Below are 144,179 nucleotides of genomic sequence, written 5' to 3' on the forward strand. Positions count from 1 at the left end.
AAAAATGCTCCACATCACTGGCATCAGGGAAATACAAATCAAAACCACAATGAGATACCACCTCACACCAGTCAGAATGGCTCAAATTAATGAGTCAGGAAAGGACATATGTTGGCGAGGATGTGGAGAAAGGGGAACCCTCTTACACTGTTGGTAGGAATGCAAGCTGGTGCAGCCGCTCTGGGAAACAGTATGGAGGTTCCTCAAGAAGTTGAAAATAGAGCTGCCCTACGACCCAGCAATTGCTCTACTGGCTATTTACCCCAAACATACAAATGTAGTGATCTGAAGGGGCAACTAAACTAAAATTTAACTGGTGAGAAAATTAATACAGGGAAACCTCAACTAAAATGGAGTTGGTAGACCACAAGGAGGCGCTCTCACTCCGTATCAGTCTAATAAAGACTTCTCAACTACAGAAGCCAGGGGAAGAATGAGGCACAGGAAAAAATGGTCGCCGCATCTCCTACAAGAAATCCACCACCCCTGCAACTCAGCCAGTGAAAAACCATCACCACCCTGAAACCCTGCTTTTTTCCAATGGACTTCCTTCTAAACAATCCCTCCCACCTTCCTCCTTCTCCATAAAAAAAGTTCCTCTCCTTTGTTGGACTAGCCTAGGCTTTTTGCAGCAGCTTGCTTGTCCCGAATTGCTATTCTTTGCTATTCCCAAATAAGAAAGACCTTTTCAGCTGGTAAAAGGATACTAAGTTATTAAATACAAGGATTATGTAGATTAAAAAGTTTTCCTCAATCCTCTGACGAGCCCAGTTGGGTCTGAACACTTAAACTGACGAAGACTGATTCACAGGAGAAAAGCTTACAAGTTCAATGAAAGTTTCATGTGACCTGAGAGCTTCATGAGAAAGTGAACTCTGAAAGAGACAGACCTGAGTATTTGGTGCTCTGTCTGATGAAGAGTGGACGCTACTGGAAGAATACGACACATTAAGGAGCAGGAGGGGATTGTGGTAAACCATAGCAAGGCCTGCTTGTTAGAATTCGTCTTGAATTCTCTTTGTCTTCAGAGATAAAGATGCTCCTTTCCTCCTGGTATATGGAGGGCAACCCTCACATGGGAGTTTTATAACCTATTTCAGGGAAGAAAGTGAGGGTTGTCACAGTGACCTTCCTTCTGGTGTTTTCTCACACTCCTTTTTTTTTTTTTTTAATTTATTTGAAAGGGAGAGACAGCCAGCGAGAGAGGGAACACAAGCAGGGGGAGTGGGAGAGGAAGAAGCAGGCTCATAGCGGAGGAGCCCGATGTGGGCCTTGATCCCAGAACGCCGGGATCACGCCCTGAGCTGAAGGCAGACGCTTAACGACTGAGCCACCCAGGCACCCCTTCTCACACTCCTTGAGCTTCAATATGCCAAGGTGTCATATTTAGGGGTATGTTATCCTGAACCCCATCACATAACAAGTGATTAAATCGTGTCTGCCCCCACTAAGGCAACTTTATGTGCTGCCTACAATTTTGCCATTACTAGTGGATAGAGATCAGGAAGGCTCTTTCTCCACCCCCTTTCCTGGACGCCAGCTATCCTGGATCATTGGCCCCGTGGTTGCGTCTTCACCTACCCTCAGGTATCAGATTTCTTTGCTTAGTGCCCCTCCCCCATGATTCCAACCCCTTGATCTCAGCCAGGACTTATTAAAACAGGTATATTAGGGTTGAAGAGAACGTAAGATCAGAGAACATCATATTTCAGAGCAGCAGAGACAGAAAGCCTAACGGTCATCACTCATATACGTAATGGCCCTCAGGCTGCAAGAGAGCCTTATCACAATGTGCAGGATTCAAATCACGAAAAATAACATAACTGCTAAGACAAAGGAATAGTGGGGCGCTGGGTGGTTCAGTGGGTGAAACGTCTGTCTTCAGCTCAGGTCATGATCCCAGGGTCCTGGAATCAAGTCCCACATCGGGCTCCCTGCTCAGTGGGGAGCCTGCTTCTCCCTCTCCCGCTCCCCCTGCTTGTGCTCTCTCTCTGTGTCAAATAGATAAAGTAAAACTTAAAAAAAAAAAAAGATAAAGGAATAAAGAATTAACATGACAGGGATTATCATTTCAAAAAATATGCTTACATAAAACATATTGTACCTTTAAAAATGTACAATTTTATTCACCAATGACACTTCAAAAGACGGAAAATAAATTAAATTTGCTTTAGCTTGGCAAGAAAAAAAGGCACACTTACACCACACCCACCCTTACGACACCCTGACCCACCCCCCCACCAAACAAGGAGACCCCTTTAGGAACTCCAACACACAAACTCATACCCAGGGTAGGAGCAAATCCTTGGCCCTAAAGGCCTTTTAAAACTGGGGACCCGGGGGCTCCTGGATGGCTCAGCGCAGCTCAGGTCAAGATCTCGGGGTGCTGGGATGAAGCCCCTCATCCTGCTGAGAGAAGCAGGCCTCTCCCTCCCTCTCTGCACCTCCCTCTGCAAGTGCTATCTCCCTCTCTTTCTCAAATCGATAAAATCTTTTTTTAAAATGGACATAATAGCCACATTCTGCACACCAGGCAAAAAAATAATACAAACACAGATAATAAAAAACACAAACATTGTCAGTTGAACTCTGAGGACACCCACACATCGAGCCACAAACACATATGCAGACACACACGGCAGTAACTCTGAGACACAACACACACTCTAGCCAGTAGGGCTCCCTGAGAGCACGAGACCCCCTCCTCACACACGCAGGCACGGACACGCATGCGCACACATCCGGGGACACACGAATCTGCAGACACACACCGTAGACACGCCAAATCACCCTGCGGACACGCACACGCCCTCTGCATGACACCCAGACCCCAAGCTCAGCCCCACGGGTGGACCCACCCCGCCAGGTGTCCCTCCTGGATGCACACACCCGCTAGGCTCCCAGCCCCCATCCCCAGCCGAGCATGCGCACACAGACCCACTGGAGGCTCCAGAGCATTTGCCCGCGCCCTTCTCCACCGCGAATGCTCAGACGCGTGCATGTCAGGAGTCCCCCTGCACACCGGCCCAACCCTCTCTGTCCAAGGCCTCCTGGCTTGGGGTGTCTTTCGGAGCCCCCACCAGTCCAGGAGACGCCGCCCCCCTTACCCCCTGCCCCGTCTGACCGGGGCGCCTCCAGATTCAGTCTCCTGTGTCCCGGACGGCCATGAGGGCCACTGTCCACCCAGATCCCCGGTTGACCTCTTCACAGTCCCGGAGGCCTCGGAAGAACGTCCAGCTCCACCATCAGACTGCCATGCACTATGACCTGACCCTCCCGCCTCTTCAAGCCCTCTGCACCTAGCCCAGGTCCCCAGGTCCTCAGGCCTGTCCTGGAGGAAGCCTAGGCTGTCCCCTCTTGCGCGTCGGCCCCATCCTCCTCTGTCCCCTGCAGTCAGCTCTGCTGCCCTTGGCCCAGAGAAATCATGGGAGCTAAGCTGTGCAAAGGTGTCCAGAGAAGGGCTGCCCACCCGCAGAGACGACACCTGGCTCCTGGGCTGGACTCTGAGGCCCGTGTGCACACTGGTCCACAAGTTTATTGTTATTAGGGGCTGAGGGTCCAGGGGCCTCTCCCTCCACCTTCTCTCTGGCCCCCAGCTGCCCTGCCTTACTGGCCCTACTGCTGGGGTCACACACAAGTCTTCCCTCCGCCCTCCCTCCCCACCCGCCCACACACCCCCAACCCATCCCCGCCACACACCCCCAAACATCCAGGTAACCTCCACCGCAAGCCCAGCCCCTGGGCCCAGGCCAGGCCTTCCAGGGAAAGGCAAAGCTCAGTTGCTAGGGGAGGTCTGGGGGCCACAGGCCTTCATGCTCTGGACCAGCAGGACACAGGCGCCTGGCTCCGTGGCTCAGGGGTGGCTGGGCTATAGGGGCCTGGCACAGGCAGAACCGTCAGACGCACCACGACCCGCAGGTGCCCGCTGAGCCCTAAAGGGACTGGCGCATGCGCAGACACACGCACTCCTCGTCTACTGCCTTACTTTCCAAAACTCCGACCTTCTCCTCCTGCCTGGGAAGCATACGGGGAAAACGGACACCCGCTGACAAATGCACACACACGTGTGCAGTCACACAGGCACACGCTCAGCGGCCCTCTGGCACACACAGGCACACACGCACATGGAGACACGCGCGTCACTGGACGCCCATCCTGAAACTCCAAGTCCCCCTCCAGGACACGCAGTCGCCCTGCCCTCTCTCCCTGACACCCAGGGCCCACGGGCTCTCACCCAGGGCCCATACCCCCGACGCGCCACCTCTCCCACTCCCGGCTGCGCCCTCCTGGCTGTGCACCCTGAGCTCTCTCCCAGCCCCCACGCCCGGCAGGGCGCATGCGCGCAGACTCACTGGAGGCTCCAAGGCTGGTTTGCAGGTGACTTTCTCCTCCTCGAATCTTCAGACGTGTCCTCTGTGGACGCCCCCAAAAGCAGCATTCCACCTCCGCCCCCGGCCAGGCAGCCGCTCCAGTCACCAACACCCACCCCCAGCCCTGCAAACGTCCCTCAGGACTTCCCCCTAAATTCATTCTCCTGTGCTCCAGAGGCCAAGTCCACAACTTTTTGCCCTGACTCCTAAGTGACCTGTCCAGTGTCTTGAACCCCTCCAGGTGTGCCCTTCCTCCCCGGGCACACTAGCGTGGGGGGGGGGTGTGCCCCCAGCCATCTCCTCTGGTCTGGTCCCAGTGTTGTGTGTCCCCTCTGGTCTTCTCTCCTGCAGGTGGCAGGAGGAATCCACACAATTCAGGGTGGCCCGCAGCAGGGAAGTGGCCTAGAAAGTGCCAGCAGTCTAGGGATGAGTCTCTGGTCCTCTGCGGAGCTCCCACACCTCCCACGCCCATGGCAGGTGCTCCCAGGCAGCTCGCTGGAGACCCCGGAGACCACCCCGGGGAGCACTGGCTGTGCTCTGCTGGTCTGATCCGTCCACAGCTGCTACAGCAGCCCTTCAGCCCTTCCCAAAGCGGCCTGGCAGCGCAATCAATGGGATTCCTCTCTGGATCCTGATCCTCATCCCCACCCCCACCCCCATCCCGATCCGGATCCTGATCCCGATCCCAGTCCGGATGCGGATCCCGCTGCCACCAGACCAGCCCCATATCAGGGCCCCAGGCCTGAGCAGAGTGCGGGGGTCCCTTCAGAGCAGGACAGCAGCCACAGACTGTCCTTCCAGGTCTCAGTGCCTGGTCTGACTTGGCTCCCGCTCTCCCGCTGGGCAGGGGCGGGGCGGGCTTGCTCAGAGCCTCTCTGGTTGCCTGCCTAGAGGCCCCTCACCACAGGCCCAGAGACTGCCCCAGACAAAGAGTGTGTGAAAAGACCGTGCTCTCACAAAGCTAGGAACGCTCCCCACCCCCACTGCTCCCATTTGGGCTCCCAGGGCAAGCGGTTCGAACCGGGCCAGAGAAGGACATAGGCCAACCCGGTGCCCCCGACAATGTGATTGTGTTCACGGGTGGAGGGGCAAGAGGCCTCTTCCACCACGTCCTCTCTGGCCCCCACTTGCCCTGCTGCGCCATCTGCGTTGCTGGGGTGTTCTTAGGGCGCCAAAGTGGAGGGGCTCTCCCCCCACCCTTCCCCAAGACTCCAGCCCCTAGGCCTGGCACGGGCCTTCCCGACACAGGCCAATCCCTGCCCAGAGAGGGGACGCCAAGGTCGCAGCCCTCGTGCCTGCTAGCTGCGCTCTGGCGAGGGCCTGGCCGCTACCGGACCAGGGCTGCTTGCGTCCAGGGCTGGCCCTGCACCATCATCGCACACACGGTGACCCCAGCACGGGGCGACTCTCTCAGGCACTTGCACACTCAACAGCACTCTATCAAAAGTTCAAAATCACCCCCTCGGGCTCACAGGCCTACTTGTAAGAATGAAGACCCACAGACATCCGGGCATGTGCAGGAACACATCCACCTGCTCAGCCACACGCAGGCCTACCACACACACGCACACACGCACATGCGCACACGTGCACACACACACGCACACACGCACACATCACCACCCCCACCAGGCCACCATTACCTGTAGCTTTGGTGACAACATCAGCCCTGTCAGGTGTCTCCATGCCTATACTGATTCTCCCCCTCCAGCCAGAGTGATTTTTTATGCTTCCTTGGTAAAATCCTCTTCCAAAGTGACAAAAGTGACACATCTTACTACAATCACCCCACAAAAAATTGAAAAGACAAACGGTTCTCCTCATCGCTCCACCAGATTACAGCAGCCTCACTGGTATTGATTCAGAGCGTGTGGGGGGGAGATACTCTCTCTCACCCCTCAGTTTGGCCTCTAGTGGCTATGCTTCCGGGTTGGTAGAGAATGCTCTTGTTTGCTCAAAGAAGGACAAGGCAAAGATTTGCAGAGAGCACCAGAGATGACAGATGCACCATGGGGACCTGTCTGCATCAGGTTCTCCATTCCAATCTCTAAAGTTAAAGATAACTTCGAGCAAGGAAGCTTCCCTGTTGTGTGAGCCAATACATTCCTTTTGTCGATGTTGGTTTCACTTAAGCTAGTGTGAGTTGGGTTCCTGTTATTTGCAACCAGGAATATAGTGAATATATTCAGACACATTCTTCCCTTATACTGGAGGAATCCCCTCTACTCCTTCCACCTCCACAAACGTCTCACAGACAAAAGCAACCACAAGAATGAGCATCTGCCCCAGGTACTCCTCCTCAAGCTACCCGGCCCTACTCCTGAGATAATTTCCAGGAGGATGTAGCCACATTGCCAAAGATGGCTCCCTCTTTTTTTTTCCCCCCAAAGATTTTATTTATTTATCTGAGAGAGAGCTAAATAGAGAGAGAGAGTGTGAGAGCACAAGCAGGGGAGGGGCAGAGGAAGTGGGAGAAGCAGACTCCCTGCTGAGCAGCTGAGCAGGGAGACCAATGTGGTGCTCGATTCCAGGATGCTGGGATCTGGGATCAGGACCTGAGCTGAAGGTAGACGCTTAACCTACGAGCCACCCAGGCGCCCCAGATGGCTCCCTCTTAAAGCCCCAGCAGAGTTCTTGGAGATCCTCATCCAGGCTCTCCATCCTCACCCTTAGTCTATCTCCAGAACCCCCATTCCTCCTAGTGCTGGGAAGGAAATGTTCTGGAGGCCGTGAAAGCAATCCAGAGAACCTGGGTCTGTCTATCCTCCAAGCTGCTCTGGGAGCAAGCACAAAGTCACCCTGAACACAGTGGTGCTCTCCACCTTCTGCCTTCTGACAAATTCTCCAGGCAAGATGCGAACCACAGCCTTGCCTGGAGGTCTTACACTCCAGACCTCTCAAAATGAGGTGATATCTTACATTGTCCCGCCACGAAGGCAAGGCTTTTCAGGCTGGGGGTTGCGCCCCGTGTTGGTTAGCGAAATTGATTTAGAAGGTTGTGACCAGCACTTATTAAGTGAAAGAGAATCGGTGTGTAGGCACAGTAAGGGTAAGCAGTGTTGCATTAAACTTGTCCTTCACATGTGCACAAACATACGTTCATGCACACACAGAAAATACACACATTTGCACTGTAGTGCAATACAGAATATCTTTTACACTCTGAGTCATAGTCACGAAAGTTCGAGAGTTTATCTCTTCCTTTGCTAACCACTCCCACACTTCGGCCCTCATTCATTTCAATTTGTCAGCTCTTCAGAGCAGGGATCAGTCAACTTTTTTTGTCAAGCGTCTCAGAGCAAACATTTTAGGCTTTATGGTCCATCTGGCCTCTGTTGTAAGTACTCGGCTTTGCACGGAAGCAGTCATAGACAATACGTGGCTGTGTGCCAATAAAACTTTATTTACAAAAACAGGCTACAGGCGGGGCTGGCCCTGGTTTGCCCACCCCTGATCTAGAGTCTCCTCTGTGCCTGTTCTTGCCATAGGTAAAGCCAAGCTGCTCTCTGCCCAAAAGGGCAGACTGAACAGAAATGTAAACAGCTATACACTTTTTTAAAGATACATTTTGTGAAAATTTGAATGACATGAATTTGAAAGCATGTAATATAAAAATAGCAGTACTATCTTGATTTATGTGCAAAATATGAAATAATCTTTAAAAAAAAAAAAAAGCTCTCCTGAGCCTCATTTTCTCTATAACATGGGATGATATCAGTTCCTATTTTATAGGACTCTGGAGAGGATTCCAGGAGGCTATGTAATGTAAAGTGCTCAGGACCACGCGTGGCAGGTGGGGTGCTCAGATGTCAGCATTTGTCAGTAGCATTATCAGCGACCAACTGGCTGTTCTGCCCCAGACAGAAGGGGGTGTCCTGGCAGGATGCTGGCCAGCCCTGAGACATGAGAAGCATCTTGGGGGCCAACGCAGCATCAAAAGCCATCCAGCGAGCACTACACTGGGCCGTGCTGCCTTTTGTCACTGGCGGTTGAACCCCACACTCACTGTCTCGGGGCTACGCTGCATGATAATTTTGATAAAAGATCTAAACACGGCCCAAACAGAACCTTCTGCAACAATGGATACGTTCTCTATCTGTGCTGTCTGATTCGGCACCTGCTGGCGAGTTTGGCCACTGAATCCTGGCTGGGTGCAGCTGAGAAAACATTTTACGTTCTATTTATGTGTGATTCATTTAAATGTAAATAGCCACACACCGGCTAGTGGTTACTGTAGTGGATGACACAGAAAACTATTCCTGAATTCCTTCTGAAGTTCAACTACTCACAGTGCCACTACTGATATTTGGGGCGGGAACATTCCTTGTAGATGGAGGTGACCAGTGCATCATAGGGTTCGGACGATCCTTGGCCTCTATCCATCCCTGCCAGTGGCACCAATGGGCTGGGACAACCACAACTATCCCCAAGCACTCCCCAGACATCCCAGGTGAGGGCCATGTAGAGCTGTGCCCTGAATGAGGACCCCCGGTCAGCTAGGGAACCTCTGGTGAGCGGTACAGCGCACCTCCACTCCCACAGTTTGTGTCCTTGGGACTTCTCTGGGGATTACGATGGTGTGGGTCCCGGCTGAAGGCTCCCTCACACACAGAGCTCACTGTCCCTTTCTAGCATGCACTTTCTGGTGGAGCACCAGGGACGACAGCTGCCTGAAGGCCCTTGTACATTTGGGGCACGGGTGCAGCTTCCCCTTGGTGTGGATTTTGCGGTGATTGGTCAGGGTGGACCCATCAGTGAAAGCTTTCCCACACTCGGGGCACACGTAAGGCTTCTGTCCGGCATGCATCCTCTGATGTCTCTGAATGCTTGACTTACACCGGAAGACCTTCCCACATCCCTCACACTTGTAAGTATGGTTCTCTCTGTGGCTCTTCTGATGCTTGAGAAGGGCCGCCTTACGCCGGAAGGTTCTCCCACACTCCCGGCATTGCTCCGGGGGCCCCAGCTGGTGAACCCTCCTGTGTTCCGACAGGTGGGAGCTGTTTCGGAAGTGCTTCCCGCACTGCTCACACTGGTAGGACTTCTCCTCCTGATGAATCCGATGGTGCTCGAAAAGATGCGAGTTGCATCTGAAGGCTTTCCCACACACTTTGCAGTGGTACGGCTTCTCTCCCGTGTGGATCCTCTTGTGCTCCGTCAAGGAGGAGCTGCGGCCAAAGGACTTCTCACACTCGCTGCACTGGTAGGGCTTCTCCCCGGTGTGCACCCTCCGGTGCCGCGTGAGCTTCGTGCTCTGCTTGAAGGTTTTCCCACACTCCTCACATTTGAAGGGCTTCTCCCCTGTGTGGGTCCTGTGGTGGCTGCTGAGCGTGGAGCTGCTGTTGAAGGCTTTCCCACACTCTTTACACTTGTAGGGCCTCTCTCCGGTGTGAATCCTATAGTGCGTGAAGAAGTAGGAGCTGTGCCGGAAGGACTTCCCACACTCGTCACATTTGTGGGGCTTCTCTCCCGTGTGGATCCGCTCGTGCTCGATGAGGTGGAGGGTCTGGTTGAAGGTTTTCCCACATTCTTTACATTTAAAGTGTGTCTTCCCCCTTTGGATTCTCGGACGATTGTGCCTTGGGAAGCCTGGTGCCTGTGTTTTCCCATGAATATCTCTTTTCAGGGTCTTCGTTCCTCGAGGGGTGCTCTGTGATGTCGTTGGTGGTGGTGGACGACTTGGACATCTCCTCACGGCCGTGGACTCATGAATTTTCTTTCTAGGGAGAATTTTTTTGCATGAGTCCGTGGCCAGCCTAGGGCCAGATTTTAGCCTGATCCTCAGTGGCCTGTCCTCAGTTTCCAAAGACCTTTCTGTCCTAGCACCCCTTTGGGCCATTTCCTTTGCATTCCCCAGGGATGGCCTCGTAGAGATGCCTGGCTTTGGAAATGTCATTTTCGGCACAAGCCTTGTCTTCTTGTCTGAAAGGGATTCAGAATGTAAATCTCTCTCTTTTTTAGCGCCATTGTCTTTATCTTTGGTTGAAAGTGTTTTGTCTGAGTATAAAATACATACAAAAAAGCACACAAATCATAAGTGCATGGTGTGATTAGAATTCACATTGTGCCACCAAAAAAAAAAAAGGGTAATTATATGAGGGAATGAAGGTGTTCTCTAACCTTATTGCCATAATCATTTCATAACATATACATGTACCGAGTTATCACGTTACACACTTAAAGATTACACAACATTATATCACAATAAGCTCACGCAACTCTATCCTAATAAGGCTGGGGGGAAAAACGACAGCCAGTTGAAATGAAATGGAAATAAAGAGGGAAAAAGAATCAATGAGAAAATGAGTCGGCACAGAAAACAGAAAAAAACAAATCCTATATCAGAATAATTACTTAGAGATACAATTTAAGAAATGTTCCAGATATAAACCAAGAGTTGATCTATGGATTGAAGGGAAAAGTGATACAGAAAGTTCCACAGTCAATGTAACTGTTTTATAAGCTATCATGTATAGTCTGTGAACCCTGGGCGAGCCGGGCCATGCATTACCCCAGAGGCATGGTCAGTTCGTAATGTTCCCTTATCACTAAAACAATGTGATTTCTATCTGTAAATAAGTGGAATGACATTTTTTTTTGTTGAGAATTCACAACCTGAACACATTCACGCATACAGCACAAAGATTAAGATCAAGAAGCAGAACGCTAGAAGCACCCTCCCCGACACCAGCCCTCAGTCCATTCCCTCCAGTGACCCTCTCCCTCTCGGAAAATCGAGACCTTGACTTCCAATAGCGTAGATTGGCTTTGGCTCTTTTGGGACATTCTATAAATGCAACCTTACAGCATGCACCCTTTTGCGTCTGGCTTTTTCCACTCCACTGTTCTGTCTATGAGATTCATCTGGACTGTTTGTGCAGTCCCAAGTCATTCGTTCCCATTGCTTATAGGGTTCCATAGTGTGACTCTACCACAATGTGTTTGACTGTTTTATTGTTGATAGGCATTTCGGGAGTTCCCACTTTGGGACTATTAAGAATTGAGCCGCTATGAACATCCCCTGCTCATCGAGGAGTCTGCTTCTTCCTCTCCCTCCGCCTGCCGCTCCCCCTGCTCGTGCTCTCTCTCTCTCTCTGTCAAATGAATAAATAAAACCTTAAAAAAAAATTGAAACTGGGGAAGTAGAAGCTGGAAGGAGAAAGAGGCTTAATATTCTTATTTTTTCAATGAAAACATCTGGTTACTATTTCGGATTCTTTTTTTTTTTTTTTAAAGATTTTATTTATTTATTTGACACAGAGAGAGACAGAGAGCACAAGCAGGGGGAGTGGCAGAGGGAGAGGAGAAGCAGACTCCCCTCTGAGCAGGGAGCTGATACGGACCTCAATCCCAAGACTCTGGGATCATGACCCCAGCCAAAGGCAGACGCTTAACCGACTGAGCCACCGAGGCGCCCCTCTTTTTGGGATTCTTATTAAATCCATGTATTATCATCATTATTTAAAGATTTATTTATTTATCTTAGAGAGAGAGTGCTCGAGAGCACACGGAGGGGAGGGGCGGAGGGGGAAGGAGAGAGAAACTCTAAGCAGACTCCGAGCTCAGCATGGGGCTTGATCCCAGGACCGGTGATCATGACCTGAGCGAAACCAAGAGTCAGTTGCTTAACCGACTGAGCCACCCAGGCGCCCTTTAAATCCATGTATTATCTTAAAGGAAAAATTCTCTCTCTATTCTCCTATAGTCTTGAGGTTCAGATGCTGATGGGGGATAGTTTTGGTGCCCCAGAAACATGCTGTCGTTTTTCTAAGTCAACAGAGGGCTACCCGGGGGTGATAATCTTAAGGATTTAAGTCGAGTGCCAGACCAGCCCACACCAAAGAAGTGCTGTAAATGTCTTTTTAACCAGGAAGACATAGATACATGCATCCAAGGAGGAGAGTGACCAGGTGCTGGCTGAAGCAGGCAGGGAAAAACACTGGGGAGGGGACTGCTGGTAGAGCAAACAGCCAGTGCAAAGGCCCTGAGTTAGCGTGTTGAGTCTGATACAGAGGATGTGGCAAAGGAAGGAGTTCGGGAAAGAGATTCCAAGAGGCCAGAGGAATGGAGAAGCATTCCTGGAAGGAAACATGCCCTGCAGGCTTCTCCCTTCTCCTTACAACCCTCAGCATGCTGGGTCTTTGGGGAGAATTTCTCCTGGAGACTACCATGACGTCTCCTCCTACTCACCTGTGGAGTCAGGGCTCTCACTGATTCCAGCGTCGCCTTGCTGGGGGGCTCGAGGGACGTCTCTCTCCTTGACACAGGGTTCGTCTCCTTGCTCTAACCTGGTGATCAGTTTGGGTTTGAAGAGCCGATACCCTGCTCCAGAGAAGGAAAGAAGTGCTGAATGCCTCCCAGACCCCCATTCCAGACCAAGAGTTTGCACAGAAAGAAGTGTGTTTATGATGTGCTCCCAATTCCAAAGTGCAGGTTCCCCCCCCCCCCACACACACAAAGCAGTTCTCTCCAACACTGCTGGGGTCCCACAATTCAACTCAATTCTGACACTATCTACCTGGAGGTAGGGTTGCATCCCACAGGTGGAGGGTTCAGTCCCACCAGACCAACATGCCCCCCCCAAATTCAGACACCAATCACAAATCCACATTGTCACCTGTGCCTCTGACTGACAGGCTATGGATTGGAGGTTGCAACGACCTCCTTCTTGGGGGTCTTGAATTTGCTAGAGCAGCTCACGGAACTCAGAGGAACATTTTACTCACTAGATCACCGGTTTATTATAAAAAAATATAACTCAGGAACAGTACGTGGAAGAGAGATATAGGGCCAGGTGTGAAGAAAGGGTGTGGGGTGTCCATACCCTCTGACACCACCCCTCTCCCAGGATCTCCACTTGCTCACCAACCTGGAAACTCTGCAAACACTGTCCTTTGGAGGTTTTGTGGAGGCTTAATGACATAGACATAATTGATTAAATCATTGGCCACTGGTAACTGATTCAACCTCTAGTCCCTCTCCCCTCTCTGCAGGTCAAGGGGTGAGACTGAACCGTTGGTTCTCCTGGCAACCAGCCCTCATCCTGAGGTGTTTTCCCAAAGTCACCTCATTAACATAGCAAAAGACATCTTTATTCCTCTCACTAGTTAAGAAATTCAAAAGGTTTTAAGAGTTCTGTGCTAAAAACAGGAGGGAGACCAAATATATATTTCTCATTACTAATGACAATATCACAATGATACGAGGACCTCCGGAGGAAGCACAGGGCAAATGCCTCGCTAGGCTCCCCCCGGCCCATCACACCAGCACAAATTTCTATGGAGGGGGTAGCCCTGTGGTTCCCAGAGAGCAGAGCCCGCCCCCAAACAGCACGACGGCCAATCAGCCTCCTCCAGTTGCACTGGCCACTGTGATTGGCTTAGCTGTGTTCACGTGACGGAAGGCAGCTCCAGGAGGAGCGAAAGTCAGACTTTGGGAGGGAACACCCAGTACCCACAATTCTACCATCTCGGTTGAGAGTGAATTACGACGCTGGTGACTCCGGGGCTGCTGGCAGCTGTCTTGCGCCGTGAGGAATAAGTAACGTCGGCAAAAGCAGAGCCAGCCTTACAAGGAAGCCAGTACCACCCAACCTGAGTGCGTGAGACCAGTCCTGGGGCGGAGCTCATCCAAGCCTTCGGAACTGTGGGGACGTTGTCCTTACCCAAGGACGCCAGGTTCCCATAGTTCTCCAGCATCACCTCTCTGTACAGGTCCTTCTGAGCGGGCTTCAGCAGCTGCCATTCCTTCTGCGTGAAGTACATGGCCACATCCCTGAAGATCACAGGCTCCTGTAACCCAAAACCCCGTTTGTATTCACCCAGGGCCTGGTCCTTCGCTTGGCCCAGGACAGAAGGTGGAAAGCCAACAGAAGTTTGAGATGTGTTCAAAGTTCTGTGTTGTGTCAGCTTGCAAATAAGGCCTGGGCTCCTTCACCCTGACCCATATCCACACCCTTTGCTACGTGGCTATGCAGTGCGCTCCTGTCCAGAATCTTCACTTGGCCATGGAACTGGCTGTGGCCAGTGGGTTGTCGGCAAGGTGTGATAGAAGCAGAAAAGGTTCAGAAATGCTTGTGCCTTCTCTCTTGCGCCTCTACCGCCTCCACGAGTGAGGCTATGCCCAGGCTAGCCTCTGAAGGATGAAAGATCGGAGGGCAGTGCTGAGTCACCCCAGTCCTCCCAGAAAAGCCGCCTCGGGCGAGCTGACAAGCTAGAGTCCACTGGGCACACGAAGGAGCCCAGCCACACCAGCAGAGCTACACGGACAAACCCTTATTACTGTGTGCTCCTGACCTTCCATGGGTGGCGGTGTTGTTTACACAGCATCACTGCGGCCACAGCCACACTCTGAGTGCTCATGTGCTATGTGAGGGGATGAATGAAGGGACGCTATGAATGCTGGAAGTGGCCCTTTCACTCACCAGTGGTATGGCCACCTGGGGTATCTCTTTCCACTGAGGTACATCGATACCATGATGGTTAAGAGCACAGGCTCCAGGGCCAGACCGCCTGGGTTCGAATCTTGGTTTGGCTTCTTAGGATCTGTGTGACCTTAGGCAAGTGATGTGAACTCTGTGCCCTCATTCTCTTATCGTGAAAATGGGGATAATACAGTACTGTGTCTGGAGTTGTGAGGATTAGGTGGATGAAAATAGGTAAAGAAATTAGCTCCGTGCCTAGTACACGCTCAGGGCTCAAGAAATGTCAGTTATTCTCAATATCTGTTTGAAAGGGGAGGGGATTCTAGTCTATGGGAGAGAAGCCAGGCTTGGAGAGTAGCTTTATTCACTCATGTACTCACCAAGCCTGGCACTGGGATAGATTAACATAACAGTGCTGGACACAATCTCCATTTTCCTTTGCCATAATAATGGAAGCTACAGGTGTGCCCACGAGTGCACAGGCAAACACTACACTCCCCAGCATCCCTTGCAGCAGGGTGCAGTCATGTGACTAAACTCTGGCCAATGAGGTGCGAGCAGAAGAGACTTGTGCGTCTTCTGCGCTTTGGCCTTTGAGAGACTAAGCAAGTGTTCCCCTTGGGGTGACCCTGAATGTGGACCGGCCACGCGGGGTCGAGGCGCACTCCCAGGCTGTCCCCACACATGTCGCCGTGAGGAATAAGTAACGTCGTCTGAGTGAAGCAGCTGCGTTTTGGGCTGTCATGTTACAGCAATCAGACCTATGTGGTTAGGCAGCTCCAGCCCCGGGTGGGGGGTGCGGAGGGTGCCAGGTGCGGAGGGCCTAGGTGCGGAGGGGCGCAGGTGCAGAGGGTGCAGGGGCAGTGCCCACAAAGAGCGCCCCGAAGGCACGGAGGACGCGCCCCCGTGCGCATTTCCGGAAACGCTAGGAAAGGCTGGAAAGGGAGGCCCTGCAGAGCTGGAGCCACAGTGTGCAAGGAGGAGCCGAAGCAAAGGGAGCAGCTGGAAGGGCTGAGAGCGCAGAGCAGACAGGGGACAGTGTTCGCTCCCGGAGTGGGGTCCGCGCCCCTCAGTGTGGGGGCCGGGCAGGAGACTCGCCTGCCCACCTCGCTGCGGGCCGGCTGGGACTTGCCTTCCTGCGCCTCAGTCTCCACATCTGTAAAATGGGACATACAGAGAGTAGTGCTGCCTCCTGCCTGTGGCGGGGGTGTGAGCACTCAACAGGATAGTCCAAGAACGGAATCCGTAACAGCGCAGGGCACTTCAGTCACGGCTGGAGCCACAGCTGCTATAACTCTTGCCTCAGCTGGTTTCTTAAAACTATGTGCTTTCATACAAATGTAAACGCTGCTTTTCCAGCTGGAAGCATCCCCTCGGTGCTCAATGCGCAGCTGAGCGGTTTCTGGCAGGGCTGAGACCTCTAGCACTTCGTCCTCTGCAGGACTGACATACGTCATGGTCCCGTTTCATCCTGACCAGGTAGCGTCTGTGATTTCTGCACTCTACAGATGAGGAAACCGGGCAAGAAAGCACCAGTAACTTGCCCCACTCGCTGTGATCAGACACAGAGGTGGGGGGATATAGGGTCGTCAAGTAGAGATGCCGACATACCCTTCTCGGGGGACAGGAATCTGCCACCATTCATGTTACAAACACTTAGAGGTCAGGCGCTTTCTAAAAACAGCACAGATGCGAGTTCATTCACTCTTCAGAATAACCCCTGCACCATGGTGAACCTTGTAGCCCCATTTTACAGATGAGGAAACTACAGTGGGCCCGGAGTTGTTCAGGAACTAGTCCTGGGTCCCACAACTGTGAGTGGCTGGGGGGGAATTTGAACCCGCAGTCAGACTCCAGAGTTTTTGCCCTCAGCTGCACCAGGCTGGCATTCTCAGCTGTGAGGCACAGAAGGGCCACGAGGGTGGCACCTCCACTCGATGCCCCTTTCTTTGCAAAAGCAACCCTTCCTTATTCTGGGGTTTCTTGGTTCTGTGCGAGTGAGATCATTTAGGGGTCAGATCATTCTCTGCTGTGGATTCTAGGATGTTGAGCAGCAGCGTCCCTGGCCTCTACCCACCCCTCCAGTGCTGACACCCAAACACGGTTTCAGCCACTGCCAGTGTCCCCGGGGGGGGGGGGGGGGAGGGGGCTGAGAATCACTGCCTTGTCCCAGCCTTCTGATTTTGTGGTTGTGTCACACAGCGATAACTAACCTGAAGAAAATTAAACAAGGCAAGGAGTTAGGAAGTGACGAGGAGAAAGTGAGCACGGAGGCTTCCTGGAGGAGGCGACATTCCAGCAGAAGTAGAAATTAGGAAAGAGAAGAAGGCAGGAAAGAGGCAGCATCCTCAGGAAAATCATCCCTCACAGGATGGGGCCATATCCTTTTGTGGGGTGCAAGGGGTGCCCTGCCACCCGAGGGTCTCTGCAGGGCGGAGAGGGTGGCAGATGTGCCCGACCTCTCAGAGCTGAGGCGCCCTCTGGTCAAAGGGAGAAGGCTTACCGTGCTCCAGGCCGGCAGGAATCTGACCGGTATTCTTCCCTTCTTTTTGGAGAGCTTCTCTGAAGTAGAAGTAGGGCTCTGAGAAGGCAGGACTGGGAAGGAAGGAGGAGTAATGAGGTCATCCTGCCCTCTTTGGGTAGGGAAACTCTATAAAATGCCAATAATGAAACCCACAAGAGCTAACACGGATCAAGACTTGCTGTGTGCCAGGCTGTCTTCTAAATACTATACAGATACATCTTATTTGGGTTTTTATAATAACGCTACGAGATAGCTACTATCATCATCCCACTTTACAGAGGAGGACACAGGCACAGAGAAGTTAAGACACTTGCTCAAGGATGCACAGGGGTGCCCTAAGATATGCGTTAAACTGCATCCCAAAGGTCAACAGGTAACAGGCTGGAAATGTCAGTGAGTGAAGGGGCTGGAGTAAGAAAATGGGGCCCTGGAGTCTGGCGGACTGCGACTCCCAGGATCACAAATGCTCACATTTGAAAGAGGCAGAGAGACCAAGACCAAGTCAATATACTAGAAAATACCAGAGAGTGACAGACATCGTGACAAAAATAAACTAGGTTGGAATGAAGGCAAATCCCAGGATGCTGCTTTTGCTGGGACAGTCAAGGCTGGCTTCTCTGAGGAACTGATGACTTTTTTTTAAACCTTCATTTTGAGAAGGAGATGGCCAAGTGAGCATATGAAGGAAGAGCATTCTGGAGCAGGGAAACAGCACGTGCAAAGGCCCTGAGGTGGGATGTTAAAGGCAAAGCTAGGAGGCCAGGGTGGCCGGAGCCCGTTGAATTGAGGGAGATAGATGGGTGTGATGAAGTCAGGCCAGCAGGGCCCAGTCCCTTGGGGCCACCGGGGCCCCTGTTCAGATTCATATCATTCTCCAGCTTGAGAGGTCTGACAGGACCTGACCCTCATTTTTACAAGATGCCTTGGCCTGCTGAATGGGGAACAGTTTGGGGGAGGCAGGAGTGGAAGCCAGGAGACCACTTGGCACAGAGCAACAGTAGTTTGGGCCGTGTCTCTTCCTGGATCAGAGTATGTGGGTAATTTCCTGGGGATATGAGGGAAAGTGGTTTCTTAGATTTTAAAACAGCATCACAACACATCTTGTTTGTCCGGCTGATCTGTCTGTGAATGATCGCATTCCTGAGCACTTCTGCCAGAGAAATGAAAACACATTCACACAAAAACCTCTACTCACAATAGCCAGCAACTGGAAACAACCCAGGTGTCCTTCCAGGGGTACAGCCCTGTCACGGAACCCCACTGAGCCAGAAAGAGGGACGGAGTGTGGGTGCCCACAACAGCCCGGACGGCTTCCCGGGGCACTGTGCCAAGTGGGAAAAAGCCAATCTCAGAAGGTCACCAGCTGCACGGTTCTGTTGATACAAGGTTCTCAAAATGTCAGAATCCAAGATGGAGAGGATGTGTCATAGCCAGACGGGGCAGGGGCTGGACAGTGAAGGGGCAGCTCCAGGGAGATCTCTGTGGTGACGGAGAGTTCTGCATGTTGACTGGGGTAATGGTTACACTCAGCTACAAATGTGAGAACGGGACCCTGAGAAATGCACCTGCGTTGGGTCCGGATGGATTTCCTGGTTTGATATTGTACTATCACTGCTTAAGATGTGATCATTTGGGGAAATGGGATGAAGGTCCATGGACCTCCCTACTTAACTGGCAACTTCCAGTGAATATAAATTATTTCCACATAAAAAGTCTTTTAAAAGGCTTATTTATTTATTTATTAGAGAGGGAAAGAGAGAGAGAGAGAAATCATGAGCAGGGGGGAGTGGCAGGCAGAGGGAGAAGCAGGCTTCCTGCTGACCAGGGAGCTCCATGCGGGACTCGATCCCAGGACCCCAGGATCATGACCTGAGCTGAAGGCAGACGCTTAACCAACAGAGCCACCCAAACGCTCCTCCACATAAAAAGTGTTAAAACAGGAAGCATCCCAGCAAACCGAGCAACCCTCCCTCATCCAGCCAAGCTGCCCGCAGGACCCCAAACTGCCCACTCCTAACCATCCCCTCCACCATCTCCTTGGGTTGGACCTCCATCAAATCCCACCTAGATGACTCCACGGCCCCCTAAACAGGCAACTGATTGCAGGGTCACAACGAGGAGCCCAGATTTCTTCTGGCTCCCCGAAGATACCCCTGCAGGCTCTGGGCAGGGGAGCACAAGGATCCATTGATGCGATGTCAGCATGGGGAAGACTCCATCCTGGGTGCCCCTCTGCACCCTCCCACCCCCGGAGAAGCCAGTGGGAGGTGTGTGGGGATGGGGGCTGGTCTCCAGGGTAAACCCTCCCACCGTCACCAGGCCTAGAGGCCTGCCGCCCTCCCACCTGCCCACAGTTTTCCACCCTGTGTTGCTCTCACCTCCTTTGTCAGGTGGCTGGGTCTTCGCCTCCATGGTCCCCCTGCCCTCTGCGGTGCTGAGATGTAATACCCCGTCCAGCACAGGCCTCTCCTAGGGGCAGAGACCAGAGCAGCTCGTGTGTGGGCCGCCGCGATGGTGGGCCCGGGTTCCAGTCCCAGCACCGTGGAAGCCGGGTGGTCTTGGGCAGGTGACGTCACCTCCCCACCGTTTTGTGTCCTCAGCTGTGGAGGAGAGGTGTTAGCCACACCTCCCTCCTAGAGTTGCCTTCAAGGCCAACGGGATGGTTTATGGAGAGTGTTTGGCATGGTGCCCGGCAAGGGCCAGGCCAGGGCTCGTGGGGCCTGGGGCTTGTCATACAAAGTGCTGGCGCCCTGACGGCAAAGCTTGGCTCCCCAGGCACCTAATGGGCCTCCGGTGCCTGGCATACTGCAGGCACTCAATACATGGGCTCTTGGCCACCACTTGAGTTGCTGTCTTTTTGGCCCTGCTCTGAAGCTATAAGGCAGCCTCACCAAGTGCTTCAGAGCGGGATCTCGGCTTGCCAGGCGAGGGCTTCTACTACTCCTTCCCGGGACTGTGGTGAGGACAGGCCACCGGTCGGCAGGACCCTCCCCACAGCCCGGGCGGGAGGCCTGCGCTGCCGTGGGGCTGCCGGGGAGGACCAGCCCTGGGATCCCGGGCCAGGTCAGGGCCAGCAGGGAGGCAGGGCCGTGGGCCAGTCTGTCCGGAGGGTGGAGAGGGGATTCCAGCCTGCCGGGCACGGGCTGTGAGAGCTCCAGGATCAGGTTAGCACACAACAACCTGAAGCCTGAATTTGAGATAAGCGAATGATTTTTAGTACAAGTATGTCCCAAACACTGCATGGGGCACATCTATATTAAAAAATCATTTTACTTATTTATTTTACTTATTTGAATACATTCTTTTTTCTTTTCTTTAAAAAGTAAGCTCTATGCCCAACATGGGGCTTCGACCTCTGAGATCAAGAGTCGCAGGCTCAAGGAACTGAGCCACCCAGGCGTTCCCTGAGTCAATTATTTTAAGGTCTAATACAGCAAGTTCCATGCAATAGTTGGGACATATTTATACTGAAATGTCATTCATTTTATGTGAAATTCAAATTTAAGTGGGTGTCCTATATTTTTGGGGGTGCCCTATATTTTAACTGGCAACACATAGTTTCGGGGTTTTTAGCCTCTTTGCACCTTCAGCTCTGCCCACCATAAAAATGAGGCCATTCAATGATTATATATGAGAACTCTGTGTGATTAAATACTTGTCCAGGGACGATGGCAGCGCCTCAGCCAGAGTACAGCTAGCTTCTGTGCTGCTTACAATGTACTTGTTCTTCAGGGTGAGGGGTCCTCATGCCTCAGCCCCCGCTTCTCCCATGTCCACCTTCCCTGCCTCACTGTCCCTGCTGCTGTGGTTTTCCAGTTGGGTCTCAGGTTCCGTCTCACCACATGGCCCTCTGGGACCAGTCCGGCCCCTGGGCCCAGGCCAGGCCTTCCAGGGAAAGGCAAAGCTCAGCTGCTGGAGGAGATCGGGGGGCCACAGGCCTTTATGCTCTGGACCAGCAGGACACAGGCATCTGGCTCCATGGCTCAGGGGTGGCTGGGCTATGTGGGCCAGCACAGGCAAGAGCGTCAGACGCACCGTGACCCGCAGGTGCCCGCTGGGCCCCTAACGGACTGGCGCATGCGCGCACATATACACTACAAAACACACACACTCAGTCCTACTTTCCTGGCCTACTTTCCAAAACTCTGACCCACTCCCTAGGCCTGGGAAGCCTACTGGGAAAATGGACACCCGCTGGCAAATGCACACACACGTGTGCAGTCACACAGGCACACGCTCAGCGGCCCTCTGGCACACACAGGCGCACACGCGCACGGAGACACGCGCATCACTGGATGCCCATCCCGAAACTCCAAGTCCCCCTCCAGGACACGCAGTTGCCCTGCCCTCTCTCCCTGACACCTAGGGCCCAAGGGCTCTCACCCAGGGTCCACCCCCCTCGCCCACCCCCAGCTGCGCCCTCCTGGCTGCACACCCTGGGGTCTCTCCCAGCCCTCATGCTGGGCAGGGCGCACTCACGCAGACTCACTGGAGGCTCCAAGGCTGGTTTGCTGGTGCCCTTCCCCGTGAATCTTCAGAAGTATCCTCCTAGATGTCCCCAAATGCCTCCTGAGGAGCTCCCTGCTGCTCCACTTCCCCCCAAACTCCCCTCAGGACTGCCCCCCAGTTTTTCCATGCTGCAGCTGGCCAAATCACTAGCATATCCTCCTGACCCCCATCTGACCTCTCCAGCATCCCGGAGCTAATCTGGATGTCTCTGCCTCCCCCATCCAACTAGCATGCCTCAAGTCTGACCATCCTGCCTCCCACAGGGACCCGTGCTCCCCAGCTGGTCCTGGAGAGAGTCCCCCTAGGAGTGGCTCCAGCATCCTCTTCCACTTCATTTTTCTCCCCAACAGTGACAGGAGAAAACTTTGAGACCCAGAGGCTCAGAAAGACTGGAGAATGCCAGTGGCCCTCAGGGCCAGTACCTGGTCCTCAGCTTGACCCTGAGGCATGCCGGCCACACCAGTTGAGGGTCTGGGCATCACAGTCCCCTGTGTCTCTCTGACCGGACCGCTCAGTGTCAGTGCATACCCTGCTGGGCGCCTCCTCCCAGACCCAGGGTGGCAGGGCCGCGTGACCCTGCCACAGCAGGGTCTCCCTCAGCGTCTGGGCACTGAGCACGGCTGCCACGGGGAAGCAGCAGCCACGGGACTGCCCTCTATGCCTGGGGGCTTCCTCCACGGCAGCCGGCCCAACGAGAATGGACTAGGTAGCTTGTCCACAGTGTCTCCTTGGACCCGGCCCACCCCGGGGCAGGCTTGGGAGATGCCCAGGGACCGCCCTGGCAAATGAGCGTGGGAATGAACAAACTTACGTGATCAAACAGAAACACACACTCACTTTTGAGTACAAACTCGCACCATCACACACACACACACGCTCACACAGTCACACAGATATAGACAAACTCACACTCGCCCATATTTAAACACTAAGACACACACTCAAATACACACACACCCCACCACACACAAACTCCTACAGACACAAACTCCCTCTCAGAACCACACGAACTCCCACGGTTGCACCCAAACTTACACAACCACACAGACACAGTCTTCAACTGTCTTCAGCCCCACGAGTTCACACAATCACACAGATGCAGACACATCAGACACATCCTAAGATACACACAAACTCAAACTGGCAGGCACAACCTCACACATACAGTCAGATACACAGAGTGAGGCAAACAACCAAACCCAGCCACACCCAAAAGTTAGACACAGTCTCACGCAGTAATACCTTGGCCACACAACTGGACAAAAAGTCATGACCCACAAGATCCACAGACACGAAACCACACACATTCGGCTACACGCACTGGCAGACTCACTGTGGCACAAACTCACACCCTCACACAGAGAAGACACCAGCTACCCCAATTCAGACCCACCCTGAGGCGCAGCTGCAGTCGGACACCCACCAAGTCGACCGACCCAGCAGCACTTCGGCAGTGTGACCACCCCGCACAAGCCCGCAGTCAGAGACGCACACGCGCGCAGAGCCAAGCCCAGCCTCGCGAAGTCGGAAGCCGCGGTGTGTGCGATCCCACATGAGTTCCCGCGCCGGGACAGACGCGGCTCCACACGTGGCCACCCGCCCTGAGTCGGTCCCTCGCGCCCGGGCAGCCCCACAGCCATGCTCCCGCGCTCGCACACTCACCTGCTGGTGAGCCAATCACTAACTCGGGGCCGCCACCCCGGGACCCGCCGCCGTCCCAGGTCCCGCAGGACGGGAACAGTGGCAAGGACCGGACCGCGCCTCGCCTCCTTAGCGCGCAGCCCAGCCACCCGGCTTCCTCTGGCAGATACGGAGTCCCCCCCCACACACACACACCCTCCCTTACCCCAGCTTCCCCATCCTCTCCCGCCGCAAACTCACCACTCCGCGCACAGCCCGCGGTCTCCCGGAGCTGAATGAGGCTGAGCGGAATTCAAACCCCGTCCCAAGTGCGCGCGAGCGCCGCCCGCCAAACTACCAGTCCCGGAAGCCCCCGCGCCTCGCCGCGCCCGCGGTGCCGTGTCCGCTAAGGAGCCCAAGCTGGGGGGGCGCGCGAGGACCGCTGGGAAATGTAGTCCCAAGACCGATGGGGGCGGTGCCGGGCGCTCCGCGCTTCAGGGGCGGTGGCGGCGGGGAGGTGGCAGGACGTCCCGTTCCTCCCACCCGGCAGGGGAAAAGGTTTGGGTTCCCGCAGAGGGAAGGAACTTTCGAGGACGAGTGGACTTCACGCTCCGCAGCCCTCCCCTTTACCTGGCGGCTGAGGTGCGGAAGGGCCCCCAAGGACCCCACCTCAAAATTTCCAGCATCCCTCCGCAGCACATGGAGGCCAAGATTAACGTGCACTCAATGAAAAGGAAATCAAACAAACAAACAAAAACCCCTACTTTCAACAAGAGCTCAAGTTTTTGCAGCTTTTATATGAGAGGAACATAAACTTTTAAAACCAGTTTGTTGTTTCTATTGGAGAAATTCGAGCACTGAGTATTTGGTGATATTAAGAAATTATTTTCGGTGCCTGGGTGGTTTAATCGGCTAAGCATCAGACCCTTGTTTTCCGCTCAGGTCTTGATCTCAGAGTCCTGAGATGGAGCCCACCTGGGACTCCCAGCTCAGCAAGGAGTCCGCCTGAAGATTCTCTCCCTCTGCCCCTCCCCCCATTTGTGCGCACACGCGCGCTCAGGCTTTCTCGCAAGTAAATATTTTTTTAATTAAAAAAATTATTTTAGGTCTAATGGTATTTGGAAGATATATTTTTTCAATATTTATCTTTGACAGATACATACTGGGACACAAGGACGGTTTAACATATGCAAATCAATAAATGTGATACACAACATTAATAGACTGAAAGATAAAAACCACATGATCATCTCAATAGATACAGAAAAAGCATTTGACAAAATTCAATACCCTTTCATGATAAAAACTGTCAACAAACTGGGTATAGAAGGAACCTGCCACAATATAATAAAGGCCGTATGCAGTAAGCCCACAGCTAACATCATACTCAACCAGGAGAGGCTGAAAGCTTTTCCTCTAAGATCAGGCTGTAGAGGTGAATGTCCACTCTTACCACTCCTGTTCAACACAGTACTGGAAGCACTAGCCAAAGCAATTAAGCAAGAACAAAATAACAAAAAGCATCCAAATCAGAAAGGAAGATGTAAAATTGTCTCTGTTTGCAGATGATATGATCTTATATAGAAAATACTAGACTTCACCCCAAAAAACCCTGTTAGAACTAATACACAAATTTAATAAAGTTGCAGAACATAAAATCAGCATGCAAAAAATCAGAAACATTTCCAGATACTAATAAGTACTATCCAATTAAAAATGAAGAAATAATTCCATTTACAATACAATCAAAAACAATAAAATACTGAGAAAGAAGTTTAACAAAAGAGGCAAAAGATCTATGCGCTGAGACTATAAAACACTAATGAAAGGAACTGAAGACATATAATGGAAAGATATCCCATGTTTGTAAGTTGGAAGAATTAATATTGTTAAGCGTCCATTCAGCCAAAGCAATCTCAGATTCAATGCAATCCATATAAAAATTCCAATGGCATTTTCACAGAAATAGGAAAAAATCCTTAAATTCCTATGATACCAAAAAAGACCCAAATAACTAACACAATCTTGAGCAAGAAAAACAATGCTGAAAGCGTGACACTTCCTGATTTAGAAATATATTACAAATCCACAGCAATAAAAACAGTATGATATTGCCATAAAAACAGACATATAGACCAATGGAACAGAATAGAGAGCCAGAAATAAATCCATGCATCTTTGGTCAACTGATCTTCAATAAAAGTGCCAAGAATACACAATGGGATATGGATACTCTCTTCAATAAATGATGCTAGGATAACTGGATATCCTAATGAAAAATAATGAAATTGAACCCTTATCGCACACCATGTACAAAAGTCAATTCAAAACAGATTAAAGGCTTACACATAAGAACTGACACCATAAAATTATTAGAAGAAAACAAGAGATGGGGCACGTGGGTGGCTCAGTCAGTTAAGAGTCCGACTCTTGGTTTAGGCTCAGGTCATACTCTTGAGCCCTAAGATTGAGGCCCCTGTCGGGTTCCCAGTGGGGCTCTGCACTCAGTGTGGAATCTGCTTGAGATTTTTTCCCCTCCCTCTCTCTCCCCCTCTGCTCCTCCACCTGCTTGCATGCACACTCTCTCACTCTCAAATAAAATAAATAAATAAATAAATAAATAAATAAATAAATAAATAAAAAGAAAGAAAGAAAACAGGAGAAAATCTCCTTGACATTGGTCTTGGCAATGGTTTTTTGGATGCGACACCAAAAGCACAGGCAACAAAAGCAAAAATAAATAAGTGGGATTGCATCAAACTAAAAAACTGCACAGAAAGTCAACAATCAGCAGAGTGAAGAGAACCTATGGGATGGGAGAAAATATTTGTAAACCATACATCTGACAAAGGGCTAATATCCAAAATACACAAGAAACTCAGTGGGGAAAAAATAACCAATTTAAAAATGGGCAGAAGATCTGAATACACATTTCTCAAAAGAAGGCATACAAATGGTCCATAGGTATATGGAAAGGTGCTCAACAACATTAAATATCAGGAAAATGCAAATCAAAACCACAATGAGATATCACCTCATACCTGTTAGGATGGCTATTATCAAAAAGACAAAAGATAACAAGGATGCGGAGAAAGGAAACTCTTTTACAATGTTGGTGGGAATACAAACTGTTAAGCCACTATGGAAAATAGAATGGAGTTCAACATTGCATGGTCTCACTTATCTGTGGACTCTAAGTCAAACTCAGAGGTAGAGATTAGAATGGGGCTTGCCAGTGGCTGGGGGATAGGGGAGATGAGGAGATGTTGGGCAAAGGGTACAAATTTTCAGTTATGCAGGATGAATAAGTTCTGGAGTTCTAATGTATAGCATGGTGACTACAGGCAGTAATATGGTATTGTATACTTGAAATACGCTAAGAGAGTAGATCTCAAGTGTTCTCACTGCAAAATAAAATGGTAACCATGTGAGGTGATGGATGTTATTTATCTTTTTTTTTTAAAGATTTCATTTATTTATTTGACAGAGAGAGAGACAGCCAGCGAGAGAGGGAACACAAGCAGGGGGAGTGGGAGAGGAAGGAGCAGGCTCATAGCGGAGGAGCCTGATGTGGGGCTCGATCCCAGAACGCTGGGATCACGCCCTGAGCTGAAGGCAGACGCTTAAGACTGAGCCACCCAGGCGCCCCGGATGTTATTTATCTTGATTGTGGTAATCATATTGCCATGGATATGAATATCAAAACATCACATTTTACACCTTCAAATAATAGAAACAACTTTTATTTGTCATTCATTTCTCTTTAAAGCTGGAAACAAACAAACAAAAAGGAAACACACAGTGGGTGTCTGGGGGGTGGTGTGCAGCGGTGGTGAGAATAGCAAAGTAACTGCCATTTACAGAAGAGTAACCAGGCTACATGTATTTCTTCTTTGAACCAGGAAAATACATTTTACAAACGAGGAAACTAAGGTCAAAAGGTTTAAAATACATGCCCATGGTAGCATAGTGGGGTTCCGACCCCAGGAAGAATGGATCCAGAGCCCAAGTACCTGTCTGTTCATTCAACTAACATTTACTGAGTATCTATTATGTATGCCAGGCACTAATCCAGGTGCTGAGAATACAGTAGGGAACCAAGTAGACATAGATCCCTGAATTTGTGACATTTCCTTACTAATGCAAAAGAGAGACAATTAAAAACTAAGCTAAGTAGTGAATCAGATGGTAGAAAGTAATATTACAGAGAAAAATTAAACAGGGGATATGTGGTGGGTGGGACATGTGTTTGCAAACTGCTACAATTTCAGGGTGGCCAAGGAAAATATCCCTAAAAAGATGACATTTGAACAAAGCTCTGAAGGAGCCCAAGAAACAAGATATATTGATATCTGGAGGAGATATGCTCCAGGCAAAGGGAACAGCTGGTGCAAAGACCCGGAGATGGGTACATGTGTAATGTATTTAAAGAATAATGGGGAGGACAGTGGCTGGAGCCCAGGGCAGGAAACGGCTGACCCTAGGAGGCCTGTTAGGGATTTGGTTCCGGAGGGCCCCTCCACCTCTTGTTCCAGATCTGAGGGACTGAGTGGAGGTGGGTACCCTTTCATGTCCACAGTCGCTCCCTGGGAAACTTTGTTCCTCTCACCCAGGACTCTGTCCAGAGTAGGGGCAAGGAAGGACTCCTGTTTCCTCTCTCACAGGTTGGTTGAATGCTGGTTGCAGACCATTGGCACTCCCTGCCCCTGGCTGAGACAGTGGGGAGAGAGGAGGGCTTACACCCAGGGCTCACTGTGTCACCAGCACCCCCAACCATGGCCAAGACCCAGAACTCCCCCTTCCTGGGTGTCGGAGGGGGAGTGGGATTTTCTACTTCTTACCAAATTTTCTACTTTTTCATGATACAGTCTTGGTAGGTTGTACATTTCTAAAAATGTATCAGTTTCTTCTAGGCTGTCCAACTTATTAGCATGTAATAGTTCATAGTGGTGTCATGATTTTGTTTTGTAATTCTGTGATTATCAGTAGTAATGTCTCTTCTTTCATTTGTAGTTTTATTTACTTGAGCCCTTTTTTCCCCTTAGTCTAACTAGAGTTTTGTCAATTTTGTTTATATTTTTAAAAGCAGTTCCTTGTTTCATTGATCTTTTCTATTGTGTTTGAAAAATATAGTTGATGTGGTTTCTGTATTCCTAAATTAGTTAAGCCTTGTTTTGTGGTCTAACATATGTATCTGAGGGAATGTTTTGTGTGCATTTCAGAAAAAGGTATATTCTGCTGTTTATGGAATGTTCTGTACATCTATAGGTCCATTTGGATAGTGTTGATCCAATCTGCTGTTTCTTTATTTTCTGTCTGATCTATCCATTGTTGAAAGTGAGGCACTAAAGTCCTCTACTTTTATTGGATTACTGTCTCTTCTTTCATTTCTGTTAATATTTGCTTTGTGTGTTTGGGGACTCTGATGTTGGGTGCATATATAATTGCTATATTCTTTTGGTGAATTGAAAGTTTTACCATTATATCATGACCATCTTGAACTCTTGTAACAGTTTTTGACCTAAGGTGTACTTTGTCTGATATACAAATAGCCACAGCTATTCTTTTTTGATTACCATTTCATTTACATGAAATCTCTTTTTCCAACCCTTCACTTTCAGCTTATCTGTGTCCTTAAAGCTAAAGCATGTCTTTTGTAAGCAGCATATATTTGGATTATGTTTTTGTTTTGCCTTTGTTTTTTACCTATTCTATAGTCTTTTGATTGAACAATTTTTTTGTTTTGTTTTTATAGTAATTTTTTATTGTGTTATGTTAGTCACCATACAGTACATCCTTAGTTTTTGATGTAATGTTCCATGATTCATTACTTGCGTATAACACCCAGTGCACCATGCAATACATGCCCTCCTTATTACCCATCATCAGCCTAGCTCATTCCCCCACCCCCCTCCCCTCTGTAGCCCTCAGTTTGTTTCCCAGAGTCATAAGTCAAGCAGAGAAAGACAATTATCATATGGTTTCACTCATTTATTGCATTGATTACTTTGTGCATGTTGAACCACCCTTACAACCCAGGAATAAATCCCACTCGGTTGTGTTGAATAATCCTTTTAATGTCCTGTTGGATCCTATTGGCTAGTATTTTGGTGAGAATTTTGGCATCCATGTTCATCAGGGATATTGGTCTGTAATTCTCCTTTTTGGTGGGGTCTTTGTCTAGTTTGGGGATCAGAGTAATCCTGGCCTCATCAAAAGAGTTTGGAAGTTTTCCTTTCATTTCAATTTTTTGAAACTGCTTCAGAAGAATAGGAATTAATTCTTCTTTAAACATTTGGTAGAATTCCCCTGGGAAGCCATCCGGCCGTGGACTCTTGTTTGTTGGGAGATTTTTGATGACTGCTTCAATTTTCTTGCTGGTGATGGGTCTGTTCAGGTTTTCAATTTCTTCCTGTTTCAGTTTTGGTAGTTTATACGGCTCTAGGACTGCATCCATTTCCCCTGGATTGCCTGATTTGTTGGCCTGTAGTTGCTCATAGTATGTTCTTATGATTGTATTTCTTTGGTGTTGGCTGTGATCTCTCCTCTTTTATTCATGACTTTATTTATTTGGGTCCTTTCTCTTTTCTTTTTGATAAGTCTGGCTAGGGGTTTATCAATCTTATTAATTCTTTCAAAGAACCAGCTCCTTGTTTCGTTGATCTTTCTACTGTTTGTTTGGTTTCTAGTTCATTGATTTCTGCTCTGATCTTTATTAATTCTCTTCTCCTGCTGGGTTTAGGCTTTATCTGCCGTTCTTTCTCCAACTTCTTTAGGTGTAAGGTTAGGTTGTGTATTTGAGAGCTTTCTTGTTTCTTGAGAAAGGCTTGTGTTGCTATAAACTTCCTTCTCAGGACCACGTTTGCTGCATCCCAAAGATTTTAAACAGTTGTGTTTTCATTTTCATTTGTTTCTATGAATTTTTAAAATTCTTCTTTGATTTCCTGGTTGACCCATTCATTCTTTAGTAGGATGCTCTTTACCCTCCATGCATCTGAGTTCATTCCAACTTTCTTCTTGTGATTGAGTTCCAGTTTCAAGGAACTGTGGTCTGAAAATATGCAGGGAATGATCCCAATCTTTTGGTACCAGTTGAGACCTGATTTGTGACCCAGGATATGATCTATTCTGAAGAATGTTCCTTTGTTCCTTTCTTTGTCTCTTGCTATCTTCCTTTGTCATTTGATAATTTTATGTAGTGGTATGCTTTGATTCCTTTATTCTTTATATTTTGTGTATCTATTTTTTTTTAGAAGCATTGGGATTTCTTTTTGGTTTTGGTTTTATTTAGTTTTTATATTTTTTAAGATTTCATTTATTTATTTGACAGAGAGCTAGAGCCAGAGAGCACAGGGGAACGGCAGAGGGAGAGGGAGAAGCAGGCTCCCCACTGAGCAGGGAGCCCAATGCAGGGCTTGATCCCAGAACCCTGGGATCATCACCTGAGCCAAAGGCGGTGCTTAACCGACTGAGTCACCCAGTTGCCCGTTTTGTTTTTAAAGGTATTATTTATTTGAGACAGAGAGAAACAGAGACAGTGAGAGCATGAGCAGGGAGGAGAGGGAAAAGCAGACTCCCCAATGAGCAGGGAGCCCAACATGGGGCTCAGTCCTAGGACCCTGGGATCATGACCTGAGCCAAAGGCAGATGCTTAACCAACTAAGCCACCCAGGTGCCCCTGTATATCTATTTTTTTTTTAATTATGTATATCAAGAGGCTTACCTAAAACATCTTATAGTTTTAACAGTCTACTTTAAGCTGAGAACGACTTGACTTTGATTGCACAGAAACACTCTATACTTTCTCTTCCCCGTGCATTTTGTGATTGATATAATCACTTACATCTTATTATATGGACTCCCTAAGTTATTGTCATTATAATTATTTCTTAAGGCTTTTGTCTTTTAACTTTTCTACAAGAATTGAAAGTGATTTATGTACCGCCGTAACAGTATGAGTATTATGTATTTAACTATATACTCACCTTTACCAGTAAATTTTATATTCATATGTTTTCATGCTGCTAATTAGTGTCTTTTTTCATTTCAGCTTGAAGAACTGTCTTTGGCATTTCTTGTAAGGCAGGTCTAGCTGTGATGAAAGCCTTAATTAGGAAAGCCTTATCTTCCTTCATTTCTGAAGGACAGCTTTGCAAGGCATAGTATTCTTGATTGGCAGTTTTTTCCTTTCAGCACTTTGACTCTGCTATCTCATTTACTTCTAGCCTGCAAGGCTTCTGCAGAGAAACCTAGGGCTATCTAGTTTGTGTCGAGTCTCTTTTTCTTTGGTTTTTGGAGAACTTTTTTGTGTCTTGGTGTAGGTCTTTTAAAATTCAACTTATTTGGAATTCTTTGAGCTTCATGAGTCTGAATGTTTATTTGCTTCCCCAGAATTGGGAACATTTCAGCTGTTATTTCCTAAAATGGTTTTCTGCTTCTCACTCTTTCTCTCCCTTTCCCTTCCTTTCCCCTCCCGGGATTCCCATTATGTGTATATTTGTTCGTTTTTGAAGTCCTATAAGTCCTTTAGGCTGTCTTCACTCTTTTTCATTCTTTTTGTTCCTCTGACTGAATCATTTTGAATAACTTCGTCTTTAAGTTTACTCTTTTTCTTTTTTTTTTTTTCTGTTTGATCAAGTCTGTTTTTGAATCCCACTCATGTATTTTTCAGTTCAGTTATTGTATTCTTCGGATCTAGTGTTTGGGTTTTGTTTGTTTGTTTCTATGTCTTTGTTGATATTCTGTTTGTTGTATCATTTTCCTGATTTTGTTGGCTGTCTATCCATGTTCTCTTCTCACTGAACTATTTTTTGAAGGTTATATTCATTATATATATGATTTTATTTATTTGACAGAGAGAAGAGAGAGAGAGAGCACAAGCAAGCAGAGCAGCAGACAGAGGGAGAGGGAGAAGCAGGCTCCCCACTGAGCAGAGAGACCGACATGGGGCTTGATCCCAGGACCATGGGATCATGACCTGAGCCAAAGGCAGATGCTTAACTGACTGAGCCACCTGGGCACCCCTAAGATTTTATATTTTTATTTTTTTACGTATCTCTACCCCCAATGTAGGACTCGAACTCACAACCCAGAAATCAAGAGTCGCACACTCCTCCAACTGAGCCAGCCAGCACCCCTAACTCACTGAGCTTTTTAAAGATGATTATTTTGACTTACACTTCTGCTATACCGTAAGGAGGTAGTTCACTAGTCTCAGGAGGATAACAGACATGTAGCTGAGAGCCTCCCGCTCCCAACTCTAACTAGCCTACGTTAGCTGACAGCCAGCCAAGCCCCAGGCAAGAGAACAAGCCCAGCTAAGATAAGCAGAGCCTCCTAGCCAGTCCTGAGCTGATCCTAGATGTATGAGAAACAAATATTTATTGTGTGTTATTCAGGTTTCAAGGTTGGTTGTTATGTAGCACTATTGTGATTGGTGACTGCTCCATATAGTACAAAAGTGGTGCATGAAGCATGCACAAGCCCACAGATGCTGAGAAGAGGTGGGTGGGCAGAGAAAGGAAAGTCTAAACCCAGAACAAGTTTCTGTTCCACTGAGGGTAAAACATTGCTCTTTCAATGATAAAAGGGGCTCAGTGTGATACGACTGCCCCCAGATTTCTGGCTGGTGTGGGGTGGGTATAGAACCAGTCCTGGCTTCTTTCTCATTCATGCCTTCCCAGGGGAGGACTGACTTAAACCAAGTGAAGAATTTGGACGGTGTAATTAAGATGTGCAGAGCCCAGTTCTCAGCAGCTGGCTTGACCACAGCATGTTATATTTTTAATTGTTCTCCAAGTTGCCAGTGATCTGATCCCCAATAATTCGTTTGTTTAGGTGCAGCATCCACTAGTCCTTGGAGGTTTTCTTTGTCAACAAATGGATAATCTATGTAAAAGGCTGAAGGTCCCTTTGCCGGGTAGAAGGCAGAAGTGTCGGACATAGCAGAATCCTTCCTCAAAGGTCTCTGCCTTAAGCGTCTATAAACTGACTCAAGGAGGTTGTGACTCCAGTAGGGTGGCCCTCGTCCACCTCTTTTGGACCTACATTTTAGCTTATTTTGTCATATAAATAATTTGGGGGGCATCACACCCAAGTTTCTGTGTGGGCATCACTCCCCATAGGACTGCATTACATCAGCCATGTCTCCTATGAGAAGTGGTCCCCTTTTAAACACTCAGATTCCTCTCATCACCATGGAGATCATAGAGCATTTCAACTGCTTCCCCCCTACAGGCACCCCATCAACTTTCTCTTGTGCAGGAGGGAGGTGATAAAATGAGGAGTGTCTCAAAGCGGTTGGAGCTTCAGTTGTCTCAATCTTTCCAAGTCTCCTACATACCATCATTCCAAATGCCACAATTCTGTTTCCCTAGGGCCACCCAAACTTTTCATGTTACAAATACAGCAGGACTGTATTTGTATCAATTTAGCTGAGTAAGTCAGTGACCTGCAGGATCAAGGTGTTTATAGAAAACCTTCTATACCTTGATACTGACACTCATAATTTCTGAATTTGTCTATGATGACAGCTAATAAACCCTTCACCACAGGAAGCAGTTGACTCCAGAAGGCCAACCACAACCGATATTTAGATATTTTACTACCACATGCCTTGGTCTTGTAGTTTTCCACCCAAGGCCCAACACTGAATTCAAAGTATCTCACATTTCCCTCAGGTTTATCATCTCCAACCCATTCTCTGGTATTAACTTCTCTATCAGGGCTCTTTTGGGTTGCAAGTAACTAACGCTGGCCAAGTAAAGCAAATAATGAATAGATCGGATGGATACTGGGTAGCCCAGAGAATCAAAGGAAAAACTAAACAGTCAGTCCTCAAGAAGGACAGTTACCAAAACAGCTCTATCTGTACAGGAACTAATAACAGTCAGTGCTACCATTGGAATGACCTCTGAGTGTGTCCTTCTGCTCAGGGAGCCCAACAGGCACCAGTATCAGCCTTTGGTTGAGGTAGGGGCAGGGCACTATGGCATTCCCACAAAATGGAGTAGTCTCCAGAAAGGGGAAGGGATTTTTTTCTTGGTAAAAACAGCAAAAACTGCCTCAGTAACAAAGCCAGCTCATGTGAAAGGAAGGTTAAAGATACAGGAGTTCTTAGGAAACCCAAAAGTGGGCAATTCAGCCAGGATCCACAAGGTACTAGGGTGGGTGAGGGGGCCAGGGGCCAAGCTTCCCCCCAACTATATGACCTTATTCCAGACCTGTTTGTGCATCAGCACACCCAGCCCCAACCTATGACCTCTCAGGTAGTCCTTAGTCTGAGTCGGACTGCACAATGGGAGCCCAAGAGCGCCAATCAGCTGAGACCAAGGGGGAGTCAAATTTATTGGCATAAACATGGTGGCTGGGGCATGGTTACCTCTACAACTGACACATGGTGGAGGCATTCCTAAAGAATGAAAGTGTTTGTCAGGCAACCCCAAATGACCTTCACTTAATTCCCTTCCTCTACTTCCTCTTGTAATATACTCTTCAGGAAATCAATCTTACGAGAACTGGCCCTCTTACCCTGAACTACGCTGATACCCCTCAGCATAGAGGGGTCTGTCTCAAGGAGTCAGACATCACAAGAGATAACCATAATTCGATGGGCTTTCATTTTAATATAAATAATTTCTAATAATATGAAAGAACCCGGGACTCTGCCACTGTCAAATTCCAGAGTAGTTAGAATTAAATGAAAACCACATTTTTATAGCCCAAGGAGTAGAATCCAGTCATGTGACATGCAGATTAGAAGGGGTCAAGTATATAAACACCTCCTTTGTGTCCTAGAGTCAAGGACACAGCAATTCCAAATTGGGTATGATGCAAACCACAGTTGTAGCTAACAGTGATCCAATTAGCAACCTGGCCAAAAATCTCTGATCATAATGGAATTACAGACATGTTTAAAAATTACCTCTCAATTTACCTGGGATCATACCGTATCAAATTGCATGAGAGGTTTCAGGTGGCAAAGTCAGATTAAAATAAGGGAAATGACTCCCCTGAAAACTATTAACCTCAAGGAAGAGTTAGGAGTAGACACTTTAAAGAGATTCTAGGGGCACCTGGGTGGCTCAGTCAGTTAAGCATCTGCTTTTGGCTCAGGTCATGATCTCAGAGTCCTTGTATTGAGACCCACGTGGCACTTCCTGCTCAGTGGGCAGCTGAGTGGGCCTGCTTCTTTCTCCCTCTGCCTATGCCTGCTGCTCCCCCTGCTTGTGCTGTCAAAACCATAGTATCAACATTTTTATGTTAAGGGATCACTCTTGTTTGTATTTTTTTTCCTTGAGAGAATCTTGTGTTTGAGATTAAAAATTAAAAATGCTGACTCAAATAACTAGTGTTTATTATCAAATCTAAAAACACTATTGGAATATATAGAAGTACATTTAAAAATGTGGAATCCTGTAGTATTTAAAATCTCTTAGAAGTAATTGTTGAAACAAATACTTAAAAATGTAGTAAGACTTGTAAGCCAAACTTAAAGGCCTAAGGAGGCACTAAGCTTTTGGATTTAGAGTTGTAAGAAAAACTGTATTACCAACCCCAAACACTTAAAATGGACAAAAGAAGAGACTGACAAATATCTTATTTTTAACTTTATTTTTATTGTTGACACTATTACAGATAGATAGAACAACCACAACCATATTATCAAACCAAAAAGCTGTGCACAGAAACAAGATGAAGAAAGTATATCAAGATGTTAACCACAGTCTTTGGATGGTGAAAATATGGGTGAGTTTCTCTTCTACATTTCTGCAACTTCAAAGTTTCTATGATGAACACATACAGTGTTTATAATGGAAATATATGTGATAGAGGTGGATTACCAAAACACTATGATAAAGACCATTCGAGGAAACCAAGACAAAATAACCATAATCCCACAACAACCACACAACTATTTAACTGTTTTCCATATTTCTTCCCATCTTTGACTCTATGTATACTTATCATTAACATCCTAATTATCATAGACTGGTGCACAGATCAAGATGTTAACAGCAATTGTTGCTGGGTGTTGGGAATATGGGTGAATTTCTTTTCTTCCAGTTTACTGAATTTTCCAAAGTTTCCTATGAGTATGTATTATATTTGTAATGGAGAAATACAGACATAAGATTTAATACCAAAACACCAAAGGTATTTGAGACAATATATTTAACCATAATCCCACAATGACAACACTATTTTAATTATTTTCTGTATTTTTTTCATTTTAGACTTTATGCATACATATTTAACACTGTTATAATCACAAGCTTGTGCACTAACACAAGACGGAGGAAACAGATCAAGATGTTAACAGTAGTTGTTGTGTATTGGGAATATGGGTGACTTTTTTCTTTTTTCTAATTTAGTGTATTTTCCAATTTTTCCTCTGGGTATGTATTATGCTTGTAATGTAAACACACATAATAAACTTTGTTATCAGAACACTATTATAAGGAACATTTGAAGACATTAAGATGAAAGTATTTAACCATAATTCCACAAAGATAACATAACGGCTATTTTGAAAACACATTTTGACACAGTTATAATCATAAACCTGTGCACAGAAACAAGAATAAATGAGATGTTGAAGAGTATATCTGTCTTTGGATGGTTGGAATATGGATTTTTTCCTCCACTTTTCTGTATTTTCCAAGTGTCTGATAATGAGTTCAAATTATGTTCACAATGGAAAGGTGATTATAAACTTTTTAGTTAACACTACCATAAAGAACATTCAAAGAATTTAAGAAAATAATGCTCAACTATAAGCCTACAACAGCAACAACAACACAACAGCTTTTGACTATAAGCATACATTTTTAATCACTTATAACTGTAGTATAAATATAATTCTGTGTCCTGCTTTTTCCACTCAATATTCCGTAAATATATTTCCACGTTGCTACATAACTCTTCATGATTATCATTTTTAAACAGCTGCATGACAGTCCATGGGTACCTTCACGTAATCATTCTCCTACTGTTTGGCATTTATGTTGTTCTTAATTTTTCACTAACATAAGGTTGGAATGGGCACCCTGACATTTGGCAAGTTAATGCTGCCAACAGCGATAAACCCAAATTCACCCCAATAACATCAATGCTGGTTCCCATCTAAAGGGTCCTCCTGTGATGTGGGGCCTCAGTGCTCCTTGGATGTCCATTCCAACCTCAGGTCTTTCTATGCAGCTGGCCCTCACCTACACCGAAAAGGCCCCTTCTTAACTGCCCAGGACATCCTGCTCAATTCATTCCCACCAACCTGGCCTTCTAAGCCTTGCTTCCCACGTTTCCTTCTGTCTGCTTCCTTACCCTCTTAGATCTGGTGATGTATCAGGACTCCCTTCTTTGGCTTCCTCATTTCTGCTTCATGCTTTCAACACTACAACCTCCCTTGACTTTGGCATTCCCTGCAGCTCTGACATACACTCTCAGAGCCCCAACCATGCGGATCTAGGAGAGTGAGATTTAGACACGTTCCCCCAGCAGGTATATTAATTTTGCTTGCTCAAATTATCTGCTGTTATTTTTTGCTCACTTAATCTACAGATCCACTTTAAAATTTTTTTTTTAATTTTTTTTTTCCAGCCAACTCAAAGCCAAAAAATTTAATAGTCATTATGCAAGGGGAGGGGAAGCAAAAGGAGCACAGGTGGTCCACAGAACAGGACACAGGAAACCTCAAGCTATGAGGTCAATTTGTGATTAAGTGGAAAACTGAGGTGATCAGACATATATGACACTAATGGATAGCTCGGAAATACTTAGAAGGGCTGAAAGAGGGAGGAACAGATGGTAAGGAAACAAATTAAGGCTGCTGGGGAACCTGAGTCCATGTTAAGCTTAAGTTGACTGTAAAGAAAGCTTTTTTTTTTTTTTTTTTAATTTTTAAAATGCAAGTTAGACATGGGGTGGAGGGTCAGACAGGTGAAGACAAGAATTAAGCGATAGAAAGCTCTAAGGATACTAGCTCCTGGGCACCCAGGGTGCAAACTGACTTGTGGCCATATAATACTAATGAAGCCACACTGCTACTTGTCACTTAAGGCAGGAAGCACACAAAGGAAGTGATGGAAATTGTAAGCCTGCATCCTTATTTACAACATGAAAGCCTCTCCCTCTGCTTCTCAATCATCAGTAGGCACTACTGTGATCTAGTGATGGTTACAACCCACTCTTTAAAGGCAAAAGCATAAGATTTATAGGGAAAAGCTTCGGCTTTTATAAATTCACTATCAAACACACATCAAGTTGGTTAAAAAAAAAACCTTGTAATATTTTTGCATGAGAATCACTGCAAGGTACAAGGTGTCAACCAATCACTTTGGGTCACAAAAGGCCAATCCACATATTGTAAAGGCTTACACAGCATTAGGTTCCAAAGTGTTGGTGTAGACAAAAAGGCTGAAAAGGAAGTTCCAAGTACTTCTCTTTTCAAACAGCAAAGAATAAAAGACATTTTACCTTTCATGCTTACACTTTTATAGGAATACTTAACGGTAAGGAACAATACACAATTACTCAAAACGATACTGATGGGGTTCAAATAATGCACAATTAAGTCTTTCTCAGAATCTAAGATACTTAGAAATATATTCTAATTTGTTGCTCTCTTCCTCCTCCAAAAAAAAAAAAAATCAGTACCAGGTAAGGTACCTCTGCACAGTAAACTGTAATTGTATATTAAATCCAAATATATGTGATTACTGTTTTGCTATGATATGCTATTTTATATACATTGCAGGGAACATTATATATAGGCTACAGAAGTGTCATTTACATTTGACTGGGGCTATTTCTGTAATGTCAAAAACTTCTAGGATTTTCCCTCAATAGATTACTCAGATGAAAGGTATGTGCTATAGCTTTCCCACATGCATACACCGATGTGTGATGGGGGAGAGCTAAAACCAAAGGAGTTTCCACCTTTGGTCTCTTTTTAGTCTGTGTTGTCTGATATTAAAAGTCAGGTGTGTACATGCCAAGGTAAGTTTCCTTCTGACATTATTATGGATTGGTTTGAAGTCTCTGATTTAGTAGGGGTCAAGTTCTAAATGAAGGTTTCCTAACCTTTGTACTTGTGTTCTCAGCCGGTGTGAGTATTCTGGTGTCTAGCAAGGGACAGGCGATCAGTGAAAAGCTGCCCACAGACATCACATTTGAAGTACTTGTCATCGGCCCTATCGTTGTCACTAGTGCTGGTGCTGGCATGTTCAGTGTAGCGTGAGCTTTCCCCATAGACATTTCCAGGCTCAAATATTATCACCCTGGCATGGGTTTTCAGGTGCTCACCATAGGCTGAGTTGGAAGTGAAGGTTTCTCCACATTCCCTACAGTCATAGTATGGTTCTTCAACTTGAATCTCTTGATCTTCACCTTCTTCTTCTGGGTCTTCGATCCCTGCCCCATCTGGCTCATCAGCATCTCCCTCTGGCTCTTCAGCCTTTCCCTCTGGCTCTTCAGCTCTTTCTTCTGGGTCTTCAATCCCTGCACCATCTGGTTCATCAGCATCTCCATTGGGCTGTTCAGCCTCTCCGTTGGGCTGTTCGGCCTCCCCATTTGGCTCTGCAGCCTCCCCATCTGGCCCTTCAGCCTCTCCATTGGGCTCAGCAGCCTCCACATTAGGCTCAGCAGCCTCCACCTCTGGCTCAGCAGCCTCCACCTCTGGCTCAGCAGCTTCTACATTTGATCCCTGGATCCGCAGAACTTCTCGTGGAACAAGGACATTGGCTTCAACCTCCTGGGCTCCTTCTTCTTCTTCTTCTTCGAGATGAAGCTTCTGATGTTTAGTGAGAACTGTGTTATGAATGAAGGACTTCCCACAGTCCTTGCATTCATAGAATGGTGAATCTCTTTTGGGGGGCTCAGTAAGAAATGAGGTGTGAACGAAGGAGGCCCCATAATCATAAGGCTCATCCTTCTCATGAATTCTCATGTGCTCCCTAAGGTCTGACTGATTGAGGAAGGATTCTCCACATGTTTTACATTCATAGTGTTTCTCTTCGGTTTGACTTCTCTGAAACTCAGTAAGGGCTAAGCCTGGACTGACTGCATCTTCACTTCTCTGGCCCTGCTCCGGCAAATCCTCTCCAGTATGAATTCTCATATGTTCACTAAGGACAGAGCCATGAATGAAGTCTTGTCCACACACGTGGCATTGAAGGGATGTTCCTGCAGGAGGATTCTTCTGTGGGGCACGAGGCCTCCGTGGGTTAATGACCAAGGGTTGCATAAAAGGCTCATCATACCTTCTATGACCAAAGAATTGATCTTGCTCATGGATTTTCTGATGCTCAAAAAGGAATGAGCTATGAACAAAAGATTCCCCACATGCAGGGCATTCATAGAGCTGCTCTCCAATATAATCTTTCTGATATTCGCTGACAGAATGGGTATGGATTACAGAATGTGTGTACTCCCGACTATCGATGAGATACTCTCTGCCATGAACCTTCTGATGATCCTTAAGGTCTGCACGATCTGCAAAGCCCAGCCCACAGTCCTTACATCCATAGATTGTGTCTTCAGGCTCATCCTGCTCGTCCCGCTCATCTGGCTCATCCTGCCGAGGCTCTTCTTGCCGAGGCTCTACCTGCCGAGGCCCATCGAGGCCTATGCCCTGAATAACAGAGTTTCCAAAGAGCTTCCGACCATGGAATTCTTCTCGGGCATAGATTTTCTGATGCGCACCAAGCTCTTCAATGGTGGCAAAGCATTCCCCACACTCCTTACATTTGTTGCGCACTTGCTGTTCAGCATAACTCGTCTGTGCCTGCTCCTCGGTGTAACTCATCTGTGCTGGTTTAGTGTAATTCATCTGTGCTGGTTTAGTGTAACTCAGCTGCATTGGGTGTTCAGAGTAACTTATCTGCACTGGGTGTGCAATGTAACTCGTCTGTGCTGGCTGTTTAGCGTAACTCGCCTGTGCTGGCTGTTTAGCGTAACTCGTCTGTGCTGGCTGTTTAGCGTAACTCGTCTGTGCTGGCTGTTCAGAGTATCTCATCTGCGCGGGATGTTCCGCGTAACTTGTCTGTGCTTGTTCAGCGTAACTTGTCTGAGGGTCAGTAGAGGCTAAGCTGCGAATTACAGATCGTTCATAGTTTTTACTTCCAGAAGGTTTCTTTCTATCATGAATCTTCTGATGCTCAGTGAGGTCGGAGCTACGAACAAAGGATTCTCCACACTCTGGACATTCATAGAACTTCTCTCTAGGGCGAAATGTTTGAGGTTCACCAAAACGTAGGGAGTGAATTACAGAGGTCTCATAGTTCCTACGCTCAATGTTTTTTTTCTTAGCACGAGCCTTCTGATGTTCGCGGACATTTGAGCTGGGAATAGACGACTCACTGGACCCCTGACTAGTAAGACTTTTCTGAGGTTCGATACGAGATACGCTTTGTATAACAGAGTCCTTGTAGTTGTTACTCTTAGCCCCTTCATAAGCGTTCTCTCTGGCAGGAGTTTTCTGTTGCTTATCACGAAGGTCTGAACTGTAAGTGGAAGATTCTCCCTTTTCATCACATTCAATGACTTCATTTCCATTGCAATTTTTGGGAGGTTTGAAAGCAGCTAAGCTATGGATAACAGACCTCTCATATTTCTTTCCTTCGGAATTCTCTCCAGCAGGGACTTTCTGATGTTCAGTAACACCTGAGCTCTGAATGGTAGACTCTGCAATCACTTGTGGTTTACTCGGCCCTACTGCACTATGACTTTTCTGAGCTTTAGCAAAGGCTAAGCTATGAATAACAGACCTCTCATATGGTTTCCTCTCACAGGCATTTTCTTTAGCAGGAATCTTCTGGTTGTCATCAGGGTTAGAGCTGATGGTGAATGCCTTCTCATTCTCCTCATTTTCAGGTGGTCTTGTTATAGTATGACTCTTCTGAGATTCAGTGAAGGGCACGCTATGAATGACAGACTTCTCGTATCCCCTGCCTTCAAAGAGGTTCTTTCGAGTATGAATTTTCTGATGCTCACTGAGGTCCGAGCTTTGCCTAAAGGCATCCCCACCATCTTTAAAGTCATAGAGCTTCTCTTTTGAGTAAGATTTCTGACGCCTTTTAAGGGACTGACCAGGAATAAAGGTTTCCTCGCACACTTTACCCTTATTTTCAAATAGGTTTCCTCTAGTATGGGTCTTCTGATGTTCTTTCAGGGATGAGCTATGATGGAAGGTCTCCCCACACACCTTACATTCATACATTTTCTCTTTACCATACATTTTCTGAAGCTCATTAAGGGGTGGGCTGGGTTTAAAGGCTTCCCCATGCTCATTATCTTTGTCATCTCTACCATGGGTTTTCTGGTGGTCAATCAGGGCAGAACTATGAAGGAAGGTTTCCTTACATACCTTACATTCATAGAATTTATCTTTTCCATATATTTTCTGAAGCTCACTGAAGGTTGGGCTAGGCATGAAGGGCTCCTCATACTCCTCGTCATTACATTCTGCAAGATGCTCTCTAGCATGAATTTTCCGATGTTCGGCAAGAGCAGCACTCTTATTGAAGGTTTCCCCACACTCCTTACATTCAAAGCGTTTCCCCCCAGCCTGACTTTTCTGAACCTCACTGACAGCCACACTATGAATAAATGATTCACCATACTCATACAGATTCTCTCTAGTATGCATGATCTGATGTTCAACAAATTCTGAAATCACACTGAAAGACCTCCCACACTCATCACACACATAGGGCATTGCCCCAAAATCAAGTGGGTGCGACTCGGTGAAGGAGGGGGCGCTAAGGCTGCTCATGCTCATGGCTTTTCTCATTTCACTACATTCAAAAGGTCTCTTCCTTGCATAGCCTTTCTGCTCATGAACGGAGCCCTTCCCATCAGTGTCAAACTGATAGCGCCTTTTTCTTTCAAGAACTCTCTTTTTGGAAACAAGACTCGAGTTAAAATTATAGCTTCCCCCAAAGGCATTCCCTTCATAGCCCCTCTCCTGAATCACCGACTCCCTCTTGTTGAATGAAACTTCTTTCCAATCATTATCTGGCCTTCTAGGGAACCTCTGCGACCGATCATTAGATTCCCTGGCCCTTCCCGATTTGGAATTGCGTGAAACATCCTTGATGAATTTTTCCATTATCACCCCGTGGGAAGATTCATCTTCACAAATTCCCCGCCGATGGGTCGACTTTTTGGTTTCAGGCATGGTTTTTAGACCTGAAAAGAAACCCCAAATATAAATACTCCCTAGTCCCTGTACGTGTGAGAAATAACAGTGGGACTTCTGAGATGACAGCGTGAATATAAAATGTAAGAGATTTACCAATACGTACAGACAGCTCCCATCTCACTACCTAAAGTGGCCACTAGCTGTGATCTGCCTAGTGCTTACCTCGACTGGTGCTCGGGTAGGCACTTCTCTTTGACCTCGATGAATGCCCTTGTGTCATGTGGGAGTGGCCGTCGTCTTCAGCAAGCTGAACCCCTGTTCACAAAAATAATATGACTTATAGCTTATATAGTGAAGTTGGGTACAAGACTCATCACCATAAGATGGTGTCTACCTTCCTACAAATCACTAAACAGGAGATAGCCCATACCCAACTCCTCGAACGTCTTCTATGTGCAGTCCCACATCCTTACTGTCCACTTCTCAGCCCATTCTAGCCTGAATTTTTTTTTAAAGATTTTATTTATTTGACAGAGATAGAGACAGCCAGCGAGAGAGGGAACACAAGCAGAGGGAGTGGGAGAGGAAGAAGCAGGCTCCCAGCAGAGGAGCCTGATGTGGGGCTCGATCCCACAACGCTGGGATCACGCCCTGAATTTTAACTAATTCTCCTGACTCCCCCTAGAAATCTGTACAGAGACCACCCATGTCCTTAAACCCAGTGCAACCTTTTTATTCTTCACCCTTTCATAACCACCTTTTAAATCCTGACACCCTCTTTTTCACTACCTGCCATGGTTCTCTTCTTCCTTGACTCTTTTCTCCAGCTGTTCTCTGAACACCAGAGCTCTCCAAGGCTCCACTGCCTTGCACGGCTCTCTCCCCCCAGCGTTAGACCTGCACAGCCAATTGCCCACTATGACTGGAGCTAGATGACACTGAGGACAGTCCAAACGGGAACTCAGGATCCCATTCTACATGTGTATTTAAAAATCTTCACTGCAGGGGTGCCTGGGTGGCTCAAGCGTCTGCCTTTGGCTCAGGGCGTGATCTCAAGAGCCCTGGGATCAAGCCCCGCATCGGGCTCCCTGCTCCGCTGGGAAGCCTGCTTCTTCCTCTCCCACTCCCCCTGCTTGTGTTCCCTTTCTCGCTGGCTGTCTGTCAAATAAATAAATAAAATCTTAAAAAAAAAAAAAAAACTTCACTGCCACCTCTCTAGAAAAAAGTACCAACTCTTGTGGCAAGAGATACCTCCCCATTCTCTTCCACCTTGTACAATACACTCTTCACCCAAAGCCAGAATGATTTCTCAAAAACATAAATCTCATCATTTACTTCTCTCCTTGAAATATTTCAAAGGCTTCTTATTACCCTTATTGAACTTTAGTTCAAATATATTAACATCAACTCTAATATCCCACATCTTTAAGAATAAGGTGACAAAAAGCTTCAATGACTAGGTCTGGAGTAACTGACAGAAGCAGCTGCTTACCCAGAGAGAGCAGCTTCCTATAGTTCTCCATGTTGTCCTGAATCGGGTTCTGAGGCTTCCTGTCCTCAGTCAGGTTCACAACATCCTGGTATGACACTGCATCCTAAAACACCAAACACAGACCTCTCAATGGAGTCTTTCCACGGGCATCCAAGAGAGAAGAATTCTGGCAACATGGGTGCTATACATACAAAGATATGTAGAAAGTGCTCACAGTGTTTGGGGTTCTGAGTGATCCAAGGCAAGTTTTACTACGGACCTACTTTGTACCTACCTTGGCGCTATACTCTGAGGAAGATCCAAAAGACGTATGACACATATTCCTTGCCCTCATGCAGCTTATAATTTGGTTGGAGAGAAAAGACTCATGAAACAATTAGAGAACAATAAACAATAAAGTGGGGTACAGATAATCAGTGCTAAATAAGTTTGGTAGAGGGACAGCTCAGGGTTTTATAGAAGGACTTGGGTGGGACCTTAAGTGTTAAGACTTTGACACAGAGGAAAGGTTGGGGGGGGAGAGCTTCAACAGGCCAAACATCAATTATGCGTGGCATATACAAGGACAGAAGGAAAACGTGTTTCGGCAGCCATCTGGTCAGGATCTGTGACTTAAGCCTCCCTCCACGGTCCCACTCTGTCCTGTGCTCACCTTCAATGTACAACATGGATACATGGTGGGCTCTTCTAGGTGTGGACAAGTTCCAAATAACCCAGATGTAACTTTAAGTACGGAATGCCTTCATTTTATAGCTGCCTCTTCCACTTTCACGGCTACATCTTTAAAAATAATTTTAAAATTCCCTGCATTACTCAGAAGAGTCTCCTATGCAGGATCTCAAAGGACCTTTTCTTACTGCTGCACTAGAATGTCACTGGTCTCAGGGAAGCATGGTCCCAGGGAGTACCTCACCAAGGCCTGGAGACAGACTTAAGGATGGACACAGCACCATGGGAAGCCCGCAGGTTTTGGAGCCAGAGAACACTCAAGGGTCAAAGGAGAACTGTACCATTTATGAGCCATGCAACCTTGGGAACAGAAATCTTTCTGAGCCTCAGGTTCTTCATCTGTAAAACGGAGAGTTAGGCATCAACCTGCCTTGCAATACTGTGGGTGAGGATTTTCTGCAATGTGATGTGTTGTTTAAACATCAAGAAAAATTACATAAAAAAATGTAAATCACTATGTAAAGATATCTTGATACTAAATTTATTACAGTTTCTTTCTGGGAAGTGGCATTATAGCCACGTGAAATATAGCAAAAAAAGTGTGTGCACAATTAGGTGTATCTCCGATGGAGAAAAATAAATAGGCACATATACTGGGATTTAAGAGGAAAGCCTCATTTATGCAACTGCCAACATCCAGTGATAAAAAGCAAAAACCACACCCAAAACTAAGCAGAGCTTCAAAAATGAAATTCTTTCTAGGTCCAGGCTGAGAATTCCTAGAACAACAAATAAGCTACATAGCTCAGGAGGCACTGCAAACTCAGTATAACTGCCACCCCATAAAGCTAACTTGCATCATTTTTGCTGGGTGCCAATCTCCTATCCAACAGCAAGTTCAAGAGCAAAAGCTATGCTATGCTCAGGTTTGTGACAGTGATTCCTAAGTCCCAGCACTGGTTTATTATACTATGAAGGAAAGTATGGGTGGGAACACGGATGCATTTCTGGCAAGAGGAGAGAAACCAGCTCCTAACTTGGGGGAATAGGAGAGAAACAGATGCGGTTAAGAACTTGGGGGGCACAGGGAGTCAGAAGGGTCACCAACCCTGGTGTTGACAGACCCCCAAGGATAATGGCAAAAAGGAATGGCTGTTTTTCATATCTTCTCTTCATCTGCCTGAGTAAAATAAATGCATGTTAAATTTTGAACTACATTGTTCCTATGAAAGAAAAATGACTCTCTGATTTAAAATGAAGTTAATCTATGTAAGTGGGCTTCTCTAAAGCCGTTGGTCACTTCGTATCTATAACCAAAATGGCATCTAAATTTGCACAAGCTGCAATCAAGCTACACTCGAATGGGCACCACGCAGAGAGCAGCGTGGAACCACTTCACTGTCACGGCAGGACCCACACACATAAGTGATTCAGAGATTTATGCACACTGCTAAAAGATGATGAGGATTTTGTTGTGTATACCCTCAAGATATAATTTACATCTGCTGCAGCTGCTATTACTACCACACTGAGTTAGTAGCAATCAGTGGCTTCTAGACTTTTAGACGACACAGACATGGAGCCAACTCTTCTCAGTGCCAAGCGCAGGCATTTTTTTTAAGTAGGCTCCACACCCAGCATGGAGCCCAACTCAGGGATTGAACTTAAGACCCTGAGATCAAGACCTGAGCTGAAATCAAGAGTTGGATGCTTAACCAACTGTGTCATGCAGGCACCCCTCAAGGAAGGGCATTTAAAAAGCAAAATAAGACAAAAGCCAATTACCAATCTCCTATCATCTTCATTTCATAAGAGTATTGTAACACCCCCAAAATAAGGACACTTATATTTCTCATTTCCCCACATATCAGTGAGAACTTAGTTACCGTCTGGCACAGCAGTGCTTGGGAGCCACTGATATTCATCGCAAATGCGTATCAATGAGACTTTTTTTCCCTCCAAAAATCAAGTTTAAGAAAGAGTCTATGATTTAGTATTTTTGTCTAGATTCCTAAAATTTTGGTCGCTTTGGTTTCTTCAAGTAAGGCATCAAAATTAGTGACAAACTAAGTGTGTCACAGACTTAGATTGTTTCCCTGGCACAAGGACATTTGGGCTGGAGGAACTGAGTCACCTCTGACCCCACCCACCTTCTTCCATATCCCTTCTGCTGCTGCAGGAGCTCTGCTTTCAATAACTGGACACTACCCATCCTTCCTTCTCATACACACCTGTGGATCCTTGCTTGCCTTTAGTACATAGGACAAATGACAGACCTCTCAGGGTAGGATACAAAGCCCTCCATCAGCTGATCCCAACTCATAAATCTCACTGCAGGCATCATTACTAATGTATCTCAGTGCACTGGGGACAGAGCTGAGCTCTTTGGTTGGCTATAGGAAACCAGCGACCAGGCCTACTCATGCCTTAGGCTGTCTTGGGTCTCTTGCTCTCTGTGTTCTGGCCAACCTGGCCTTTGTTTGGTTCCTGCCTCAGAGCCTTCGCCTAGGATGCCCTGACCCTGACACTTCACCTAGCCAACTATTCCTGTCCTTCAGATGTCAAACTGTTACTGCCTTCAAGGTATGTCCTTTCAAATCCAAACCAAGACCCCCATGACAATTTCTTATTAGAACTCCCAATTTTTCCTTAACAGCACTCTGGATAAGCAGTCATATATGGTATTTACATGGACATTTATTTGTGGGATTGTTGAATGCCCTTCTCTGTTGTGAGGCTCAAAGTTTTCAGGGCACCCAGGAAACTTTATCCCAGTCACTACTGTACTCCCTGACCTGGGAGAGGTCCCTAATAGTAAAAAGAGATACAGGCTCCATGCACTCAGCTACCCTTCTTCCTCTCAAAGCCCTTTCCATGCTGTGGCTCTCCTTTACAATGCCATGTTATAAGTGACCCTTCTCCTTAAAGGTCAGCTCAAATCCCAAGTCCTTTTTGCCTTCACTAACTTCCCCAGCACACTGCCTCTTAAAATTACTGCTGTAACTGGTGACAGGTAGGCTATGCCTACCACGTGCCAGGCATCATGTTAAGCACTTCATATATACATATGAATCACACTCACTCCTCCCAGCTGCCCTGCTGAGCCAATCCCACATCCATCCTGCAGAAGAGGAAACTGAGGTTCAGCTTGCTTAAGTAAATGGTCCAAGGCTGCACACCCAACAGGTGGCAGAGCTGGGCTTCAAACCCAGCTCTCGTTGGCTCCAGAGCCTCTGCTCTCACTTGCCAGTCTGCTGTATGGCTTTGAAACTTCTCTGGCTCCCCACAGTGGGCCGGCCAGAAAGATCTCCAGAATAGTTCTGCTTCCCTGGCCCAGTAGGGAACAAAGCACGACTCAGATGCTGAGTGGAAAAGTGTTCCCTCTATGTGGATAAATGAGAAAATAGGCAGGAGTCATCCCAGCCACTTGCCACCTCTGGGGGAGGATGGGCCTGGGCTCCTTGTAGAGAGTAACTGCCCCCTCCCTACACCCAGCAGGGATTCTAGGGAGCAGATGAACACACCCTCTTGGGAAAGAAAGGCATCTCTGCCATGAAAAGAAGATGGCCTTTCCAGAAAGAGAGGAAACCTAAGCATACCTGGGATCTTGACTCATAATCCATCACGGAGTCCCTACGTTTGCGCTCTCTTTCCATCGCAAAAGCTGTTTTCTCCATCAGAGGAAGGGAAAGATCCCGTTGAGGAAGTCCTGGCAAGAGAAAAGGCATCATGAAGGAATGAGGCCCAGTCTAACCCTGCATGCTCATCAGGGACATCAGAGCATGTGACTTACTGTTTTTGGGATTCCTGGTGTATGGCCAGCGGTCTCGAGACTCCAGGTCTCTGCTTCTGCCTCTCCGCTCCCGTTCCCAATCTAGCTCCCAGTCCCGATTCCGGTCCCGGTCCCAGTCCTGGTCCCATTCCCGGTCCCGGTCACCTGAGAAAGCCAGACATTCAAGGAGTTAACAAAATGCTCTGACACGTGTTCTCCCTTCATGTGTACACATACCACTTAGGAAAGGAACACTATCCTTGTTCCTCCCTTGAGGAAATGGATCCCACACTGACATCTCCAGACTCCTAAACATGATCTGGGCTCTTCCTATTACCCTAGATCTGGAACACCATTTCTGGAGGCTTTGCTTAAATGGGGCATACCGCAAAGCAAGTTCCAAAGGTTGGTTTAGAGGTTAGTCCCCCTTCAAACACTTCTGTTGGTTTCCCAGTTCCTATAAAGTCAAAAAGTTCACTGAAGAACCTTTAACAAATAAAATAGCTTTTAGAGACAAAGTAGTAATGACTTTGCCCCTCTTGGGGAGGCTGTGGGCATACCTTCAAACAGCCTGCTGCAAATTTCCAAGAGCTTTAAATACTATCTCATTATTTATTTATTTTTTTTTTAATTTCTTTCTTTTTTTTTTTTTTAAAGATTTTATTTATTTATTTGACAGAGATAGAGACAGCCAGTGAGAGAGGGAACACAAGCAGGGGGAGTGGGAGAGGAAGAAGCAGGCTCATAGCGGAGGAGCCTGATGTGGGGCTCGATCCCAGAACGCCGGGATCACGCCCTGAGCCGAAGGCAGACACTTAACCGCTGTGCCACCCAGGCGCCCCTCTACCTCATTATTTAAAAAGAAAATTGTAGGGGTGCCTGGGCGGCTCAGTTGGTTCAGCAACTGCCTTCGGCTTCAGCAACCTGCCCAGCCAGGATCCTGGGATCAAGTCCTGTGTCAGGTTCCCTGCTCAGCAGGCGAGTGTTTCTCCCTCTCCCTCTGCTCACTCACTCTCTCTCTCAGATAAATGAATATAATCTTTTAAAAAAAATTGTATTTCGGGGCGCCTGGGTGGCACAGCGGTTGAGCGTCTGCCTTCGGCTCAGGGCGTGATCCCGGCGTTATGGGATCGAGCCCCACATCAGGCTCCTCCGCTATGAGACTGTTTCTTCCTCTCCCACTCCCCCTGCTTGTGTTCCCTCTCTCGCTGGCTGTCTCTATCTCTGTCGAATAAATAAATAAAATCTTTAAAAAAAAAAAATTGTATTTCATGCCATATACTGGTGTCTGCTTTGGTGTTAAAAATGTCTCATTATGTCATCAATTAATTTACTTTCCCCTCAGATCTGTGTGTAGCAGCAGCTGCCCTGGGGAAGGTGCTGCTGTCTTCACCGAAGGCTTCATGCCCACCGTGTACTTTTATATCATGTGGCAGACTTGGCGAAAGGGGAAGCTAGACTGAAGTCTGGAAGCATGCCCCAACGGGGGGTGCGGGGCATAACCGGACAGGGTTACTCACTGCAGAAAGAAGAGGCGGAGCGTGGTGGCGGGGACTCTGCTCCCTTCCGGCTCATGCTGTCTTCGCTGCGGAGGTCACTGTTGTTGTCGTCTGAGAGGACACCAGACACTGACTTAATGAGCTATCACCTCTTGCCTGTGTTTTCGAAATAGCTCCTCCAAGCGGAGTCTGCCCTTGCCCCTACTGCACTACCCCCCACCTCAACAGGAAGCTGGAGTGATCAGATCCTCTCATTTCTTAGCTTCCTTCTGCTCCTGGGCCGGCAAGTGGCTGAGACTGCTCTCCCTCCTCACCTCTAAACAGCAGCCACAGACAACTTTCTGGGGTAATACACCCTCTGTTTCACAAAAGGGAGCCTGGACTAGAGTTGTGAGGCCCACAGAGGCTCACCAGTTGCTCATGGAGGCCCTCAATGAAGTGTTACTTTTCCTTTTCATATCACCTTAGGGTGGTGGTTCTTAACCAGGGCATTTTACTCCCCAGGGGACATTTGTCAACATCATGTTGTGGTTGTCACAGCTGGGGAGGTAATGCAACTGGTATCCTGTGGGTAGAGAGGGGCCAGAGATGTCACTGTATGTCCTACAACAAGCCCCCCCTCCCAAGGAGAACAATCCAGCCTTGAACACCAACAGTGCTGAGGCTGCGAACCCCAGGAACTCACAGCTCCCCGACGGCCTTCACCACGCTCTACAAAGTCTCACCTCCTGGCTCATACATGCCCTTGTAATTTTCCAGCAGAGTAACTAGCTTCTCACAGTTCTCTGGCTTTTTTGCCCGCACCCAAGGCTTTATCTTTTCTGGAAGGATGGTCAGGTACTGCTCAAGGACCAGGAGCTCGATGATCTCCTCCTTGGTGCGAGTCTCCGGCTGCAACCAATCGAGGCAGAGGTTTCGGAGTTTGAACAGCGTCTTCCGAGGCCCAACAAACTCCACGTAGAGGAAATTCCGAAACCTCTGATGAAAGAATTCAGGGTCAGTGGCACCTTCTCTTACGGTGGCATCCGGCTCCTTAGTCAAGTCACTGTCTAGCTCATACAGATCTGGGGCCCAAGACTTCTTGGGTTTGGTGGCAGACAAGTACTTTGGAGGCAGCATCTTTCTAAGTAAAGTTTTCACTGGAGGAACCAAACATGAGTCAACAGGAAAGACGCAGCAGCCTGTGACAGTCAGTACCCAGGGACCTGTAGATCGTAAGGAGATATACACATGTCCCAGAAGTTGAGCATCAGGCAGCAGTGTGGGGCTGCCCTACATGGGGTGTCAACAATGCTTTGCAAACAGGCCAAGGGGGCAGAGATGCACAAACCCACAATCCACAGACACACGCACAGCACACAAAGTCGGCCTCACACAGGAGCTACAAGCATGACTTCTGGGGACCACTCAGACCTGTTTGATGGTTAGCTCTGCTACTAACTGGTTTTGTGACTGCGGGCAACTCTCCAATGCCCTGGAGTCTGTCCCCTTATCTATACAAGGGGAACAAAAGCCCTCAGCCCTTTTAACACTGTGAGATTAAATAAGTTAATATTCTTAAAGGCCTAACTACCCAATGTCCACACATGGGAAATGCTCAAGGTGCTAGCCATTACTGAAAATGGAGGTCAATTTTTTTTCTCAGCAGAAATGGAAAAGAGGATATAGGGAATTAGGGCCAAGCCTGCCATTTCTGATGATTTCTGAACATCTCCATCATTGTCGAAGGTTCTACTGGCCAGAGTGGCGAGTTTGCAGGTATGCTCGGGAACCCTTCCCTCTGCACTGCACACCTTCTGATGAGGGCCTGTCCCAAAACCCAGCCTCAGGCTCTACTAACACACTTCCTCAGGTTGGTTTCCTGAGCTGTACTTATCTCTTAGGTGTTGCAAGTACTCATCACATTTATTTTTAAATACTGGAATTAATGTGCTCCTCTCCCCACAGCAAACTGTAAACTCTATTAAATGGTTTAGAGATGAATTTTTCTATCCCTGTATTGTCCAGTGCCTGCCTGACACAAAGTCAGGTATCAACAGTGAAATAACGTATTGAAAATAATGTACACAAACCCATTTTAGAATTGATTTTAGACACGGGCATGTGTTACTGTGTGCCTGCAGAAGCACAGCGAAGTTTCTGGGGAGAGAGAACATCCTGGGTTAACCTCTATGCCACTGCTTCCAAAAGAGCATTCTGGTGTGTCACCCCCCTCACCTGCCCACTCTTCTACCGGCCCCTTCTCGGTACACCCAACAACTTGGTGGGAAGCCCTGGTGGGCAGTACACTGAGGGGAAATTAAATGCAGTATTGGTGAAGACACAGAAACCCTATATAGGTGATAAACATACATTATTCACATCAACAGTAAGAATATGATAAAGTGGCCATCAGGCTTCTTCATGCTATTACACATTCTTTTGCCTTGATCAATCCTGCCAAAGTTTGTCTCAAAAGAACCAGCTTTGATAATCCTCTGTACCATCTCATTTATTTCCCTAGTTATCTTTATTTTTCTTTTATTACCTACCCCCTCTTTTTAGAAAAACCCTTTAGACTGAGTGTAAACGCTGATGTTCATCTTTTTTCTAATGTGGGCAATTAAGGGTACACCTTTCTCCCTGTGGACAGCCACAAATGGTACAAGGAAGTAGGCACTATGGGAACAAAATCTAGGTTTGGGTGGGTCAATTAACTCGTCTGACAGTTTTGTACTTCTGGCTTTACTTCCAGAGAAGAACAAAACCATATGCAGCAAAAATTCTCTGCTTTTGTTTTAAACGGAAACCAGTATGTTTAAAATTAAGGTTTTTTTTTTAATGTCTAAAGAGAAAATGAGGTGACTTGGGAAAATAATAAATGATTTGGGGATAAATGTAGCAAACTCCCCGGCAGTGATGGGCTTGCACTCTGCTCACGCACAAACTGCCCTCCCATACCCTCTCCACCACTGTCCCTGGGAACACCAACCCTCACAAACACACATCCATCATGAAGACCCTCGTGAATGAAGCACTGCCTCCCTCACTGCCCTGCCCTCCTTGAGAAGGACAGGTAGCAACAGAGAGGAAGGCACTAGGTAATTAATACCCCCTGGACAGAAGACTTCCAAAGGAGGGGAAGGAAAAGGGCAAGTGTCCAGGCTCTGGGGAACTGGTGTGACACTCTGGATGAGAGAACAGTCGATTTTATCTAGGACTTGGCTAAGAGGGACTGCCTCTGACAAGAGCAGAGTTCTCAAAAAGCAGCATGCCTGAATGGCAAAGATGAAAGCGCAGAAAGCCCAAGTCTGCTCTTTGGCATCCAGATTCCAGAGAAAACTCCAGTCCCCTAGAAAACACTAGTCCAACTTCTCGGAGGCAACAGAATACCTGTTTGGGAATAGGATCCTTTCTGGAACTTCAGAACAAGCAGCTATCCACAGGAACAGAGTGAAAATGCCATGGACCTGCAGACATTTTAAAGAAAAAAAAATACATGGAGAAATAAACACGGAAGAAATATAAAAAGAGGGTCAGAGAAATAATTCTCCAGATGGCTGTGAACTCAGCATTAGAGGTGAGGCCTTTATATATCATATTCAAGAAAAGGCCAATTCCCATGTCATATAAACCGACCAAAGAGAAATAAGAGAGCTTTCAAATTGTCTTTATGAAATCAGAGTAATTAAAAAACCCAAGATAAAGCTAGCACTAACAAACCACAGACCAAACTCAGTTATACAAACAGACACAAAAGTCTTTAACACTATCACTGTTGAACATGATTCTACAGAGTTCTAGCCAATTACAACAAAGCAAGAAAAACACATCTGAGGCATAAAGAAAGAAAGATCTAAAGCGATCATTCACTTACATGTATCCACTCAGATACTGTGAATCAATGCAAACAAACCATACAATAATTTAATAAGGAAATCACTTATAACAGACTCCCTAAAAATATATCAATTATAAATTTTAAAAAAGGGAAGAGAACTCCCATTATAAAGATAGAAAAGATTTAATGAAAGACAACAGCAACCATGTGAATAAAATTACAAATTATATTATAATAAAAGGCAATAACTGGAGAGACACAATATAATTATGGGAGATGTATGGATCTACTGTGTCAAAGTTCTAAAACCTCCCCCAAATTAATCCATACTATATGGAACTTCAAAGAATATTAACATTGGGGAACTTGGCGATGGTTCTAAAGTTGACCTGCAAGAATTCCATTTGGATCAATATTTTAAAAATTCATATATCAAAAGGCCAACAAATCATACACAACATTTAAAAAATACTTTAACATAATCTCAGGGTAAGAAAGTTCTTTTATAACATGCCTAAAGGCAGAAAGACTATATAAAAATCACAAATAATGGTTTTGTGTATACCATCAAAGCCAAAGAAATAAAACGACAAAAAAGATGCACTTGTAACTTATGACAAAAAGAAAATGGATTCATTTAGGAATTTTAGTCTGAGTTGAACATATATAGTCGAGTATCCAGTAGTGGCACGAAAAGTGGCACTTACAAACTAGTAAGGAATGTACGAATTTCTTTTGTGAATGGTATATTGGAAAACTAGCCATCATTCGCTTAGGGAAGAAGGTCATACTATATATAAAAACTGTAAAACTAAAATCAAAATTAGATAAATAAAAGATTATTTTTTATAATTATGGAACAGGGAAGGGCTCTTCTAACCTGACAATAAAATCAGGAGATATAAAGGATAACTTTGACTTAATAAATGTACTTCTTTATTATGTTAACTTTTCTTCCCAGTAAGCATATATTTGAAGTATGAAGCACCAGTAAGTGAAAACTAAAAGAACTGTAGGGTTAAAAGGTTTGATAGGGAATCAACAATTTTTCTAAGAACATATAAATAGGCAAACCTGATCAAAAAGCAGAGGAAAATCTAGGGAAGAAATTTAAAAAGATTTAAGGAGCAACCTCCCATAAAATTTCCATGAGCAGTGAATTTACCATGTGATAAAAACCTTTCCAGAACACAGAAAAGAGATGGAGGACTTCCTATTCATTAATATGACCATTTAAATGCTCTTAAGAATCCTATCACAAGGTAGATGCCAAATTCTACACCAAAAATTCACTCATTTCTTTTCTCAAGAAATTCAGGACTAGAGTAAACCAATGTGATCTTCATTAAATGTATGTGTAGATTTTTCTAACCAGGGCAACAAAACAGCCCTCGGTCAGCAAGAACATTAAAATTTTTTTAAAAAAATTAACAGGAAAAGCTTAAAAAAAGAATCAGACCCTAACAACTCCTTGCCACAATGGCACAGGAAATTCATTTGAGATCTCAGAGTAAAAAAATAGCCTTGAGAACAGAGTAATCATAAAGACAGACAATATGTATGTCAGTATGAAGAAACTGGCATACTCACATAGTGCTTGTGGCAATATAGATTCTAGAAAGGGCAATTTGGATAACTTATCAAAATTTTAAATGTACATACCCTGTCCTATAAATTCTATTTCCATGAATTTATCCCAGAGATGTAATGACATATGTGCAAAATATATTCATTGAAGCACTGCTGACAATGCACAAAATATGGTACATATTCATATAATGACTATGGAACCTTTTAAAATAATGAGGCAAATTATAAATAAATGGATATGAGATGATCTCTAAGGTAGTTAAGTGCAAAATGGAACACAACAATGTGTATAGCATTCTAAGAAACTACAAAAAGAGATGCATTTACTTAGACAATTTCTGTAAGGATATATATGAGACTATTAATAATGATTAACAGTGATTGCCTCTGGGGAAGGGAACTGGGGCCCAGGGAGAGAAGGGAAACTTACTTTTTCACTGTATATTCTCCTTTTGTTTTTTGTTTTTATTTTATTTTTTTACCATGAGCATGTATTACCTAGTCAAAAAAATAAATTCAAAGTTAAAACAAAACAATAAACAAAAGCACTAGAGGCCTTAGCGACTGTGCTGCCCACTGAGTGGGCGCACGCAACACTGACACCTTAACCCTGAGGGGGTCTTCTCCCTTCCCTGCCCATCCCACCCTGCTGGAGTCCAATGTCATACCCTAAACCAGATGGCAGTCAATTTAGAAAAAACCCAAAGAATCAACTTTGGAACTTCTGATACTCAAGAATGACATATGGAAATTGCAGCTGTTAAGTTGAATATACTCCTCAGGTCTCCAGCAATTATTAGTACATAAATGCAATGCCATTCCCTATCCTAGTGATTCCACCTCTGAAACCTAACTGATAGACCTATCTGTCCACGTGCACAAAGATACAGTTCTCAAGTGTGTTCACAGAGGCACTGTTTACAACAGCAAAGAACAGGTACAGGGAGGAGAATGCTCAAGCAGAATTCCAACGGCAGGGACCACTGAAAGACCTCAGCAGATGTGAAAATAAAAACAGGTAACAAATTTTCTGCAACACTATAAAAAGCAACCAAAATAAAAACAAACTAGAAGAGGAGGTGGAAAAATATTTTGCAACATAGATGAAAGTTAATATTTGAATGTGAAAAGCTCTTAGAAAGCAGTAAGAGAAAGGTAAGTGTCTCAACATGAAAATAAAAATACACAATTCATAAAATCAGTGATAAGATCAGTCACATCAGAAATCAAAGAGATGTGAAATACTGCAGTGAATATTTTTTTGGCTTATCAAATGGGCAAATATTTCAAAAATAAAAATCAAAATGAAAAACTGATGTTGGTGAGAAGCCAGCTGGTGCAGACATCAGCCATGTTTCTGGATGCCGTTTCAGCATACGGTTTAAAAACATTAAAAATGCCCACTCTTTTTGAACCGCCAAGTCTCCATTTAAGGACAGTCAAGTAAATAAAATATTAGTAAGAAAAAAATAAGAGCTAAAAAGTTGGCTGCCCACTACAATTAAGTCCTTATATGTGTATCTGATTTCCAGTTTATAAAAGCTAACACCTGCAGAGCTAAAAAGCTGCTGCAGTAAATGACGGCTTGTAACACCATTTTACACATGGAGCCAAGGGAAGGGACAAGCACATGTCAGAGTATTATGCTGTCAATGTGTTATTGTATAACTGCAGTCCTACCAGAGTCATCAAGCGTCAAACTCAGGAAAAGGAAAGACTGGTCAACGTCCTCCTATAGGGGTACGCGATAGCCGGTGAGCCCTGAGAGATGAGGTTAGGTGCCCTGCTGGCCAAGTGACCCAACCTTTACCCTTGACTCACTCTGTCCTCCATTTGCAATCCAAAGGGCAACTAAGAGTGGGGCCAGATATGCTGAGTTAGTACCTGCCAGGGCCCCATACTCACCTTACCCTCAGGAAGACCCAGATCCCACGTGAACTCGTCCTGTGACAGCGCCTCTGGCCAATCAAAAGCATAACTGCTCTACCCACTTCGCCCCCACTTCCCCAGTCCAGCTTCTGCCTCCATGGCAACAGCCACGCCTACCACTGAAGAAAACAGAAGATACAGGTTTGGAGGTGGCTGAGATGAAAGCATCAAAAAGGAGTTGGCTAAAGGTTTGCCTGATACGATCACATGAAATGTTGAGGCTGAGGGGGGAACCCTCCAAGGACAGCCCAGAAAGGCCAACAATAACAATTTACCCATTTTATGAGAGATATGCTTGAAGATGCATGAACCCAGTAGAAACGAGAGTGCCCGCACTTATACCCAAAGTCCCTGAGGGCAAGGCCTCTGTTGCCTTTTCCATCATTGTATTTTATCTTGACAGGACTGGCACAGAGAAATTGTTCAATAAATATTTGTTTGCACTTAAATGCAAAAATGTTTAATAAATCCAATCTAGAAAAGTCTAAATAATCCGTGACAATGAAAGCCTATTGAGGAAAACAAGGAAGATACCCCAATTCCAGTGGACTGTTCTATATGATCAACTAAAGGGGGAAGGGAGGGGACCCCGTGAGCACTGTCATACGTTTAAAAGCATTTGCAAACTTCAGTAGGCTCTCCTCATATATTCTTAGCAAAAGTAAAACCAGGAGACCATTTAAGAATAAAGATTTATCTCAAATAAATGCAAGGAAGCACATTAAACACTGAAACTATTCCAACTAAAGGTGGGGACAAGGAAGGGAGGTCCTCCACCACAACTACCATTCAACACTATTCTGGAAAAAAACCTAGCAAACACAACTGAAGAAAGAAAAAATAAAAGGCATCATGTGGAAAAAGCATTACTTTGAGCTGAAAAACCTTGTGAATAAATACAAGAAAAGAATCCCACTAATAACAAAATAAATTCCCATAAATTCAACAAAGTATTTGCAACTCCAAACAAAAATTTTTAAATGTACAGGGGAACATAAAACAAGTCCTAAATAAATGAAAACATATGTTTTCAGATGGGAATGTGGAAATTGTTGTCAATCCTTCTCTGAACATAAATTAAAATTCATTAACAGGGTGGGGAGCTTCGACAAAATGAGAATCCAGTTCCTCTAGATGAATAAGTGTACAAAAATAACAGGAGAATTTTGAATAATGTATATGTGTGGTGGGAGCAGGGGGGTGTCTGTAAAATGACCCAAACATATGAAAACATGAAGTATTCTTTCCAACACAATGATGCGAGTGTTAGAACAAATAACACTAACAGAGCTAACGCAGTCCAAAAACTGACTTGCATGGAAGTAGTAATACACATGTGGGATTTAGTTTATAACAAAGAAAGGTCTTTCAGTCAGGAAAGCATTAACTCTTTAAATACAAACTATGAACTTTCTGGGGACTAAGTAATAAAGTAATTTTAACAAAAGTGATAAGAGGAGATGGCCAACACTTTAATTTCTGCCGGTTATTCAAGTACGCTTTCCAAGAAGGTTGGAGATAGCCTTTGACATTACGAAAGAATAATAAAACCAGTGTTGGTGTCTGGCCTCCTGACAAGAAATTCTGTATTTCAACACATCACTGGAAGGCTAAGGCCACTAAGGCCAGTAACAAACATACTTTGTTCACACCAAAATAAATCAGCGCACTCAAAACACAGCATTCCTCCAAAATTTAAACAGACAAAATCTTTAGTAGAATGTTACGTAGCCATTAAGTCATGTTTTCAAAAAGTTTTATCATTTTATTTTCTGATTACAAACATAGAAGACAGTAGAATGTTCAATTATAGAGTATTTAATGTAGAAACTACAAGCCATACACATTGATCAAATTTGTTGCTGTACTAAAACTTCTAACATCCAGGTACGGAGTAGCAGCTTTACCCAAATGAGATCACATTAGGAGCTCTGCATGAGTGTGCTTTTTATTTTTATTTTTTTGAGTAAACTTTCCGCCCAACGTGGGGCTCGAACTCACAACCTCAAGATCAAAAGTTGCATGCTCTGCCCACTGAGCCGGCCAGGTGCCCCTTGTGTGTGCACTGTAAAACCTAGTAATTCATGATGGTTATCTTTCTATACTAGTACACACAGATCTACATCATTCTTTCTAAAGGCCACATAGTATTACATTCTACAGACACACTGGTTTATTTAAACTTGAGAGAAACCACTAATGTAAAAAAAAAACTTTTGAAGCATTAAATTAAGGTATAAAATTGTACAGCACACGTGGCATTTATATGTATGTAAAAAAAACAATGAAAATGTTCACATAAAGGAATATAATGCAGTTCTTAGAAAGCAATGCTATAGATGGAAATGTATTTATATGGAAATTCTTTTAGACACCATTAAACAGCTACAAAGCAGTACGTGTACACACACAAGAAACACACCCATGTAAATGGAGACTGAAAACGTGGTGGACACATTCTATGAGCTCTCCAGATGGTATATCACATGCTCCCCCCCAACCATTGTTTCACATCCTACAAACTGCACTCTTGTAGCTTGAGTTTGAAATGTTAATGAACTGGGTATGATCTCACGTGTTAAAATAAAAACACACACTAAAATAAACTACATAGATATTTAAACATGTGGAAGCATGTATAAACTAAATCAGAAAAAAACTTCCACATTAAAACTTGTATAAAGACTTCATAAACTGGGGAAAATTTTTAAAAATGTAATAAAAGATACTTCCATTTCTTTTTGTATTTTAGTTCAAATGTTATCCTAAGTTCGTAATTGAAAAAAAAATTTGAATATAAAATTTGGAAGTAAATTCAATTGCTGTTTGTCTTGCCTTTTCCTTTCTGCTTATTACCGCTTATCGGCACTCCCTCTGCTGTGGTGGTCCTCAGGACATGGCCCCTGCTTACTCTGACACTTCATTTTCCCCCTCAGGCCACCTCATATTGCTCTCATGGAGTCCTCCACTATCTGTACACCCTCCTCAAGCCCATGCACCACTTGATAGCACTCCGCACGCAGGCCCTCCCCTCTGTCCTACAGTGCAAACTGAATTCTAGCCACATGGCACACCCATCACCTTTTCTGACTTGGAGGTGGACCCTCACACGGCCCTAATTACTGAAGCCTATGCATTTCCCTCTGCTTTCTGTGGAGTAGTAGGTGGGTTAAGTAGTAGCCAAGGGCAGGATCTTAAAAGGTCTGACCACATTTGGCAGACACAGGGAAAGGTGCAGACACAAAGGGATCGGCCTGACTCTGGTCCTAGGGGCCAAGGGAGGGAAAGAGAGGAGACAAATGATGGAAACTAGTCTCACTCTCCACCCTGGGTGGAAGGGCTTACAGATTTCTTGCTGTTCTTTAACCTCCAAATATCTGTTCTTACACACACTGGACATCTAACCATGAAATGTTACATGTGTTATAAGCATTTTACGTGGAGTAAATTTCAGATATGAGCTTGACCACCTAAAACCACAGGGCAGTGATGCTATTAGAACAGTGTCGCCATTGTGGTTTATACCGCAGTTTTAGTGCTATTCTTTAAATGTTTTAAAGCACTTTACTTCTCCACTTCATGAATAGAAAACAAAAATATGGGTCTCACAATTAACAAAACTGAAATAAAGATGGAATTCATCAGGCATCCCTGCTATAAGCATGGTGTCTTTGGCCTCAATCAAAGGATCAATAGGTCAAGTGTTCAACTGAACTGGGAAAAACTCAATTAAAGAACACATATCAGAGGCTTGGAAACGTGAGTGGACGTGTAAGGAGAGATAAAGAAATCCTATGACCCCACTGTTTGACCTCAGGCTCCCCATATCCCATCAGTTGAGATAGAAGCTCCATGAGAGCTTCTTCAACCCCATCTCTACTTACTTACTTTGGTCCCTCATCACGGTGCACCTAGATTCAGCCCCCTCACTCATTCTACCTACCTCATCCGAGGGGGCTGGAATTGAGAACTTTAAAGTCAGGAAGCGAGGAAGTTACTTTCTTCGTTTCTCAGGGACAGCATGGTGTGCGGTCTCCTCTCTCTTCTCGTTTGCTCCATTCTCCTGCCTCTTTCTGCAGACCGACATTCTCTACTTCAGCATGCACATGGGTAAATGCTGCCCCCGTCCCAGTCCTACCTCACCACCCAGTGAAGTACCCAGTGCCAACAGACTAAACAACCCAAGCTCTCCGAATCTGCAAGTGCACGCCATGGCTCAAGTTCTTCTGGGTGGTGGTTCTCAAACTTGGGGGTGCCAAAAGCCATCTGAGGTACGTATGAATATGTACCTGCCTTTCCATGTGTGATGACTTAGGAGGTATGTGAATCTCTAGGAAAGAGGCATTTGAATAAGCACTCCAGGAGCTATTCTTTGAGAACCACTGCTCTAGGCTTAGGTGTCCGGTCTTGTCCAATTGACCACGAACAGGAGCATACGGACAACAGGGGGCTGTCAGGGGACCAATTTTATATGGGAATGTTAGCAAAGAGTAAATGACCACTCTCCCTACCACACTGGCCGCGATCTCCACCCTCTGGTCTTTTACATGGCTCCTCTCAGGTAATCTCCACATCACCCTGGGTTTACCTCTCTCACATAAGCTCAGCACTTACCACACTGCAGCACAATTTCCTTGTTGTTGTCGATTCTTGTGGGGTTTCCCCAAAAATTTCAAAAGAGAAGAAATAGTATCTAAGAGTTTAGTTTAATGATCAGATTCCAAATAGTTCAAGATGAATAAAGCTACTTTAAAGAGAATGTCTTCTGAGCCAGTATGACTTATCTAACCATATTTTAATGTCAATAATTAGCTAATCAGATTTTTCCCCCCCAAAAAACGAAGGACATGGAAAGGCAAGCCACAAAGCATGGTTCATTTAACCATGTACAGGAAAGGGCTATTCTGGTCAGACCTAATTTGAATGGAAATTGGGGAGGAAGGGGACTGTAGACAGGGGGCTTCTGGTGTCCTAGTAAGCCTACCAAGAGCTTCACTGCAACCAGATGGTGACACCAGGCTACCTTACAGGCCAGTGCTATTAAACCTTGTCCGCATCCTCTCATTTTGATTCCATACTCACCAAGCAACCTTCTCATTATGGTTTCGTTTCCCATGTAGGTCTGCCTACAGGGAGAGAATTTGCTGATCATACATACTTTTGAGTATTTGGGTCCCTGCTGTAGTTATCTCCCACCAAAATTGAGAAAATAGGAACATTATACATTAGTCACACTCTCTTTCGATATAAACTAATACGTCAGTAGGGTTTCTATAAGTCTCCTGAGCTTCAGTCATGTGTACCTACTAACGTAAGTCCTTAGCTGAAATAAGGTTTCTAAGTCTCCACAGGCTTCAGCACCAGACACTGGATACCTGGAGCATTCACTGAGGCCAGGAATAAACCAATTCATTCCCAGGGACCCACCTGGGACAGCACATGAGCCTTTCTCTGGATGATAATACACCATCAGCATAGCCACCTATCTTGGTAAGCATGTTTTCTTACTCTCCATTTAACTAGAGTTCTCATTCAGCAGATATCGAGGCCAATGATTATGTTACCCACTTCCAGAGACACAAAGTCTAACAAGGTCCTGTCCCAGACTGGACATAGTGTCTGTGTGTGCTGATGGAATGAACAACTTTTGCTATTTTTCCCACTTCCCCACATAATGTAACCCACTGCACTTTATCTGAAAAAGTCATCAAGCCATGAAAGAAGAGTACAGGCCCTACTGAGTCTCTTAGTACCTCTCTCAAATCCATCCACTTCACTTACCCCTCTGCTCTGACCCAAATCCAAGCCATCATCTCTCACCCAGACCGAGGTCGTCTCCCTGCAACCAGTTTCCACCCTCCCCTTCTGAACCCCACAACCAGATGGTGTGTTTAAAACACAAATCTGATTCCCATCTTACTTTCATGGTTAAAACACATCAAAGGTTTCCCACTATGCTTCATATCAAGCCCATATACTTACCACTGACTGCAAGGCCTTTCACAATACAGTTCCAATTGACCTTTAAAATCCCCACCATGCTCAAATGCCACTCAATTCTTTCCTTTGCTCCAGGTATCAAAGACTTTTGGCTCTTATCTCTGGATCCTTCAGGAATGCCCCTGTCCCCTCTGCTTAAGATTACTCTTTCCAAAACACACTACCATCCTCCTTTCTTGAGGACTCAGCCTTAATCTCAATGACCTTCTCAGGAAGGCCCTATGTGGACTTTTTCAGGTTAACTGTTGTTCATAGTGAATGTTCTCTCTCAAAAACATGGATGATACAATTATTTTTTCAACGTTTTTCATTACCCAATAGACTATGAGCTCCAGGAAAATACTTCCTTTCCCACTCAGGGCCATGAATGATAGATGAACCAATGAATCTCTCTCATGCTTCTTTAATCACCCAACAAGAGAGAAAGAGTAGGCCTGAAGGTGCAGCTGAGTGTTGGAAAAAGAAGTAGGAAACTGAAAGGGAAAGCATGAGGCCAAGGAGAATTTCAGCGAACACACAATTCACCAGAAGAGTCTGAGTTTTCAGAGCACTAATAGCACTTGCATGGCTATATGGAACACATATGCAGTAGGAAAGTGTCAGGATGAGGAAGAATGTGTTCACTGCAAGGATAAGTGTGGCACTGTGAGAAGGGAATTCAGCTCACCTGGACCTGGCCACCTAGTGTTTGGATCTAGTCCCTCTTCCTCTTGTCAGCTGTCTCTGAGAAAGGTAGAAGCTCGAGAAGGCGAAGCTGGGGAAGGAAAAGAAAACATGAGACATCAAATTTACTTTGTATATACATTCCTCGGGCTGAAAATGACTGCATAACAGGTGCATCTCCACTTCCTCTAGTGACAGAGGTCAAACCAGACCAGGAAGAAGAGCTCTCCCTCCCAGGATGGAAGGGCCCATGGGCATTGCTCCCTGAGGCACATGTTATATCTTGGATTGTAATCACAGCCTTTTCCCAATGAGGTTATGCCAATGGGTGTGCAAGTCAATTTCTGAGTATATCAGAACGCTTTCTTTTTTTTTTTTTAAGACTTTTTATTTATTTATTCGACAGAGATAGAGACAGCCAGCGAGAGAGGGAACACAAGCAGGGGGAGTGGGAGAGGAAGAAGCAGGCTCATAGCAGAGGAGCCTGATGTGGGGCTCGATCCCACAATGCCGGGATCACGCCCTGAGCGGAAGACAGACGCTTAACCGCTGTGCCACCCAGGCGCCCCTCAGAACGCTTTCTAACAAGCAGAGCAAAATATAAAGACACGGGGCTCTGGATTAAGAAATCAATTCAAGAATCCAACTTCCCAGTTACTAGCTATGTGACATTGGCCGTCCCTCTAAAAGCAAAGGATGCATTTTACAAGCAAAAATTGGGAGGAAAAAATAGCTAAAGTAGTACTATTATTTACTAATTACAGGCTCCATATAGTGCTTAACATCTTACTTTTATTGTCTCTGTCACTCCTCACCACAACACTTAATTTTCTAGCTCCCGCTTTACAGAAAAGCAGATGCTCAGCGTACTCAATCTCAGACCTCATGGCAGACTATTATAGACCATCGTAATGTCATTTTGAAAAACAGAACATCTGCTGACATTTTCCATGAAGACCACATGGAGTAGCAACAATATGTACCCCTTAGAAAAGTGAATTAAAACTCCAGTTTTACCATTTAGCCAGCGATGCAGGGCCAGAAATTTAGCTGTACTATAAATTTAAGTAATATGAAAAGATTAACTTATACTTGGACCTTAGTACTACTATCATTAGGTAGTAACATCATTCCTTAACCTTATATAACTTTTTAGAGATTATCAATATGCTCCCAGTGGATAATACCTCCTATTTCAAGTCCCACTGTGCCTCAGAGTATGCAATTAGAAGCACCTGGGGGAAGTACCTTCCCAATTATAGCTCTACTCTATATTAAAACATGTTCACGGGTGGATGTACATACTTAATTTTCTCTCACCACCTGGTTGGGAAGGAAGGATACAACGTGTTACCTCCTCTACTACCTCAAAAGAAAAAAAAAAAGTAGGAACTTACAAGCTCCTTTGTTGGAGCTAGGTTTAGAAGTACCTCCCTGGAGTCCAGAATATACTTAAAAGAAACATGGTGAAAGCTAATTCAGTGTTGGAAGCATCGCTGTCCTCCAGAGGACGCTGTGACGGTGCCACAAGGAGCTCTGCGCACGCGCAGCCCCACCTCCAGTCTCCAAGCAGGAAGCCCCGCCCCTCCAGCTCTTCCACTCCCTCCGCCCAAAACCACGCCCCAACTTGCCTTGAGAGCCTCCTCTCCATAATCTCCCGTACCACGTTCTAACGGTCTGCAGCTCTGAATTATCTAGTTTAAAGGCTTTTAGACCTTTTTCTTTGCATAAAGTCGGCTGCTCTCAGAGCCTCCAAACCCCAAACTTCATGTCCACAGCCTGCCTCCTTCGTTTTCTTATTTGAAATTCTGCTTTGACCAAGCCTATTAAAATATCTAAATCTGAACCCGTTTTTCAGACTGACCCTGAGACCTGTACAGGTGAGCCCTGCCCCCACATTCCCCTGAGAGTTGGCTTTGGTATCCTTCCAAGGAAACTCTGTGCCTGCTGCCATGCTGCGTGGCCACGGCGGCATTCTGGGCCTGCCAAACTGGCGCCCACACAGCAAACCTCAGGCTCCTCTTGGCCAGCAAAGGTGGGCAGGGCTCCACAGGTACCCTCAGTCACTCGACATGTCAACGCCACCCTCAGGCCGACCCTGTAACTCCATGGTCATTCATGATGGCGCCAGCGCAGTAAGCTTCGGCAGCCACCTACTGGCCAGCATGGCACAAGGAAAGGCAGGAATCTGCAGTCCCATCAATCAGAAGACAGCCCCTCCTTCGCAACTGCCCCCTGTAGTTCTGCCAGTCACTCAAGATGGCGCCTGCGCAGTAAGCCTTGGCAGCCACGGCCTGGCCAACAAACACACCGCTAGGGTGGGTATGGGTCTGCAGACCCCATCTGTCATTCAGGACAAGGCAGCCCCTCCCTCAGGGCCACCCTCCCCCGTAGCTCTGGCATCATTCAAGATGGTGCCTGTGCAAGAAGCCTCAGGGAGCCACCCCAGGCCAACATACCTAGCCACCCAAAGGGTAGGAGTCTACAGTCTCCTGTTAGTCATTCAAAATACGAAAACCCTCCCTTGGGTGTGCTCCCGGCAATAAAATCACTGATGGTGACTTCTGCGCAATAAGCTTTAACTGTCACCTGTCGATCAACATAATGCTCAAGTGGGTGGGACTCCACAGCCCCTCCCATTGGGCCCGCCCCCCAAGGCCAGCCCCACTGTCACTCAAGATGGCGCCTGCACAGTAAGTCTCGGCTGCCACCTGTCGGCCAACAGTGCTAGAGTGGGCTGAGCTCTGCAGGCCCTCCCCTTGGGTCTGCCCCCACCCCGTGGCCAGCCCCAATGTCACTCAAGGTGGCACCTGCGCAGTAAGTCTCGGCTACTACCTGTCAGCCAACAAACAGAACTAGAGTAGACTGAATTCTGCAGCTCCTCCCCTTAGATCCGCCCCACCCCTCCGCGGCCAGCCCCACCGTCACTCAAGATGGCGCCTGCGCAGGAACTCTCGGCTGCCACCTGTCGGCCAACAAACAGTGCTAGAGTGGGCCGAACTCTGCAGCCCCTCCTCTTGGGCCCGCCCCCCCGCGGCCAGCCCCACTGTCACTCAAGATGCGCCTGCACAATGAGTCTCGGCTGCCACCTGTCGGCCAAACAGCGCTAAAGTGGGCCGAGCTCTGCAGCCCCTCCTCTTGGGTCCTCCCCCTGCCGCGCCTTTGGCCTTCGAGATGGCGCCTGCGCAGTAAGTCTCGGCTGCCACCTGTCGACCAACAAAAATAGAGCCAGAGTGGGCGGGGCCTCCCTGGTCAGTCCCCGCCCCCCGAGCCCTACCAGCAGGGCCTGCGTCACACACCTCCGCTGCTCCCGCGCCCCCAGCACTTTCTCCAGCCAAATGATGAGGCCAGGCACACCCAGGGTGCGAACTGTCCCCAGACAACAGGAGAAAGAGCGGGCACGCCAACAGCCTGTAGCCCTGTCAGGCAGGACTAATGGTTTCATGACGACGGCGGCCGCCGCGGCAAACTTGAGGTACAATGCCTGGCTTCAGCAGACGCTGACTTTCCAGACCACACACATGGACCGTGCCAATAAAACGGCCCCCCAATCACTGGCCGTGGCCCATTCTCAGAAGTCAGAGTCCAGACGCCACGCTAATCGGGGTGGCACCATCAAGACAAGCCTCTGCAGCCAGACCCTTGACTAGCAAAGAAGGGGCCAAGTAGTCCAGACCCTGCAGCCGTCAATCACTGCACAGAACATGGTCACCACAGCCACCACAGCCCCTGACCCCGCCCCCCGTGGCGGCCAGTCAGTCACCATCACGCCTGCGCGGCAAACCTCAACCACCCCACCAAAGATGGCGCCAAGGTAGGCGGGACTCGACAAGACTGCCGTAGCCCAAGCAAGCAGCAGTCTCGACAGCCCCTGGCCCCGCCCCAACCCGCAGCCAGCCAATCAGGACAGTGCCTGTGCAGCCAACTTTACCGCCCACACCGAAGGCGGTGCCAGGGCCGGCGGGGGTGGGGCGCCAGCCTCCCACAGCCCAGAGAAACTACCCCACAGGCATGAAGCTCTCGGCCCCGCCCCTGGCGGCCCGTAGCTCCTCCCGCCGCCACTGCGGCAAAACACGCCCCGCCCCCAAGGACTGGCAGGGATGCAGGGACAGCCCAAGGGACCCAGCCTGTCAGGGACACCGTGGGATGGACACAGTGGTCTGCAGACCCAGCTGAGGACGAAGGAGGCACCTTGAAACCCGCCGGCCCGCCACTTCCCAGCGCCCAACCCGGCTGCCTGGCTTGACAGGAGTCCGCAGCCAACACGTCCCCGTCCCCCACTTCCACCAGGCAAGATGGCGCGGCAGTCCCCCAGGTCCGCGGCCACCTCAAAGGGACGGCCCGTCCCCAGGACCCCGGCAGGCCACACAAGATGGCGCCTGCGGCAAGCGCGGCAACCCGCGCCCCGGACCCGCTGAGGGAGGACCCTGCCAGGCGACGTCCACCAGCTGCCCCCATCCCCAGGTGACCAGGGTCCCGGACTGCGGCGTGTGACTGCCATGCTGCCTCACGCTGCATCCTGACACCGTCCTGATGTCGGTATGAAGGGCGGGCGCCAGCCCGACTCACCTCCCCTCACCACACCACCTCGGCCCGACCAAGGCGCAGCCCGTGAGCACGGTCTAGCACGCCCACAGGGCCCCTGGCGCCCGGCGGCGCCACCAGCCCAGGGTGGACATGCCCGTTCCTCAGATCCGACCTCGTCCTCCTGCAGCTCCCGGCGTCTGCACCGAGCGTCCGCGCGCGACTCCTTGTCAGGCTCTCCGCAGAGGCGGGGCTCCAGCGCAGGCCAATCAGCGGCCGAGTTTCCCACCCCGGGCCCCCTCGCCACGCCTCTGAGCCCTGCCAATCAGGCTGCGGTTGCCTTGCCGACGGCTTGGCGCGAAGGCTGGAGGTTGACGTCAACTGAGCTGACACTAGGGGCCCCTGAAAGGGGTCTGGTAAAGGGGGGAGGGGTCGGTGGGCGCGTGTGTGTGACCCCCACACAAAGAAAGGGGGTGACACGGAGAAGGGCCAACTATTGACGCCCAAACACAAAACCGACGAAGAAAAAAAAAAAAACATACATTTGTCCAAAGAGTGAAAATCCAGCGGGCAAAACCATGTATGTTGAAGTGTAAAGACAAACGAGAAAGTCGGAGACGACACTTTTCTGCCTGGGACAGAGGAAAGGCGCGGGGCCAGCTCCCTCAGTAAACGAGGAGCTCTCGGAAACCAGTACGAGAAAGACCATCCGCGCCAGAAACCTGGGCAGCCAGGGAGGACGCTCGTACTTCACGGGAAGACACAAATGGCTGACAGACCCACGGCAGAAAACCCCGCGCTGCCTCAAAGCCGGGCGAGGTGGACGCCGCGGACGAGCGCGGTGCGCGGATCCCCGCACGGATCCCTGCACAGATTCCCCGCCAGCGCCCGGCGCAGACCTGCACAGATCCCGGCACAGACCTGCACAGATCCCCGCCAGCGCCCCTCACAGACCTCGCCAGCACCCAGCACAGATCCCCGCACAGATCCCCCCAGCACAGACCCCTGCAGACCCCACCAGTGCCCTGCATGGATCCCTACACAGATTCCCCGCCAGCGCCCAGCACAGAACTGCACAGATCCCCGCAGACCCCGCCAGTGCCCCACACAGATCCCTGCAGAGACCCCCAGTACCCGGCACAGAACCCTGCAGACCCCACCAGTACCCGGCAGACCTGCACAGTTCCCCGTACAGACCCCCGTGCAGATCCCACAGCACCTGCACAGAACCCCGAACAGACGCCCGAAGACCCCACCAGCGCCCCGCAGCACTCCGCAAGCCGCTCCGCAGACCCGCGCCGCGATGCTAGGCAGACCACCGACCCGCCGATGACACCAGGGAGGGGATCGGTAGCTCGGGACAACAGTGAGGGGCAACTGTCTGGGACTAGGAAGGACCAAGGACCCCAAGAGTTAGGTAAACACATAAGTTGCTCAAGTTTGTAGGAATGAGCTGGTAAGTGTTTTCATTTGTTTGTTTGTTAAGGATGAACACATCTGCAGATACAACTTGCACAAAAGAATACAAGAAATCGCTAACTGGTTACCTGGAGGGAAAAGGAATGGAGGGGGCAGGGGAGGAGGATGAAGGAAGGTTGTGTTTTTTTTTTTTCATTCTCCAACCCATACTGTTTGAATATCCTTGATATAAATACAAATTTCTTTTCTAGCAATAAAATCAATGAATTTTATGAAATTCATTAATGTACCCTTTGAGCCAACTATTCTACTCTCAAAAGACAAAAGCAAAGAAGATAAGCAGTGATATATGAAAGATGATATGCAATCATATTCATGAAGCATCATTTTTTATTAGAAAAGTGTACTCTGCAGAAGAATTAAATTGTATTCTGGTAAATCCATACATTGCAATTTTATGTGGCCAATAAAAATGTAGGATTTTAATTTTAAAGGGAAAAATTCATAAGATAGTTAATTATAAAAAGCAAGTTACCTACAAGTACATAGAATATGATGCCCAAAATTAAATTTTCTATTTATACTTAGTAAGTATAAATAGAAATCAGTGGTTGCTTGTTACATTAAGAAGCTACTGGCTTGGGATGGGGGATGTTTTAAACTCCCCAATCTTCAACAGTCTCTTCTCAGCCACGCCACAGTAAACATAAAAACTGAATGAAAACATTGTGTTTGCTATGCACCTTTGAAACACACTCCCCAGCAGCCTCTACAGAAATTCTAGAGGCACCACTGCAAGTGAATGTGGTACTACCCTTAGGTCAGAGGTTTTCACATCTGGCTACCCATTAGGATCACCTGGGGAGCTGTTAAACACTGTAGCTGTTTTGGAGCTCCTGAGGTGATGCTAATGTTTGGTTAAGGCTTTGGAGGTGATTTCAACAAATTCTATGGACCCCATCCTCTCTCTCCTCAAAGGCCTCTATCTGCAATACAAGTGTCTCTCTGCATCCTGGATCATTCCTTCCTTTCAGATACCACACGCCCTCTAAGCTCCTCCAGCTACTACCCCTTTCCTCAGCACTCCCTCCTCCCATGCTCCCCAAAAACCTCTCTTGATAGATTGTGGTCTTCTGTCACTAACTCAAAGGCCTTACTGCACATTCTCTCCCTCTACTATGCCATACAAGCTTCCATCCCTTCTACACCGAAGAAATTGCTGAGCAATTCCCTATGCAGCTAGGAAACTTGATCTTAATCTCACTTGATCTTTCAGTAACATTCAACATCCTCATTAAGAGAAACAATAACAAACAAAAATACACACTATCTTATTTTTGGTGACACTGCACCACCTTGATTTTCAATGGCCTCTTCTCCATCATCTTAGCTGGCTTCTGCTCTGTTCAACCTATAAAAGCTCAGAACTCAGTCACTAGACTTCTCCATCAGCATCCGCTCCCTAGGCAGCAGTTTCAGCTAGTGGCATGGTTTAAATATCCCCTAGATGCCAACAGCTCCCACATTTAAATCCTCTGCCACAGAACTTTCCACAGAAGCTCAATCTCCTGTATCTGTCTGCTGAACAGTGGACTGCTCCACCTGGATATCTATTAGGAACTGAAAGCATTTAAAACAAGTATTTAATTTTCCTTTTCCTCATTCCATAATTCTATATATTTCTATAAATAGCACCAGTTGTGGTAGCCAAAAACCTCACAACTGTTCGAGTCTTCCTTAATGTCACCATCTAATTCATCAACAAGTCCTGTTGACCCTACATCCAAGCCATCTGAAATTTGTCCAACGTTCTCCCTCTTTGTGACAATCCTAATCACCATGAATTCCCCTGGTCATTAGCCTACTCACTTGGATCACCTGCTTCCACTCCAAACCCTTCCCTCCCAATACTCTCTATATAACACATAACATCCAGGGTGATCTTTAAAGGTGAATACGATGTCATGTTCCAGCTTGAATTACCTCCCATTTCCTACTCCAGTCGCACTTAAATATAAGTCTAAAATATGTATCATAAACAAAAGAAAAGCCATCAATATCCTTTGCCATGGAAGTGTTAAATACGGATGCTGATAAATTTAACAATCTCTTCCTTCATATTTCTGCTTTTTGTACCTTAAGAAATCCCTCCCCACACTGAAGTCATAAAGATATTCTAATAGCCTGAAGTTTTTATGTTTAACTTTCGGTATGTTTTGCGATAGGGATCTAATTTTTCTCCTGACATGTTTCTGTAGATGGGTAGGTCTGTTCCTAAACTCTCTAGTCTGTCCCACTGGCCCATGTGTCTATCTCTGTGTTAATACATCATAGTAATCATCATAGATTTCAGTATCTTGATATCTGGAAGGGCATCTGCTCTATCTTGCTTTTCAAAAGTATCTTTGCCTATTCTTAGCCCTCCATCTTCAAATGACTTCTAGAATTAGCTTGTAAAGTTTGATGAAATACATTATTGTGAGGGCGCCTGGCTGGCTCAGTCAGTGGAGCATGCAATTCTTAATCACTCGGGGTTGTGAGTTCGAGCCCCAAGTAATATCTGTTGGGTACAGATACTACTTTAAAAAAAAACAAACCTGAAAAAAATATATTCTATTGGAATCTCAATTTGATTTTAGGAGGTCTTTATCCGTATTACTTAGCTAATCGGTTATTTTGGGGTTACAACATTGTATAGTTTTTTTTTTTTTTTAATAACTTCAGGTTTACAGGAAAGTTGCAAAGATAGTATAAAGATTCCTCACCCACTTTCCCCTGATGTTAACATCTTACATAACCTTGGAATGTTGTGAAAATGAAAAAAATTAATATTCGTACAGAACTATTAATTAAACTACAGACTTTATTTGGATTTTACTGGGTTTTCTATAAATGTCTTCCTTCTGTTCCAGGATCCTATCCAGGACACATTGTTACTTCTCCTTAGACAACTCTGGGCTGTGACAGCCTCTCAGTACTTCCTTGTTTATCATGACTTTGGCAGTTTTGAGGTATTAGTAAGGTATTTTATAGAATGTCTCTCAATGAGTTTATCTAATATTTTCTCATGACTTGCCTTGGATTATGAGCTTTTGAGAAGAATTATCTGTTATTGCTTTTTTGATTTCGTATCCAGTGAATTTGCTTACCAGTCCTGTTAGCTCTAATACTTGTCAGTTTGTCTGTAGATTTTCCCGGGTTTTTTGGTAATATCCATATCTTTATTAATGACAATTTTTTACTCTGACAATCATAATGCATTCCATTATCATAATGCATTGGCTAGGACCTCTGAGGTGGGGATACTTCTTACCTTTCACCATCAAGTAAAAATGTTCACAAGCTTTTTTGTAGAGCCTCTTTATTGGGGTTTAAGGAAATTCCAATAAGCTCTAGTTTTCTAAAAACTTTACCATGAATAAGTTTAATTTCATACAATGACTTTTCTGCATTTACTGGGAAGATTATACTTTATTATTTTATATAATCTGTTGATGTGGAGAATTAAGGCTAATTTTCTGATGTTGAAACATGTTTTCATTCCTAAACCCTACTTGAGCATGATTACAAGAGTCTGATTTACATACACATACAGCTGGATATTCCGTCTTATATTTCACGTTTCTTTTTTGCATCTAAGTTCTTAATTATACTATCCTTGCCTGGTTTCAGTATCAAGGTTATACCAGCATAAGATGACTTGGATTGTTATCTTGCTGCTTGTATTCTCCACAACAATCTATTAAAAAAAAAAAAATAGGGTTCTCTGCTTTTTGAAAGCTTAGTATAACTCACTGTAAATTCAGATCTGATGTCTTCTTTTGGACTTTGTTTCCTCATAAGTTTGGGACTTATATTTCTGCTTTGTCTTGAGTCATTTTGGTCGTTTATATTTTACAAGAAATTTCACTTAAATTTATTAGCACAGAACTATTCAGCGTTCTCTTTGATCTACAATCTCTTCTGCATTGGTATTATGTCACCTTGTCTAGTACTAATACCATTTAATCTATTCTGATGTTCTTCATCAGTTTTATTAAAGATTTGACAATTTTATGTTTCTAAAGTGACTTTTGGTTTTTTAACCATATTCCTCTTTTCCATTGAATTTCTATTCATTTTATTATTTCCTATCTCCTTCTTATTTGGGTTTCTCTTCCTAGCATCTTGAGTTGCATATTTAACTCATATACTTTTAATCTTTCTTAATTTTTAACAGATACACTTAAAGCTGTAACTTTAGTACCACTTGACTGGCTCTGCGTGTATTTCACTGTTGTTCAGTACCGTGCTATATTGTTTCCATTACGCTTCCTCTTCATGACATTGAAGAATGCCTTTAGGTTTCCAGTTCTGCAAAAGTCTTTTGATTACAGATTTCTAATTTAACTGCATTATAGCCAAATAACATCGCCTATATGTTATTATTTGATATTTGTTAAAAATTCCTTTGTGATCTTAAGAAATAATCAGTTTTCAATTGTTCAATGCATTAGAAAAGAGTATTCTGTAAATGTTAGCTACCAATTTCTATTTGTGGTCATAGGATCAAGCTTATTAACTATGTGTTCACATTTTCAGGATTCTTACTAATTTTCTCTCTGCTTAATATATCAGTTCTAAGTATTTATGATAAAATCACCCATTATACCTATGGTTTTAATCCACTGCTCCTGGTTAATTTTTTACCTTTTGCTTTATGTTTCAAGGCCGTATTTTTAGGTAGAAACAAGTCCATGATTTCCTCTGTTAAGTTGGATATCAAAGAAATTAATCTGGCAGTTTACTCTTAACAGAGGAGTTAATCTGTTTGCATTTTTTATTTCTGATATATTTGCTTGTTGAATGTGCCTTTTCCTTTGCTTATTTTTTCCTTTCTTACTTTCTCCTGAGTAGATCAAATTTTTTTTACTCCCCTTTTTTCCCTCTACTAATATGGAAGCTCTTAATTATATTTCAGTTATTTTATTGTCTACCTTAAATTCCTAATTTGTATACAAGTATATATTAAATAGTATAAATAATAAAGGATATCCTGGAATACCTAGCAATTTATCGAATTTCCTATTCCCCCTTTCTAGTTATTGTCTAGAATTTTAGCTATACTTTTTAAACAAACCAAAAAAAATTTTATATTCAATGATTAATTTTATATTTATTGGGATTTTAATAATTTATTCATTGTTTCTTAAATTTCACTCCTCTCTAATCTTTTTTTTTTCATTGAAATAAATCCTTAAATAAGTCTTTTAGTGTATAAGATAGTCTTTCTATTTTTATTTCTAAAAATGGCTTTAGAAGACATTTCTAAATGACAGTTTATCTAAGCGTGGAATACTAAGGTGACCCTTATCTTCTCTCATTTTGAAGATATTCCACTGTCTTCAGACACTGCTGAGGAAAAGGTCTGCTACCAATCTAGATGTCCCCCTGGAGCTTTTAGAATAGGTGGTATGTATGGATTTACTTTTGTTTAATCCTGCTCAGGACTTGTGTGCTTGATGAAGGCCTTTCTTCCCTCTTGGAGAATTCATGCCAGTATGTCTTGGTCAAAATAGCTTTTCTGCCATTCCAATTCTATTCTCTTCTTCTCAACCAACTGGAGTATTCTGGCCCCTCTTCATCTATCCTGTTTATCTTAACTTCTCTATTTTTCATATTCTTTTCTGGGTTGCTGAGTAATTCCTTTCTTTTTTTTTTTTTTTAAACACACACACATGCACATGTATTTTTTTTTTTTTTTAATTAAGTCAACTCTATACCCAACGTGGGACTTAAACTCACGAACCCAAGATCAAGAGTTGCATGCTCTACAGTGCGCCAGCCAGGTGCCCCTGTAATTACTCTTTTTAACTGCATTCAATATAGTGTTTCCCTTGATGTGTTTTACAATGGCTATATTTTGTTTACATCCAAGATTTTTAATTGGTACTTTTTTATGACCACCTTTCTCAAATGGATGACCATTTTATGAATACTATTCTTTATCTTCTAAGAATTTTCAGGTCACACTAAAACGATTTGATTTGAATTGCATTTTGTCAGAAGTGAATTCATGGCTTAGCTGTTGATTTTATTGCCTTGCTCATTACAGGTTTTCCTAAGTTTAACTCGGTGCTTTGCAATTTTAGTTTCTAAGCATTTCTCCTATGGGTTATCTTTTTCCCCTCCTCTCAGAACTTCTCTTCCTTCCACATCCAGCTTCTTCTTCTTCTTCTTTTTTTTTTTTTTTGTTTTGTTTTGTTTTGTTATCTCTACCTGCCTGTGAGAAACTTAGTCCTAAGACAAGTTTTATGTTGTCAACTAGGGACTTTGTGCCATGTGATAAGAGAGTATATTATTCACTGAACAAGATTTAAGCTTAGGCTGGGTCCTCTGTACAGGGTTGTGTTTTTCCCTACTGCCACTACTCACAATATAAGCTGGAGCCCTGAGAAATCATCACTAGTTTTTTCCAGTCTCATTTTATGTCAGGACAACTCCACCCCAGCTGGTCTGACACAATGAACCTGGGACCTCAATATGCACTGGGTGCTCCTGGATCTCATTACTCCACAGCAGTTGAATTGTTAACTTCCTCTACCTACTTTAAGAACAAAAGTCCTGCAGGTTTCTATCTGTGAACCCCACATATCCTTGTGTCTTTCTGTTCAGTTTTTGATCCGCAGAGATGTCATAAACATCTCTATCATTGCAAGTTCATATTAAAAAGAAGTTGAAGTGTGAACGCAAAAACTCCCAGGACCATCTCAAAAATAGTATCTTCTAAACTATCTACAGCAGTAATCTCATTTCTTTCCCAAGTGTATAGTGGAGCTCTCCTGAGGCTGAGAGACAGAATGCTGAAACGGATGAGGATTTAGCTATTTTCATTTAAGCCAGATGCTAAAGAGATTTGCAAAGATGTAAAACAATGCTACTCTCCTCAGTAATCTTTTGTTTTGGGAATTAAGACATTGTCAGGAAAAAAAAAGTGTTGCTTGTTGCTTATATTAACATGTAATGGATTTACTACTATCATTTTTAAATGAATTAATTTACATTTATACTTTTTGTTTTAATTTCTAAACCTATACATAGTGACAGGTACAACCCACATAAACAGAATTCTTTGGAGTCCTCATTTTCAAGAGTGTAAATGGGTGTTAAGACCAAAAAGTTTGAGAAACTCTAGTCTGCAATAAATCGGTAATAGATTGCACTACCGGGGTGTTATGATCCCATGGCTTATACAGATCTTAAATACATGGAAGTCTCTCAGTAAATACTTACTCATCCATTCTTTCAACAAATATTTGAGTGCCTACTACATATAAGGGTGAATGCTAAGGTCAGGTTCATGGTTCATTGTGAGTGCCAGTGAAACGGCCCCCGCCCTCATTCATTTGATAAATACGTCTTCAAGCTTCAGTCTAGCTAGGAAGATACATACAGTAAGTAAGTTGGCAAAATAAACCTTTAAAAATTGTGGTGAGGGGTTTGAAGAAAAAAACAAACCAGGATGTGGGAATGAGGAGGGGTGTGTTTGTAGGGTGGTTACTGAGTAGTCAGGGAAGGCTTCTCTGAGGAAGAGAAGCAAAGACTAAGTTGCAGGAAAGAGCCAGCCAGAAAAACAAGGGGAATGACACTCTAGATAGACAGACAAAATAGCAATATACAAAGACCATAAAGGAAAACAATAGAAAGACACCAGAATGGGTGGAGGATAGTGAGAATGGGGTTGAGGCGCATAAAATGAGGTTGTATAGGTGTGCAAGAGCCAGCTCTTTAGGAACTGTAGACCAAGATGATCTTGAATTTAATCCTAAATGTGATGGGGAGTCATTAAAGACTTATACATAAGGTCCGACTTAGTACATTTTAAGAAGATTCATGCTGCTGTGTGGAGAACTAGAGATGGGGAAGAGAGGAGGTAGCTGTCTAGGCAAAGGATGACGGTGCTCTGAACTAACATGGTGGTAGTGGAGATAAGGAGATGTGAACAAATACAAGATGTATTTTGGAGACAGAGATCCGGCTGATAATCTGTGGGGGGGGGAGGAGCAAGGAAAAAAAGTATCAGAAATGAGTCCTATGTTTCTCATTTGGGCAACTTGGTAAATGGAAGTGTAATTTAGTGAGTCTCTGAATTACATATGTAGCGAAGAGCCTAAAATCAAGAGCTCTCTTTTGGACATGTTACATTTGAAATGCTTATACTCTTATCAAGTGGAGAGGTTAAGTAGGGATTCTCAAGAGGTCTCTGCTGGAGCTCTAGTTCTGGAAGTCCTCTGCATGGAGCTGGGTTGTTACACGAATAGCCACGTTAAAATAAACACTACTTTACAAAATAAAGAAAGAAATCAGTTCTTCAGTATTTAGGACTCTTATGTATATATTCAGTGCTGAATGGGTAAGTATCTTAATATACAAATTTGTATAAAATTCCTCAGTAATGCAAATCTAACCAGTTTTCCTTAAGGGTAAACTTACTTTTATTTTGTAACCTTCTCAAAGGATGTCAGGACAACTGAAAACCAAACATTTATATTAAAGGCAAACAACTCTTTCACAAACACTGCTCCTAAATTCAAATATTAAAATAATAGCTCCCCCAAACAATTAATTATATATAAGATTAAACCTAAACAAAGGGCAACCCTGTCAGAAATCAGAGGTTATATAAGGAAAATATGTCAAGTCTGGCAGAGAGTGCTAAGGTTCACAACTTCAAGAGTTTCTGTATGCCAAGAAGGCTCACCTGCCTGCCCAATGTTCTGCTCCCTTGTTCCCATCCAAGAAGGCACTGAACACCTTCTCTCACTGGAAGCAAAAACATTCAGAAGTCAAGTTTTCACATGCTAATCAAAATACTTATTTAGAAAATATGGTGCTACTCACAATTTTCCCCAAATTCTTTTATCAGCCAGAAAGCTCTAATCTTGAACCGGCAAAATGCTAGATGCTTATTTATTCGATCATTCAATAAATAGATATGGAATATCAACTACATCCAGACACTTGGGGTACAACGAACAAGGAAGCACAGTCTCTGCCTTCATGGGACATATGGTCCATGGATGAAGCCAAACAATCAAATAACCACACGACGTGAGTGACAAGCAGTAAATGTGGTAAAGATACACATGTACAATGAGAGGGTCTGACCTGGATCAGGTGCTGAGAAAAGACAGCTTATGCCTCATTAATAGTGTGTACAAAGGTTAGGAGGCAGAGAGGAATACGGAGAGCCATAGAACTAGAATACAGACTTGCATAAGACAAATGCTAGAGAGAGAAGTCAGACCTTATAGAGTCCTGTAAGCCATTTAAGGACTGGAGATCCCTGGCAATCACAACCTCCAGTACACTACAGAAATTCCTCCTAGGGGCAACCAACACTCAAATCTCACCCAAGTCTCCGGAAAAATGGCATGATTTCCACATATACTCACATGTCAACACCTCAGATGTGACTAAAATGGTATGGAGAGGCGATATGGCTTCCACAGTGCAGATCATCTGGTCAAGAAGGCCCTGTTGGTTTTGCTAAAGGCCCATCACAAGATACATCTAAAGAGAACAAGAAAAAGACAATCAGGGGCGCCTGGGTGACTCAGTCGGTTAAGTGTCTGCCTCCAGCTCAGGTCATGATCCCAGGGTCCTGGGATCAAGCCCCACATCAGGCTCCTTGATCAGTGGGGAGCCTGCTTCTCCTTCTCCGTCTGCCACCCCCCCCACCCCCACCCCGCCCCCATGCTCTCTGGCTTTCTCTATCTCTCTGTCAAATAAATAAATAAAATCTTTTTTAAAAAAAAAGTAGAAAATGACTCCGATAGCAGAAAAACAGCTGGAGAGATACAGATTTTACAAATTCTATATGTAAAAGAAAATCCCATATTATATTACATATAATAGAAAACGCCCAAAGGAGAAATATCTTATGGAATGATATCCAAGATACATTGTTAAGTGAAAAGCCGAGTTGAACAGTTCATTTTTAAATTAAAAGGGAAACGTGTATCTATATTTGCTACTAAATACACGGAATAATTTTGGGAAGACTATTCACAAAACTAGTGACACTGGCTATCTATAAGCATAGAAACTGGTGGCTGGAGATTACATGTGGGAAGGAAATTTTCACTATATATATTGAATTTTTTTGAGTTTTGAATCGAATATATTACTTATTAAGAGTTAAAGTAAACACATTAATATTAAAAAAGACTTTAAATTGATACATACGAAAATTCAATGAAAAAAAAACATTTTCAAAGAAAATAAAAATGACCAAAACTGACTATCAAAAGGATAGGAAAACAAATTGGGAAAAACCTTCTTACAAAGAATTCCTGTGTTAAGATGCTCTCCAGTACATTTTAATAACCTAGCAAATGGATTTTCAGCTGCATAAGCTCTATGAGATCAAAAACTAATATTTATTTAGCACTTCTTGTATGCTACATACTGCATCAAGCATTACATGTTTTGAAGCTCGTCCTTAAAATAGGGGAGGCAGGTGTTCTCATCTGTTTTACATACAAGGAAACTGAAGCTCACAGAGTCTCACTCAAACTTGCATACCTCGTAAATGACTCCAGAGGTCAGACTCTTCAACCACTATGCTATGTAATACTATGCTAACACACTGGAAAACCTTAAAGAAATGCATCATTTTCTAGGGAAGCAGAAATTACTTGAAATCTCAATTTGACTAGAAGTGTCTTTCAAATGCCCAAGAAACTAATTATTCTTAGTCTGCACAAATTGTTACAGGGCATTAAAAAAGGCAGAAGGCTTGCTAATTCATTTAACTAAATTAGGAGAGTGGCTTTCAAGAACATTTTTCTTACAGTGAAAATGTGTTAAACCAGAATAGCTGTCTTGTTAAGGTACTTGCTCTGTGGCAGGCACTGGGTTAAGTGCTTTAAAAACGATCTGGGTGCCACTTAGAAAACAGTCTGGCAGTTCCCTAAAAGTTTAAACATTTACCACAGGACCCAGCAATTCCATTTCTAGATGAAATGAAGACGTATGTCCACATAAAAACTTATACATAAATGTTCACAGCAGCATTATTAGAATAGCCAAAAAGTCAAAACCACCCAAATGCCCATCAGCTGATGAATGGATAAATAAACTGTGGTATATCCATACAACAAGAGTATTTGGGGGTACAAAAGATGAAGCACTGATACACGCCACAAAATGGATCAATTCTGAAAACATTATGCTTAGTAAAGGAGCCAGTCAGAAGAGCTTGCTTCCATTCATATGAACTGTCCAGAACAGGCATGTCTGTAGACATAGAAAGTAGATTAATGGTTGCCTAGGGCTGGGGAAGAGAAGAATGGAGAGTGAGGATTTCCTTTCAGGGTAATGAAAACGTTCTAAAATGTTTTGTGGTGATGGTTGCACAATTCTATGAATATATTAAACACTAGTGATTTGTACACTTTAAATGGGTAATTAGATCTAGATAAAGTTATTAGCAAATATACATATCTGGGTGAATTCTCCCAATAATCATAATGAAACTAGAATATATTTGTTTTATAGATGAGAAATATGCAGCTCAGAGAGGATGTCATCTCCTCGAAGTCCTAATCTAATCAGTTGAGAAAGCCAGAATTCAAATTTAAGTCTTTTTGTCTATACTGCTTACTACTTCCCAATACAATCCTATGCAAATACAATAAAAATCTTCAAGAAATGGCCCCCTTTGTTAAGAAAAAATAAACTGGTGACTAACGGGTTCATGAAGGTAATCTCCTAAGAACAAATAATTCCTATAGTAGTACTAAGCATTCCAAACCTAGAATAAGAGGGAAGGCTGTCCATTTAAGAACCTAGCAAATGGTTTTCAATCTCAAATGGGTCTTACTTTAAGAGTACCCTGGAGGATAATAAAAGTAATAGCTATCATTTATTAAATTCTTACAATAGGCAAAGCCTGGCACCAAGCCTTCACGTGCATTATGATGGTTAATCCGCATCACAACTCTGTGAAGTAGACACTATTATTATCCAAGTTTTATAGATCAGAGGCAAGCCTTGAGAGGTTAGTTATCTCATCCCAGGTACAAGCTAGTAAGTGGAAGAGTCAGGAATCAAAACCAAATCTGAGCTCTCAACCACCACTGGGTACATGTCTAGACTATTAAATTTGAAAGCCATAATGAAATGTATCATTCTTGAAAGAAAAGCAGATAATAAAAACCTGGCAAATGGCAAGGGAGTACTTTCTTGAAATACTTCTCTAAGCCCTTGTCTTTTTCCAGCAACTTTCTTCACACTTCTGAGGAACAAATAATTCCTCTGCTTTATAAACTGTACTTCAGCGAACTAAAAAATCTTACATTTTAACACCACAGCACAGGGGTTTTCAACCCCAAATATATCGTATTGTGAAACAATTAGAGCTAATTCTAATTGAGAATTTACATGTGCCAGGGATTTTTCCAAGCTCTTATAAAGTGTTGGCTTATTTATTCTTCAAGACAACTGCCTGAAGTGGGTACAATTATAATCTGTATGTCAGGGATGAGGAAAAGGAGGGAGAGTGGTTGAGTGACCAGCCCAGAGTCACATGGCTATTAAGTGGCCAGGATTTAAACCCAAGTTATCTAGTGTCAGCCTCTAACATATAATTCTATTCAACTAACTCTCAGAAATGTGAGATAGCTAACGTGATTCACTAGACTCCCAACACTGAGCAAGACATATCATATATATTATCTCAGTCTAACAGCCCAAGGAGGGAGGTATGCTAGCATTAGGCCTATCTGCGAGATGAAGAACATGTGTGGGTAACTTACTCAGACTGCTGGGTAACTTACTCAAATACATACGATGAATAACATATCAGAACCGGCACTTTCTGACTCCAGCTCACACTAGTCACTATGCCATGAAATCCTGTGGTGGGGTCAGCAAACTATACCCTGCGGGCCAAAATCCAGCCCTTTGTCTGTTTTTGTACAGTCCACATACAACATGGTTGAATAAAAAAGTGGTTAAATGGCTGGGGAAAAAAATCAAATGAATAGTATTTCTTGACACACAAAAATTACATGAAATCCAAATTTCAGTGCCCATAAATAACATCTTATTGGACATAGCTACACCCATGTTTACATACTATCTATGGCTGCTTTCCTACCACAGTGGCTGAGTTGAGTAATTTCAACAGACATCACATACCCCACAAAGCCTAAAATATTTACTCTTTGGCCCTTTACAGAAGCAGTTTACTGACCCCCGCTCTCTAGTATTAAATTTAAAACTCTTAGCAAAATGGAAGGGGAGAATATAAAAAGTACCTCCCAAAAGGAGGAAAAAGCATGACTTTGAAGGGTGACTGGAGTAGGAATGGAAACTTCCTTCCAACTTTCAAGGAACAAGTAATTTCTCTGCTCCATAATGTGTTCCAAGGCCTAGAAAATAGTGGAGGGCTTCCCAGCTCCTTTTAATTAACTAGTTCACAGAGGTTTACAATCCCTAAGCTGTTTTAATTGGAAAGAATTCTGCATAATGAAAATAACAACAGCTGATAGTTATGGAACTTTATGCTGCCAGGTGCTGTGTTAAGTCAAAGATTTCCATTTAATCCTCTTGACAACAAGAGAAGGTAGGGTGCTATTGTTGTCCAATTCTGAGCGTGAAATTGGAGCCTCAGGAGGTCAAGCACATTGCTCAAGTCACCAAAGTTGGTAAGAGTTCAGGCCTCTAACCCGTTTCCGCCTTCAGGGACTATACTCTTAACACCAGGCCATTTAATTTTAACCTAATAACTGCAAATATTAAGGAAATATACAATTTCCTGAGAAAATATAAAGTACCCAAACTATCAAAATAATACTGGTGGTTGGGGGGGTGGTTGTAAACTTCCTACTGACTCCCAGGGAGCAAATAATTATGAGCCACAAAATGGCCTCAGTCATAAAAAACAAGTTTCTCAATGAACTTTATGCCCTAGCCCATGGGTTGCAGTAGCATCCATTTCTTGACCCATCACCCTCTCGGTCCGAAAAAGAATCCCTAAAAGTTAATAATAGCTAACATTTTTATATGCACCAAAGCGGTAAGACTCTCTATGCAATAGCTCCAATCTAGGAACAATTGTCTTCTGCAAACAGAGACACAGAAAGGTTGAGTGGTTGTCCAAAGTCTCACAACTTCAAGTAAGAGGACCTGGATCCAAAGCCAAGCCAGGCAGTAAACAAAGTCAGCATCTTTAAAAACTCCCTATGATTCTATGGTAATGAATCTGAAAATAAATCCTAATTAAATATGCTTGACCCAGGGAAAACAGAAATTGGCAAAACTGAGCCAAACTTGGGGGGGGGGGGGGGTAGGTGTGGCGGCATGCCCACAACGCCTGAGCCAGTCTTGACAATTCCTCTAAACTCCCGCAGAGCAGTTCTCAGCCAAAGCTGCCTTCCTCGGAGGAGGTGGGACCTCAGGCGGGGTAAACGTACGACACGTGCACCCCAATGGCGTTATGCTAAGTATGAGAAGCCAGCCGCAAAACACCCCACATCGTACGACCCCATCCTCATGACAGGTCCAGAAAAGGGACGTCTGAACACACATCAAGGACATGGGTGGCTGCTCAGGGTGGGAGCCCCTGCCGAGGGCGGGCAAACCGGGTGCGAGCGGCTTCTGTGGGGGTCGATGTGGCTGGTCGAACACGGAGTTGCAGCGACGGCCGCACAACTCCACACACACGCTTTGGAAAACCACGTAGCTGTGCACTTACACTGGGTGAGTTCTCGAGGCTGGACGCTCCCATCTTAGGGACGCTGCTCAACACGCACCTGCACCCGTGGGGGGACACTCCAACGGTCCTCCCCCAAGACCCCCGCCCCTGCGTGCTCTCTTTCGGGTCCACGGTGGTCACCGCAAATCCCGGGCTGAGAACGCGCAGGCCTGGAACGGGCGCCACTCCTGACCACGGGGCTGGAGGCCTTTCAGGGGCTTGGCCACGACCGCGCGGGAACCCAAGCTGTGACGCCAGTGGGGGACGCCACGGGAGTCACTGCGAGGAAGGGGAAAGCCCTCATCCCCAGGAGGCCTCGCGGGCCCGAAGGAGGGGAAGACAGCGACAGCCCAAGATAGCGCCGCCCCCAGCCCTGCTGTCGGCGCATGCGCCTGGCCGGGCCTTCGGGGTAAGCCCCAGTCAGATCTCCAGCGTTCTCTGCATTCGCCCCCCGGCTACGGAGAACAGTCGGTAGAACTACAGCATCGGTTCGCAGCGATCGTACAGTCGTACAGTCGCAGGTCTCTAAGCTTTGCCCTGCTCCCAGGGAAGGACGGGGTGAGGCCCAAAGACCAAGCATTTCCTGGTTGGAGCGTGGGTGCCGAGTGCGCACGCGCATCCTCGGGACCGTGCGCAAGGGCGCCTGGGAAACCCGCAGTGGCTGAAGACGGGCTTCGCAGTCGAAGGGCCAGCGGGTGAGACAGACGGACGTCCCTTTCCTGTACCCAGGCGCCCAGGGTAGGGCCTGGGCTAGGGTGTTTTCAGATGCGTTACCTTTATCTGGTGAGCTAGGCAGTGTGTTAGCTAACCCGGAAGTAAATTCCAGTTTTAGAATTAAATCGGGTCACATTTTTACTGGATTATGTTCTGGGGGAGAAGAGACCTGATTCCTCCGTCCTAGAACGACAGCCCCGAGGTGGCAGGCGCTGGTCAGGGCCAGTGTCCGCGGCTCCTGGCGCAGAAGAGGAGCTCCGCGACTCCTCTTCGAATGACTGGATGCAGTCACTAGAAAGGGGCATGCTGTGTCAGGACGCAGAGTCGCTGGTAAGGGAACCATCTGCCAGATGGGCCGAAAGAACCAACTTTTCGTTTGTCACAGAGTGGCCTAGTGTGAGAAGCAGGGTTGCCGGGTTTAGCAAATGCAAGTACCGGCCAACCCAGTTAAATCTGAATTTCCGATAAATGACAATCTTTTTAGCCTTTCCTGTATTTTATCTGGAGCCTTAGTGACATGGCAGCATGGTAAGGTGGGAGGGAAGATGACTGCATTCCTCTTAGAAGAAGAAAAAATGTATCTGGAATTTATAGATAATGACTGAGCAGATCCGAAGACCATCCTTGAGGAGCTTTGGTTTATAAAGCGCTTGACCCTCTGCTAAGGGTTGTATTTACGTTATCCTAATTGGAACCTCCTATGCAGTGGGATAATCACTCTTACTTTACAAAGGAGGAAAGAGGCTCAGAGATAGGAAGTCACTTGTCCAAGTTCCCACATTTTTATTCAGTCACTCCAAGAATATTTATTGAGACCCGACTTTGTACGGATTCTGTGTTTTGATTCCACACACAGTCAGCCTCCTTAGCTGGAAAATTCCAGTCCCTGCCCACTCCTCAACCCCCCTCCCTTTCCCCACTCCAGCTGCAGTTTCTATGGTAACAGACTGAACCTGCCTCTGTAGCTAACAAGAGCTAAGAGCTCTTGAAGGAGAACAAGCCAGAACCATTGACGTCAACCTAGCCTGGCTGGGGGATGGGGAGGACTGCCTGAAGCCCTAAAGCCTCCTCCATCAGTGGTTTATGCCACTTTTGTATGTGTTCAAATCTGCCGTTGAGCAGGGGTCTCTGCAGAAGAACAAAATGTCGACTATGTGAACCTCTGCAGAGTCCACAAAGTCACAGGTTTTCAGTTAAGAGGCTGCCGCAAGCTGCAGTAACATTAACATTATGCATATTTACCATTTATTAATTCATTTAGGCTATCGTTCAACAAATAATAATTGGATGGGCAGTGGCATTCTGTGTCAGACAGGGCTAGATCCTAAAGATATAATTGCTGTTAAAACATTCAAGGTCTCAACCTTTCTGTTCCTTAGAGTCCAGCAGGAGAAACGTGTACTTATTCGTTCATTCTGCAGTATATTCTGAGAGACCATGATGTGTGAGACATGTATTGGAATCTGAAGAATACAGAGGTGAGTTTTGAAAACAAAACAAAACACTGTGCTGCATGGAAATGATTTTGGTGGGATCGGGGTCAGATGTTAAACAGATAATCACAAACAACAATTATTTACTGAGTACCAACTCTGGTGTCAGGCACTGTTTTAGGCAAAGGACCTACAGCAATGAACAAAATAGACTTGGTATCTGTTCTTATGGAGCCTACATTCTGGCAGAAAGAGGGAAAAATATGTAAATGAATCAGTGTTCTTTCTTACAACGAATAGTATATACAACTTACATTGACTTAAAAAAAGATTTTATTGGCTGAATTATTTAAAAATGCCAGAGGCATAGTTGGTCTAATCGATATTTATAAACATAATCTGTATTATTGCAGACATCTATAGTTTTTCTGCCCAATACTCTTTCCCCCTCCTTCTTGCCACAGCCCTCTTTTGTATGGGGAACTGATTAGTATCTGACCCAAGCTTGGTCAGTCACTCTGTCTGTTTCCGTGCCCGTAGTGAGTGGTTCAGGGATGAGCTCGTGACTCCAGATGAGCCACTCAGAGATTTACCTGACATTATCTTTGCTGGGTGCTCAACTGGTTGGAAGCGTGCCTGAGTTAGGACCATCTTGGCTGCTTACCAGGGAATAAAATGAGAGAGAGTCCTCTACTCTCTCTATTGCTGCTTAGATTACATAATGTACGTAATGGGCTTAGCACACAGTAAGCTCTCAATAAACGTTCACCGGTGTTGTTAGTGATTTACAAAGGGAGCTGTGGGAAGAAATTCTTTGTGCAGACTGGAAGACTGTGCATTTGTTGACCACTTCAAAGTCAATGTAAATCAGGAGGTTTCTTGGAGGTCACGGAATGAAAACAAATGGAGGTACACAGTGTAGAAGAATGTGTCCTCCAGGCTGTGGTGAAGTTTGACGAGCTATCCCAGATTCACAGCAGAACCCAGTTCCCTGGGTTCAGAATGCTTGGACCAACCCATTTGACATGGTTCTGGTGTGTCCAGACTGCTATATAGGAAGCATCGTAAATTGGATGGCTTATAAATAAATATTTCTTTCTCACAGTTCTGGAGGCTAGGACATCCAAGATCATGGTGGTGGCAAATTTGATGTCTGGTAAAGGCCAGTTTGACCCCCAGTAGCAAGTGTACCGCCCTCTTTGCTGGTTTCCCTGCTTTTGTTTTTCCTTCCTTCCATTCATTCCCCAACCTAGGCCAGGGTGACCTTCCTAAAATGCAGATAGGACCAGAGGCCTGCGGTGAGTTTGGGGGCTCATCTGGGCCTGTTTTTTTTCTGTATTTCAGGAAAAAGGCAGAGCCACCTCAGTCCCCCCATGTCCCCATTCTGGGTGGTGAACATGGAAGCCTTGAGAAGGATAGAGCTGGGTGGGTGAGTCAGGATGTTTTAGTCAATGCTTGTTCTTATCTGCCTCCTTTCTCCTCCCCAAGCTTTTCTTTCTCAAGGACCCAGTTTTTCTTGGAGAGGGGAGAACAAGGGAAGAGGGGAGGAGATGTATTCCCAACACTATCTGAGTCGGCCTTTTTCTCTTTCAGGTAGGGCCAGTGTAGAGGGTGTAATGGTGGGCCCCAGAAAAATACATCCTCATCCAAGTGCACAGAACCTGGGAATGGTACCTTATTTGGAAAAAGGTTATTGGCTGATGTGACTAAGAGTTTTGACATGAGATCATTATGGATTGATTGAGTGGACCCTAAATCCAATGACAAGTGTCCTTCTAAGAGTGAGGCAGAGAGTTTAGGTAGAAGAGGAGGTGGAGGCAGGTGCATCCAGGGGGCAATTTGACAGGGGCGGTACTCTCATGCACCCCTGATTCAGACCTTTGGGAATCACTCATGCCCCCAGTGTTGGGATGTGATGGGGAGATACTTGGTTTGCAGCCCTGCTCCGGCCAGGGCGTCCTGCTTCACTCTGGCTCTGACGGGATGAGGAACCTAGCAGCTAGTGGGCTCTGGACACACACCTGAGTCAATTGCCTGGAAGGGTCTGGACTCACCACGCAGCTATTCCTCTACAAGGAAATATGGCATTAATTAGCAAAGGAAAAACACCAGGACAGGTCGTGAGGGAGACCTTGAAAAGAAGGGAGAGGCGTTATATTTTTGGACGATCGATGTACACTTTTTCCTGTGTTTTGAACAATTTTCATTTTGCCCTGGGCCCCGCAGACTACACAGTCAGGCCTGCTTTCAGGAGTTAACCTCTTTCCTCCCAGAGGGTGGACACATTGGCTCTACCTCCTTCTAGAACTCCTCTGCCCAGAAATGTCCACTCAAGCATGATTCTGGTCTTTCAGAGAACTCGCCATCCGCCTGTACTGAAGCACAGCTCTTCTCAGAGGCCGGGGCAGAAACTTGGTTGTTGTCTTTGGTCAGTCTCCTCTGCATACCTGGTATATCCCATCAGTCACCAGCCCTGCCAACTCTGCCTCCTGAAATAGCTCTTTCTTCGGGCTTGATCTCATCGTTTCCAACGTGGTGAAGGCCACTACTACCACAGCTTGGTTCCCACAATAGAGTACTAACTCCCTTGCATTTTTACCCCCTTCAAATCCATTCTCCTTGCCTTTTAAAAATGAAAATCAGACTGTCCTACCTCTACCTAAAATCCTCCAAAAGATTCCCGCAGTTCTTTGACTGAAGACCCAATGCCCCACCAAAACTCGCACAGAGTGGAGACCCCCAAATTCTGTTTGGAAAGTCTGTGGAGTGGTAGTTGGCGTAGAAAACAGAATGTGTCTGGAAGCTATGTTTGCACCATCTTATGAACAGCTACATCATATCACTATCCAAAAAACAATGTTCCTCAATATGTACTTGTGTGTGTGTGTGTGTGTGTGTGTGTACCTTGTTAGAGATACAGGGAGGTGAGAAATAGTAACGGTAAAAATATTCCCACTCTTAATGGTTTCATTCAGGATGTATTTTGGAATTTTGGAATTCAGTTCAATGGACCATAATCAGGCCGTTTCTCCATACTGGTCATTGTGAAAGGAATTCAGGACACTGAACTGTTTTTTTAGGACTTGAAGGGGAATAGACTGTCAGCCTCTGAAAATGGGACTAGCACTGGCAAAAACAAGAATCCAGGGATAATCGGCAGGAAAGACTATTACCAGGGACATCTTTTTCTGGTTTGGAAATGTGGCTAGAATGCTGGATGTGTGCCTTTCTAAGAAAAACTTCCATCCCCTCTCCTCCACACCCACACATCCCATAGACTGCACTGCGTGCATTGCTTGGTTGGTGCCTGGCATTTGGCTCAGGAGTCAAGGGAACATTCTGAGGCAGGGTGTTGGCAGGAGGCCCCTGTGGACACTCAGCCTGTGTGAACTTTCTGAAGCTCACTTTCCTCAGGGAGGACAGCCAGAATGCTCCCGCTCACCTGTCTCCAAAGTTCCATACTGGTGCAAAGGTCGATCGTCTCTCACCATCTCAGAACCTCTCAGCTGGGTCCTTCTGTACCTGTTCCATCTCCACGTCTATGTTGCCACCATGTCTCTCCGGGCAACTGTCTCCTAAATGTTCTCCCTCTTCTCTGAGGTCACCTTCCACCCATTCTGCACAGCAGTTGGAGCAGCTTCCGTTGACCTTGTGATAAATTCCAAGTCCCTCAACCTGGATCACATGAACACCTCTCCCAGGCTCTTTGTCCCAGACTTGGCTTCATCTTCATACTTGTCTCCTAGCTCCCCACGCCTCAGCCGTGATGACTTTTCTTCCTGTTCTCTGTGGAGCCCATGTTCTCTCTCAAGATTAGTCTGTGCTCACAGCCCGCGCTTCGTGCCTCACCTTCCTTTTTGTATTAACCGTATTTCTAGCTCCCATAAAGGTGATGCTTTGGTATCTGCTCGACAGGCCGATATGGACATACCTTTTCTGGACGACACAACAATATGCTGGTGTCACCTTGCTTGGCCTCCCACCTCCCTCACCACACCCCCCACCACTCCCAGGAGAAGTCCTCTTCCTGGGGGCGTGCTTTTCAAATGCAAATTCATCAATCCGGAGTCTACACATTTCCTCACCACACCCTCACCAGCCTTTCACACTCCGGACCACCATCCCTCTGCTCTTCTCACCCCGGAGCCAGGTAGTTAAGGACTAGGGACATCCCCTAGGCCCCAGAACCCACTGAAATTTTTCAAACTAGCCAATCCTGACCTGGCTTACTCTACCTCACCCGTTACTTCTCTCAGAAACCACAGTAAAGATCTTACCCATGTTTCCCCCCTGCTCTCTGTGCCTCTCACTGGCCCGTGTGTACCTGCATAGCGTGGTGGACCCTTCTTGGGAATTGTGAGTAACAAACGGTCTCTTTAATGACAGTCATCTTCTGATCTGTTGGCCGTGCTATACCTTAAATTTTCTATTAATACACTATATTTTAGAACACATTCTCATCAGTTCCTTCTAAATAGGCTTCCATTCAGCCCACACCCCTGAAATTGCTCTGCTCAAAATTTAATATGTTGTTAGATCCAACACTCATGTCTCTGTGCTGGTGTTATATGGCTTTACCATGGCCATCAATGCAGGTGACCTCTTTGTCCTTTTTAAAAACACTTTCTTCTAGTGCCTTCTTTGAACCTCTGTTCTCTTGACTTCCTGGCGCCACCTCATTCCAGCTCCTCCTCTTTTGCTTTCATCGAAGCTGAAGATGTGCACATCCTTTGACCAGGCCAGTCTCCTATTCGCATTCAAGGAGCCTAGATGAGGACTCCCAGGAAGGCACACTGAGCAAGGAGTAATAGTAGTTTCCAACATTTTTTGAGTGCTTAATCTATACCAGTCATGTTCTTAGGCCCCCGGGGATGTGTATGGATGAGCAATTCAGATCATGTTCCTCTTTTCACTGAGCTGACAGTCTTGTGGGGCCTGAGTCCTCAAACAAGTTGAGAATAAGGAAGTTCCCACAAGCTTAGGAAAAGACGCATTGGTGCCCAGCCAGGGAAACAAACAGCCATCGGAATCAGTTTTAAACCCATTCAACCGATCAATGGCAACTCGCCTCAGAGAATGCACTTTTTGCAAGCCAAACAATCAGTGTCAGCACTTTGCTTTGGAAAGTCAGCCACCGAAAGAGCCCATCAAGGATGGACTCACTCCGATAAACACGCCTCTAAGTGCCAACCAATCAACAGGGGTCTCACTTGAGAGGCCACAGTTCTACCGATGATGTCAACCTATTTGTGTCCCGGAAGGCCTGCCAACGCCTGAACTCCAGATTCTGTATAAAATCAGTCCATCCTGCACAGCGATGACCCAACTAGTATTGCCCTCCCTTCCTGTGGTAAAAAATCAGTTCAGCAGTGCCCGCTGATTTCAGATACTGAGTTGTATTAGTCTGCTAGGGCTGCCATAACCTGACACCACTACAATAGAAATTTATTTTTGTGCAATTCTGCAGACCAGAAGTCCTAGATCAGTGTGTCTGCAGGGTTCGTTTCTCTCGAGTTCTCCTCTCTCTTTGGCTTGTGGACAGTTGTATTCCCCCTTTGTCTTTACATGGGTTTTCCTGTGTCTCCATACATATGCAAATTTCCTCTTCTTATAAGGATGCCAGACAGATTGGATTAGGGCCTATTCTAATTAACCTCATTTTACCTTAACTATCTCTTGAAAGGTCTTATCTCCAAATACAGTTTCATTGTGAGGTACCAGGGTAGGGACTTCAACATATGAATTTGGGGGTTGGGTGTATAATTCAGCCCATCACAGAATAGTAGTCTCATTGTGTTTTGACAAAGTAAATGCAGAGCTCCATATTGATAACAGGTTATTCTTTCTTATCTAAGCTTTCTGTACTTTCCTGAGAATGTGCCTCCTTCCTCCAGTAGGAGCTACAAGGTCATTACCCCTGGTTTTTGGTCACATTCCATGAGTTCTTCATATGAGCAAAATTCATTTCACATAAATTCTCTATATTCTGGATTGCCCATTCATTGCTTGCCTGCTCCTCCTACCTGGGACAACATCAACTTGGGGAATTTAGTGTTCCTTGAGCAGAGGTAGAGTGGAGGATGGTGAACCTGGGGATAAATCATGCTCTAGCTTTTGCCTCCGGATGTTAATTAGCCACAGAGAGTTGGTGCCGTTTCTCCCTAGGTGTTCTGTCCTCCCACTTGGAAAGTAAACACCTATATGGTGAATTGGGCAGAGCTAGGACCAGGGTTCTCTACTTCTCATGGCCTCAGGTCTACCCTGGGGTGAGGTAAGTTTCCCAGAGTTTAAGGAGGCACCAAAAAACTCAGTGCTGAAGATAAATAATATTCGAATGCAGTGTTTTAAAGAATCAAAATGAATGGAAAACAATCCATAATGAATGGTACCAACATTTTAAACGAAGGCAATCAATGTTGCTGATTTTTCCTTTACCCTTAAGTTCTGACATGATGTGACATGGCACCGTTACTCATCCTGTCTTTAGAGTTCTTTTTTTTTTTTTTAAGACTTCATTTATTTATTTGACAGAGAGAAGGAGAAAGCACACACGGGGAGCAGCAGGCAGAGGAAGAGAGAGAAGCAGACTCCCCGCTGAGCAGGGCGCCTGATGCCGGACTCGATCCCAGGACCCTGAGATCATGACCTGGGCTGAAGGCAGATGCTTAACGACTAAGCCATCCAGGCGCCCTGTCCTCAGAATTCTTAACAAATTTAAATTAGATTTTAAAATCACAAATCAAAATTTTTAATTAAACATTAAAATCTAAAATTTAAATGAGATTAAAATTTTAAGCCTAAAATTTTAGTGAAATTGAGATTTTAAAAATCTAAAATCCAAGAGTTTGGTATTTTGGGCACCTCAGTGGCTCAGGTCACAATCTCAGGGTCCTGAGATCAAGCCCCACTTTGGGCTCCCTGCTAAGAGGGGAGGTCCGCTTCTCCCTCTCCCTCTGCGCCCCCCTCCCCCCGCTCATGTACTTGCTTGCACGCACTTTCTCTCAAATAAATAAATAAAATCTTAAAAAAATAAAAATAGAAGTCTGATATTTTGTTCACCAGGGATTCTTTTACATTCATTTTGATTTTTAAAAAAACAATCCGCTAACATGTTCTTTATCTCAATTCCTGAGCTTTTTGGCATGCCCTTAAATTTTGCATGTGAGGGGAATGCCTCCCTCACCTCACTCTGCTCCTGGCTTTGCTCATCCTTTCCCACAGTCTCCTCCTTCTCCAGCCCAGACCTCTGACCAGAGTTCTAGAAGCTGACTTCTTGGCCTTCTTACTTAGAAGGCGTTGAGCACCTTAAGTGCAGTAAAACTTATAAGAAATCCAACCAGGTGTTTTTCAGACAGGACCTTCTTCTTATGGGCCTGCAGCCCATAAGAACTCAGGAAATGGGCCACCATCCACCCGATTTCCAAGCCACAGAGCCAAGAAACATCCTTGACTACCTCTCACACCTCCCGCTTATGGGCTGCAAATACACCTCCTGCCATCTGACCTCCTCCCCTCTACTTCTCTCTCAGCCTTCCCATTTTCTTCATCCCCAGCACTGCTCATCCTTTGACAACTCTTTTTTCTTTAATACTTTTTTTTCCAGTTTTGTTGAGATATGTTAAAAATCCTAAGACTCCACCAAAAAAAAACTGTTAGATCAATGAAGTCAGTAAAGTTGCAGGACACAAAATCAATATACAAAAGTCAGTGGCATTTCTGTACACTAATGAGGAATTATCTGAAAAAGAAAGAAAACAATCCTATTTATGATAGCGTCAAAACCAATAAAATACTTAGGAATACATTTAACCAGGGAGGTGAAAGATCTCTACGCTGAAAACTATAAGACGCTAATGAAGGTAATTGAAGACACAAATAAACTGAAATAATCCTGTGTCCATGGATCAGAAAAGTTAATATTGTAAAAATGTCCATAGGACCCAAAGCAATCTATAGGTTCAATGCAATCCTTTTGTCAACTCTTGCCTCCTCAAGTCTTATCCCCCCCTCCCCATTTAAAAATGCAACACCTTTTCCCTTCCACTGACAAAGACCACTTCCTTGACCTCAGACTTTCTGACGAGGTCCCCCAGCCTTGGGCTCTGTCTTTGGCCTGAGTCAGTTTGGCAAAAATTCCCTGCCGTTGGTCTGATCACTTTCAGCCTCTTGTCACCCAGGTCTGCCTTCAGCAAGAATCTCTTCTCCCTCTGCCCCTCCCTTGGCTCACACACTAAATAAATACACAAATAAACAAATCAATCAAATCTTTTTAAAAATTAAAAAAAAATTAACCTACCTCTTAATAATTTTTCACCCACTGACGTCCACCCTACTCTTTGGCTATAAGTCTCTGCTTTTCCTTATTATATTCAGAGTTGATCCTGGTCACTCTCCCCTACTGCAGAACCCCACTGGAGTAGCTCTCTTGAATAAAATCTGCTTTTCCATCTTGGACAAGTGTCGTGAAGGGATGAATGGAGGTGTTAGCTATGGTGGTAATCATCTTGCAACATATAAGTGTGTCAGACCACACACTGTACACCTTACACTTACACCATGTTCTGTGTCACTTACATCTCAGTAAAACTGGAAAAAAGTGTCATGAAGAAGTTTTTCCTTAACACTGTCTAGCATTCTCTACCCCCTTTAACGTGATTACATATCACTTGCTAGAACACTATATAATTTCCTTAATGATTCTGTTTATCTTTTCTGCCTGTCCTCTCCTGTTAGAACAGTGATTTTCACCTTGAGGCAATGGTACGCACACGGGACATTTGACAATGTCTGGAGATGTTTTTGGTTGTCATGGCTGAGGTGGAGGGGTGTCACCGGCGTCTAGTGGGCAGAGACTGGGGATGCTGCTAAACAGCCTACAAAACACAGAGCAGACCCTGCAACAAAAGTTACCCAGCGTCAGTCCTGCCAGGCTGAGAAAACCTGCGCTAGAACCGGGTTCCATGAGGGCCGAAATTTCGGTGTGTTTTGTTCACTTGAGTTAGAACAGTGCAAGGAGAACATTCTCCATTAATGAATTGCCTCCCTAATGGCCTCCATATTGCCTCCTTCCAACCCAGTCCTCAACAGCAGCTAGGATGTCCTGATGCAGACTGGAACAGGGCCATGCTACTGTCCCCACGTAATTCAAGCCCAGGTGGCTTGGCAGCAGGAACCTGGCCACTTTTGTGACCCAGAGAATGGAGGGGCAGCCCAGCTCACACTTCCAGGAGAGATTGGTTCTTACCCATTTCCAAATCCATTTCCCCAAATGGGCCCCCTGAGGCCCCAGTCCTTCTCAGGAAGGGAGTTTAGGGGAAGTAAAGGAGTGGAAATGGCCCTGCGCTACTCCCGAACCCTCCCTGGCTGATCTGGTCTTCCCTCCCTGTAAGGAATTGATTTTTTGTTCTCGGAGTAAAATCTTAGCTGGGTCATTAGCCTACACATCTCTTGGGAAGGGAAATGCCTATCACAGTTGTAAGGCAGAAGCATAGATGTCAACGCAACCCTCCCCCTGATCACAGTCCCCATATACCACAAGCCACAAAGTCCTGCCCATTATGCCTCAGAAGCACCTCCTTCAGACAAGATTTCTCTACCTCCTTTGCTGGCCCCCGGACCTATCCCACGCTCATCCTTCCCCTGGAATACTCCATTGGTCTCCTGATGGTATCCCTGCTTCCATTCCTGCCCACCCTCCAATCTATTCCCCACACAAATAAGATTTTACCACTCCCTTACTTCAAACCAACCAATACCTCCCCCCCAACTGCTATTAGAAAAAGAATGAAGCCCTTTATTAAAAACCATTAGGCTTTTAAGCAGTGGAAGCTCCAGAATTTCCACTAGGAGGGTTCAGGGGAACGATTTAGTTACATAGTATGGGGTGAGGAGAGAGAACCACTTTCCTTGAGGTTGTGTTTGTACATTTTTTCCAGCTATGATGCAGTATAACTCCCTGTGAAAACAGATGGCGGCCATGAGTATTGTGGGGGCTGGGGGCGGGGGCACACGTGTATGTTTAGGTATCCACGAACTGGTTTCTCAACCTCAGCACTACTGACACTGACATCTGATTATCCTTTGGTTTATGTGTGTGTGGAGGGCTGTCCTGTGGATGTCGGATGTTGTCCAGTGTCCCTGGCCTCCACCCATTAGATGCTGGGAGCACTACCTACCCCCAGTCGTGTAACCAAATTTTTCTCCAGACATTGATTGCCAGATGTCCCCTGGGGGCCCAGATTGCCTCCCCCCCAGTTGAGAACCACTGCTATAGAGTGAGGTGATAAAAGAAATAAAAGTGACATGTTTTTCATTGCTTTGTAGTAAAACGTGGCTTTTAGTCATCTCAAGAAGCATCCTCTCTAGACCTGCTCTTAATGAGGTGATAGGAAGTACACTGAGAGGTAGAAGATGTGGAAGACGGTCGGTATCCTGAGTGTTAGGGGACGCTCATTAAAACCAGGAACAAGGATATGTTTGCAAAACAGACAGCTGGTCTTTTACCTTTTTCCGTTTTGGAAATGGGCATTCTCTGGAATGTGGTGCATGCAGTGCCCTTCCAAGAAAACAGGTCCCTTCATTGACTATTAGACATTGATGTATACGGAGCTTGGACGCCAGCAGGTGTTCAGCTCATGAATCGGGGAAAGTCCACGGAAGGCTGTTGACTTGAAATTTTCGTCTGGACACTGGGCCTTGTGTTAATGTTCTGGTGAGATTTCCAGATATAAATTTCTCCATCTTTTTTCTAATCCCGCCATGAACATCACTTTCAGATCTCTCCACTTCTCTCCATCCCGATTGTTCTACTCTAAAGCCGCTGCCATCTTCCCCGCAGTGATGGCTACAGCGATTCCTATTACAGCAATTTCTCTTATCCCTCACAGCCATTCTCCAAAATGCAGTCAGACACATGTAAAAACACAGATTGTGTTTCTCCCAGCTTGGAACCCTTCCACAGCACACCCCTGTTCTGACGCCTCACACCATTGGGATAGCTGCCATCGATTCAAAACAAAATAGACACAAGTGTTGACAAAGATATGGAGGAATTAGAACCTTTATATCAAAAAGAACTTTATCATGCTGTTTATATGGGGTACTTAGAGTGGTCAGATTCATAGAGACAGGAAGTAGAATGATGGTCGCTGGGGCCTGGGGAGGAAAGAATGGGGCATTATTGTTTCATGGGGACAGAGTTTGAGTTATAGAAGATGAAAAGAGTTTTGGGGATGCATGGTGGTGATGATTGCACATTATGAATGTAATATCACCAAACTGTACATTAAAAATGGCGAAGATGGGGGCGCCTAGGTGGCTCAGTCGTTAACCATCTGCCTTCAGCTCAGGGCGTGATCCCAGAGTCCTGGGATCGAGCCGCACATCAGGCTCCTCCACTGGGAGCCTGCTTCTTCCTCTCCCACTCCCCCTGCTTGTGTTCCCTCTCTCTCGCTGGCTGTCTCTCTCTCTGTTGAATGAATAAATAAAATCTTTTTAAAAAAATGGTGAAGATGGTAGATTTTGTTATGTGTATTTACCACAATAAAAAAAATTGGGAAAAAAAAAAAAGAAAAGATAGAGCCTTCAGTCATCAGAGGCCTTCAGTCATCTGAAGGCTTGACTAGGGTGGGAAAGTACATTTCTAGGATGGCTCTCTCAAGTGTCTGGCAAGTAGATGCTGGCTGTTATCTTGAGGCCCAGGTCCCTCCCCCATGTGGAACCCTTATGGGACCACCTGAGTGTCTTTAACAACATGGTGACCTACTTCCTTCAGGGTCCGTCTCATCCAAGAAAGAACAAGGCAGAAATTGCAATGTCTTTTATGATCTAGCCTAAGCAGTCACACACTATCACTTCTGTAATATGCTATTGGTGAAACAGGTCTTCATCCCTGCTCAGCGTGGGAGAGCCTTCACAAAGAGGTGAGGGTCACTGAGTGCCATCCTAGAGGCTGGCCACTACAGTCCGTAATGGCAAAAGTGGGGTGTGGAAGTGAATTCTTGGAAGTGGATTCTTACCCAAAGCCTCCAGATAAGAGCACAGCCCAACCCACACCTTGATTTTGGTGTCCTGAGATCCTAAGCAAAGAACCCAGTAGAGCCTGCCTAGACTTCAGACCTATAGAATTTTAAGCCACTAAGTTTGTAATAATTTGTTATACAGTAATAGAACACTAGTACAGAGTTATTGTCAGAATGGACCATGGACTGTAAATTAGACAAGGAGGACCATGAAGTCAGGTGTAGCGGACTGAATGTGCCAGTAATGTCACAGAATTGGGGGGGGGGGAGAGGAGGAAGACCAAAGGGACAGGAGCTAGTGATGAGAACAAGGACTGTCTGATATCAAGATTTCAGACATGATGCATTTTCTGATGATGACAAAGTCTAGATTGGTAGGTAGAGTGGTGGAGGGAGGGAGGGATAAATGAGTGGGTAGGGGGATGGGTGGATGGATGGATGGATGGATAGATAGATAGATAGATAGATGGATGGATGGATAGATAGGTGGATGGATGGCTGAGTTGATGGGTAGGTAGGTAGATACGTATAGAAAAAAAAGAATGATGTAAATATCCCTAAACTTTAACAGTAGTTATCCCCATATTATCTGATGATGGAGAAGAATTTTTAAACTTCTGTAGAGAATCAACTATTTGTTCCCACTGACCAAATACTTCTACTCCTGGGGATTTTCCATTAGGAAGGAAGCAGCAAGACAAAACAATGTGTGTACAGGGATTTTCATTACAATTCTGTTTACATTTACACAAAAAAACTGGAAATGAACTGAAAGTCCAATAATTTCTGAATAGCAAACATATTTTGATATGTCCATATGATGAGACTGTAGGCTGTCATTATAAGGCATGTCTCTAAAAATTGTTTGGTGAGAATAGTGGCATAGGTTTCTGGAAAAGGAAGAAGTTGGGGGAAGAAAGTACGCACAGTGCAGGATGTCAAGTTCACAATGCAGGGAATTAATTTTGTCTGTTTTGAACGCCGCTATATCCCCAGCACGTGAAACAATGATTTGCACATAATAGGCACTAAGTTAAAAATTGTCCAATGAATAGCATCCTCACAATTTCATTAAAAATGGCTCTTATGAATATATTTTCACAGGGAAAAATGTGTGAAAATATTCCACAATGTTTCTAGAATTTGTCTCTCATTGGTCTTGTGGATAATTTAAATTTTTTAATTAATTTTTTTGTAATTTCAAAAGTAGCCTCAACAGGCACATATTCCTTTTAGCATGGGAAAAACGAGATGATCTTGTGTGACAGAAAGAACGAGGGGACAGGCCAGCCTGGACAACATACTCCTTTCAAAGCCAGAACAACTGTGGTGGATTAAGTGCGGGCTCTGTTCTTCCTGCTGCTTCCTGCCGCTAGCCCTCTCCACCCCCACAGCTGTCATTTGATCCAAGGACACATCTGCGGGCTCAGCAAAGGGGGAAACACTGGCTGCCCTCCCTTGAGGAGATCCCTGCCCAGCAACTACTGACCATTTCTATTTAAACGTCGTGCCAATTTTAGGGAAGGGCTATCGGTCAGACATCTGATATGCAGGGCGGGAACTGGGGAGCCCATATCTTGCATGTTACGTTGTGCCCAACTATCCCTAGATATCTTCCAAACCTTTCCTCTTTTCCCCCATCTCTATGACCAGACATTAGCTCCAGGTCACTTTGGATTTGAGTGGCTTCGGATGCATTCTGCTTAGGATCGGAAGGATCTCCGCTAGAGAAAAATCTGATCACATCACCCTCCCTGCTAAAAACCAGGCAGGCCCCTTAAGACGAAGAGTTTGGAGATGGATGGTGGGGTTGGCCACACAACGGTGGGAATATACTGAACACTACTGAACTGTACACTTAAAAATTATTAAGACGGTAAATTGTACGCTATATGCATTTCACCACAATTACTAAAGAAAGCCAGACTGGGTCTGCCCTCTCCATGCTTGCCACACCCGCCTTCTCGAGGGCCAGACTTGGAGCTGCAGATCTCTTTAGTCTGAAACGCCTTCCTTCCCGTTGCCTGTCCTTCCTGGTTCTGTCTCCACTTTTCAGGATGGTTCTTCCAGGAGCCCTTCTCTGATCCCACCTGGAAGAAGAGAAGTCCCAGAGGTGGGCTGGTGCTGGCTTTCTCAGGCTCAGAGAGCCAGTTGTGTTCATCTCTTCCTAACTCCACCACATTCGGTGACGTGACCTCGTTAGCTTGCCATCAGCCTCAGTGGGAGTATCTGCACAATGGAAATCGGCAAATGCTACAAACTATGGTTTTGTTCCCCTGAAAGTCTGGTTGTGAGACGACACTCCCCTGCCTACCATGGGGTGTTTTCCCCTTCTGTTGCCGCTCAGGCACCCTTGCCTCTCCCGATGGCAACCTCCAGCTCGTTCACATGCTGTCGTTACGGATTGCAGTGTCCCTGTGGCCTCTCGCCCCTACAAGACCCTTGCCGCAGCCCAGAGTGACCTCCTGTCACCTTCCACATCACCTGCACTGCTCCAGCCACACCAAGCTTCTCCCATGCCTCTCTCCAGGGGTTCACACTTGCTCTCCTTCTTCTCTGTATGTTCTTCACACAGAGCTTCCCTTGACTTCTCATTTAGGCTTGGGCTTAAATGTTGTCTCGTTAGAGGAGTCTTTTCCCAAGAAGTCCAGTTAGAATAGTCCCTTACACCCTCCAAAAATACCTGTCACCTCACCTCCTAGGTGGCCCCAGCTCCACCACTGATGCCCATTCTTTGACGTGCATAACTGATGTCTTCTCTAACTGATTTATAAACTGATGCACAGAGCAGCTTCGAGGTCCCTCCTCCTTACCCTTCTGAAGCCTCTCCTCTGTAGAAATTCCTGAGGAACCAGCGGATTACCCTGTTTTCTTATCTCTACTCTTTAAATTGGGGTAAAATACACAAAACATAAAATTTACCATGTTAACCATTTTTAAGTGTACAATTCAGTCTCGTTAAATTATATAAACACTATTGTGAAACAGATCTCCAGAACTTTTTTATCTTGCAAATCTGAAATTCTGTACCAATTAAACAACTTCCCCCAGCTCTTTGTCCTTTGATCTCTATGAATGTGAATGCTCTAGGTGCCTCACAGAAGTGGGATCACACCGTATTTGTCTTTTGGTGACAGGCTCTTTTTCAGTTAGCATAATATCCTCAAGGTTCATTCATGTTGTAGCATGTGGCAGGAGTTCCTTGCCTTTTAAGGCTGAACAATATTCCATCGTATGGGTACCATTTTGTTTATGTACTTATCAACTGATGGACACTTGTGTTCTTCCACCTCTTGGCTGTTGTGAACAATGTTACTGAGAACATGGGTGTGCAAATACCTCTCTGAGACCCTGCTGTCAACGTTTTTGGATGTGTACCCAGAAGCGGGATTGCTGGATCCCAGGGTAGTTCTATTTTTAATTTTTTGAGGAACCCCCCCCCATACTGTTTTCCATGGCAGTTCCACCATTTTGTAATCCCACCAACAGGGTGCAAGTGTTCCCATCTCTCCCCACCGTTATAACACTTGGCATTTTCTGTTTCTGTTTTGTTTTGTTTTGTTCTAATAACTACCCTACTGGGTGTGTGAAATGCTGTCTCACTGGGGGTTTGGTTAATGTGGAGCACCTTTTTATGAACTTGTTGGCTGTTTGCGTATCATCTTCAGAGAAACGTCTGTTGAAGTCCTTTGCCTGTGTTCAAATTGGGTTTATTTATTTACTTGTTGAATTTAGGCATTCTTTATATACATAGTTTGAATATTAACCCATTGTTAGCTCTACCATTAGCAAATATTTTCTCCCATTCCATAGGTTGTCCTTTCATTTTGTTGATTATTTCAACGGAAGTTTTGAAGTTAGTGGTAATTCCGCTTGTGTACTTTTGCCTTCGTTCCCTCGTTTTTGGTGTCACATCCAAGAAATCATTGCCTGTTGCCTTTAATTTGTTTTAATTTTCTTTTTTTAAAGATTTTATTTATTTGAGAGAGAGATGGAGAAAGCACCAGCGGGGGCGGGGCAGAGGGATAGGGAGACGCAGACTCCCCGCTGACTGGGGAGCCCCACACCACACAGCCCAATCCCGGGACCCCAAGATCACGACCTGAGGCGAAGGCAGGCACATGACCGACTGCACCACCCAAGCATCCCGCCACTAATTTTAAAAGTTATCTTGATTTTGTCAGAGTCCCCATTCCCTTCTCCACCCCTTCTGGGAGAAAATAACCCATCTGCATGAGCTCCTGTGACTGCCCAGAATTTAGCCCAGCGCCTGGGACACAGTGTGTGTAAGGTACTCGTTGAATGCATGAATGCGCCACTGTGGGCATCTGATAGAATTTTATTTATAGTTTACACCTGACTGTCCCAGGCAGGGTCTCTGAATTCCTCTCCTCGGCACCCGGAGGGAGAGCAGGGGCTCCCAGAGGGGAACCACCTGTCGCTGTCCTGTAATATGGCATCGAAGGGATAGACTGTAGCTCCTGGTGCCCCACAGGGCTCCGTACCAGGGCTGGGAGCTGGGAGTCTTCTTGCTTTTTGATTTGCACGGTGAATGGGGTGAGCCCCTTCTGCCTCTCCCTCCCTGCTCCCCTCCTTAGGGAAGGTTGAGGCTGAGCAGTGTTGGAAAGGAGGGCCCAGGAAGTTCTGGTTCTTCCCGAATCCTTCTCACTGCAGCTGGAGACAAGCTTTACTGGGTCATCTGCCCCAAAAGTGGATGAGCAGAGGCAGGGTCTCCACCTACCCCATTCCTGGATATGGAAAAATTTACAGGGTCTGTGCTTACCCCCTTCCTGAATATGGAAACATGAAGAGAGTCAAGGCCTCCCACATTCCTGGATATGAAAACAGTAACACTTGGTTTCCCTTCTGAACCGGATTACATCCCCTAGATCTTACTGGTATACAAATTCTGTCACTTGGGGGTCGAACGGGGGCTCAGGAGGCCCCCTCTGCTGAGATACAAGCCTTCTTGGCCGTGGCAAGGGCCTCCAGCCCCAGCCGCAGGGATTAAGGAAAGGAGGCTCCTGGCGTCCCTCAGTCTGGTGTGGCTGTCTGGGAGTGTCCCAGGAGACACTGAGTGGCCCAGAGGGCTGGAGGCTCCAAATCAATCGGTGACCTGAAGGTCATTAGAGCTGCGGCCTTCAAATGAGGTTACTTGTAACCCCAGAGGTGTGCACGCCCTGCAGGGCAGGGAAGAAAGGCGGAAGAAAGGCTGATTGTTTAAGAGAAGCGATTTCCCAGAGAGGCGCAGTGTGGTTCCCCTTTCACCGAGGCCCTTCTGCACTTTACAAATGAATAGCATACCTCTCCCCTGCCCCCCAATCTTCCCGAGGCCCATTGTTGGAGCTAAGAAAACCCTTGGGATCCCAAACCGAGCGACAATTAGAAAGACTGTTTAAAGCAGGACGGAGTGAAATGGCCAGAATTTGCTCTGACAAATCAAGGTTAATGCATGAAGTAAAAGGAATATGTTAGAAATAATGCGGTGCCTTCTGTTTTCCAGGACACTTACCCAGACTTGTAGGAGGAAGGCTTTCGTTAGCTTTCGCTGAAAGATGATTGCATATTGTAGGTCCATCTTTGATGGTCAGTAGATCCTCAGTGCACCGTCAGTCATTTCTCTGCTAGTTTATTCCTTCCAAGCCGCATTTCAGAGGGAATAAAGAAACAAACAAAAATAAGTGGGGGACATAGTCCTTCTGTAAGCCCTGAACTTTCCTGATATCTTTCTTCTTGAATTTCATTGACTACTGTCGCATTCAAAGCAATAAGTTACATTCAGCAAAGATAAATTTGTGAGCTAAGCTTTGTTACAGTGGGTGCTCATAATAACCTTTGGCTGGATACTTTCAGAGATCTTTTTTTTTTTCCATGTAGGGAAACTGAATCAGGAAAGGGAGAGGTGGTAGCCAAGATTTAACCCGGGTGGTCTGGGAGGAATCGCGCTGGCTCTGCTGCTCTGCACGGTGCTACTCCTTCCTGGAGGCTTGCACATGGAGAAGCCAAGGTCAAGGTGTGGCTACTTGGTGCTGCCCTTGGTGCCACAACCTTCTCGCGAAATGTTGGGATCAAAAGGAAACTGCCACCTTCTTCCAGCACTACCCTCGCGGCTGCTTCTGGGCCCCCGCAGTCTTCCTTCCCCTGATGCCCTGTCTGGATTGCTATGCTCCTCCCTGAGGCCACCCTCCCCACTTGGATCCCATTCCCCTCTCCAGTCAAGAGCACCATTCTCCCATTCTCCCCGTTAGCACAAATTCTGCAGCCCCCTGAACGGCTTCACCTGACCTCCACGATGATGCTCTCTTCTGACTTTCTTCCCACCTTAGTGACCGGTGACTGCTAGAGTGGCCCAGCCTCCAAGACGCCCCCGGAATCCTCAGCTTCTGCTATTCATTCCCTGGTGACCTTACTTGGCGGATACGCCCATCCCTGAACCAGTCACTGAGGCTAAGGGGATATACCTCTCTCCGGGCCAGAGTGGGTGCTCGGCCCCCTCCTGGAGTCTGCGGGGTGGGGATCTGCCTCACCTGAACTGTCTGACAGGAGGGTGAGAGAAGAGGCAGTCTCAGACGAGATGCAGCGACTGCTTGGGGTCAAACAGCACCTGGGGTGGGATGCGTAGTAGATATTATAAGAAAGTGAGGAGTGCACGTGTGTTCAGATTCATGTTTTCCCTCTTCGCTCACGCCTTTCTGGTGGATTTGCAAATACTTCTGCTTGCTCCTCTCTGTGCAACGTTCAGCAAGTGAGGCTATTCATATTTCACGCCTGTTTGGGGCTGCCTAAACGACAGGCAGTTTGTGTACTTGGTGTAGATTTTCTTACTTTATCCTCTACGACCCTATGAGGTCATAACTTATTTTTTTTTAAATCATCATCTCTGCTTCACAGATAAAGGAACAGGTACAGAGAGGTTAAGTAACTTGCTTACAGGCACGTAGCAAGTAATGGGTGGGGTTCAGGGAGCATCCCTTAACCACCATATGTAACTCTGTGTTTGGGAACTCAATTCGTTTTGAACGAAATTCTCATCCAGCGTGGCACCCTAGGCAGAAATGTCCCTTCATAGGCGATTCCCCCAAAGAGCAGCAAGTCCTACAGGAGCATCGATTCGTTAAGTGTGTCGGAGAGCACGTCACCATGATGGCACTTCCCTCTGCTGCAAGGGAAAGGAGCCTGGTCTCATTCACCTTCAGCCCTCTCCTCTGGCACATGGGGCCACTCTGTAGAATGTCGGGTGCAGCTGGTCTGAGAGGGTTGCCAATGACAGAAACAACTCAAACTAGTTTAGGCAAAGGGGGAATTTCTTGGCCCCGGTAACCAAATCCCAGGGAGGGAAGAAGGGGTGTAGCCGTCGTCCGGGTGGTGGAATGCAGCCAGCAGCTGTCTCTGTACCACTTGAATCTGTACGTTGGCAGCAGACTGCACACAAGTCTTCCCCATGAGGTCAGAACGGTGCTATTCCGAGGTTATCCATCGGCGAGGAGGAGTCTTGCTTGCCTTGTCCTTAGAAGGCTCTTCACAGGCCTGGGTTGGGCCACACACAGAAAATACTATAATAGGTCACCTGCGGTGGGAATATGGGTAGAGGAGAAACAGTCCCCAAAATAAGGGGCAAGGTTAATATCCTCAAAGACACAAGGAGGACTGCTACCTAGGGTAATAGTCACCCTGGGCACCAAATCTCTTTTGTGGGGTCTCAGGACCTCCTTCCGGGAGGAAGTAACCTTTGAGGCCTCAGAGCTGAGCAGGAAATTGTTGCAAAGAGAGTGGGAGGGACGAGTGTTGGGATTGAGTGGATGTGTGCAGAAGTCTAGGGATGAGAGAGTTGAGGGAACCCAAAGTGGTTTATTCTAACTAGTGTGTGGAGGTGGTAGTGGTGGGGGAAGGTGAAGTGAGGGTACAGAGGAGACCACGAGGAGCCAGCCTCATGGAGCTTGCAGTTGACCTCGAAGGTACTGGTATGCTTTGGGTGGATGTAAGGTAGTGCTTACCAATGAAACCGCCTTCTCCTTTTGAAGAACCCCCCTCCAACCCTCTCCGTGTGTGGGGCTCCTGTGACCTCTACCTGGTCAATAGAGGCCACTGTAATTGGTTCCAGCATGGACATGTGACTCGATTTGGGCCGATGAGGGATAGCCCTAAAAGCTCTGTGGGAGGCATTAGGGAGATCAGAGCCTAGGGACAGAGAGAGATGGATTGCCGAGGAAAGGTTTTGAGGACCTGGGTCTGTTTATGCCTGAAGCCAACCACCCCTGGGCTTTTCAGTGATCTAATTCAGTACACAGCTTTTATTTCCATTTGTTTGGTTTTGCTTTAGCAATTAATATTTCTTTCTCTTGTCACTGAAGAAACTTGCTAAGCAGGAGAGAGAGATTGGTGTTTTAGGGGGGTGTCGTTTTTGAGATTGGACAATGGAATGAAGAGAACCAACCTGGAAGCAAACCAGCAGTGGGGGGTTAACAGTGGAGCGGACTAGAGACTTGGGACGCGTGTCTGTGTGAAGGGTGGTAAATGGAGGCGTAAGCGTGGAAAATATGAGAGCGATGGGAGACACACTTATGATGTAGATGTCATAAGACATGGCAGCTCTTCAAATGTGGGGAATGGAGAAGAGGGAAGAGGCAGGGATGACTGATATTTTTAAACTGAGCGGTGACAAGGGCTTAGGGTAGGGGTTTTACCTGTCACACGTATTTCAGATGTAAGTGACAGAAAAATGAACTCTTAAAGTGAGTGGGAATGTATTGCCTTGACATCTGTAAAGTTCAACATGCTTCAGGTATAGTTGGATCCAGCATTTCAAATGATGTCGTCAAGATGTGAGCTTTATGTCTCAGGCTCTGGGGCCTCCTTTCCTCTGGTCTAGTTCATTCCACCATAGGCTCTCCCCTCAAGGTGGTAAAGATGCTACCAACAGCTCCAGGCACGGGTGCTGCCAGCCTGACGGTGGAGACAGAGCGCGTCTCTCCTAGTAGTTCCACCCAAGTCCCAAGCCCATCCATGAGTCAGTCCCTGAGATGCTGGTTGCCCAGACCTGAGACACGGATCCATTCCTGGATCAGAAAGTGATGTCATTTCCACTCAGACTGCAAGGGCTGAGAGTGGGGGTGGCCTGGCTCCCCAAATGAAATAGAAAGCTTTATAACCAAAATAAAGGTGAGTGTTTGTTGGGTGGCTGTCGGGTAGTTTGTTGGCAAACCAGTAAGCACCCGATTCAGTGAGTACAAGATAATTCTGAGTAACCCGGCGTCAGGGTTGCGGTGGATTTGGGGATCTATAGAATGTATGGGGGGAGGCGGAGTGACATCTTTAGGGAGCCCAGTGGCATTGAGGGTCTGGGGTTGAGGGCAGGATTTAGAGGCCTGGATGTCGCTGCTATTTGAGATGGAGCAGTTGGGGAAAGCTTGTTTGAGGAGATGGTATTTGACGTGAGGCCCGCAGCAGGGGAAGCAGCCTGCCCTGATCTGAACAGAGGGCGGCTTGGACGTGGAAATTACCGTGGTATAATCAAAGACCCAGATGAAGACCAGTGAGGCCAGGGCGTGGTAAGCAATGGGAGCAGGAAGGCAGACCCTTGCGGGCCTGTTAAGTTCCTTGTTGAACACTCGTACTGGAAGCCATAGCAAAGCCATAAGCAGAATCGGCCGGGTATGGTGTCACTGAAGCTACAAGAATTGTCAGGAGGGCAGACCAGTCATAAATATGCTAACAAGAAGTGAGGGAGAGAACAGCAGCAGGAAATTTCTGCAATCACCTTCCATAAGTTGCATGTTCAACACAACCCAACCCACCCAAGCCCAACCAAGCCCTCGGTTTACTGACGAGAAACCTGTGCTTGGAGTTGTTAAACCAGGGTCTCAAAGCCACGGAACTTTGGGGCTCAGTGAGTGTCCGAGCCAGGATGTGTCTGCATAGGAAGACCGTCTTCCAGATGCTGGGTCCTGGAAGTGACAGGAGGGTTAGAAATCTCATGGATTCTGGTAGCCTACCCCCAAGCTGGGTCTTGCTAAGCCCATTCTGCAAAGAAGAAAACCAAAGATTCTGGAAATCTGACCACCTGGCTGAGGTTACCTGGGCCCAGAAGGCCCCTCAGCTTGAGCTCTCTGAAAAGAAGGGGTTAATCCTTTCGGCCCATTTGTCCTTGGAACCTCAGCTTGCATCCCACCCTGGAACTTTCCTCTGAGCTACAAAGCCAGGACAGCTGCCAAGTCATATATACATTGCCGGGTAGCCAGGCAACGGGGCGCTTTTTCTGGGAAGGCTCACAATGTGGTCACTGTTTTGTAGACGCCAGGTTCCAGATGGAAGAAAGACTTTAATCCCCAGCTTCGCGGCTGTTTGGCACATTTCACTCCCGAGATCCTGCTCGGGCCAGTTTTCGCTCTGACTCTCCAGCGTGGCCATTTTGTCCCATTCTGTTTCTGATGTTTAAATTTTAATCCTTTGCAAGTTGGTTTGTGTAGAGTGGGGAATTGGAGAGGAGATTGGAGGGAAGTTTACGCACCAAGAGGGGTAGCACCTACCTGTTAAGTTGAAGACATGAGAGGGACGCCTGGGTGGCACAGCGGTTAAGCGTCTGCCTTCAGCTCAGGGCGTGATCCCGGCGTTATGGGATCGAGCCCCACATCAGGCTCCTCCGTTATGAGCCTGCTTCTTCCTCTCCCGCTCCCCCTGCTTGTGTTCCCTCTCTCGCTGGCTGTCTCTATCTCTGTCGAATAAATAAATAAAATCTTAAAAAAAAAAAAGTTGAAGACATGAGAGCAAAATAATCAATAGGCCCAATGACGGAAGAGAAAAGGCCAGAAAAGTTAGTGCAAGAGGCTCAACTTCTTGGTTGATGAGAGAATGGAAAGAAAGAAAGAAAGAAAGAAAGAAAGAAAGAAAGAAAGAAAGAGAGAGAGAGAGAGAGAGAGAGAGAGAAGAAAGAAAGAAAGAAAGAAAGAAAGAAAGAAAGAAAGAAAGAAAGAAAGAAAGAAAGGAAGGAAGAAAGAAAACCCACAATGCTGGACTTAACTTTCAGACAAATCCAAAAATTAAAATATTGCTAAAGGCCAGGGCTCTCCTACACGGTGATGAGGATTTTAAGGACATAACCTCTTGAAGGTTAGATTTGGTCAGACTTAACCAACATTTTGATTATGGGGCACCCGGCGGGGGCAGTCAGTGGAGCACTAGACTCTTGATCTCAGGGTTGTGCATTTGAGCCCCACCTTGGGTGTAGAGATTACTTAAAAATAAAATCTTAAAAACAAAACAAAACAAAACAAAAAAACCATTTTGAATATGCATAACCCCTGACACAAAAAACAAAAAACTTATTTCCAGTAATTAATCCTACAGAAGGATTCACAGAAGTGCACACTGCAGTTGCGATAGTGTTGCAAAATAGTGGATTAGTTTGAATTTGAGTACTGTAGACAGATCTCTCACATAAATAGTTTGCAAAATAGTGGAGATACTCTTGTATGTCGGTCGATAAGGGAACGGCATAACGTTTTGCCGTCTGTGCTGTGGAACTGTAAGCGGTTGTCCAAAAGTTTAATGCAGAGCTTGTATTGGGCACACTGTTGGGTCCAAAAGAGAAAAATAACACTCAGGTTGGTAAATAATACGTAGCATATGTATGTGTGTATCTATCTATATTCACTAATATTTTTGTAGACACAAAGAAAATTGCTGGAAGGAAAAAATATTGGTAGTGGTTAGCGTTGTGGGATAAAAAGTTGTCCAGGATAGACTGTTGGTTCCCAAAAAAAGAAAGAGGAAGATTTCATTCCTACAAGATAAAAGCTATCTGTGTACGTGCACGCCTGCACACGCACACACATGTGCTCCTTTTTACAAAAATACTCAAGAAGGAAAAAAACAAGAAAACATTAATTGAGATTGGCCTTGTGGAATTGGGTTGGGGGGAAGTATTTTCAGTTTTTCTTTCTACATTTCTGTATAGTTTGAAGTTTCGCAAAGATTTTGTACTATCTTTTCAATGAAAACAAAATCTTGGGGCACCTGGCTAGCTCAGTCGGAAGAGCATGTGACTTTTTGATCTTGGGGGCATGCATTCGAACCCTACGTTGGGTGTAGAGATTACTAAAAAATAAATAAATAAACTTAAAAAAAAAACTTTAAAAATACCTTTAAGAAACTATCATAATCCTACCAGCCTAACACAAATATTTTTAAGCAATTTTCTATATGAATCTCTGTCTTTCTCTCTACACAGCTATGTCACACACACATATGTATATGGGTATTATATATTTATTTATATAAAGAGTATATATGCACACACGTGTAATGTGTGATAGATGATAGATAGATGGTTAGAGAGGTAAAGTGCTAATATTTTTGAAGACTCATTCTGTGCCAGGGCCATCTTGAGTACCCAAGAGGCGAATGGATTGGTGTTTGTAACTGGAGGTTCAGGAAGCTTTGGGGAGTGACTGGATGTCACGGCCAGGGGCAGGTGGGATAGCCTAAACTGGGAGCCGTGGCAATGGGAAGACATGGATCGATCTGAGAGGAATTCAGAAATTCAGCTCTGAAAAGGCTGAGATGAAAGGGGGCAGGAGGAGGAGACACTTGTGGCCAGAAGCAAGGGGGCTTGGCTGCTTGTTGGATGAGGGAGGAAGCAGGGGTGGTGCTGTGGCTGAAGGGATGGTGACTCCGGGTTGGGTGAAGGGAGGCAGGGCTGCTGTTGGTCTGGAGCTTGTCGAGTGCGAGGGCAACCAGGCTGAGAATTGAGAAGGAAACAGTGTGATGGTTCCTCAAAAAGTCAAACATCAAATTACTGTATGATCCAAATGGTTCACTTCTGTCATGTGTCCAAAAGAATGGGAAGCAGTGATTCAAAGAGAAATTTGCACACCCACGTTCATAGGAGTATTATTTGCAATAGGCAAAATGTGGAAGGAGCCCAGGTGTCCATCGGCAGATGAATGGATAAACAACGTGTAGCATGTGTGTACAAGGGAACGTTTTCAGCCTTGAGAAGAAGTCCTGACGCATGTTACAACCTGGATGAACCTTGAGGACATTATGCTCAGTGAGGTAAGCCAGCCCACAGAAGACTCACACCGTGTGATTCCATTTATAGGAGAGATCTCAAGTACTCCAATTCATAGAGACAGAAAGAGGAATGGTGGGTTCCAGGGCCCGGAGAGGGAAGAATGTGGCGTTATCGTTTAATGGGGGCAGAGTCTCCGGTTTGTAAGACGTTCTTCAGACAGACGGTGATGCTCGCTGTAGAACAGAGTGAGTGTGTTTGATACCACTGAGCTGTATTCTTAAAAATGGCTAAGATGGTAAGTTTTGTGTTGTGTGTATTTTGCCACCATTAAAATGAAATAAAAAAAAAGAGTTGAGGAAAGAGGTCTGGCCACAGTGGAGCTTTGGGGCTGTTACATACAAAGCTGATATGAACATTCTCGTACAAGTCTGTGTGGACATAAGTTTCCTTGTCTCTTGGGTGAATACCTGAATTTCGCTTGGGCGGAATGCCTGGCTCCTATGATATGTGTATGTTACGTCCTTCCTTAGTGGCTCACAGGAGCCTGGTGTAGTGTGGGTGGCAAGGTAGCAAATAATTTTATAGTATTAGTGTCCCAAATAGTGCATGGGTTTGTTTATCTGAAGTTCAGCTTGGACTGGCCATCCTATATTTTTATTTGCTGAGTCCGGTGGTTCTGTCCTCTCACTTCTCTCAGGTCTCTGCCCGAAGGCCATCCCCCCAGAGAGCTCTCCCCTAGGCTGTACTTACAGAGGAGCCCCTTCACCATTCTCTAGCACCTTCCCCAGCTCCATTTGCTCCTCACGGCCTCACCCTGAGCCTGTTTGTTTGCTCACTCCCTGTTTCCCCCACTACAGCATCGAAGCATGAAGTTAGGGATTTTGACTGTTCACTGTTTTATCTTCAATGCTTAGAACAGTGCCTGGCACATAGTAGCCGTTCAAATGGTATGTCGAATGAAACTAAACCCCAGCTTCCTCTGGCTACATCAAAGCCCATAGCCCTGCTGATAGTTTTAAACTAAGAACGACTCCGGTCTGCCAAGATCATGTGCACACACGTGTATCCAGGCAGCTGCATCCAAGGACATGATTAGCTGCTAAGCCCCTCTGGATCGATGCACTGCTTTGTCAGCACATTCTCTTCCCAGTAAAGCGGCTGGAAGCCCGATGATGTTATATAATTCTCACCACACCCCATGTGAAGCTAGTCCTCCAATCGTTCCAGTTTATGGATGAAGGATTTGAAGCACAGAGCTGTTAAGGACAGATCAAGGTTGAACGTGAGGTTGACTTTGTTTTGTGGAGGGAATGGTAACCAGGACCCAAAATAGGGATGGAGAGAAGTCCATCTGTGGTGGAGGAATGGAGGCGGTGGCCTGAGCGTAACGGGTGTGAGATCCATCAGTCCGTGGTATGTGGGGCTGGGGTTGAGGAGAGAGATCTGGGATAGAGTCCGCCCACACTGGTGGTGGCTGGGCGGCAGCCTGAGTTGAGTTACCTTGGAAGGAAGGTAGTTGAGGAAGATGGACGAGGACCTCTGCTCCTTTGTGGAACACCCGGCCCCTGCTGGAAGCAGTATCAGTTCAGGCTGACCTCAAATGTGCGTGTGAGATAAACCTACCACAATAATGAAAACTAGGAAGGGCTTTATTCTTCTTCCATGACTGAGGGTGGACTGTCAATGGCTTCCTCAAAATCCCAGGCTCATTTCCTTTTTCTTCCTCACCTTTCATAGTGTTAAGGTTGTCTTCTTGTGGGGGCGCCTGGGTGGCACAGCGGTTAAGCGTCTGCCTTCGGCTCAGGGCGTGATCCCAGCATTGTGGGATCGAGCCCCACATTGGGCTCCTCTGCTATGAGCCTGCTTCTTCCTCTCCCACTCCCCCTGCTTGTGTTCCCTCTCTCGCTGGCTGTCTCTATCTCTGTCAAATAAATAAATAAAATCTTTAAAGAAAAAAAAAAAAGGTTGTCTTCTTGTGGTCACGGACAGCTGCTGCCCATCCAAGCATCACGTCCACATTCCAGGCAGAAAGTAGGGGGAAAGGCAGAATGCTTTCTCCTCTCAAAGCTTTGCTTTTTATTCAGGAATGGGTGCCAAGATGGATTTCGCCTATGTCTCATTGGCCAGAACTGGCACACCTGCCCCATTCATGCAGCTGTGAGGGATTTCTGGGGAGGTGGGTATTTTTAACCAAGCCACATTGCTGAACAAACTTAGAATTTGTTATTATTTAAAAAGAGAGAGAGAATAGAATGGATACTGAGTAGGCAAACAGAGTGCCTGGCAGAGTTAGGAAAGTGGTGTATGAACAGGGTCACAGAAAACAGGCGGGTCTCTAGAAGGAAAGCTGAAGACTTTTCACCTTAGGGGTCAAGGTGTGGGGGAGAATGGGGAAGGAAATTTAAATACCCCTCTTCTTTTCCAAGTGCGTATTACAGGCCAAACATGGTGCCAAGCCTTTTCCTAAGTGGTCTTCTTGACCAATGGACTATCATCCGTTGACATAGGCATTATCATCCCCTTCTTCCAGGCGGCAGAAGGAAGTCTTACAGGCACTAAGTCTTGTCACTGTTGCAATTTCTTGAAACTGTTCCTTTATTTATTTGAATATATAATAAATACACCCAACACAAAGATCAAGAAAGTAGATAAGAATATCCGTTAGTGAGTTTTCCTTCCCATCCATGTCTCCCCTACTTGGCTCCTCTCCCGGATACAAGCACTGGTCCATCTTCGTTACCCGCTGATTCCGTGTTTGCGAATTTGCCCGCTCCCTAAGATGTATTTAGCCCTCACGTCAACACTCACTGAATTTTCAGTCACTCGTGGACATGGCAGATTAGCGAAAAGTGAAGGAACGTCCGTGACCGTTCCCAGCTGAGGCCGCATGACGACCACGCTGTCCTCTTGGGTCAGCTCGGGTGCCCTAAACAGTGTCCCCTGTGCAGCCGCATTAGTGCCCATTACAGGCCCTGGGGACCACGGATAGCACGGCCAACGCAGTATGCTATCGTGATTTTTCCTCTCCCTGACTGCTGAGTGGGAAACGGTACATTGAGGTTTGATTTGGGGTTTCTTTCACCGTGGCTGATGTTGACCCTTTTCTCACATGGAGCAAAGCCCCTCCTGCTTCTTTTCTGGGGACCGTTGGTAGAGAAATTTGCTTGAAGGGTCACTTGTTTGTTACCCACCCTGCCATTTGAATTAGACCCCAGGAGGAGAAGGGCTGTGCCTGATTCGGCCCCGCTGTGGCGCCCTGGCATCTAGGACGGTGCCGCGCGGGGTGATCGCAGGGACAAACCTCACAGCTGGTGCGCTGCTCGGCTGGAAATCAGACCCACTTCGCTGGATCCCCAGATGGCTGCCTTTGATATGGGGATGCACCGCCACGCACCAGGCCCTACTAGGTGGTCTCTATCAAGCATCCCTCGCGTCTGTCACTGCCTCAGCTCGAATTTTTCCCCCATCTCATCAATGACAAGACTATGGCTCCGAGGATAACGAGAAATATCTAGCTTAGTGTCGCATGACTCCTGAGTGCAGGGCAATGGGTTGGAGCTAAGGCTGGGTGGACTGGAAAGTTGGTGCAAATCAAGACAGAGCTGTTTGATTTTTAACACATGGCTCAGTTTCCAGAGGCAAATCAGCTCATCAGCCTACCATGGGATTTTCCCTTGAGGCTGCAAGGCCAGGTTTGAGTCCAAGAAATATATACATCGTGGTGTAATTAAGCAAGGGAACAGTGTTTTTGGAGCCAGGGTGCCATGTGGTCAGTATTTGGGAGACATCTACTTCCTGACGGTAAACAGATCGAAATACACCATCTGTTTTGTAGTTATTTCCCTGGACCTGCTTTTAGTCAGTTTCTCTAATTTTCAGGTTCTGACAACCTTGTTTTCTTTTTCTTTCCTTCTTAAAAAATGATGTAAAGCAGTATTTGCTTTTATTTTTTCATGTGCCAGGTTTGATTATTTTGAGTTAATTTACATGCCTTCATTTGTTTCCTAACAATAAAAAGCAAACCTTTTTTTATGTTTGTTTTGTCATCAGTCACAGTGAATAAGAACTTACAAAATAGTATTTGGTTTTGTCCTTCAACTGGCGAAGGGTGGTTTTTTTTTTTTTTTTAGCGAGATAGGGAAAAGAAAATTGGTAAGCAAGAGATGCGTAAAATGTGATACTTTCTTCTTAAAATTTTTCTTAAAAATCATTCCATTTATATTCTTCTTTAGAACATCAGAGTATCCCCCTGGGCAGGTTCTTATAGGAGGGTCCTGGAGTCCGGGTCTGCTGTAGGAGTTTGCAGTTTCTCACCACCATTCGATGCTTTAGGACAGAGATAAGGAAGCCTTGGAAATCTCTTCTTGCTCGAACGGTGAACTCTTGGGTGTGTGTTAAAAAATTCCGAATGAGGACGGAATAAATTAGCTAAGTCTTGGGATACCATTCAAAGCAGCTTTAGCAAACTTGAAAAGTTGATTTTTTAAAAACTGTTTCTCTTTTATTGTTTTTATTTTTTAATTATAAAGGCATTAGGTATTTTTTTTAATAAGGAAAATTAATTTCCCTTTAATGTTCCAAGTCGGTGTTAAGAGACTGGCTGTGTGTTCTTCAACATCTTTCTTTTTCCGCTTCTTTAGCTGTCTTGTGGCCTGGTGTGGTATTTCTAATTATTTACTTAAAACTTCTCCTTATCCTCTCTGCCTGACCTGTTTTGAATTTTGCACAGCCCTTGGTGATCTCTACCCAACTGCTGTCAGGGCCCGCACAGTTCTATCAGCCTGTGTCTTTCACAGGTACGAGAAGCAGGTTTCCACAAACCTCTTTCATTTATGCCATCAGTCAGTTTTTATTCCATATCTATTATGTTTCAGGCCAGTGTCTCCCAAATTTCTGGAAGATTACATCCCCCGAATGTCAGTCCTGACCTGCCAAATCAATTCTATCCTCAGTCACTCGGTTGGAAATTTCTACAGGGTCAATCAGATCACAACCCACATTGGCATCTGATATCTGTTATAACCCCAACCAAAACTTTTCCTTTAACACTCCTTTTGAGGAAACCATTGCCTCCCCAAATTAAATTACTAAGTGTCTATTGGCTGAGAGCCAGTTCTCCAAATGATCACATTTTTAAAACTTCAGTTTGCTGTTTTACCCCAAGGTTTTTCTTAGAAATCAGTTTGACACATTTCACTTATTGGAATCAATTTCCCTTAACAAATATTGGGCATTTACTATCGACCAGGTGCAGTTCTGGTGTTGAGATTGAAATAGGAAGAAAGCAGAAGGTCTTGTCCTTATGGAGCTTCAGCCGAGTGGAGGAAGCAGGCAAGAAGCATACAAATAAACATATAATACGTTAGTAGGAGGTAGCCATACAAACATGAAGTGTGAGGTAGTGAGAAAAGGCAGACAAATGATAGAGCATAACAACATAATATAATATATAATGTGGTATAATGCATAATATAATAATATATAATAAAATAGTATATAATACGATATATATGTGATGTAATATGTAATATAACAATATGTTATATAAAATGGTTATATATAATGTAATAATATAACGTATATAGTGTCATGTGATATAGTAAATATGCAATATAATGTGATATAATGTAATACATTATATGTGACAGTATACAATAACATATTATGTAATCATACAATATAAATGCACTGTGTTATATGTACTATAATAACACAACATGATACGATGCAACATGGCATCACACAGCATATGGTAACAATGTAATAGTGGAACGTGTCAGATAGTGAGAGCCACAGAGCAGGTTGAAGGGAGACCGGGAGAGCTGTTTTTGTGCATAGTCAGGAAGCCTCCTCCAAGGATAACCGAGCTGAGACCTGAAGGAGGTGATCAGTTCTGCCACAGCAACATTTGGGGCAAGAGCAGAGGAAACAGACGTGCAAAGGCTGTACGTGGAGATGTACGGTGTGTTCTAGAAATGGAAGGCGGTTTTGTGTGGCGGGAATGGAGGGAGCCAGCAAATAGTGGGTGAGGTCCGTGCAGATCGGAGACCAGCAACAGCTCCCGTGCGACCTCATAGGTACACGTGAGGAGCCTGGATTTTATTCTCAACACAGAGATCTTGTTCTCAGCATGGCGAGAAGCCCTGGGATGGTTTTATTCATCATGGTGGCACCCTACTTGCATTTTGGAAAGGCAGCTCTGGCCACGTTGTAGAGAACCACCTGTGGGGAGAGAATGGAAGCAGAGAGGGCAGTCGTGAAGCTTTGGTGGCAGCCTAGGCGAGAGACGGTGGGACCTTGAGCTAGGATGGCATCCTCTCCTTGGAGGAGATGAGCACTGGTTGGAACCTTGATGTATTTAAAAGGAAACGTCAACAGGATGGGCTATTGGTTGCACTTGGGAGTGTGAGGGAAGGAAGTCAAGGATGACTTCTGGGCAGGTGACCCCAGCAACCGGATGTGTGAGGTTGCTGTTTACTAAGGTGGGAAGACTGGGAGGATGTGGGGAGTAGGGCATGTTATCGCCTGGAGCCTCTATAACAGTATACCACAGACTGGATCACTCAAAGAACAGACATTTACTTCTCACTGTTCTGGACGCTGGAAGTCCAAGATCAGGATGTCAGCAGATTTGGTTCCTGGTAGAGCTCTCCTCCTAGCTAAGGCCCCCTTCTTGCTGTGTCCACATGTGGCAGACAGGGGGAATAAGGCCTGGTCTCTCTTTCTCTTCTTACAAGGCCGCTAACCCCATCATGGGGGCCCCACTCTCATAACCTCGTCTCAACCCAGTCACCTCCCACAGGCCCCAGCTCCCAACCCCATCATACGGGGATTAGGGCTTCAACAACACAGTTTTGTGGGGGACACAAACATTCAGTCCACAACACAGGGCTGGGAGGACGTCAGGAGTCCCATGTTAGTGATACCAATTTTGAGGTGTCTATGTGATACCCAAGTGGACATGATAAGTTATGCTAAGCTGCTTCTGTGAGTCTGGAGCTCAGCAGAGAATTGGGATAAAGATGCCAGTTTGTTAGTATATTAGTTTTCTGGGGCTGCTGTAACAAATTACCCGAACTTGATGTCTTAAATCAGCAGAAATTCATCCTCACATGGTCCTGGAGTCCAGAAGTCCAAAATCAAGGTGCTGGCAGGTGTTGGTTCCTTCTGGAGGTCTGTCTCATGTTTCTCTCCCAGCTTCTGCTGTTGCCCATCAGTCCATGCTGTTCCTTGGCTTGCGGCTGTACGTCTCCAGCCTCTGCCTCAGTTGTTATGAGGCATTCATCCCTGGGTGTCTTTGGGTGTCCTCTCCTTTTCCTGTAAGGCCACCGGTTCTTGGATTCAGGGCCCATTCTAATCCAGCATGATCTCCTCTTAATGAATTATACCTGTAGGAACCATAGTTCCAGCCAAGGTCGCAGTCTGAGGTTCTGAGGGGACATGAATTTGGGGCAGTGTTCAACCTGGAGCCGTGGGTGGTTGGCACAGGCGTCATCCTGAAAATGGTGAGGCTGGACATCACCCAGGGAGTGAGCGTAGGTAGGGACGTGGCTGAGGGTCAAGGATGAGCCCCATGGCTGCGAGCAGGTCAGGTGCTGACAAGAAGGAGATGCTCACTGCCGTCGAGGAAGACCCAGATCGTGCAGGTCATAGAAACCAAGTGAAGAAAGGGCTGCAGAGGGCAGGGTTCCACACGTCCATGCCATCGAGAGATTGGATCACATGGACACTGAGAACCAACGCTGGTTTGGGCAAAGTGGGGGATCCTGGAGATCCAGACAGCAGTGTTTTTCTCACTCTCCCAGGACCCTGGGATCATGACCTGAGCCAAAGGCAGACGCTTCACCGACTGAGCCACCCAAGCGCCCCAAGGTAATATATTTTTTTTTTTTTACGTTTTGGTTTCGTTTCAGTTGAAACTAATTTTGGTTTTGCTTTAGCTTTTGTTTCCTGTGAGGCAGGTTTATCTCAGCTTTGTAGCCTGGTTTGCAAATCCAGCTCTATTGAACGTCAGATTGGGTGTTAATTCTCATTTTAGGCAAAGACATCTCTTACACGTTTAAAACATGTCAAAATAGTTATGTGATCGTGGTGGGCAGCATAATCTGTCGGTTAAGAGAATTACAAAAGGCAAAACACAGTCATGAAAGGGGGTGTTGATAGAAATCTGTTCTATCATTTGTGACGTCCTTGACTTTCCAGACCGACCAAATACTCTTTGTTGAAACACCCAGAAATTCTCATTTTAATACATAAAAATCCTCAGAACACACCACAGTTCAGTTTGGCCACAGCGAAACAGCTGCAGCCAAACGTGAGTCTAAACTAAAAGTAAACTGCCCTAAACCGAAACTAAAACCTCACGCACAAGCATTCAAAAGTCCCAGGTGTCTTCAGAAGCTCTCTTCCAAGCGGGATTGCTGTGACTGTCAGAAACAGTGAAAACAAACACATTTTTTGTTGTGGTCGTGATTAACTAGATGAATCTGGACAATTTGGCCATTTAGGGAATTTACAATTCAGCAAAAATGGTCATTTGGAGAATTGATTTTCATTGAATCAACTTGGAGCTGGTCATGTCTAAAAATCACAGGTCCCGTGACTGGGTGTGGGTTTTCAAATTATCTTTAAAATGTTCAGATGCATTCTTCTCCATGGGTGACTTATTCCACTATACGATAAGGAAAGAAGTTCCAAGGAACAGAGACCAGATTTGAATTCTGTTGTTTGGAAAGACATTGATAAGCACTGAAACAAGGTCCAGGCGCCAGATGCTGTCTCAGCACATCTCTCAGCCGAGGCATCTCGCCCCAGGATGGAAGCAAGCTGCCACCCCCACAACACACACTCAGGCAAGGGAGTGATGTTCTTGAATACACAGCCTCGTGCCAGCGCTCAGGGGTCCCCCTTTTGTCTCACAATAAGCAGACTTAAATCTACTATCCATTTGCACCATCCTATCTGTGCAACCTTTTTTTTCTTTCAGTTTTTTGCTTTGCAATTTTCATGTTCTGACAAACTTATCCTTTCTTTCTTTCTTTCTTTCTTTCTTTCTTAAAAAAAAAAAAAAACACGAAACACAGAAACCTGTATTTGTTTTTATTTCTTCAGGGGCTACCTCCAGTGGTTCTCAGATTAATTCGTATACATTCATATGTTTCATTAAAATAAAAAGCATCATCTTTTGTTTCTTCTGGTTACAGTCACAGAGGTTAAGAACTTTCTAGATAGAATTTGACTTTATTCTTTGATAGGGTGATGTCTGGTCTTGTTCGCCAGTGTTTCAGATGGATGGACCCAGAAAAGATAGCTAGTACACTGAAGTCAGTCGCATTTGATTATTTAACCTTAAAATCTGACAAATGGAAAACCATCTGATAACTCCAGTTGTTTCCCTATTTAGGACTTCTGATAGGATACATTCTCTTGAGTTTTTATTTTATTTTATTTTTATTTTCTCAAAGATTTTATTTATTTGAGAGAGAAAGCATGAGCAGGGAGAGGCAGAGGGAAAGGGAGAAGCAGAGTCCCCACTGAGCAAGGAGCCCCCTACCTGGGGCTTGATCCCAGGACTCTGGGATCATGACCTGAGCCGAAGTGAGACACTTAACCGACTGAGCCACCCAGGCAGCCCTTCCCTTGTGTTTTTAGCTTTCATGACCATTCAAGGATGTCTGGACCTAAATATTAGGAATAGAGACACAACTTTCAAGTGTCTTCATGCCTATGCCGTGGGGCTCCCTGCAAATTGTACTAACAAATTCCACATGAGGCCGTGTGAAAAACACCAGAAGAAATCAGCTCTGTATTTTTATTCAGAACCACTTGGCTCTATGCGTCGATGGTTTATTCAAAACTTTGTTTCCGGTTTTAGTTCAGAATCAGTAGTGCTTGTTGTAACAGAATGAGCACACAGAGCCCTGTAAGGGCGGTGATGCCGCCCTGCCTCTCCCGCAGCATGCCTGCTGTGACACTCTGAAAAACGCTTTGGGTGTCTTCCCCTTTCTGGAGAATCTCACATCAGCCTCATTTCTGATCAGGTTTTTTCCCCCTAATTCTTTGTTTTTTCACTTATACCTAATTTTGTAGCAATTAAAACTCATAAGAATTTGGGGAGGGTATAAATAATCACTATCAGCCCCACATACAAGTTTTCCATTTTAAATGTTTCCTTCCAGTTTTTAACTTGGATACACAGTTGCAGTCAGTGCTGACATTTACGGAATGATTGTTGCAAACCAGGCGCTGTGCTAAGTGCTCACAGACCTTCTCTTTATGGATCCAAGGAGAGGGAACCTTGCAGCAGGCCATAGAGGAGGAAGGGGAAGTTCGGGACCTCGCCCCACGGACGGGGACTCAAACCCTGGTTCGCATATACAAACATAAAACTCGATGTTTTGCCAGGTTGTTGCAGTTTGTTTCGATACTTGTTTTGCTTAGTGGTACCGCGTCACCTGGGTACGTGGCTGGCTCAGCCTGTGGAGCATGGGACACTTAATCTCAAGGTCATCAGTTCGGGCCCCACGTTGGGCATAGTAGAGATTACTTTAACAAACAAAAAACACCTCATAAGCATGTTTCCAGTTTTTACTAATTAATTTCTTCGTTAAAAAATATCGATGACAGGACTACCATGTGTGAGGTATGGGATCTAATCAGTACTATAGGGGTATGGCCACGAGGGGACCAGAACATGCCACCCCAAAATATATGTCTTTGCCACGTGGATTCTTTTGAGCTAAAGGCCGTTGAGAACTGGCAGATTCAGGAAAAGCCCTAAGATCGGGGTACGAGTTTACTGTCTCCCTCTTACTAGCTCTTCTCAGAGAGAAGACATTGACCAAAATGAGCCAACAAACCTCACTAAACCACCCTGTTGGCCATATTTCGCTGGCTGCCTTTCCATAACTTGCTTCCCCAGCCCAGAAGCCACAAACCCTTTTCCTTTGTTAATATTTTTTAAAAGATTTTACTTATTTGAGAGAGAGAGGAGAAGCAGAGGGGAGGGGCAGAGGGAGCGGGAGAAGCAGGCAGGGAGCTAACCTGGGGCTCGATCCCAGGACTCTGAGCTCGATCCCATGACCTGAGCTGAAGGCAGACATTTAACCGACTGAGCCATCCAGGTGCCCCTCAGTTTACATTTTTTAATGTGACTACTGGAAATTTTGTAATTACCTAAGTAGCTCGCATTCAATTTCTAGTGTACCCTTCTGGAGATGGGTGCAGGAATGTGTGCTTTACTCTGACTCAAAACTGCAGTTAGTGGTCTTCAACCAGGAGAGAGTTGTCCCCCCAGAGGGCAGTTGGCAGTGCTGGAGAAGTTTGATCGTCAGTCTGGGGAGGGAAGTAACTAGCAGCTAGCGGGTAGAGGCCAGGGAGGGCTCAGACGTTCTGCAGCGCGAGCACAGGGCAGCTGCCCGCCGCGAATAGCAACGCAACCTGGCCGTTGGTGCCAACAGTCCTGACGTTGAGCGACTCTGATCTATGTAAAGGATTATGTCCTGATTTTTCTCCCATTAAATATATCTTGATGCTAAATGTTCTTCAAAACACAACATTTACTTTTATTTTTTTTAATTTTATTTATTTGAGAGAGAGTGAGAATGAAAGAGTGTGCATGCACAGAGGAAAAGGGAGAAGCAGACTCCCCGGGGAGCAGGGAGCCTGATGTAGGGCTGGATCCCAGGACCCTTAGATCATGATGTGAGCCGAAGACAGTTGCTTAACTGACTGAGCCACCCAAGTGCCCTCACAACATTTATTTTTAAGGGAAAACTGCCTTTTTCTGGTGGTGAACACCACCTCTTGGTGAACACCACGCAGTGTTTGCATTGAATACTCTCCCCAGCCCCCACCCCCACCCCAGTTTTCTTGAGCGCCTGTTGCATTGGTGCCCGTGGGCCTGTATTCTTGCAGACCAGAAGTGGGTTTGTATGTGTTCAGTTCTGCTTTACCTCCAATAGCTATTGCACTGTGTTCTCCGGAAAAGCTGTGCCAGCCACCCCCGGCCCGTGAGCCTGGGGCAGCTCCCTGTCCTCCACGTCTTTAACAGCCCTGGAGGTTATTGCTTTCCTCATCGTTCTCAGTCTGAGGGGAGTAACCATCTCTCATTTTGATTTTGATGCCCAGTTTTTTGGATCCCAAATGAGGTGCTTTTCAACATCTAAGTTTTCTCCTCTTCTCTGCTCTCTCTCTGAACACATATCCTTTGCCCGCATTTTTATTTTGAGGGTTTCCCCCCCTTTTTTTTTTTACCTCTTGGCACTCTGTGGGCTTAGTGCCTAAGCATATATGTTTTGAATGTACGTTTTGTGATATTTTGATTCAGACTTACTCATGATGGGCTTTTCCCTGCACCTATTTTTTCAGTGTTTGTGGAGACAGATTTCTTAATGTTTTCTTTCATATCCACTGGCTTCTCTGTTAAGTTGAATGGGACACTTCCCATCCCACAATCTTAAAAGTATTCACGATGCTGTCTTGTGGTGAAATGAGCAAAGGAGCTCACCACCTGCTCTGGATGCTTCCTCCCACCCTCAGCTCAGACATATACTCAGTGTCCTTCAGCGGACAGCCCCAAAACGCAAGATCTGGACACAAAGGAGGATTTTGTTGGAGGTGATTATTTCTGAGGGCAAAACTAAACCATCTCTGAAAACTGTTACGATGTCAGCTTGGCCCCAGTTGCCAAATAAAACCCTAGGGCAGTCACCTACCATGGACTTCCACCCTGATTAATGACCTCCGAGTGCCAGGCTTGAGTCCAAGTTCTATAGACGTTGACATCCAACTCAGGAAGGGAACGGTTTTCCCAGAAACAGCACAACATGGCCAGTATTCTGGGGACATCCATTTCTAAACCATAAAAAGATTGAATACTAGCCATCTGTGTGTAGATAATGTCCCTGGGTCATGTTCGCAGCTCTGGTGTTCTGGGGGGTGGGGGAATCTTGTGTCTCCGTTTTGCGATGAGTTGAGCGCTTGTTCCAAATGCCCATCGTGGCCTGTGATCCAGTTTTCCTTATGTATGAAGGGTTTAAATGTTGGCACATCCTGGCACTCTACTTCCAGGCGTGTTTGTTGAACTAAGTACACAAACACTGAAATAATAACTCAAGTAGTGAGTACATTTTCACTCTTGCTCCTCTGTACTTAACTTTGTAAGTCCCTAAATACGTGCATTCAAGGCAATGTGTGCTTCTTCCCAATAACTGCCTTGTGTGGTGGGGTATGATTGCACAATCATGGCTTCGGGGCAAGTCCCATAAGCCTTGAAACCTCCAACCAGACTGTCCCTGTCAAGGCCCTTCTATGTAGAAATTCCGGAGTCCATCTGCTTGTAGATACTCATAAAGAACTCGGTGCGTATCTAAAAAGCAATGTAATCTGCTGACCAGATTTCCCTTTGCTAAATCTACCGACGCTTGTCAGGAAAATTAATTAAAGACCAGAGATGGTACAGAGGGGACCAGTGAAGAAATGGCTGCAGGACACGGGAGAAAGAGGATGGAGAGGTGGTTAAGACGCAGCTGTCAGGGAGACGGAGAGATGTGTCCATAAATAAAGTTTTATTGGAACGCAGCCATGCTCATTTGTTACTATCGCCTACATTTGCTTTCATGCTCCAATGGCAGAGTTGAATAGTTGAGTCAGAGTCTGCATGGCCCACAAAGCCCAAAATATTTACTATCTGGCTCTTTACAGAAAAAGGCCGACTCCAGGTACAGAGTCTAATGGTTCAGGACTTTGTTTGGACCCAGCTTCAAGGAAAATTCCATGCACCCTTCCAACATAGCTGGCGCCCCCAGATTCCTCTGAAAAGAAAATCTGGGGTCACTGTGGTGGTTTGTAGGCTGTCTTGAGGAGGGTGGAATTTTTTCTAAGACCAGTAGGAATTGCGTGAAAAGGGATCAGCAGGAAGTGGCTTGATCATGTTTTCCTTTGAGAAGGAAGAATACCTAGGGTTGTTTCTGCGATGATCTGAAGGAGAGATCGATAGGGCAGGCGGATGGAAAACCTATTTCTGAGGCAGAATCAACAAGACTTGGGGATCGATGGACTGGCGGGCTATGGAGACAGAAAGTTCACATTGACGTTCATGTTTTATCCAGGACAGACGAAGGGCAGTTTTCAGGCGTGGTGAGTGAAATAAAATATATTGTGTTATTCGAATTAATTGTAACTGTTTCTTTGTTTCCTGGAAAATTTCCTGTTTACTGGAAAGTTTTAAATTATATACATGAGTTGGACTATATTTCTATTAGGCAGTACCGATTTAAAGAGAATCATGACCCAACTTTTTGATTGACTAGGTTTCTTGTAAATGATGTGACTGAATTTGAAATGTGTTGAATTCAAAGTGTTGTTTTTTTTTTAAATAATTTTATGGAGGTGAAATTCATATATTATAAAATTAACTATTTTAAAGAACGATTCAGGGACATTTACTGTCACAATGTTGTGCGGCCATCACCTCCACATAGTTGGAAAGTCTTTTCATCACCCCCAAAGGAAACCCTCCCCCCCCAACTGACTAAGCAGTCCCTCCTCATTCCCCCTTCCTGGCATTTGAGTGTGTGAGGAGCTTAGAAGCTGGTTTGAGATGGGGAGAGAAATAAGAGGTGTTAGGAGGCAGATGGGAGTGTGGCGGGGAGAGTCTGGGGAGAGGGGGTATCTCAGGATTTAATGGGGAGAGAGTATCCAGAGACCTGAGGGCTACGTGGGAAGGTCTTTCCTATCTGATGGAAAACATTGTCAACCCTGATATGGTGTTAATCAGGTTAATTAGCCGTGCAGACCAGTGGTTCTCAAGTTGGACAAGTGCCAGACACACCTGGAGGGTTCTTTACAGTCACAAGTTCCCCGGTGCTGCTGCTGCTGGACTGAGGAGCCATATTATGCGCCACTGTATGCAGGTGCCGGCTGGTCCAGTGCTGCTCAGGCCCCTCCCCACGTACTCCTTCCACTCCATCCCCAGGGGAATTAGATTCTCCAAATCATGCTTTTATCGTGGGGGTAAGATTATCAATCACAAGAAACTGCTCTGAAGAGCCACAGTCAGGGGGAGGGGAGGCGTCAGTCCTGCTGAAATCCTCCCCATCCCCCCTACCAGGCAATTTTATTATCAGCAACTCTGTTTTGTTCATGCTGGTACCTGCAGGCTTACCCGTTGCCATGGAAACTGCTGCCTGGCATGGGAGGGGAGGGAGCGGTGGAACTGAGTGGAATTTTCCAGGCTGTTGAGGTAAACAGGTATGGGTTAAAAAAAAAAAAATTCCCAGCATGTAGTTGTCATGTTGTATGCTTCTTGAAAGAAAGAACAGCAAGTCTAGTTATGCTCGTAGAACACTCTTCACTGGGGGGCAGGGAGTGGGCATTTGATTCCAGCAGACCTCCACTCATTTAGCTGCTCTCGTTAATTGAATTATGGAAGGTAGAAGTCAGAACAGTACCTAAGAGCTGTAAACAAGCAAAGAAGGAAGATCATTTCAAACCACTGCAAAGCAGAACATACCGGGGAGAAGTGATTGACAGCTCGGAGGTGTTGAATGTGGGGCATTCTTTTGTGGCTTCCTTCCGTTGTGCAACAGCCCTGTTCTTGAGATGTGTTCGTGTTGAAACTTGGGGCTTTGATTAGTCTCTTAAATGGCTACACAGTGTGCTATGATGTGCACACACTCTATTTCATGTGTCCATTCTCGCTGGGGAAGAGTTGGAGTCCGCACTCCCACCGCAGGTGTTTGCTCTTACAAAGCAGCATTAGGCAAGTTGGCACGCAACAAGTATTTGTCAGATAATCACTGTTGCTGTGTCCATTCTGGCGTTTGTCTCCTTGCTCACAGATGGAGAGTTTCTCCAGGGCATTTGTCCAGGAATGGAATGAGTGGCTGCTACAAATTCATCATTTCAAACTATCTGGGTATTTCTAAATTGATTTCCAATCGGTAGTTTGTTTTCTATGTCTCCCATTAAAAGGAAGCCCACGAGGGCAGAAACGTGTTCTGTCTTCAGTCTCCAAAGCCTTCGGAGTGTCTAGCAGATAGAAAACGCTTGATACAGTTTATAGATAAATAATATATAAATAATGAATGAGTGGATTATTTTTGCAAAACAGAGGGTTTGGGGCCAGTATGTGAGTTTTTATCCTTTTTCATGTAACATGCTCTCATGGCATTAAATATCCTTTTTATTTATTTATTTATTTATTTATTTATTTATTTATTTATTTTTAAAGATCTTATTTATTTATTAGACAGAGAGAGAGAGAGCCAGGGAGAGAGGGAGCACAAGCGGGAAGTGGGAGAGGGAGAAGCGGGCTCTCTGCTGAGCAGGGAGCCCAATGCGGGGCTCGATCCCAGGACCCTGGGATCACGCCCTGAGCCGAAGGCAGACGCTTAACAACTGAGCCACCCAGGAGCCCCTAAATATCCTTTTAAAAATAGCATTTTTTTTTAAACAATTGACTCCAGGAATCCTTGGGAATCTGTTTCATGAACTTGTTTTTAGTTTCTTGCATTTGTAGACAATGTTCTCATAACCCCTGTGTAGGTGAGTGGCTGGTGTGTGGGTTCAAAAGGGCAGGGGTAGATTCCCATCGTGAAATTACTGGATCAAAGGATACGTGCAGTCATTGCCAGAATGTTTGCCAGAAAGGATGAACCACCGTGTTCTCCCACAGCCAGCTGCAAAGATGTCCATTTTTTCACCCTCTTGTCAACCTTGGCAGGTATCAGTTCTTTCATCTTTGTCGGTCTGCGGTGGGGAGATGACATCTCATTTCGGTTTCAAAGTCTGGGTTTTGGAACACAGGCAGGTGTTTGGACTAGGAGTAGACCCAGGTTTTGTGGGCCTGAAGGTTTACAATTTGGGGGACCCTCTTTGAGGAAAAGAATACAAAATGACAAATATGAAAACTTGGAACAGATGTGAATGTTTGTTTAGAATCTGCACAGAAATCACAACAAACCCCTCATCACCACCACAACTTGCTCAAATACTATAATGTATCACAGAGTAAGAAAATGGCATAAAATGTTTTATTAATTAGCTGATTGATACATCTCTGTGATACCTTTTCTCCTATGTGGATTTTATTTTACTTTATTTTTATTTTATTTTATTTTATTTTATTTTGACTGCATACTCATGTTACTTCGTCTTATGAAAATAATTTGGTAACAGAATTTTTCTTAGAAGAAATGTAGCCTTTGGTCTAGGCTGGTTATACAAAGAGACTTTTATGAGGCACCTAAAGTAGCCAGATTCAGAGACAGAGAGTAGAATGGTTATGACGCTGGGGTGGGGGCCGAGGCGAATGGAGAGTTAGTGGTTAAAGGGGACAGAGTTTTAGTTTTGCAAGACGAGAAAGTTCTAGAGGTGGGTTGCAACAACGTGAATGTACTTACTACTGACACGTACACTAAAAAATGGTTAAGATGGTAAATTTTATATTATGTATATTGCACTGCAGTTAAATTTAAAAAAAAAAATGTGATGAACCTAAAGGGAGAATGTGTCACTGTTGCAAAACGCGGGGTGGGGGGTGGTCCAACGACCTCAGAGCCCGGAGAGGCAGCTCTTTCTCTGCCGAAATTAAGGGAACCAGTGGCATATGGTACATTCCTACAGATTTATCAGTGTTTGTGAAGAGAGTTGTTCAAATTTCCCACAGCTGCACTGTCATATACTGACCAAGAATGTTGTTCACGGTGCATTACAGTCATTTAGAATTTGTTTCACTTTGTTGAGTAACATCTCACATAGATGGCTTTCAAGACCCAGAAAAGCCCCCCCGCGGCCCCCCCAAATCTCTCATGGATTTTTACATTATGACAGACCAAGTAAACCCCCCTCTCATCAGTCCCTGCCGCATTCCTGCAGAATCCTAAAGCTGGAGTTATGTTTGGCATCTGGCTTAGAGCGTTTTATTTGCCACTTCCTTTTGTGAACGGTTCCCCCATTATTTTAATGCGTTCTTTATGTACGGTTTTGTTTAAATAAGGCACATTTGCTCTCTCGCTTTGACTTTTTTCCCCCTAAGTGCACATGATGAGTATAGTAATGACTCCCGTGAAATTTTGTTAGCTGGAGAATAAATATTCCTTCTTGTCGGGTCTAGTGCGTCTTTATTTGAATAATGTATCATCTGAGTGAACACAGCCTGCTGTGCTCGATGCAAGATCTCCCTCATCTGTATATATTTACGCAGTTTGAAAACCTATTTGATGAGAGCGATGCTGTCCCAGCTGAGAACCTTTTACACACAAAACAGTGAGAGGAAAGCTTCAGTGCTCAAGCGGACTAGGCTCGATCTCGTGATAGACTGTGTATTGTCATCGCACGTTTGGTGGAATCTGCGATACCACCGAGCTCACACTTTGGGGGAAAAACACATAAAAACCAGTTTTTCAATGGTGTTGAACATTGCTCATCGCTGCAGAGCACAGTGAGAGCTCGCGGTCCTTGTTAAACGCAGCAAACGAAGCCAGCGCTTACCTCCTTGCAGGTTTTTTTGGTGACCCGAAAGTTGTGTTTTGTTTTTTTGGTTTTTTTTTGCTATTGTTTCCATATTTCTTTCTGCTTTTAATTTCCTATTTGGAAGAGGCCTCGTTCTTGTAACAAGAAAAAAATGCCTTATGCAGTTGTTTTCATGATCTGCATCTTTTTGGCTGTCGTGATTCTTTTCCTTATCATTAGGATTCTAACAGCGATTTTAGTTACTTTCATATTTTGAAGCCCCTGCCAGCCTTCTTTCTTTCAGACTGAAATTTGGCGTCCACCAGCATACTTCTTTTTTGGCACATTTGAAATCCGATGTGATTGATAAAGAAACATATACAAATTTGACCTGGAATTCAGTCATACACAAGACAGCTGCCATGCTTTTTAACATTGCCGTGATGTTGTGCTGGGAGGTGCTGAGCAGCTGTGCAGATAACTGTGTCTCTGTCACGACTGATGGGCTGACGGGTTGATGAATGTGGGCGGGAATCGTGTCATCGAGGCATCTGCATCTTCATCTTCGGGCAACGTCTCTGTACTGGAGGGAATGTTATGTGACGCTTCGGCTGGAGCCACAGGCTCCCTCAGGATCAGATGCCCCGACATACACCTGCGCGTCTTCACGACCAGCCTCGTGCGCTGTTTGTCTGTCCCAGGTACAACAGGGATTCTGCTAAAACCACGCTTTTCCAAGATGTCCTAACGTAAACACTGCCCCAAATTAATTGCTGACGGAGAAGAAGTTGTGTCTTGACCAGGCTTTAGTGATAAGGGGTCCTCCACTTACAAGTTTAATACTTCTCGTGTTAAGAAAAATTTTCCAGGCCAGCTTCTGCTTTGTACGTTTCAAACCTTATCTCTTCCCATGGTTCTCACAGTTCCAGTGCCCTGCACACGAGACCTGTTCGCAGCGTGAGAAGCACCTTCGTGCATCGATGTAGCGCGGTATGGTGTCTCTGGAGTGATTCTTACCCCGGGATAGTTACTAAAAACTTTATAGTTATTGATAGATGTGTGTATATTATTATACATAATACTGTAAATATAACTATATGTATTTACATAGATATAGCCCTATCTGTATCCACCCATCCATCCATATATGTATCGATATATAACTGTATAATAACCAATAACACAGAAATAGGGTTGCTAGATAAAATTTGAATTTCAGATATAGTGAACACCTTTTCAGTATAGGTATGCACTATACTACTATATATCCTAAATATTCTGTGGGACATATTTATACTCAAAGTTATTTATTGTGTATCTGAAATCCAAATTTAACCAGGTATCCTGTATTTCTGCTTGCTAAATCTTGCAATCCTGTACCTGCCTGTATTCCACAAAATCTGCCCCCCACTCAACTTGCCTTTAGCTAGGTCCTGAAAATGCCCATCGCCGTGTCAATGATATCAAACAATATCAAATGTTGTTGTTGTTGTAGTTGTTTTAAGGAAGGAGATATCAAAGTAGAAATGGACGGTGATTTCAACCAATTGCATTTTTAAATATCTCACTTTTGCAAACTTTACAGAAACACCTTGCTAGACTGTTGGAAGGGGCAGGCAAGGAATTTCATTTAGGCCCACCCTAAATCCAAAGACTGGTGCCCTCAGAAGAGAAAGATTTAGGGGCACCTGGGTGGCTCAGTCATTAAGCATCTGCCTTCAGCTCAGGTCATGATCCCAGGGTCCTAGGATCGAGCCCCACATCGGGCTCCCTGCTCAGCGGAGAACCTGTTTCTCCCTCTGCCATGTATGCTCGTGCACTCTCTCTCTCTGTCTCTCTCTGGCAAACAAACAAGATCTTTTAAAAAGAGAGAGAGAGAAAGATTTAGACACAGAGGAGATGATGTGAAGATGGGGCAGAGATTGGAGTGGTGCATCTGTCAGAAAGGCAGCCGGGAGCCCCCAGAAGCCAGAGAGGCAGGAAGGATCTCCCCAAGGGCCTTCGGAGGGAGCCCTGTCCCCCTGACGCCTTGGTTTTGGACTTCTGACCTCCAGACAGTGAGAATCAGCCTCTGTTATTCTGAGGAACCCAGTCCGTGTTAATTTTTACAGCAGTGCTAGAAAGCTAATACAGCGTGCAGCTCTTTCTTATAAATCTGCGAGAGGAATTGACATAACTCACAATTAGTGACAGGGATCAGACTGTTACATGTGTGGGAAACAGTTTCACCTGTCACTGAAATAGTCCCCACGGTGGGGGCATCAGTGTGCTGGGGCCCCCGAAACAAAGCACCACAGACTGGGGGCTGGAACAAGGGAGCTTATTTCACTCACTTCTGGGGGCTGGAAGTCTGAGGTCCGGATGTCTACAGGGTGGGTGCCTCCTAAGGACAGGGAAGGGTCTGTCCCAGGCCTCCCCCATCGGCTTGTAGGTGACCGCCCTCCCCCTGCGCGGTTCGTGGTCTTCGTTCTGTACCTGTGTGTGTTCAGACTTTCCTCGTCTTACAAGGACACCAGACATGGATTCAGATCCACCTGATGACCTTGTTTTAACTTAATTACCTCTGTAAAGGCCCTGTCTCCACATACGGTCACTTCTGAGGTACTGGAGGCTTGGATTTTGACATGAATTTTTTGGTGGGGGGGAGCCGTGGGGGGCGACACAATATAACCCATAACAGTGGGATTTTCCATTTTATGTTGTCAGATTGAATGCAGGTTTTTCTTATGTCTGTTGGCTTTTCCACTGGGTTTAGTAAGGTCTCCTCCATCCCATGATTTTTTTTAAAGATGTTATTTATTTATTTGACAGAAAGTGAGAGAGCACAAGCAGGGGGAGTGGCAGAGGGAGAAGCAGGCTCCCCGCGGAGCAGGGAGAGCAGGGAGCCCTAGGTGGGGCTTGATCCCAAGACCCTGGGATCACGACCTGAGCCACCTGGGTGTCCCTCCTCCATTCCATGATCCTAAAACCGTTACCCCTGTTTTCTCATGCTGTGTTCCCCAAACATTGCCTCGCTGCCCCTTGCTCCACCCTGCAGAGCTCCAGAGTGCCAGGAGCGAAATGAGGGGGGGGGGGCTTGCAGCCCTGAAGGGAAAAAGGCTCCAATGGGAAAGGAAGCCACCATCCTGAGAAGAAGCCGTTCGAAAGTCTACCTTTGGCCCAGGTACCAAGTCGAACCACCCACCCTGGAGTCTCACCCGATTCATGAGCCACATGCTGGACTGGAGTCCAACAGGATCCACGTCCCCATCCAAGTCAGGAAATGTGGCCTCCATTCTGTAACTGCCGTTTCTAAACCTCAGCAGATTTAACACCAGGCTTCCCAGAGCAGGTTAGATCTCTGGGCGCTCTTGGCAATGAGTTTTCTGTGACGGTGGTTTGAGTCGGTCGTGAGGCCTGGCCGGCCACAACTCCTTGGGTGTGCACATTTTAAATCCTCATGTTGCATGGTAACCTGGTCCCGATATGCCTGTTGGACCAAGCCTAGTAATACTTTAAAATCAACGGTGAGAATTCTACTTTCATTATGCTTTTTAAACGTGTAAGTGTAACACATATATATTCAGATTTCTCTGGTTTTCGGTTTGGTTTGGTTCGGGTTTTGCCCTTGGCCAGGTAAGGATTTCCTTGCCACTCTGAGGTATATCAGCAGGTGGGAGGTGGAGAATCCCGGGGGGCAGGTGGCCGGGGCTGGAGCCTTCCATTCCCAGGGGCAGCAGGGGCTGGTTGCGGCATGTTCGGTGGTGGTGATGGCTGCACCCTCACCACAGTAATTTCGTGGTTGCTTGTGTTGTTCATCTGGCTACGGGACCTCCCTACTGCCACAATTTAAAATGTAGGTCTTATTATTCATGTATGGGAAGGCACATGCATCCTTTGCGTTTCCCTAGGCACAAAAGGCCAGTGAGTGAGAATAACATATATTGAGCACTGACTGTGTGCTGATCATTTTGCGTGCCCCAAGTGGCTCGGGTAAGCCTCAAAATCACCCTAATGAGCGGGCTGCCCTAATAAGAAAGGTGTGACGCGAGTATCACTAAGCCAGAGCCAGCACACAGTCGTTGTGCGATTAATGTGAATCATAGCGGCAGTCTTAGTAATTTTCCCTCTTAATAGACCCCAGAGGCAGTACTATGACCCTCAAGGCCTGAAGCCCCCTGCCTTTCATCCTCAGCTCTGGTCTTTCTCTGTAGCTGACTTCCTGGCAGCTGGCTTGCCTTTGAAACATGCTCCTGCCTTAGGGCCTTTGCACCCGCTGTGTACTCTCATGGCTGGCTTCTTCCTTTTGTCCGTACAGATATGACCCCCAATTTAGTGTTCATCTTAGGGACTCGTCATCCCAATGTCATCTTATATTTTTGTTTACAGCCCACCTTCTCTGCCAGAATGTCAGAGATCAGCAAATCAGCTGAGCGAGACTCTGTGGAAACTTATGCCGCAAATAGGGAATAAAATGAAACTTTCTAAACGAAATAGTGTCTCTCCAGGGCAGAGGCTCTGCCTGTTTTGGATGTTTTTGTAATTCCTGCTCCGAGCACTGAGTCTGGCAAGTAAGAGGGGCTCAATCCCTTTTTATCACATAAGTAAATGCATGAATGTATGAAATGTGGAATAGATAATTCGTATCACTGGAGCTTTGGGGAGACTTATGATTTCTTTTTGTTGCTGTTTTTTTGAAGTTTTTATTTAAATTCCAGTTAGCTAACACAGTGTAGTATTAGTTTCGGGTGTACAACACCCCCATGCATCACCAGGTGCTCATCACAGGGGAGACTGGTGATTTCTAGCAGGGTCTGCTGAGACCCCAGAGAAGCCAATTTTGTTTTCTTTTGCACAGACCCTGTCTGATGATGCAGTTTTTCACGCACAAACGCTGTGCAAGAGGCATCGATGGGGGCTTGTCTGCTTGGGCCTTTTCCTAGTCCGCCCCATCCCCCAGCCAGGCTGTTTTGTTTTACTTGCTTTGCTCCATTCATCCTGGAGCATTGATGCCTCACTGCAGGCCCGCTCTGGCTGTTGCCATGGAAACCGTAGCCAGCGTGGGCAGGGGAGCCTAGCTGTGGGGATGGAGAAAGAGTCGCAGAGTCTGGAATTTTCCAAGCTCTAAAGGTGAATGCATGTGGCTTCAAAAACATCTCAGCACACTCTAGACCTGGCCTGTCCAACACGGTAGCCACTGGCTGGTCCAAATCGAGATGTGCTGTCATTGCAAAATACATGCTAGATTTCCACGAATTAGTGTAAAAAAATTTTTTTTATATACCTCATTAAAATGTTCTGTATTGATTAATTTCACCTATTTTATTATTTTTGCTTTTTAAAAATAAAAGTGGTAGCAAATGAAAGTGCTTACTAGAAAATGTAGTTACATATGTGGCTCAGATATTTCTGTTTCTATTGGATAATGCTTTCTGGGTACATGTAAGTGAATAAATGAATGAATGACCTTTGGTCAAAACCGGGGTTGTTACTCATATACCATATTCTATCCTGCTTTCCTTCTCAATACCTTTCTTAAATGGTTAGTTAAATATCCTAGTTGAAGGATGTATAGACATAATCTTCAGTAGTGAATTAAATTTGGTGTTAAGTGCAAGTCGTCAGCCCAGGCATTAAAACACCATTTTTATTTTTTAAAAGGAGCCACCTTTTCCTGACCATAAAAGGCTGCATCGTTGCCACAGGTGATGCCTTTGTGGGTCTCTTCTCCCTACGGGTTTCTCATATCCTGCTCTTGTTCACAATGTCACAGGGGCCCCCGTGGAGACAGGTCACCCTCCCCGGTTCCACGTGGAGCAGATTCCCAGAAACCACATCGCTGCGCCAAACGGCGTCCGTGCACACTTGCCGCTCCGACAGCTCTTGCCGAAAGAGTTCCACGGGCGCCGTGCCTACCCAGATTGCCTCGCCTCTCCCGAGGGGGTCCGTTCCCTCCCGCGCCTGCCAGCTCTAGGGGTCTTCGCTCTGTTCATCTTTGTCAAGGCGATGACACTTCATTTTGGTTTGGGTGTCCGGCTTGTGTTTTGTTTTGTTTTGAATTGCGGTGCGATACACATAACGTGAGAGGTACCGTCTTAGCCATTCCGAAGCGCGTGATTCCGGGGCATGAAGCACATTCACTACGCAACCAGCGGCACCATCTGTCTCCAGAACTCTTTTCATTTTGCAAACTTAAAATACCCATTAGACATTAAGTCCCCAGGCCCCTTCCCCAGCCCCTGGCGACGACTTCTCCACTTCCCGTCTCTGTGTGATTTGGGCTGCTCTGGGTACCTTCACGTAGCACACTGTCTCCGAGTGTTGATGCACCACTTCTGGCTGATCCCATCGTCCGTCGGCAGACACACCCGTGGTCTGCCTCTCTGTTTCCGCCGCTGCTGGGAATACGAGCTGACTTCCAGTTTTGCAGCAAGAAGTTGGAGCCCCTTTTCGTGTTTCTCAAAACCTTTGCTTTTTCTCGGTTGTGAGCAGCCTGTTGCAGCCTCTTTTCTACTTCCCTAATTGGACGTTTAGCTTTAGGGGTATTATCAATAGAATTCCTTCGATTTTATGTGATGTAGTGATTCCACCCAGCTGGTTACCGTGATAGGGGTTTTCATGTTCTTACATTTTTAGTGTTTATGTAATAAGGTTTAATTAATACTCTTCCATTCTGTGTTTGGACTCTCTTGAATAAGGCATCCCCCATCCCGTGATGGCAAAAATGTTCTCCTGTATTGCATTGGGCTCAGAAAAGAACTCTCTCTGTGTGCAGACACTGGCCTCCTCCCGGTGCCCAGAAACTCTGGTCCTCATTAAGGCCCCAGACCTCAGTGTTACAGGAGGGATTGGGGCCAGATCTGAAATCAGTTAAGAGACACATGTCTAATTGGAAACTTGTGGTCCTGGAAAAGAAGTAGTTTGGATGTTGCTTCCTGGCCCAATCATCAGATTATGTTTTAGTTCAAGGACTCACCGTGGTTCATTAGCTCAGTGCTCGGCTGGAAACCAAACAGTACATACATTTCCTCCCTAGCAGGAAGCGGTTGGAGCTCTTGGAAACAACTCAACATTGACCTCTGTTCCGAAGACACGGGTTTCCAAATCATGAAAATATTTAACACTAGCTATCCTTTTCCCAGGCTCTCTCCTTCCAGGTTCTTCTTTCTTAGCTTATCTGTCACCCAGGCCTCATCATTTTCTGATGGACCGAGCGCCTGTCCCCAGACTGGTGCCTGTGTGTGCACATTGCAGATTTTTATACACAATAGCCATCTGGTTCCAGATATGCTTGGTTAAACCGCATTACACAGAGCATTAAAGTCATGGCTGTGTCAATGGGAAGAATTTCACTTGGATTCCTCTGTGTACACACACACACACACACACACACACACACACACACACACACAAATGTATGCACATATGTTCAAAGAAATCATTTGCATTTTCCTAAAGACAGCTTGTGAGAGTCAAAGCATCATGCAAATGATTCCTAGCAACAGGGCCCAGAGGCAGCCCCTCCCCAGCTGGAGGGCACCCTCCCCCTCCCCAAGCGCTGCCTTTGTAGAAATTCTGGAGTACCAACAGCCTCCAGGTCCCCAGAGGGAGCCAGGTCTCTGCTACAGAACAAAGGGAAGCCGCTGAAGTGATTTAAGCACGGGAGAGATGAGTACTTTCCTTTGGGGCCTGTTACATCTTGGGGCAGGGAAGAGACAGGAAATATTTGTATTTATTATTAATAAATATTAATATTTATGTAGATGTGTATACATATACATACATATGTATCACCAGTAGTCGGTCAAACAGAATGAACATTGCTAGGGCTCCAGACGCCAATGATCAAATTTTCTTCCCGAATCAGACAGTCCAGTGAAAAACACTGGTTATATTTTGCTGCATTTTCCAGTCTTTTTTTTCTGCGTCCGCCTTCACATAAAGTTTTACATGAAATTGGCATGATTCTTTGTAGTCTAACATCTCTTTTATGTAAAACATGAACATTTCCACATAATGAGATATGCTTTAAAATGTGACTTTAGGGGCGCCTGGGTGGCACAGCGGTTAAGCGTCTGCCTTCGGCTCAGGGCGTGATCCCGGCGTTATGGGATCGAGCCCCACGGTCAGGCTCTTCCGCTATGAGCCTGCTTCTTCCTCTCCCACTCCCCCTGCTTGTGTTCCCTCTCTCGCTGGCTGTCTCTATCTCTGTCAAATAAATAAATAAAATCTTTAAAAAAAATAAAAATAAAAAAAATAAAATGTGACTTTATTTTGAAAGAGAAAAAGACTATTTGTGACTCTTCGTCCCCCCTTTATTTTATTTTATTTTTTTTAAGATTTTATTTATTTATTTGACAGAGAGACAGCCAGCGAGAGAGGGAACACAAGCAGGGGGAGTGGGAGAGGAAGAAGCAGGCTCATAGCAGAGGAGCCTGATGTGGGGCTCGATCCCACAACGCCGGGATCACGCCCTGAGCCGAAGGCAGACGCTTAACGACTGAGCCACCCAGGCGCCCCTTATTTTATTTTATTGTTTTATTATTTTTTATTTTATTTTATTGTTTTTTTATTGTATCGTATCGTATCGTATTGTATTGTTGTAAGGACACGTAACATGAGATCTGCCCTTGCAGTGCGTGTGTAAGTGCACAACACCGTGCTCTGGACTACACACTTGTTCCTTTTGCTTGACCGAAATGGACTGTTTGCTTCTGATGAGAAAAATGGTCCGTGCTCGTCCTGGTGGGGTTATTCTATAGACCCGACTGCAGTTTGTTATTTTAGAAACAAGGCTGCCCTCCTCTCCATAATTATCCGTGCTCCTGGCGCATTTGGGCCGGTTTCCATTGAGGATAAATTCCTAGATATGGAATTGAGGACTGGGTCTAGGAAATGAAATTGTGTACGAATTGACAAATGGCTCACCACCTCCCGACCGGTGAGGACTAGGAGCCGGTCTATTTGCTGGAGAAGGGTCTTGAAGGCTGAGAGTGGGAGCTTCGAAACCATGGCAGAGGCTGGTCCAGATGGCGGTGGCCTAGACCAGGGTGGCAGCTGACCGTGAGCAGTGACGTGTGGGACAGGACAGAGCTTTAAGTGGGACTGGACCAAGGGACAGCTGGAAGGGCTTCTGTTCCTGAGTCCTTGGAGCACTCACTCGAGTGACCCTGGGTCCTGGTGAGCCCTCAGGCCAGCATCCCATACAAGGATGTCCTCTGATACGTGAGCTAAACATCTGGCCAGTGTCCAGATACGTCCAGTTAAACAATTAGGTAAAAGAACTGCTGACTTTGAATCGGCACAACCCCAACACGGGTCTGGAGGTTCCCATTTCTAAACCATACAAATATCCTATTTTAAACTTTTTTATTAGAAAAATAATAATGTGCCTGGGTGACTCAGTCAGTTTAGCATCTGCCTTTGGCTCAGGGCCTGATCTCAAGGTCCTGGGATTGAGCCCCGCATTGGGCTCCCTGCTCAGCGGGAGTCTGCTTCTCCCTCTCCCTCTGTGATCTCTCTCATTCTCACTCTCTCTCAAATAAATAAATAAAAATCTTAAAAAAAAGAAAAATTTTGTGTCCTATAGCAGCAAGAAGAGTACGATGAACAGCTATCTGCTTCAACATCTTCAGCCCTGTGTAATGGATATGTAATGGAGCCAAGATGTGTGTATCTCGAAGCTCTTCATTTTATGCCCAGACGTCACCAGCTCTCATCCTGATGACGTCAGCTGCGTCTCCAGAGAACAAGAACGTCTTCCGTGTCACCCCGACACCATTTTCTCACCTATGAAACGGAGCCGCAACCTTTGTGAATGAACGAATGAAGCGGATACGTTTAATGTTATTCTCCATCAATAAGGGATGACCTATCCAGATGCTGGCTTTTACTTGAAGTTTTTATTTCGAGATAATTATCGATTCACATGCCGTTTTAAGATCCATGTACTCATCACCCAGATTCCCCCAGTGGTGACATCGTGCAAAACTGTATCACACCAGGATACTGACATGGACACAATCACCCATCTTATTCTGATTTCCTCACTGTGTGTGTGTGTGTGTGTGTGTGTGTGCGCGCGCGCGCGGGTGCAAACATATTAGGTTCTGTGAACTTTATCACACTCAGAGGCTCGTACATCTCCTACCTCCTGAGAGATCTGAGTCATAGTTAACTGTTTTTGCATGTGGTTGCCCAACTGCTCCAGCATCATCGTCTCTTGAAAAAACGACCCTTCCTCCACTGGATTGCTTTTGCACTTTTGTCAAAAATCAGTTGGGATCCAGACTGTGGAACATTATCCAATGCTAAATAGAAATGAGCTATCCAGCCATGAAAGACACAGAGGAAGCTTGAATGTCTATTACTAAGTGAGAGAAGGCAGTCTGAAAAGGCTATGCCCTGTGTGGAGATTGCAACTATGTGACGTTCTGGAAAATGTGCAACTATGGGACAGTGAAAAGATGTGCGGTTGCCAGGAATTGGGGGCAGGAGGGATGCACAGGTGGGGCACTGGGCATTTTTAGGGCAGTGGAACTACTCTGTACGATCCTGCAGTGGTGGATACAGGTCATCACGTCTTTGTCCAAGCCCAGAGAGTGCTGAACAGCAAGGATGGACCCTAATGTACACCGTGGACTGTGGGCGACAGTGATGTCAGCGTGGGTTCACCGACCACAACAAATGGCGCCTCTGGTGGGGGTGTTGATAGTGGGGGAGGCTGCGTGTGTGTCAGGACAGGGGGTACCTGGGAGCTCTCTGTTCCTTCCTCGAGTTTGCTGTGAACCTAAAACTGCTCCAAAGAATAAGCGCTCTTCGAAAAATCAATTGGGCATATTTGTGTCGGGGATTTTTTTTTTCATTTTTTTAAAGTAAGCCCTACGCCCAACGTGGGGCTCTCTAACTCACGACCCCGAGAGCAGGAGCCACGTGCTCTACAGACAGAGCCTGCCAGGTGCCCCATCTTTTTTAAGGATGGTTTTTATGCATATTTCTAGAGTATATACCTGAGTGTCTGTCCCAGGTCTGGCTCACAGTAAAAACTTAATACCTATTTTCCTTTTTTTTTTTTTTTCTATTATCTGTTACTTGAAAGTTGTAGTTCTCAAAGTATGTTCCTTAGGCCAGCAGGATCACTTGGGAACTTGTTAGAAATACGTGTTCTCTGGCCCCATCCCAGACCTACTGATTCAGAAATTCTGGAAGTGGGGCCCATCACTCTCAGCTCTAATAAGCCCCCTCGGGGTTCTGATGTCTGTCAAGTTTGAGAACCTCTGGTCTAGATGAGTGCCTTTCTCTACTGGGATTCCTCACGTGAACCATGTAACTAGGAAAGTGGCATAGCTCACACTCACTATTTCTCAATCTCAAGGATGCTACAACTCGAAAACCATCCTAGGTGCAGAGGACAAAGGCCCATTGATTATACCTGGCAGACACCTTAGGACACTGCGTCAGAGAGTCAGAGGAGAAGAAAGCAAAGGAGAATCACCCGTGTGTAGGCGGAGATGCATTCTAGAGAGAAGACTCACTTGGCTATTGACAAAGAGATCGATTTTGAAATTTGTGGAGTTGGAGGTCCAAACACACATCCGGTATGGAACATGGGTGGGATTCGGGAGGGAGGTCTGGGCTGGGGTAGAGACATGGGGCCTCCAGGGGGAGCGGAGCCAGGGAGAGGATGGCATGGCTCAGCTGAAGTCAAAGAGGGGAGAGCCAAGCGGTTGTCAAGGTTTCGAGGAACTCAACAAGAAGGGCTTTCCCTCCCGTTAGGAAGGTGTGATATAATCAGGGACCTATTATTAGCCCAAAGTCACTACCCAGCAGAGCACGGCAGTGCTCCCCAAACTTTACTGTGCCCACAAAGCATCTGGAAATTGCGCCAAAATGCAGCTTCTGACTCAGTAGGTGTATTTGCCCACTCTGCTGCCATCACGAAATACCGCCAACTCGGGGCTTAAACAACAGACATTTAGATTCCCCCAGTTCAGAGGCTGGAGGTCCAAGCAGGGGTAGACTTCCTGCGGGATTATCTTCTGCTGAGCCCTCTGACCTTGGATTTCAGATTAGGGCCCCACCCTTATGATCTTATTTAAACTTACCACCTCCTTATAGGGCACATTGCCAAAGACAGTCACATTGGGGGTAAGAGCTTCAACAGATGAATTTTGGGGGACACAACTCAGTTCACCACAGTAGGTCTGGGGTGGGGGGCTACTGAGGTCCACCATTTCAACAAAGCCCCCCAGGGGGTGTCCATGCTGCTGGTCTGTGGAGCACAAGGGTTAGACCACTCATTCCCAAAGTGTTATAAGTGGACCAGCTAAGCGTCACCTGGGAACCCATTAGAAATGCAGATTCTTGGGTGCCACCCAGGGGTATGGCCTCCGGAACACCAGGCAATCCTGATGACCCCTCCAGCCTTGCGTCTCCCACACTCCCCACTCATCCTGCCTTAGTCATCATTTTCTCCACACAGAGGGCATTTGCAGTCAACGAGAAGCTGAAAATGAGGATGCAGAGACCCTGGTTAGGAGGACATTGATTCTGAAGATGGGAGTTGGGCATGAACCCCCATGGAGGGGACAGCAGGCTTCAGCCCACCCTGAAGTCCCTGCCTTCTCCCCACCATAGCACTTGACCGTCAGGAGCTCTGCTCTGCTCTCCCCTTTCACCTGCCTGTGAGCCTGAGCAGGAGAGGTAGCTCAGGCTGTTGTCACGGAAACCTCAGCTGGGGTAGGTTCAGTTTGGAGGGGGGTTGCTGAGGAAAGAGCTTTCGAGACTGGAATTTTCCATGCCCTGCGAAGGCCAATACATGCGGGTTCAAAACCACATCCCAGCACAGAGTGGTCTTTTT

At 45.7% G+C, this 144,179-nt stretch overlaps 2 protein-coding genes across 12 annotated transcripts; both read right to left on the reverse strand.

The window, feature by feature from the left end:
- Positions 1-7,836: 7,836 nt before the first annotated feature.
- On the reverse strand, positions 7,837-22,275 carry LOC123777369 (uncharacterized). The gene is made up of 6 exons (XM_045773998.2): positions 22,249-22,275; positions 19,696-19,786; positions 17,297-17,388; positions 14,035-14,161; positions 12,561-12,692; positions 7,837-10,292 (listed from the first exon to the last, which is right to left on the reverse strand). Exons 1-6 carry the CDS (start codon positions 22,273-22,275, stop codon positions 8,986-8,988), a joined length of 1,776 nt encoding a protein of 591 aa, XP_045629954.2. The 3' UTR covers positions 7,837-8,985.
- Positions 22,276-36,043: 13,768 nt separating this feature from the next.
- PEG3 (paternally expressed 3) lies at positions 36,044-69,747 on the reverse strand. Of its 11 annotated transcripts, none has more exons than XM_045773468.2 (14): positions 69,590-69,747; positions 65,025-65,111; positions 63,440-63,483; positions 62,301-62,430; positions 58,334-58,476; positions 56,859-56,926; positions 54,391-54,467; positions 51,744-52,223; positions 51,040-51,129; positions 49,541-49,684; positions 49,347-49,456; positions 45,079-45,181; positions 43,809-43,901; positions 36,044-43,633 (listed from the first exon to the last, which is right to left on the reverse strand). In XM_045773468.2, exons 8-14 carry the CDS (start codon positions 52,135-52,137, stop codon positions 39,543-39,545), a joined length of 5,025 nt encoding a protein of 1,674 aa, XP_045629424.1. In that variant the 5' UTR covers positions 52,138-52,223; positions 54,391-54,467; positions 56,859-56,926; positions 58,334-58,476; positions 62,301-62,430; positions 63,440-63,483; positions 65,025-65,111; positions 69,590-69,747; the 3' UTR covers positions 36,044-39,542. The 11 variants fall into 11 exon arrangements, with proteins under 11 accessions (XP_045629424.1, XP_087709377.1, XP_087709376.1 ...); XM_087853251.1 differs by having other exon boundaries at positions 51,744-51,909; positions 62,647-63,483; XM_087853250.1 differs by having other exon boundaries at positions 51,744-51,996; positions 62,647-63,483.
- Between the last annotated feature and the right edge of the window lie 74,432 nt (positions 69,748-144,179).

The sequence above is a fragment of the Ursus americanus genome, chromosome 21 (genome assembly GCF_024610735.1).
Source record: "Ursus americanus isolate L20-20 chromosome 21, mUrsAme1.1.p, whole genome shotgun sequence".
NCBI classification, from domain to species: Eukaryota; Metazoa; Chordata; class Mammalia; order Carnivora; family Ursidae; genus Ursus; species Ursus americanus.

What these genes read in the sequence shown, in the direction of transcription:
- LOC123777369 (XM_045773998.2), bottom strand. Translation starts at nt 22,275, where the DNA reads ATGCCTCAGGGTCAAGCTGAGGACCAG. An exon ending in AGGGTCAAGCTGAGGACCAG is followed by an intron (nt 19,787 to 22,248) that starts GTACTGGCCCTG and finishes CTCTGCCCCTAG; the next exon opens with GAGAGGCCTGTGCTGGACGG. An exon ending in CCAGCCACCTGACAAAGGAG is followed by an intron (nt 17,389 to 19,695) that starts GTGAGAGCAACA and finishes CTTCCTTCCCAG; the next exon opens with TCCTGCCTTCTCAGAGCCCT.
- PEG3 (XM_045773445.2), bottom strand. Translation starts at nt 52,137, where the DNA reads ATGCTGCCTCCAAAGTACTTGTCTGCCACCAAACCCAAGAAGTCTTGG. An exon ending in CTCCGCCTCTTCTTTCTGCA is followed by an intron (nt 49,685 to 51,039) that starts GTGAGTAACCCT and finishes TGGCTTTCTCAG; the next exon opens with GTGACCGGGACCGGGAATGG. An exon ending in CTACCCGAGCACCAGTCGAG is followed by an intron (nt 43,634 to 43,808) that starts GTAAGCACTAGG and finishes GTTTCTTTTCAG; the next exon opens with GTCTAAAAACCATGCCTGAA.